Source organism: Pantherophis guttatus, chromosome 4, assembly GCF_059756535.1.
Source record: "Pantherophis guttatus breed Tessera chromosome 4, ASM5975653v1, whole genome shotgun sequence".
NCBI classification, from domain to species: domain Eukaryota; kingdom Metazoa; phylum Chordata; class Lepidosauria; order Squamata; family Colubridae; genus Pantherophis; species Pantherophis guttatus.
The window spans coordinates 2840143-2979748 of NC_142066.1; the positions used below are offsets into that span (position 1 = coordinate 2840143).

Genomic DNA, 139606 nt, shown 5'->3' on the forward strand with positions numbered 1-139606 from the left:
TCTGATTAGCTATTAAGAGACCGTTGAATGTGGATTATGGGTTTAAAAAAAACTCGCTCCCCTCCTCCATAAACAACCGGGAAGCTTGTAAGCCCTCAAGTCTCCTGCTCCACTTTCTCTCCTTGGATCCAAGGAAGACCAGCTCCTATGGGCCACCACTGGGCCCATTCCCTGGACTCCCCCCCACCAAGGAGGGAGGACGAAGCCCAGAAAATGCTCGGCAAACCCCATTTTCTCCAAGCCCATCATCCCCTAACGGGGGATGAAAGCCAGGATTGATTTTTCGTTCTTTTTCCTCGGCGTTGCTTCCTTTTTTTCCTTACCATTATTCTAACTTGGTTTCCCTAAGGATCCTTTTGGATTTTAGCAAGTGGATCGATTATATATATATATATATATATATATTTATATTTTTGGGGGCTTGGCGGTTTTTTTGGAATCGTTCAGCTTTGGTAAGAGAATTTGTGATGTGTATGTAGCATAACAAGGCTGATATGTTTGGCTCTGGATTAGCATCAGGATGGATCTGGGAACTAGGAATGGTGGCTTATGCCAGCAAAAAAAAGAAAAAAAAAGAGGGGGGGGAAACAGATCGTTTCTTGCATAGCGTGGAAAAACAGAATGGTCTTTATTATATATTCTCCAAGGTTTGGTCCATGTTTGGTCCATTTTCTTGTAAATTCAGGCATCTGGGTTAAGTTTGTCGTTGCGAAAAGTTAAATCGCTCTGTGTCTGTTGGAAAATGAGTTTGGGTGGATGGGATGATGGAACCAGAAAGGGGGAAGAGATTGAGAAATATGTTTTTTTTTTTTAAAAAAAAGGGAGAATATTTGTGGATTTGAGGGCCTATTTGCCGTAGCAAACCAGGAATGTTGGCCATAACAGAATGAAAAAGGACGCTATGCAGGACACTGGTGATGCTAGGAGGAGGAGAATATGGTGATGGGGAAGATAAATTTTCTCTCCAAAAGTTGCGGATATTTTGATGTTCTTCAAAACCCGGAGACAAAATAATGAGATTGTTCAGTGTATCATCCCTTTTTCTGCTTTTGGGATTAAAAACGGTTACCTTTCAAACTAGAGATAGCAAAGTTCTCTTAACAATTGAGGGAGAAAATTTGTAGCGCAGGATTGAACTGGTGTGTGTGTGTGTGTCTTTGGCGCTCTCTGAGCTTGGCAGTTTTCTTGCAGACGTTTCATGACCCAACTAGGTAACCTCATCAGCGCTCTTATCAATCACGCGGATGATGTCACCTGCTTTGGGGATGAAAAAAACCAACTGGGCACCCATAGTTATGGGAGGCAACCCCCCCCCAAACATCTAGAATGAGGCATTCGGTTGGGGGAAAACAAAATAACTCTACTCCAATTTACGTTGACTTAACAGGAGCTAGCAAATTGTTCCTTTTCAAGTAGGGCCCAAGATGGTACTTTGTGAAGTTTCTGTTTTTATATACGTATATTTGTTGGTCTGCAAATGCTTTCCCTGCCTGTTTTTATTTTTGCAACTCTTAAAAATCGACCAAACCTTCCTCCTCCAGGTTTTTACTCCCTCTTTTTCCATGCTTCTAACTCCTGAGAGGTCTCTTCAGCCTTGTTCCCACCTGATTTAGGGGGTGTGAGTAGAGGTGTAGGTACTGAAATGTGACCTTCACCGCGGAGACCCCCCCAGAACTTCAGGTCTTGTGTTAGTCTCCGCTGCTTTACAAATCTACTTTTTTTCCTTCTTCCCTAGAGGTTAATCTTACCCCTTTGACCTGTTCACACATTATGTTACATCATCCTTTTTAATCTTAGCTGGTTGATTAACCCGTGGCTTCTCGCTACGCCCGAGCAAATCGCCTTACGTCTTAGCAAACGGTGGGAACCAAAAAAAAAAAACCCTTCTATTTTACTTCTTTTTATTCGTCTCCGAGAACAACTGGCATCTTTTCAGGTGTCCCGTTGGGTGAAATGATATCTAGAAGACCCCAGAGAGAAGAATGCTTCCAGGCAAAATATCTTGGAGGCCTGCACTTAGTCATGGTTTTATTAAATGTGACATGTGCCAGAATTGTTACAAAAATCCGAGAAACTGGGATGGCTGTTTTATTTCCTGCGGTTTGTGAGGTTGCCAAAGAATAGGTCTGTGGAAAGCAGCTGATTTATCAAGAAACAATGATCTTAGCAGTTGATTTATTAAACAATGATCTTGGCAGCTGATTTATCAAGAAACTGATCTTAGCAGCTGATTTATCAAGAAATGATGATTTTAGCAGCTGATTTATCAAGAGACGATCTTAGCTGATTTCTCAGGAAAGAATGATCTTAGCTGATTTATCAAGAAACAATGAGCAGCTGATTTATCAAGGAACAATGATCTTAGCTGATTTATCAAGAAATGATTATTTTAGCAGCCGATTTATCAAGAAAATGATCTTAGCTGATTTATTAAGCAATGATCTTAGCAGTTGATTTATCAAGAAAAAATGACCTTAGCATCTGATTTATCAAGAAACAATGACCTTAGCAGCTGATTTATCAGGAAAGAATGATCTTAGCTGATTTATCAAGAGACGATGATCTTAGCAGCTGATTTATCAAGGAACAATGATCTTAGCTGATTTATCAAGAAATGATGATTTTAGCAGCTGATTTATCAAGAAAATGATCTTAGCTGATTTATTAAGCAATGATCTTAGCAGCTGATTTATCAAGAGACGATGATCTTAGCAGCTGATTTATCAAGAGACGATCTTAGCAGCTGATTTATCAGAAGACGATGATCTTAGCTGATTTATCAAGAGACGATGATCTTAGCTGATTTATCAAGAAACTATCTTAGCAGCTGATTTATCAAGAAACAATGACCTTAGCATCTGATTTATAAAGAAACAATGACCTTAGCAGCTGATTTATCAGGAAAGAATGATCTTAGCTGATTTATCAAGAAACGATCTTAGCAGCTGATTTATCAAGAGACGATGATCTTAGCTGATTTATCAAGAGACGATGATCTTAGCAGCTGATTTATCAAGAAACGATGCTCTTACGATGCACTCCGTATCGTCCTAATTCCTATTACATTGAGAGCGTCCCTGTAGTTTTTGTGTCAAAACTCTAGAAATTATTTGCCAGGATGTCCTGTTTTCTTCGACTGTCCAATTTACATCTCTGTGATTCTCTGGTGGGCTTTCAAGCCCATCGGTACGTTCACCAGGGTCTTATCTTGCAACTATGATACGTTGCACCTGACTCTTTCACGTGTCTTCCGTCTCTGACATAAAGAAGCCGGCTGGAGAAGCATCGAGACAGCTTACGCAGCTGCCCGCAGTTACACAACAAGCAATTGGCACAGTTTACAGGTTGTTTGGATCCAATTTGTGTACTCTACGGCAGTGTTTTTCAACCTTGGGAACATGAAGATGGGCAGGCTTCAACTCCCAGAATCCCCCAGTCAGCTTCCCACCAATACCCATCGCTAATCAACCTTGGGAACAGGAAGATGGGCGGACTTCAACTCCCAGAATCCTCCAGCCGGCTTCCCACCAATACCCAGTGCCAGTCCTGTAGACCAGTGTTTTTCAACCTTGGGACCATGAAGATGGGTAGACTTCAACTCCCAGAATCCTCCAGCCAGCTTCCCACCAATACCCATCGCTAATCAACCTTGGGACCATGAAGATGGGCGGACTTCAACTCCCAGAATCCTCCAGCCAGCTTCCCACCAATACCCAGTGCCAGTCCTGTAGACCAGTGTTTTTCAACCTTGGGACCATGAAGATGGGTAGACTTCAACTCCCAGAATCCTCCAGCCGGCTTCCCACCAATACCCAGTGCCAGTCCTGTAGACCAGTGTTTTTCAACCTTGGGACCATGAAGATGGGTAGACTTCAACTCCCAGAATCCTCCAGCCGGCTTCCCACCAATACCCAGTGCCAGTCCTGTAGACCAGTGTTTTTCAACCTTGGGACCATGAAGATGGGTGGACTTCAACTCCCAGAATCCTCCAGCCGGCTCCCCACCGATGCCCATTGCCAGTCCTGTAGAGCAGCGTTTCTCAAGCTGGCTGGGGGATTCTGGGAGTTGAAGTCCACCCACCCATCTTCCGAGTCCCCAAGATTGAGAAACGCTTCTACTTTACCGGATTGGCAATGGGTATCGGTGGGAAGTTCAACAACAGCTATTGGGACTCGGCCAACCCAACTTGGACTCGGGGCGTCAAATCAAGCCCAAGACTGAGATCTTGGAAAAACAAAACGCTGAAAAATAAATAATGGTGAATCACTTTCCAGGGGTGGCCAAGAAGCGGTGTGACTGCGTCTCGGAGGTCAAAAGGAGTTTATTTATTTATTTATTTTTTAAAAAAGACACAAGCATGGGAGAAGGGAGCATGGTTGCCAAGAAGGCAGCTCGATCGCAGCTCGCTCTGCAGGAGGTGGAGTTTTATCCTTTCGTGAATTTGTGCTTGATAATTGTTGAATACTCAAGATGGCGTCGTCTTCTTTTCTTTCCCCCCACCAAAATGTTGGAATGGTCCTGGAGTCAATGTAGAGTAGAGTAGAGTAGAGAAAATGATAGGATAGCATAGCATAGCATAGCATAGCATAGCATAGCATAGCATAGCATAGCATAGCATAGCATAGCATAGCATAGCATAGCATAGAATAAAGAAAATATGGAATGGAATAGAAAAGAATAGAATAAAAAGTAGAATATAGAATGGAAGGGAAGAGAAGAGAATAGAAAATATGGAATAGAATAGAATAGAAAATATGGAATGGAATAGAATAGAATAGAATAGAAAATATGGAATAGAATAGAATAGAAAATATGGAATGGAAGAATAGAATAGAATAGAATAGAATAGAATAGAATAGAATAAAAAGTAGAATATAGAAGGGAAGGAAGAGAAGAGAAGAGAAAATATGGAATAGAATAGAAAATATGGAATAGAATAGAATAGAATAGAATGAAGAAAATATGGAATGGAATGGAAAAGAATAGAATAAAAAGTAGAATATAGAAGGGAAGAGAAGAGGAGAGGAGAGAAAATATGGAATAGAATAGAATAGAAAATATGGAATAGAATAGAATAGAATAGAATAGAATAGAATAGAATAGAATAAAGAAAATATGGAATGGAATATTTTTTATTGGCCAAGTGTGATTGGATACATCAGGAATTTGTATTCTTGAACCTTTATGCAAAGTTCCTAACTCTGTGGTGATGTCACCCTCTTGAGGGGGGGGGTGTTTCAAGGGGGATTAGAGACATATTTGGAGGATCCATCTAATCAAAGGCTGGAACTCTTGAAGAAGACTCCATGTTACCTCTGGGATAGGCAGCAGATGCCACCAAATGCTACTTGCAAGGGGACATCAGTAGGACAGGAGAACATTTCTATATCTCCTACCAGTGAAGCCCTGAGAGGATCTGGTGGGTTGCTATGAGAAATCAGTCCTTGGTGTGATCGAACAGGGCTCCCTTCTGGAGATAGGAACTATGGTTTAGGGTAGTTGAAAAGACACTGTAGGTATCTCTCCATCTTCTCTGAACTGATGATGTTTCCTAGTTGGCTCATGAAACATCCGTAAGAAAACTGCTGAGGTCAGAGAGCACCAAGGATTCCATAGTCCTCCTCCTCCTCCTCCTCCTCCTCCTCCTCCTCCTCCTCCTCCTCCTCCTCCTCCTCCTCCTCCTCCTCCTCTCCATGAACCCCACTCCCTTCTAGAACTGATGATGTTCCTTAATTGGGTCATGAGACGTCTGTAAGAAAACTGCTAAGCTCAGAGAGCACCAAGGATGCAATAGCCCCCCCCCCCTCCTCCTCCTCCTCCTCCTCCTCCTCCTCCTCCTCCTCCTCCTCCTCCTCCTTCTCTCCACAAACCCCACTCCCTTTCATTTAGGGTAGTTTAAAAGACACTGTAGGTATCTCTCCATCTTCTCTGAACCGATGATGTTTCCTAGTTGGGTCATGAAACGTCTGTAAGAAAACTGCTGAGTTCAGAGAGCACCAAGGACCCCACATTCCTCCTCCTCCTCCTCCTCCTCCTCCTCCTCCTCCTCCTCCTCCTCCTCCTCCTCCTCCTCCTCCTCCTCCTCCTCCTCCTCCTCATTCCTTTCTAGAACTGATGTTACCTAGTTGGGTTGTGAAATGTCTGCAAGAAAGCCCCCCAAGCTCAGAGAGCACCAAGGACCCCACCCTCCTCCTCCTCCTCCTCCTCCTCCTCCTCCTCCTCCTCCTCCTCCTCCTCCTCCTCCTCCTCCTCCTCCTCCTCCTCCCCTTCTTCTCTTCCACTCCACAAGCCCCACTCCCTCCCAGCACTGATGACGTTCCCTAGTTGGGTCCCGAAACGTCTGTAAGAACCCCCCCCCCAACCTCAGAGCGCCCCAAGGACCCCACATTCCCACCTTGAGCTACACCTCTTCTCTTCCCTTGACTCCACAAGCCAGGGTTACGGAAGAAGGAGCCTTTTTACCGCGCGCGAGAGTTATTTTAATCTCGTCGGTTATCAAGGCTTGATGTAAAATAAGACCCGAAGGGACAGATTAACTCCTTAAATCTCCCTGGATGGATTCTTATGTCTCCAAGCTCATTTAGAAGATGGGTCAGGCTCTATTTAAAAGCGAAATAGCCTTTACTAAGAAGCAGGGACCAGAAGATTGTGAAATGTTATCAAATCGGAATGGGCGTGAGCTGGAAATCTTTACGGATTCCTGTTTGGTGATATTTTTCGGGGTGCGCGTGTGTCTTGGCTAGCAAATTTTCCTGAAGGCTGTTAGATCGAAAAGAATTCGCTTTAGCATACCGTGTTTCCCCGAAAATAAGACCCTGTCTTAATATTTTTTTGAACCCTGAAATAAGCGCTTGGCCTAATTTTTGGGGAGGTCTTATTTTGGGGCGCGTGGAGCAAGACGGGGCTCCTCTTGCCGTCTTTTCTGATTTCCAGCTGTGTCTCCCTAACCCTAACCAGAGGAAATGGCGGGGACCGATTGGGCTTATTATCAGGGGAGGTCTTATTTTAGGGGAAACAGGGTAGTTAGAAGCCTGTTTGGTGGTCTCTGAATTGAAGCCGTCTTCACCCACCCTGGAATTGGCATACACTTCTCCACGGAGAAGCCAGATTCACTTAACAACCATGTGACTCACTTACTAACCGCAGTGACTGGACAGCCACTTGTCTGAAATGGTATACGGTTTCCTGACTGAGCAGTCTCCTTTCCCCTGGAGTGGGGTGGGAATGGAGATTTTACAGTATCCTTCCCCTGCCATGCCCACCAAGCCACGCCCGCCAAGCCACGCGACGCCCACCAAGCCACACTCGCAGAACCGGTAGTAAAAAAAATTGAAACTCACCACTGGAACATTCGAAGCAGGAGTGGAAACCTGGAGTGGACGAGAGTCGATCTTTGGAGGTCCAACATTTTGGGGGGTTATGCCTATTATGGAGCTAATGCTGCAGATTCGATATCTTCTTGTCTACCAATAATCTAAATACGGTGTCATCATTGAGATGGCAATTTTATAGGCATATTTGACATAGTTTCACTCTATCCATCTTCCTGTGAGTAAAACCCTTTTTTCCAATATTGTTGTGGCCCGTCAGTGGCCTGTGCAGCTAGTAGCTGATTCCGACAGCGAGGAGGCTGGTGTGGTGCTGCACCAGCAGCCTGTGCAGCTGGCACTCGAGTCGGACAGCGAGGAGGCTGGAGAAGATGTGGTGCCGGAGGCGGGGATTCAGCCAGGGTCTTCAGAACCTCCAGAAGCTCCCATAAGTGAAGAGGACGAAGAGGAGGAGCCTCTTCTCAATGCACGAGCGCATAGAGCTGCCAAAAGGCAGGAATGGCTCCTCAGGAGGAGGTCTCCTCGAGAGTAAGGCTTGGGGCTAATTGGCCACTCCCTTAGCCTATTTAAGGAAGGACGATGACTGAGGCAATTTGCAGGGAACAACTTCGTTCACTCTCCTTCGCGTCTGGATCTTAGTTCTCTGCAAATTGCTTCTGGGCTTTCTGCCAACCATAGTAAGATTACGATTATTTATTCTTTGGATTCTTGTAGGCTGTTAAGAAAGTTAATTAACAGCCTTTGTTTGAAAAAGACTGATTTAATTTAGTAAACTAAGGTTCGTACAGACTTTGTGTGTGCTGCGTTCTTTGGGGTCCGTAGCTGGGGCAGAACAAATATCACCATATTAGTTGCAAGTGTAGGAAAAGCCAGGAGGAATTCTGAATTCTTCTCCAGCCTGCTCTCATGCTCCTCTTCTCTTTCTTTTCCTCCTTCCTTCTTCCCTTCCCTTCCTCTCTCCCTCGTTTGACGGTGAAGAGCCACCCTTGATCAAGTTGATGGCAGGAGATGGGCCCAAAGATTTCTGGACTTGGTCCCTGAGGAACTGAAGTTCGGTGCCTTCTCCAATTTCCCTTCCTTGCCACTCCGCCAGATCGCTTCCTAAATCCACGACGACAACATGACCCGAAGTTGGATGGGTTTCCTGCTTTGGCTCTCCAACCATCCGAGGTGGACCTACTGTAGAGGGCCTCCTTGGTGGCCCCTTCTCTTCTGGCCTCTGGTTCTTCGCCTTCCTCTCACCATCCACGCAACTACCTTCAAAGTTGGGGTGATAGGTCCCTGGAAGTGTGACTCCATCTACGCCCAAGCCTACCCCGACGCAGCGGCCAAGTTGGCTGTTAGTCGGATCAACAAGGACCCAACCTTAAACAAGGGATACTGGTTTGATTACGTCCTCGTCAACGAAGACTGCCAGACTTCCAAGGCCCTCGTGGCCTTAGTCAACGCGGAATATTACGCCTCTGGTTTCGTAGGCCCGGTTAACCCGACGGCCTGTCAGGCAGCTGGGATGCTGGGTAAAACTTGGAACAAGCCCATCGTCTCCTGGGCTTGCTTGACGGATGACGCTGAGGTTGGCCGTTTTGGGACTTTTGTGCGGCCGTTACCTCAGGCCTCCGTTGTGCTCTACACTGTCCTTAAGCACTTCCAGTGGGCTCACGTGGCTGTGATCACCTCTAAAGAAGACCTCTGGGTCCAAGTGGGGCAAGGCCTAGCCGACTCGTTGAGGAACTTCGGCCTGCCCGTTACCGTAATGGCCACCATGGATGATGACCCGAGTGAGGTGGAGGAAGCCCTTCAAAAGATCAAGAAGGCCAACAATATACGAGGTATGGTTGCAATGGGCAGATGTTTCCCATGCGAGATCTAACATAAGGGGGTTAAACCCTAGGTTTGAAAGATATGGAGTCTGTCTTAGGAGAAAGGGCTTCAGGTCACCTTATGGTTCCTTCTGAGATGTAGACGCCCACCATGGTAGTGTCTTCACTTCTTGGATGGTCCAAGCTTCTCATTTACTCAAAAAAAGACCACAGAAAGAAGATTGAAACCTACCTTTCATTCTTCCTTCTGAGGTGAAGAAGTCCACCATTGATTTAGATGACTCAAGTTCCTCACGTACTCCAAAAATGATCACAGAAAGAAGATTGAAATGTACCTTGCATTCTTTCTTCTGAGGTGAAGAAGTCAACCATGGTGATTTCTTCGCTTCTGGCTTGGCTTGGATGGTTCAAACTTCTCCATTTGCTCCAAAAACTACCACAGGAAGAAGATTGAAACCTACCTTTCATTCTTCTTTCTGAGGTGAAGAAGTCCACCATGATGGCTTCTTCACTTCCGGCTTGGCTTGGACGGTTCAAGCTTCTCCATTTGCTCCAAAAAGTACCACAGGAAGAAGATTGAAACCTACCTTTCATTCTTCTTTCTGAGGTGAAGAAGTCCACCATGATGAGTTCTTCACTTCTGGCTTGGCTTGGCCGGTTCAAGCTTCTCATTTACTCCAAAAATTATCACCAGAAAAAGAGACATTGAAAGCCTCTTTTCCTAGATCCAAAGCTGATTCGAGGAGACCATGAGGGGAAAACACCTTCTTCGTAGTAGGACAATGTAGCCTCCCGAAAGTTCCGGAAGTTTGGAAACGAGCCTGTTTCTTGCCTCCGGAGGGCCTCCGGAGGGCCTCCAGAGCCCAGGAGAGGCCGTTTTCGCCCTCCCGGAGGCTCAAAGGAAACCTCCTGTCAGGTTTTCAGGCCGTCTTCAAATAAATTGCGTCTCAAACAAAGTCCTTTTTGAAACTTTTTATTTATTTATTTTATTTTCATTTTATTTAGCACGGCGACTTTTACACTGACTCCATGCAGCCAGCACTGATGTGCTGGCCCAAAATCCCTCCTCTTCCTTCCCCCACTCCTCTGCATTCATTGGCCATCTTCCCAATCATTCACCCCTAATCTACTGCTCCAATTCAAAGAATTTCCCCCCTCCCATCCATCTCCTAGGGGACATTATCTCCAGCTAAAATAAGTAGGTGAAAGGCAACCGTCCCGTTGCAGACACTTGCATTCTCCTTCTCATGTCAGCACTAGGATAAATGCATCTTGACGTGCTGACACCTCCGGAGCGTGGGGAGGGTGAAAACGCCCCCCCTCCCGCTGTGGTGCAGGAGGCCGAGAAGGCCACACCAGTGGTGGGTTGCCCCCAGTTCGGACCGGTTCACAAGAACGGGTAGAAAAACCGGCGGGAAACCCCGCCCCCCGCCCCGGATGTTGTCATCGGCGATCTGAACTGGTAGTAAAGGTAAGTAGAACCCACCCCTGGGCCACGCCCACCATGGCCACGCCTACCCAGCAGCTGGGCAGAGAACCGATTGCTAAAATTTTTGAATCCCGCCCCTGCTTCAAAGATAAAACGAACATGTGATTTGAATTTCAGGATTGATGGGGTTGAACGTGGTGGCTGCAGAGATCCTGTCTGACTCTGGGACTCTATAAACGTTGGTTTATATGACAAGGATCATGCCATGTGACTCAGCCACATGTTCATGCAGCTTCTTTCTTGGTCAGGAGAACTTCTCTCCAAGACATGGTTGAACAGCCCAATATTTATTTATTTTATTTTATTTTATCTTTATTTCAAATTTATATACAGCACCTTCTCCCGAGGGACTCAGGGCGGTGTACAGCCAGATAAAAACATACAATACAAACATTAAAAGCAATTAAAAAGATATATATTAATTTGGCCCCAATTTAAAATAACAAACCAATTAAATTTTTTTTAAAAAAAATATGTTAAGCCAGCCCGGCTTGCTGAAAAAAGAAAGTTTTAAGGGCACGGCGGAAGGCACCGAGGTCTTGGATTCTCCTTATCTCTGGGGGCAGCTGAGTCCAGAGGGTAGGTGCCCCCACAGAGAAGGCCCTCCCCCTGGGGGTCGCCAGCCTACATTGTTTGGCTGATGGCACCCCGAGGAGGCCCTCTCTGTGGGAGCGCACGGGTCGATGGGAGGTCATCGGTAGCAGCAGGCGGTCTCAAAGATAACTAGGTCCTATGCCATGGAGCGCTTTAAAGGTGGTAACCAACACCTTGAAGCGCACCCGGAAGACCACTGGGAGCCAGTGCAGCTCACGCAGGAGCGGTGTTATGTGGGAGCGCCAGGCAGCTCCTGTGATTACCCACGTGACTGCATTCTGGACCAGTTGGAGCCTCTGGGTGCTCCTCAAGGGGAGCCCCATGTAGAGAGCGTTGCAGTAGTCCAGGCGCGAGGTGACGAGGGCATGAGTGACTGTGCACAGGGAATCCCGATCAAGAAAAGGCCGCAACTGGCGGATCAGGCGAACCTGACAGAAGGTCCCCCTGGCTACAGCCGTCAGATGTTCCTCCAAGGACAGCTGCATATCCAGGAGGACTCCCAGATTGCGGGCCCTCTCTGTGGGGGCCAAAGACTCGCCCCCGATAGTCAGTGATGGAGTCAACTGACTATATCGGGATGCCGGGAACCACAGCCACTCAGTCTTGGAAGGGTTGAGCTTGAGCCTGTTCCTCCCCATCCAGATATCTCAACTCCACCAGCAAAGAATAGAATAGAATAGAATAGAATAGAATAGAATTTTTTATTGTGTGATTGACACACAAGGAATTTGTCTTGGTGCATACACTCTCAGTGTACATAAAAGAAAAGCCACATTCATCAAGAATCATAAGGTACAACGCTTAATGATAGCCGTAGGGTACAAATGATACAAGCAACAAAGTTACAGTCATACAGTCATTAGCGGGAGGAGATAGGTGGGGGGAACGATGAGAAGATTAATAGTAGTGCAGACTTAGTGAATAGTTTGACAGTGTTGAGGGAATTATTTGTTTAGCAGAGGGATGGCATTCGGGGAAAAACTGTCCTCGTGTCTAGCTAGTTGTTCTGGTGCGCAGCGCTCGATAGCGTCGTTTTGAGGGTAGGAGTTGAAACAGTTTATGTCCAGGATGCGAGGGGTCTGTAGATATTTTCACAGCCCTCTTTTTGACTCGAGGCAGAATGGGCTTTCTGAGTTGGCGCAAGGGTAAATCATATCACCCCACTCCGGTTCCATATGCTAACCTGGCTTGCTATTAAGATGGTCCAACCCCTTGACCCAAGCCAGACGATCCTAAAGCATCTCAAAACAAACGGTTGTCCAATCTCTCCTATTTAATTTCCGTAGCAGCAAAGAGAAAAATAGGAGCAGAAAAAGAGCAGAGTGGTGTGACCCGGGCCCGAGTAAGTAGTAGGAAAATCAGTCCGTGAAAAAAACAAACAAACTTGATTCGAACAGCTGAGAATTGACTTCATTCCCAGCGTCGTTCCACTAAATGAAAGCAAATTCCTCCCAACACAAATTCCTCAGTCCTATCGCAAACCTTGGTCCAATTAGGCAAACTGCCAACGGCCTTTCCTGGCAAACGTTCAGAAGTCCCAGATACAAAAATAAATACAAGACGTAGACGAAGGAGACAATGAAGCTACCAACGTTGTTTTCCGGCAAAGCCCAAACGCCGTTGCTGGTCTCTTTTAAGCCTTATGGGAGGGGCCAATCATCTCTTGGCCTTACTCCTGAGTTGTCCTCTTTGCTTGAGCTGCTCTTTCCTTCTGGCAGCTCTTCTCATGCGTGCATTAGGAACAGGATCCTCCTGTTCCTCTGCCTCTCTACTGTCAGCCTCTGGAGGCTCCGAGGTCCGTGCATCACTCCCCGATGGCCCTGGCCCCCTCTCTGCCTCTGACGCAGAGCCCTCATCTGGGCCTCCCCCAGCCTCCAGGACTGGCCCCTGTTCTTCCTCAGCCTCATCGCTGTCTGACTCCGCTGCCAGCTCTGCAGGCTGCTGGCGGACCACAACACAGAGAAGAGCAATTTAAGATGATCAAAGGCCCGGAGTCTAAAACATACGAAGAACGGTTGCAGGATTCGGGTTTGGCCAGTCTAAAGAAAAGAAGAATTAAGGGCAGCAGTGGGTTTCACATTATGTTACTACTGGTTCGCCGTGCGCACGGATACTCGTTTGTGCGTGCGCATGCCAGATTTGTGCACTCGCCTGCCTTCCACTCATGCACCCAGCCTCAAAAACGTGCCTAAACAGAATGGCAGAGAGCTGGCCTGGGTGGGTGGGTGGTTGGGTGGGCAGCAGGGGTGGGTTCTACTTAACTTTACTACCAGTTTGCAACGCATGTGCAGATCATCCATGATGACGTCCGGGCAGATGGGCAGAGTCTCCCGCCGCCTTTACTACCGGTTCGCAAGAACCGGATAGAACCGGGAGAAACCCACCACTGGTGGGCGGACGATTTCCACTACCGGTTCAGTCGAACCGATCCGAACCGGCTGAATGCCACTCTCTGATTGGGGGTGGGGGGACATGATGGCAGTCTTCCAGTATTTGAGGGGCTGCCACAAAGAAGAGGGGGTCAATTTATTTTCCAAAGCATCAGAAGGCAGGACGAGAAACAAAAGGATGGAAACTGATCAAGGAGAGAAGCAACCTGGAATGAAGAAGAAACTTCCTTAACAGTGAGGACAATTAACCAGTGGAACAGCTTGCCACCAGAAGTTGTGGGGGCTCCATCACTGGAGGTTTTTAAAGAAGAGACTGGACATCCCTTGGTCTGAAACGGTATAGGGCCGTGATGGCAAACCTTTTTGCCATCACTTGCCAGGAGTGGCGGGGGTGGTGGTGTCATGTGCGTGTGTGCCCACACTCATAATTCTATGCACCCTGCCTCCACGCATGCGTGGGCGACCCCCCCCAATGCTCCTGGCACGCGATGGCATGGTAGGCCCGTTTTTTGCTCTCCCCAGCCTCCAGAGCCTTTCTAGGAGTCTGGGGAGGGCAAAAACAGCCTTCCCCACCTCCCCAGAGCTCCTCTGGAGCCGAAAAAGGCCCATTTGTCAACTTACTGTGGGACCCGAAGGCCTGTTTTTTGCTCTCCCCAGCCTCCAGAGCCTTTCTAGGAGTCTGGGGAGGGCGAAAACGGCCTTCCCCTCACACACACACCAGGAGGCCAAAAACGGACCATTTGCCAACTTCCTGTCCCACCGGAAGTTGGCAAACGGGCCATTTCCAGCCTCCGGAGGGATGGGGAAGGCTGTTTTTGCCCTCCCCAGATGCCTAGAAGGTTCTGGAGGCTGGGGAGAGAGAAAAATGGGCCTTCTCCACCCACCCCCCCGAGCCCCTCCGGAGGCAGGAAACAGCCTGTTTCCTTACTTCTGGTGGGCCCAGAAGGCCCGAAAATCAGCTGTCCAGTGTGCGCATGTGCGCCGGAGCTGAGTTCGCGTTCCCACCGATATGGCTATGTGGCAGGCGTGCCATAAGTTCGCCATCACGGGTATAGGATCTGCTTGAGCAGGGGGTTGGACCAGCTCTATTCTGATTGGTTGATTGAATACTAAACATTATTAAGGATGTCTCCCCCTTTTGAAAACAGCTTTTCCTCCTTACAGATAGAAGCCTAAGTAGAACTGTGGGAAGTTTAAACCGTAATCATAGTTGTCGGTAGGTAGATGTTAGGGTTGATTCTTGATGGACATGCAGGGGAAGTCCGTCTTGTTCTCCCTGCTAAATGGAGGATGTCCTTTTTCTTGGCCCAAAGATTTAAATTCCCTCCAAAGCTGCAGAGGATTCCTATAAGGGGGAAGAATGGGGCAGACAAAGAATGCTTGTCTGATTATTTGGCATGAGGAGGAGGAGGAAGAGAAGGAGAAGAGGAAAGAGACAGAAGAAGGGGAAGGAGAAGGAAGGAGAAAGAAGAAGGGGAAAGAGTAGGAAGAAGGGGAAAGAAGGAGAAGGGGAGGAGGAGGAAGAAGGAAGAAGGGGAAAGAGAAGGAGAAGGAAGAAGGAGAAGGGGAAGAAGGAGGAGGAAGGAGGAGGAAGAAGGAGAAGGGGAAGAAGGAGGAGGAAGGAGGAAAGAAGGAGAAGGAAGAAGGAGAAGGGGAAGAAGGAGAAGGAAGAAAAGGAAAGAGAAGGAAGAAGGGGAAGGAGCAGGAGAAGGAAGGAGAAGGAAGAAGAGGAAAGAGTAGGAAGAAAGGGAAAGAGAAGGAAGAAGGGGAAGGAGGAGGAGGAGGAAGAAGGAAAAAGGAAGGAGAAGGAAGAAGGTGAAGGAGAAGGAGCAGGAGAAGGAAGAAGAGGAAAGAGTAGGAAGAAGGGGAAAGAGAAGGAGAAGGAAGAAGGAGAAGGGGAAGAAGGAGGAGGAAGGAGAAGGAAGAAAAGGAAGGAGAAGGAGCAGGAGAAGGAAAGAGAAGGAAGAAAAGGAAAGAGAAGGAAGAAGGGGAAGGAGAAGGAAGGAAAAGGAAGAAGAGGAAAGAGTAGGAAGAAGGGAATAGAGAAGGAAGAAGGGGAAGGAGGAGGAGGAGGAAGGAGAAGGAAGAAAAGGAAGGAGAAGGAAGAAGGGGAAGGAGCAGGAGAAGGAAGGAGAAGGAGAAGAGGAAAGAGTAGGAAGAAGGGGAAAGAGAAGGAAGAAGGAGAAGGGGAAGGAGGAAGGAGAAGGAAGAAAAGGAAGGAGAAGGAAGAAGGGGAAGGAGAAGGAGCAGGAGAAGGAAGAAGAGGAAAGAGTAGGAAGAAGGAGAAGGGGAAGGAGAAGAGAAGAGAAGGAGAAGGAAGAAGGAGAAGAAGGAGAAAGAGAAGAAAGAAGGAATAGGGAGAAGGAGAAGGAGAAGGACTGTGCGGTCCTTGATGCTCTCTGAGCTGGGTGGTTTTCTTGCAGACGTTTCATGACCCATCCAGCTAACACCATCAGTGCTAGGAGGGAGTGGGGTTTGTGGAGAGGAAGAGGAGGCGGTCCAGTTATTTGGGGAGGGTTTCTCTGGAGGGCTTTGAGGAGCCAGGAGCGGGAAAGTGTTGCCTGGGGGCCATCGCATGTGTGTCAAGCACATCTTGGGACTTTCTGGAGCTCCTGGTCAAAGGTCTGGTGATGGCATCTCAGAGGCTTCGGAACTTGGGTTGGCCTGAATGGGCTCCCTCAGATGGACATGGTGGGCTCTTTTCTTTATCAGTCCCAACAATTCAGGGTCGACTTTGATAAACTCTCAATTCTCTTCACCTTCTTCCCCTTTTTTTGGTCTATTCCTTCTCTTTGTCCTTTTCCTTCATTCCGCCTTCATTCCTCCTCCTCCTCCTCCATGTCTTCTCCTCCTTCTCCTCCTCCTCCTTCATTCCTCCTCCTCCTCCTCCTCCATGTCTTCTCCTCCTCCTCCTCCTCCTCCTCCATTCCTCCTCCTCTTTCATGCCTTCTCCTCCCCCTTCATCCTCCCCCTTTCCTCTTCCTTCTTCAACTTCTTCCTTCTTCCTCCTTCTCTTTCATTCCTCTCTTTCCTTATCCATTCTTCTTACTCCTCCTCCTCCTCCTTCTCCATTCCTCCTTCTTGTTCATGTCTTCTCCTCCTCCACCTTCATTCTTCTTCATTCCTCCTCCTCCTCCTTCATTCCTCCTCCTCCTCCTCCTCCTCCTCCTCCTCCTCCTCCTCCTCCTCCTCCTCCTCCTCCTCCATGTCTTCTCTTTCTCCTCCTTCATTCCTCCTCTTCCTCCTCCTCCTCCATTCTCCCTCCTCCATGTCTCCTCCTCCTCCTTTCCTTCTCTCCTCCTTCATTCCTTCTCCTCCTCCTTCATTCTCCTCTTCCTCCTCCTTCCTGCCTCTTCCTCCTCCTCCTCCATCCTCCTCCTCCTTTCCTCTTCAACTTCTTTCTCCTTCTCTTTCATTCCTCTCCTTCCTTATCCATTCTTCTTTCTCCTCCTCCTCCTCCTCCTTCATTCCTCCTCTTCCTCCTCCTCCTTCATTCTCCCTCCTCCATGTCTCCTCCTCCTCTCCTTCTCTCCTCCTTCATTCCTTCTCCTCCTCCTTCATTCTCCTCTTCCTCCTCCTTCCTGCCTCCTCCTCCTCTCCTCCTCCATCCTCCTCCTCCTTTCCTCTTCAACTTCTTCCTCCTTCTCTTTCATTCCTCTCCTTCCTTATCCATTCTTCTTTCTCCTCCTCCTCCTCCTTCTCCTCCTCCTTCATCCCTCCTCCTTTCCCCTTCCTTCTTCAACTTCTTCCTTCTTCCTCCTTCTCTTTCATTCCTCTCTTTCCTTATCCATTCTTCTTTCTCCTCCTCCTCCACCTTCATTCCCTCTTCATTCCTCCTCCTTCTCCTTCATTCCTCTTCCTCCTCCTCCTCCTTGTTCATGTCTCCCCCTCCCTCCCTCCCTTCCCTCTGCAGCGGTCATCATGTGCATGCACTCCGTCCTTCTGGGCGGAGAGGAGCAGCGCCTCCTCCTGGAGAAGGCCGAAGAGATGGCCATGACTCAAGGGAGCTACATTTTCATCCCCTACGATGCCCTGACCTACAGCCTGCCCTACCAGAAGGAGGTCTACACAGTGCTGGAGGACAACCTCAAGTTACGCCGGGCGTACGATGCCGTGCTCACCGTCACCATCGACTCTCCGGAATATTCTTTCCGGCAGGTCTTTGAAGAGGCTCAGAAGACGAAAGAGATTCCCGGACAACTCAGCGCGGAGAAGGTGCCCAACTGACGGGGGGAAGAAATGGGGTTGAGGGTTGGTGGGAATCCAGACCATACACATAGACCTCGACTTATGACCACAATTCAACCCAATATTTCCATTGCTGAAGTTATTGAGCCGGTAACAGCGTCATTAAGTGAATCTGGCATTGTCAGAAGGTCGCAAAAGAGGTACGTCAGGTGGAAAAGATCAGCTCCCCACCTGAAGGGCCATTTAAATTTAATTTATTGCTCCTCACGCCGATGTACAGGAATCTTTTCAACTAATGGCGGGCACTTATCCGGAATTACAGCCGTGGCCAAAATTGTGGAAACCTTTTTTGAAAAAAATGTATTTTCTTAATACTAGCTAATAGTTTTGGGAGTCCCACCATAAAATTATATATCAACGGAAAGATAATTTAATCGAGAATGTAGTGCAATAACTTTTAGGAAGGATTTGCTATTTAGAATAGCAGTTATGGTATAAAGGAGAAAAGTGAAACACGTAGGAAAAAAGGAGATCTACAAAAATGATCCCCATAGGAAAAAACGAGCTCTACAAAAACGATCCCCATAGAAAAAAAGGAGATCTACAAAAATGATCCCCGTGTCAGTTAATACTTAGTTGGGTAATCTTTAGCATGAATTACAGCCTTACAACGTCTTCCCATGGAGGGAACCCAGTCTTTGAGTTCTGCAGCTTTTATAATGTGAAACTAAGATTGAATGATGGCTTCTATGAACTGGGTTTGATTGCTGGGTCGCTTCTGACTAACCAGTTTCTTGTGTCGGCTCCCTAGATTTTCAACTGGGTGAAGGTCTGGGCTATTCCCAGGCCATTCCAGCAGCGAAATAGGATTATCTTGAACCCCCACCCCCCCAAAAAAGCGGTGTTTTTAAGCCATCAAACCTCAAAAATACACTTTCCCCAAAAGGGTTTCCACAATTTTGGCCACTACTGTAGATAAAGGTCAGTGAAAATCTGCTTGGTGAATGCCCCAACACTGGAAATTTTTAAGAAGAGGTTGGATAACCATTTGTCTGAAGTGGTGGAGGGTTTCCTGCCTGGGCAGGGGGTTGGACTAGAAGACCTCCAAGGTCCCTTCCAACTTTATTATCCTATCCTATTCTATTCTATTCTATCCTATCCTATCCTATCCTATCCTATCCTATCCTATCTTATCCTATCCTATCCTATCCTATTCTATTCTATTCTATTCCATTCCATTCCATTCCATTCCATATTTTCTATTCTATTCTATTCTATTCTATTCTATTCTATTCTATTCTATTCTATTCTATTCTATTCTATTCTATTCCATTCCATTCCATTCCATTCCATTCCATATTTTCTATTCTATTCTATTCTATTCTATTCTATTCTATTCTATTCTATTCTATTCTATTCTATTCTATTCTATTCTATTCTATTCTATTCTATTCCATTCCATTCCACTCCATTCCATTCCATTCCATATCATATTTTCTATTCTATTCTATTCTATTCTATTCTATTCTATTCTATTCTATTCTATTCTATTCTTGCTGGTGGCGACATAGAGAGTTCTAGGTCGATGCCTCTTTTGACTCGGCCTCCGTTTTCTTCCACTCCTCCTCCTACGGTATGCATGGATTTTGCTCCGCGATGGGTCTCTGATGGAGAAGCCAGATTTTCTACAATGGAGTTTCTAGGGCCTATTTTTTTTTTTTTTTAATTTGATTTATATGCCGCCCTTCTCCGGAGACTCAGGGCGGCTTACAATGCGTTAAGCAACAGCCTTCATCCTTTTGTATATTTATACAAAGTCAGCTTATTGCCCCCACAAACTGGGTCCTCAATTTACCTACCTGAGAAAGGATGGAAGGCTGAGTCAACCTTGAGCCTTGGCGAGATTCGAACCTGCAGTTGGTGACTTACCTGTTTACAGTGGAGTTCTTGGTGCTGTCTGAAGTTGGTGCCTTTCTTATAGACGTTTCATAACCCATCAGTGCTGGAAGGGAGTGGAGTTTGTGGAGAGGAGGAGGAGGAGGAGGAGGAAGAGGACGAGGAGGACGACAACAACTGTAGGATCCTTGGTCCTCTTTGAGCTTGGTTATTTTATCCAGGCGTTTCCTAACCCAGCTAGGTAACATCATCAGTGCTTGAAGAAAAGGGAGTTTAGGAGGAGGAGCAGGAGCAGGAGGAAGAAAAGAGTCCATGGAGCTGGGTAGGTTTTCTTAGAGACATTTCATGACCCAGCGAGGTAACATCATCAGTGCTGGAAGGGAGTGGGGCTTGCAGGAGGAGGAGGAGGAGGAAGGAGAGGAAGAAGAGGAGGAGGAGGTGGAGGAGGAAGAGGATGGTGGGGTCCTCAGTGGTCTCTGAGCTTGCTTATTTTCTTGCAGATGTTACATGACCCAGCTAGGGAACTGTTCTGTCCCCAGCCACACGCACACACACCAACAGACGTTCAGGAGTTAAAGACCAGCCGGCAAAATCCTTTTCCTTATGATAACGGAACTTGGCAACAACCTAGTGGCTGCCTGCCAAGAGTTTATTATTTACAAAGAGGAGAGATAACTTCTCCCCGCTTCTGGTACATCAAAAGAAACAGCTCAATAATTACGGAGTTAATCAAGTCCAGAGATACTCCAGCAAAGTCTATAGCAAAAAGTCCGGCAATGCAGAATGGCGTGGAAGCTTTCAGCTTTGTTCGTCACAAGGTTTGACTGGCCACCATGCTCCCTTTTATATCCTGTGGGGTGTGGTCCAGTGGTCAGCCTAATCTCGGGCACGCCTTTTCTTCTGTTGCACGCGCTTATCTCTGCGACGCTGGCGTGGATCCAGCCAAGACTCATTACCCTCATCACTGTCCATCTGTGGCTGCGTGGACGTGCTTGGCCCTGGCCCTATCTCTTGCCCTTCGGCGGACACCGAAGGCATTGCCAGAGAGGAGGGTCTTGGAGAGGGAGGCCTTGCCAACTCCTCTCCTTCACTCTCGGACTCCTCTCCTGCCGATGACACAGGCTCCGGTAACGGAGCCACAACAGGTAACATCATCAGTGCTGGAAGGGAGTGGAGTTTGTGAAGAGGAAGAGGAGGAGGAGGAAGGAGAGGAAGAAGGGGAGGAGGAGGTCTGTGGGGTCCTTGGTGCTCTCTGAGCTTGGTTGTTTTCTTGCAGATGTTTCATGACCCAACTAGGTAATGTTATCACTGCTAGAAGGGAGTAGGGTCTGTGGAGTGCAGGGAGAAGGAGGAGGAGAAGGAAAAAGAGGAGGAGGAGGAAGAGGATTATGGGGTCCTTGATGCTCCCCGAGGTTGGTTGTTTTCTTCCGTGGTGTTATTCAGCTGGTTTGGACCGGTTCGTGGCAACCTGTGGGGCCCGCCCTCCTCGCCCCGGCACTACGCCGTTCTATTTAGCCACATTTTCTAAGCCGCGCGCATGCGTGAAAGCCGCGTCCGTGAGCAAAACACATGCACGGAAGGCCGGGCGCCTGTGCGAAACGGCGGACGCGCTCACATTTTCGGTACGCGGCAAACACCGGTGGTAAAATGACGTGATGCCCACCTCTGGTTTTGTCGCAGACGTTTCATGACCCAACTAGGTAAGATCATCAGTGCTAAAAGAGAGCGGAGAGCGGGGTTTGCTCCCCGTTTCTATTCAAGCGGTTTGCCCTGTCCGTGTGGGTGGGAGTGGTTTCGATCGTTCCTTGATTAAGCTGTTTATACCAAGATTAATACATGATGTAAACCACACCCCAATAAAGGGGTGTCATTCTAACAAAATGTTAGTTCCATCTTTTTATTATTTATTATTTATTTTATTTTATTCAATTTGTATACCGCCCTTCTTCTAGCGGACTCAGGGCAGTGCACAGCCAAAACTAAAACACATACCCAAACAAAATTTAAAATTTTTAAAAGAATTACATGACTTTGGCCCAAAATTTAAAACATTCAAACTAAAACCCATTGACAATTTAAAAAGCTACAAAAAAAAAAAGGGGGGGGGGGTTTCACGCCAGCCCTGCTTGATGGAAAAGAAAAGTTTTCAGGGCACAGCGAAAGACCCAGAGATCCGATATCCTTCGTATCTCCAGGGGCAAATCGTTCCAGAGGGCAGGAGCTGCCACAGAGAAGGCCCTCCCCCTGGGGGTCGCCAGCCGACATTGCCTGGCTGATGGCACCCTGAGGAGTCCCTCTCTGTGGGAGCGTACTGGTCGGTGGGAGGCTATCGGCGGCAGAAGGCGATCTGCAACCTTTTAAGAGGTTGCAGAAAAAAAAATGCTTTTAAAAGCCTCTGACGATCCGGCAACTCAGCTGGGATCGTCAGAGGCTTTTAAAGGCATTTTTTTTTTTTTGGCTGAAGAGGTTGTAGAAAAAAAATGCTTTGAAAAGCCTCTGACGATCCCAGCTGAGCCGCGCAATCATCAGAGGCTTTTTTCTTTTTACTTTTAAAAACATTTTGTTCGGCCGAAGAGGTTGTAGAAAAAATGCTTTTAAAAGTTAAAAAAAAAAAAAAGCCTCTGATAAGGTGGGCGGGGTAAGCGAGCGGCGACCGGGCTGGGGACCAGTTCGGGGCATGGCCAGCCAATGTTATTACCGGTTCTCCGAACTACTACAAATTTTTACTACCGGTTCTTACGAACCGGTGCGAACCGGGAGCAACCCACAACTGCTGTGGAACCTTCAGACACAAGGTTCCTGCCTCCCCAAATGGCACCTCTACGTTTGCAAAAGTGTAGGAAACCAAGCAAATAACAATAGACTTAGCTATCGCTTTACAGCGCTTTCCATCCCTCTCTAAGCGGTTTACAGAGTCAGCCTCTTGCCTGTTGTGGCTCCGTTACCGGAGCCTGTGTCATCGGCAGGAAAGTATTCCAAGAGTGAAGGAGGGGAGTTGGCAAGGCCTCCCTCTCCAGGACCCTCCTCTCTGGCAATGCCTTCGGTGTCCGCCGAAGGGCAAGAGATAGGGCTGAGGCCAAGCACGTCTACGCAGCCACAGATGGACAGTGATGAGGGTAATGAGTCTTGGCTGGATCCACGCCAGCATCGCAGAGATAAGCGCGTGCAACAGAAGAAAAGGCGTGCCCGAGATTAGGCTGAGTCACTGGACCACACACCACAGGATATAAAAGGGAGCGTGGTAGCCAGTTAAACCTTGTGATGAACAAAGCTGAAAGCTTCCACGCCATTCTGCATTGCCGGACTTTTGCTATAGACTTTGCTGGATTATCTCTGGACTTGATTAACTCCGTAATTATTGAGCTGCTTTCCTTTGATGTATCAGAAGCGGGGAGAAGTTATCTCTCCTCTTTGTAAATAATAAACTCTTGGCAGGCAGCCATTAGGTTGTTGCCAAGTTCCGTTATCATAAGGAAAAGGATTTTGCCGGCTGGTTTGGTCTTTAACTCCTGAACGTCTGTTGGTGTGTGTGCGTGGGGCTGGGGACAGAACATTGCCCCCAACAATCTGGGTCCTCATTTTACCCACCTTGGAAGGATGGAAGGCTGAGTCAACCTTGAGCCTGGTGAGATTCGAACTGCCAAATTGCAGGCAGCCGGCAGTCAGCAGAAGTAGCCTGCAAGTACTGCGCTCTAACCACTGCACCACCGTGCTTCTTTGGTGTAAATGTACACAAAAGTACAATGTGAAATCTTGGCTTAGTTCTTTTTCCTTCTCCTTTTAGGCCCATCCTTTGTTCGGCACCATTTTCAACTCCATCTACTTCCTAGCCAAGGCTGTGGAGAATGCTCGTCTGTCCGGCAAGAGGGTGGTAGGAACGACCATTGCTGAGCACGCCAGGGACTTTGAGCTGGAAGGCTTTAGCCAACCGGTGTCAGCGGATGAAAAGGGAGGCGCCGAGGTCCCGTACATCGTCTTGGACACGGATGGAAGAGGCAGCCGTCTTCACCCGGCTTACATAGTAGACCTGGATTCTGGGATCCTGCGTTTCATAGGGCAGGCTGTCCATTGGCCTTACAATACCAAGGCGCCTTCGAACCCCGGTTGTTGGTTCAACCGTGGCACCCTTTGTACCGGAGGTAAGTGTGGAAGCCAAGCGAGACGGGGTAGAACAGGGGTGTCAAACTGGATTTCTTCGAGGGCCGGATCAGCATTGTAGTTCTCCTCCGTGGGCTGGTGGGGAAGAGGGGCAGGGAGCGGTGGGGTGGTTGGGTAGAGACAGGACGGATGCCTCCTGCAGGACTCTACCAGCTAAAAGCAGGCTGTACAGAGGCCCGTTTTTGGCCTCCACGGCCTCCAGCAGCACTCCGCCAACCAAAAACAGGCAGCATGGAGGCCTCACGAGGCCTCACACAGCCTGTTTTAGGCCTCCCTAGGCTCCAGCAGCACTCTGCCAGCCAAAAACAGGCCATACAGAGGCCTCATGAGGTCCCGCACAGCCCGTTTTTGGCCTCCACCGCCTCCTGCTGGCACTCTGCTGGCCAAAAATCCCCTGAGGCCCCGCACAGCCCGTTTTTGGCCTCCACGGCCTCCAGCAGCACTCTGCCAATCAAAAACAGGCTGCAGGGAGCCCTTGCAAGGCCCCACACAGCCTGTTTTAGGCCTCCCTAGGCTCCAGCAGCACTCTGCCAGCCAAAAACAGGCCATACAGAGGCCCCATGAGCCCCCCGGGCAGCCCGTTTTAGGCCTCCCCAGCCTCCAGCAGCACTCTGCTGACCAAAAACAGGCCGTATCGAGGCCCCCTGAGGCCCCGCACAGCCTGTTTTTGGCCTCCACGGCCTCCAGCAGCACTCTGCCAATCAAAAACAGGCTGCATGGAGGCCTCGCGAGGCCCCGCACAGCCTGTTTTAGGCCTCCCCAGCCTCCAGCAGCACTCTGCCAGCCAAAAACTGTTTGTCCAGAAGAGTATTATGGGGTCCCTTGCTTGAGTAGGGGGTTGGACTAGAAGACCTCCAAGGTCCCCTCCAACTCTTACTCTATGTAAATTCTCGGTGAGTAAGTTCCCCCCTTCCCCACAAATGTCTTTAGCCTTATCTAGGCTTTTACAAGTAAAATCTGCCAGTTTGGGGAAGATTCCCGTAAAATACGCTTAGAGCAATAAAGTCGTTCGAACTCAAGGAGAGACGCAACCTGGAATTAAAGAGAAACTTCCTAACAGTGAGGACAATTAAGCAGGGGAACAGAAGTTGTGGGTGCGTCAACACTGGAGAAGAGCGTAATTTTAAAGAAGAAACTGGACAGCCACTTGGCTTAATCCTGGTGGCCAGAGCAAAAGTGGAACTCAGTCCAAAGAAAACGAGTTTCTTTTTCCTTCTTCTTCCTCCTCTTAGGTGTGGGTGGTGGCTTCATTTTCTTCCTCTTCCTCCTTGTTATTTTCTTGTTCCTGGGTGGATCTCTCCTGGCTTACTATCTTCGGTGAGTTTGACATGGTCCCTCTTACGATTCTCCCCTCCAGAATGGTGTTTGGGAGTCCTGCGGGACGGTGCTTTAATTACGGGTGAGCATGTTTCATGTCTTCATGCCTCGCTTCTCACAGATGCCAGTTTCTGCATGCTCAGCTGTCTATAGGACCCAACAAGATTGTCCTGACCGGGAGCGACCTGACTTTCATCAACCTCCCGAGCAGCAGAAAGGTAAGCCAGGTTTTACGCGATAACCTCGAGGAGGACACAACCCCATGACGGTAGGAAGTGTGACCGTTGAGTAAAGCGCTTCAAAATCAGAGGTGGGCTGAGTGAATAGTGACCGTCTCAGATCGATGCAAGAAAAGAGGTTGGGTCAAAAGATGACTATCACTGGCCTTGCAACACTGGGAGAGATGGCCAACTTTGGGACCATCAAGATGTAGAGGTATCTACCCAAGGTTAGGTCCATCTTTCTTGTTCTTTGGAACTATCAAGATGTAGATGTAGCTACCCAAGATAAGGTCCACTTTTTTTTGTTCATTGGGACCATCAAGATGTAGATGTTTCTACCCAAGATTAGCTCTACCTCTCTTGTTCATTGGGACCATCAAGATGTAGATGCTGTCAGGATTCGGTGTCGTCTCAAATTAATTGCATTTCAAACAAATAGTCCTTGATCAAAATCTTTCATTTATTAGGCACAACAATCAAAACTCCGACTCAGTTGCAGCCAACACTGACTTCCTGGTCCAAACCCACCCTTTCCTTTCCCCACTGCTCTGCTTCTCATTGGCCATCTTCCAAGTCACTCTGCTGTTATCTACTACTTCAGTTCAAAGGAATTTCCCCCCTCCCAACCCATCTCTTAGGGGATAGTATCTCCAGGGAAAATAAGTAGGTGAAAAGTCAAGCGTCCTCTTGCCAGATGCCCCCACCTTCTCCTTCTTATGTCAGCACTGGAGTGAATGCAGCTTGGAGTGCTGACAGATGCATCTACCCAAGGTTAGGTCCACCTCTCTTGTTCTTTGGTACCATCAAGATGTAGAGGTATCTACCCAAGGTTAGGTCCACTTTTTTTGTTCATTGGGGCCATCAAGATGTAGGTGTTTCTACCCAAGGTTAGGTCCACCTCTCTTGTTCATTGGGGCCATCAAGATGTAGAGATATCTACCCAAGGTTAGGCCCACCTCTCTTGTTCTTTGGTACCATCAAGATGTAGAGGTATCTACCCAAGGTTAGGTCCATCTCTCTTGTTCTTTGGTACCATCAAGATGTAGATGTATTTACCCAAGTTTAGGTCCACCTGTCTTGTTCTTCAGGAACATGAAGATGTAGATGTATCTACCCAAGGTTAGATCCATCTTTCTTGTTCTTTGGGAACATGAAGATGTAGATGTATCTATCCAAGGTTAGATCCATCTTTCTTGTTCTTTGGGAACATGAAGATGTAGATGTATCTACCCAAGGTTAGGTCCATCTTTCTTGTTCTTTGGGAACATGAAAATGTAGATGTATCTACCCAAGGTTAAGTCCACCTCTCTTGTTCTTTGGTACCATCAAGATGTAGAGGTATCTACCCAAGGTTAGGTCCATCTTTCTTGTTCTTTGGGAACATGAAGATGTAGATGTATCTACCCAAGGTTAGGTCCACCTCTTTTGTTCTTTGGTACCATCAACATGTAGAGGTATCTACCCAAGGTTAGGTCCACCTCTCTTGTTCATTGGGACCATCAAGATGTAGATGTATCTACCCAAGGTTAGGTCCACCATTCTTGTTCTTAAAGGTTGCTCAATAACATTATTTCAGAACGTTCTTTAGTTTACACTGACCTGTCTTCTTCCTCCCTAGAAGTCGGATGACGGCTCTGAGAAGAAAAGCTTGAAAAATGAGGCGGAGGTGGAACAGAATGTAGCCGTGGTTGAGGTGAAGTCATATTCCTTCCTGCGTTGCGTCTGGTCCCAAATTCTTTCAGTATTAGGAGGAGGTGGTGGAGTTGGAGGGCTTAAAGGAAGGACCTCAGATGTAAAGCCATATCCTGCAAAGATTGGACTTCTGTGTCCATCAGAATATGGTGGGGTAGGGTCGACCTGAACATCAACTGTGGAATACCAAGAAGAAGGCTCAACTCTGGAGCTCATCATCTTTCATGGGAAAGTCATGAAGTTTGGGGTTTGAGACCTTGGTTGGTCCAGTGTGGGTTGTCCAAGGATTTGGTCCTCTCCTCTTTGTTATCTGTCTGTCTGTCTGTCTGTCTGTCTGTCTGTCTGTCTGTCTGTCTGTCTATCTATCTATCTATCTATCTATCTATCTATCTATCTATCTATCTATCATCTATCTTTATCATCTACCTTATCTATATCTATCTATCTATCTATCTATCTATCTATCTATCTATCTATCTATCTATCTATCTATCTATCTATCTTTATCATCTATCATCTATCTATCTTTATCATCTATTATCTATCTATTTATCTTTATCATCTATCTTATCTATATCATCTATTTTATCTATCTATCATCTATCTATCTATCTATCTATCTATCTATCTATCTATCTATCTATCATCTCTTTCGCTCTTACTTGCTCTCTCTATCATCTCTCTCTATCATCTATCTATCTATCTATCTATCTATCTATCTATCTATCTATCATCTCTCTCTAATCTCTCTCTCTCATGTATCTCTCATCTATCTATCTATCTATCTATCTATCTATCTATCTATCTATCTATCATCTATCTATCTCATCTATCTTTATCATCTATCATCTATCTATCTTTATCAGCTATTATCTATCTATCATCTCTTTCGCTCTTGCTCTCTCTATCATCTCTCTCTCTCTATCATCTCTCTATCTAATCTCTATCTATCTATCTATCATCTATCTATCTCATCTATCTATCTATCTATCTATCTATCTATCTATCTATCATCTCTTTCACTCTTACTTGCTCTCTCTATCATCTCTCTCTCTCTATCATCTATCTATCTATCTATCTATCTATCTATCTATCTATCTATCTATCTATCTATCTTTTAATGTATGTTTCTAACGTCTCTATGAAACTGCTTGGTTAGGCTACCCATCAGGTAGCACTGTCGCGGGGCGGGTGTCTCCTTCCTTCTCGCTTCTTTTGAGCATTCGAGATGGTTGAAGGTCACCAGGTCTGTCCTTCTTTGTCTTCCCCTCCCTCACCTTTAGGGTGACTGGGTGTGGCTGAAAAGATTCCCCGGAACAAAGAACATCGAGGTCAAATCAAGCGCCGAAAAAGTTTTTTGCCAGGTGAGTTCTGGAGAGTTTTCCTTCAAAAATGGGTAGAACCACAACCGAGTATAAGAGTTGGAAGGGACCTCAGAGGTCTTCTACTCTCTGCCATTAGAGGGTCAGGGTTAGGGGGGCAGTGATGGGGAAGGATGCGAGAGACGATCATTCCTGGTTGATGTGTCAAAGTGGCTTCTTGAGCCAATCCCCCTACAGGTAATCCTCGATTTACGATGCTTCATTTAGTGACCGTTTGAAGTTGCAACGGCACTGAAAAAAGTGACTTTTGATGACCTTTTCACACTTACGACCATGGCAGCATCCCCGTAATCCCATGATGAAAATTCAGACGCTTGGCAACGGACTCGTATTTACGACGGTTTGCCGTGTCCCCTTTTTTTTGGGCGACCTTCTAACGAGCAAAATCAACGGGGAAGCCAGATTCACTGAACAACCGCTTTAACTCACTTAACAACGGCCGTGATTCACTTAACAACGGCGGCAAGAAAAGTTCGTGAGATGGGGCAAAATTCACTGAATGGCGGTCTCGCTTAGCAGCGGGAAGGTTGGGCTTCCTCTTACGAGAGAAGCACTGATAAGGCCACCGAGATTTTGTCTGTCTTAAGGTTGGTCCTGGACTGCGGTGGAATGCAGTCTGGATTCCTGAGAGGGAGGGGCTGCATTCCAGAGGACCAAGAGCCAGCAAAGTTTAGATTCTTGGTAGGTGGAGTCTTAGTAGACAACCGATTAAATATGATTAAATATCAGCTGTGTGCGGCGGCAGTCAAAAAAAGCCAACGCTGTTCTGTCCTCGTCTCACACACGCACACAAACAGACAGCTGGGGGTTAAATAAACTGGCAGACAACCAATTCTTCCGATAAGACACTTGGCAGCAACCCAGTAGCTGCTTGCCAAGAACTTTTACTCAATAAACAAAATACCCACAGTCAAGAATTGTGCAGTTTGTAAAATAAATCCAAGGCCGATAATGTTGTTTCCAAAGATGCAATGTGACTCGATAGTAGTTAGTTTTGTCCGTCACAGAGTCTAATGGCCACCTCACCCCCTTTTATCCCCTGTGGGGTGTGGTCCAGTGACTCAGCCTAATCTCTGGCACGCCTTTTCTTCTGTTGCGCGCGCTTATCTCTGCGACACTGCCGAGGATCCAGCCAAGACTCATTACCCTCATCACTGTCCACCTGTGGCTGCGTGGACGTGCTTGGCCCCGGCCCTATCTCTTGCCCTTCGGCGGACACCGAAGGCATTGCCAGAGAGGAGGGTCCTGGAGAGGGAGGCCTTGCCAACTCCTCTCCTTCACTCTCGGAGTCCTCTCCTGCCGATGACACAGGCTCAGGTAACGGAGCCACAACAAACGCCATCCTAAACTGCATTTACAGAGGGATACAATCAAGATCAAGGGAGGTACTAATACTATAAAGCTTTAGTACAGAGGTCTGCAACCTTAAACACTCAAAAGAGTCATTTGGACCAGTTTCCCACAGAAAAGAAAACACCGGGAGCCATTCCCACGACGCCGATTGAGGAAGGGCTCTCACTTCTCATTCCCTTTTGTTCTTCCCCACATTCAGCTGCGGGACCTGAGACACGAAAACGTCAACCCTTTCGTAGGCTTCTTCCATGACAGCGGGGTCCTGGCTATTGTCTCCGAGCACTGCATGCGAGGGAGCCTCGAGGACCTTCTCCGTAACGAGGACATGAAGCTGGACTGGATGTTCAAGTCGTCCTTGCTGCTGGACCTTATCAAGGTGCGCGGGAAAGAGCTCTCGCTATTTGTTCTGACCCGGCTCCCCAAACACGACAAACCCTCTGAAGTGAACTCAAAATATTCCTTTATTAGGAGCGCCAGCAGCCCCGACAAAAGGTTTCTCTCTCACCGCAGGCTAACATGTCCGTCCTCTGGGAGATGATATAGTTGTGTGCCACATTTATTCATCTCCGCCCCCTGCCTTTTATCCCCAGAGTGAGGGTGTGGCCTCGCTAGCAGCAATGGTTCTTCTGTCCCGAGGACCGGCCCGTAGATTTCCACTGTTCTCCTCTCCTCTGCCTTCTGTGCATCCACGCATCAGGCACTGGACCCATTGTTGAAAGTTACGATGGCACTGATAAAAAGGATTTATGACCATGTTTCACACTTATAACAACTGCAGCCTCCTCGTGGCCACGTGATCAAAGTTGAGACGCTCAGCAACTGACTCACATTTATGACGGTCACAGTGTCCCGGGGTCACATCGTCCCCTTTTGCGACCTTCTGACAACGGGGAAGCCAGATTCACTTAACAGCCATGTTACTCACTTTAACATTGGCAGCGATTCATTTAACAACCCTGGCGAGAAAGGTCGTAAAATGGGGCAAAACTCGCTTAGCGGATATTTCCCTTAGCGACATAAATTTGGGGCTTCCTTGTGGCCGTACGTCGAGGACTAGCTGTAGTGACGACCTTCAGGGCTGTGAAATGCAAAAGGAAAGCTAAAAGATCATAAGCGAAATCGTGCTTTCGCTTCGCTTCGGGACTCCAATGGCCGGCGCTGACTGTGGTCGCTGAACGAGGACTCCCTGCATTGCGACGAGCCCAAGACCCACTCAACCTCTTCTTTTTCTCCCCCAGGGAATGAAGTATCTGCACCATCAGAAATTCCCGCATGGTCGGCTGAAGTCTCGGAATTGCGTGGTGGACGGCCGTTTTGTCCTGAAAGTCACGGATCACGGATACAACGAATTGTTGGAAGCTCAGGAGGTGGACCGAGAACCGATGAAGCCTGAGGGTCAGTAGAGGAAAAAATGGGGATGAGAAGGGAATTACACGGGCCGATCAAATGTCTCCAGCCGCTGGGTGAGATCATCCGTGGTTTTGGGGTGGAGTTCCATCAGTACGCTGATGATACTCAACTGTACATCTCCACCCCAGATTATCCCAACGATGCCTTGGAAGTGATGTCCCAGTGTCTGGAGGCCGTGCGGGTCTGGATGGGGAGAAACAGGCTTCGACTCAACCCTTCCAAGACCGAGTGGCTGTTGCTGCCGGCGTCCCGGTATAGCCAGCTGGCGCCATCGCTGGTTATTGGGGGTGAATCATTGGCCCCCACGGAACGGGCTCACAACTTGGGCGTCCTCCTGGACGCACGGCTGTCTTTAGAAGATCATATGATGGCCGTGGCCAGGGGGGCTTTCTATCAGGTTCGCCTGATATGCCAGTTGCGCCCTTTTCTGGATCGGGACTCCCTACGCACAGTCACTCAAGCACTCGTCACTTCTCATCTGGACTATTGTAATGCTCTCTACATGGGGCTCCCCTTGGGGTGCACCCGGAGGCTCCAACTGGTGCAGAATGCGGCCGCGCGGGGGATTATGGGAGCGACGGGGCGCTCCCACGTGACTCCTCTCCTGCGTGAGCTGCATTGGCTTCCGGTGGACTTCCGGGTGCGCTTCAAGGTGTTGGTGATCACCTTTAAAGCGCTCCATGGCTTAGGGCCAGGGTACTTACGGGACCGCCTTCTGCCACCAATTGCCTCCCACCGGCCAGTTCGCTCCCACAGAGAGGGCCTCCTCAGGGTGCCGTCGGCCAGACAATGTCGGCTGGCGACCCCCAGGGGGAGAGCCTTCTCTGTGGCGGCACCTACCCTCTGGAACAATCTACCCCCAGAGATACGAGTGATCCCAGACCTCCGGACTTTTCGTCGGGCCCTTAAAACCTACTTCTTTCAGTTAGCCGGGCTGTCCTGATTTTATGATGGTTTTTTTTAAATTTGAAATTGGTTTTAAATTGAAATGTTTTAAATTATGGGCCACATTATTGAATTATTTTAAATCGATTTTAACTTTTGTGTATAAAGTGTTTGACTTTGGCTGTTCACTGCCCTGAGTCCGAAAGGAGAAGGGCGGTATAGAAATCTGAAAAATAAATAAATAAATAAATATATTTATTTATCGACTTACGACAGCTCATTGAGTGAGTGTTCAAAGTTGCAAAAAAAGACCATTTTTTCAAACCTGCAATGGTTTGCGGTATCCCCGCGGCCGCATGATCCAAAATTTGGTTGGCTGTTTCGACTGCTTCTATGATGGCTTGTTTTCTGCCCCCCCACCCCACACATTAGTCTGTGTGCAGCCCGACATGCAGCTAAACCCACCTATCTTCCAATAAAACAGACCGTGTGCGTAGATCTGGATCAGTGGTGGGTTGCTCCCGGTTCGCACCGGTTCGCAAGAACCGGTAGTAAAAATTTGTAGTAGTTCCGAGTACCGGTAATAACATTGGCTGGCCACGCCCCCAAACTGGTCCCCGGCCTGGTTGCCGCTCGCTTACCCTGCCCACCTCATCAGCTTTTTTTTTTTTTAAACTCTTAAAAGCATTTTTTCTACAACCTCTTTGGCTGAAAAAATGCTTTTAAAAGTAAAAAAAAAAAAGCCTCTGACGATCCTGCGGCTCAGCTGGGAACGTCAGAGGCTTTTCAAAGCATTTTTTTTCTACAACCTCTTCAGCCGAAGAGTTGGTTAAAAAAATGCTTTGAAAAGCCTCTGACGATCCCAGCTGAGTTGCCTGATCGGCAGAGGCTTTTCAAAGCATTGTTTTCTGCAACCTCTTCAGCCGAGGGGGCCGAAGAGCCTTGGTGGCGCAGCGGACTAAAGTGCTGTTAAGTAGCACTTAGCTGCCAGCTGCCTGCAATTACTGCGAGTTCAAATCTCACCAGGCTAAAGGTTGCCTCAGCCTTCCATCCTTCCGAGGTAGGTAAAATGAGGACCTGGATTGTGGGGGCAATAAGCTGACTTTGTATAAAAAAGGACAACGCTTAGGAGGGGGCGAAAGCCCTACTAAGCAGGTATATACAAAAAGTATGAAGGCTATTGCTTAACGCATTGTAAGCCGCCCTGAGTCTCCGGAGAAGGGCGGCATATAAATCGAACCAATAAATAAATAAATAAATAAATTTTCTGCAATCTCTTCAGCCGAAGAGTTGGTAAAAAAAATGCTTTGAAAAGCCTCTGACGCTCCCAGCTGAGTTGCCTGATCGGCAGAGGCTTTTCAAAGCATTTTTTTCTGCAACCTCTTAAGATTGTAGAAAAAAATGCTTTTAAAAGTAAAAAAAAAAAAAAAAAAAAGTTGGCCACGCCCACCCAGTCACATCACCCCCCACTAAGCCACGCCCACAAAATAAGCCACACCCACAGAACCGGTAGTAAAAAAATTTTAGAACCCACCCCTGATCTGGATGCTTTATTCAAAGAACAGGATATGGTGAAACAGGGGAAAACAGGGATACATACAATGAGAATCAAATACCAGATAGATAGTATTGAGTTCCTGCTAAACACCACAATTTAAATCTCACCAGCGATGCTCGGTGTATGGAATGTGGGTTTGTCCTTGGATGACCATGTGCCACAGATTAAGATGGATGCTTCCTTGTGCTCCTGCCTTCTCGAGCGTTGCCTTAAGTCAGCTCCGCCAGCTGATTTTCGGGCTTTCCGCGCCCACTGGAAATCAGGAAACGGGCTGCTTTCGGCCTCCGAGTGGAGTGGGGAAGGCCGTTTTTGCCCTCCGCAGATTCCTAGAAAGCCTCTGGAGCCTGGGGAGGGCGAAAAACTGGTCTTCCAGTCCCACCGGAAGTTGGGAAACAGGCCATTTCCAGTCTCCGGAGGGCCTTGGGATGGGGGGAAGCCATTTTCACCCTCCGCAGGCTCCTAAAAAGCCTCTGGAGCCTGGGGAAGGCGAAAAAAGGGCCTACCAGGCCCACTGTGCCATCACATGCCAAAAGTGGGGGGGGCCCCACATGCGCATGCGTGAGGGGGGTGTTTCGGGATGCATTGAATTTTGGGTGTGCGCACATGCGACCCCCCCCGATGGTCCCCTCACTTTTGAGTTTGAGTTTATTTAGATTTATATACCGCCCTACTCCCAAAGGACTCAGGGCAGTGAACAGCCATAGATAAAACAGATACGATATAAAATTAAAAAAAAAAACAATTTAAAAAACATATTAAATAAATTTGGCCCATACGAATTAAAAACACCCCTATTTTTAAAAACAAATTCGAATTAAAATTCAACAATTAAAAAGAGTTAGGCCGGCCCTGCTTGTTGGAATAAAAAAAGTCTTGAGGGCACGGCGGGAAGTGCGTAAATCCGGGATCCTCTGTATCTCCGGGGGGAGCTCGTTCCAGATTGTAGGTGCCCACACAGAGAAGGCTCTCCCCCTGGGGCCCGCCAGTCGACATTGTTTGGCCGACGGCACCCTGAGGAGCCCCTCTCTGTGGGAGCGTACTGGCCGGTGGGAGGCTGTTTGTGGTAGTAGATGATCCCGTAAATAACCAGGTCCTAAGCCATGGAGCGCTCTAAAGGTGGTAACCAAAACCTTGAAGCACACCCGGAAGACCACCAGGAGCCAGTGCAGCTCGCACAGGAGAGGTGTCACACAGGAGCGCCATGTTGCTCCCATAACCACCCGCGCGGCCACATTCTGGACCAGCTGGAGCCTCCGGGTGCTCCTCAAGAGGTGCCCCATGTAGAGAGCATTGCAGTAGTCCAGGCGGACGACTTTGGCATGCAACAGCAAAAAGGTTAGCCATCACTGATCTAGTCCAACCCCCAATTTATTCCACCAGACCGTTTCTGGACCGCGCCAGAAATGTTGAGGAATCCGGCGCTGGAACGGAAAGGCAGCCTCTGGGGCGACATTTACAGTATTTCCATCATCATTCAAGAAGTCATCTGCCGCGACGCGCCTTATTGTATGCTGGATATGAGCGCCGAAGGTACCTAAGGGGGGTGGGGGAGCGATGAAGAGAAGGGCAGAGGTGGGTTGTCCTCTCCTTGCCAGGGTTCAGGGGCTGGAAGTCAGAAGACCTTGAGCCAGTGGTGAAATCTAAAATTTGTTACTACCGGTTCTGTGGGCGTGGCTTGGTGGGGGTGGGGGTAATGGGACTGGGTGGGCGTGGCCAATTTTTTTTTTTTTTTTACTTTTAAAACCATTTTTTCTACAACCTCTTCGGCGAAGAGAATCAGCTGGGTGACTGTCAACCAATCAGCAGGAGGTTGCGGGTACTAGTCCCGTCTTAGGCATGAGAGTCAGCTGGGTGACTTTGGACTAATCACCAGGAGACTGGGAATTGTAGTCCTGCCTTAGGCGCAAAAGCTGGCTGGGTAACTTTGGGCCAATCACCAGGACCTGTGGGACTTATAACCATCACAGCACCCCGACAGTCACACAATTTGTGTGCGCGGCAACCATTGTGTTGTATTTATGACGGTTGCTGTGTCCTGGGGTCATGTGATCACCCTTGGTTAACTTCCCAGCCAGCTTCCGACAAGCCAAATTAACGGGAGAAGCCGGACTCACTTAACAACTGTGTAGTTCACTTAACAACCCTGGCCCAAAAGGGTAGTAAAATCTGGCATCCCATCCCCATGATAGTGATAATTCAGGAGTGGTGCGGTGGCCTAGTGGTGGAGCTCTGGCCTCACAATCAGGAGGCTGTGAGTTCGATCCTAAGTAGAGGCAGATATTTCTCTCTCTGGGCACAATGAGAATATATCTACCGAACAAAACTCTGCCTTGGCGACAGGAAGGGTATCCGGCCAGTAAAACACTCTGCTAGCTAAATTCAGTTGCCCAGACTCCACCCCGCAAGGGATTATGGGGGTCATTAAATGATGATAGTCATAATTCAAGGACTAACTTGATAGTGATATTATATTTCTTCACAATTCCTAGTGCGAGTCGGGATATTTCTTCGGTGGGGTCTCCAGATAGCGATGGGATTTCTTCTGAGTACGCCTGGACGGGAGCCAACGTGAACATTTTGTCTTTGTCCAAGCAGAGATCATCAAGAAGGTGGAGAAACCCCCTCCTCTTTGCCGCCCGTCTGTCTCCATAGACCAAGCACCGATGGAGTGTATCCAGCTAATGAAGGAATGCTGGAGCGAACACCCGGACAGGAGACCCAATATCAATCAAGTCTTTGATCAGGTGACGTGAAACCAGGAATGGTGGCTAGAAGGGGAAGGAGTCAGAATACAGACTAACAAGAGTTGGAAGGGACCTTAGAAGTCTTCTAGTCGGACCGCCTGAGCTCAGGGAGGAGACCCTATAACAGTGATGGCTAACCTTTTTACCATTGCGTGCCAGGAAGGTGGGGAGGGCGGGGGAGGTTCGCGCATGTGCATGCCCACACCCATAATTCTATGCGGCCCACCCTGCGCATGCGCGCCACCCCCCCTTGCTCCTGGCCCGTTTTTCTTTGTCACCTGGCTCCAGATCCTCTCTATGCATCTGGGGAGGGTGAAAACAGCCTTCCCCACCTACCCCCAGGCCCTCCGGAGGCAGAAAACAGCCTGTTTCTCTACTTCTGGTGGGCCCAAAAGGCCTGAAAATCAGGTGGCTGGCACGCACATGCGCGCCAGAGCTGAGCTGGCGTGCCCACTGATATGGCTACGCGTGCCACCTGTGGCACACGTGCCACAGGTTCGCCATCATGGTCCTATAACATTCCAGACAAATGATTGTCTCTATCATCTATCTATCTATCTATCTATCTATCTATCTATCTATCTATCTATCTATCTATCTATCTATCTATCTATCTATCTATCTATCTATCTATCTATCTATCATCTCTCTCTCTCTCTCTATTATCTTTCTCTCTCTATCATCTATCTATCTATCTATCTATCTATCTATCTATCTATCTATCTATCCATCTATCTATCTATCTATCATCTCTCTCTCTCTTTCTTCTACACTATCATCTACTTGTCTAATTTAATGAAAAGGAGGACTAGGGGTGACATGACAGCAGTCTTCCAATATTTGAGGGGCTGTTACCGAGAAGAGGGGGGTCCACTATTCTCCAAAGCACCAGACGGCAGGACAAGAAGCAACGGATACAAACTCATCAAGGAGGGAACCAATTTAGAACTAAGGAGAAATTTCCTGACAGTGACGACAATTAACCAGTGGAACAGCTTGCCACCAGAAGTTATGGGTGCTCCAACACTGGAGATTTTCAAGAAGAGACTGGACAACCATTTGTCTGAAATGGTCTAGAGTCTCTTGCTTGAGCTGGGGGTTGGACTAGAAGACCTCCAAGGTCCCTTCCATCTCTGTTATTCTGTTGTTATCTAATCTGCCTTTCAAAATTTCGTACGTGCACAATTGAATATCGAGATATAAAAGCAGGGTTGGCTTCTAGACCTCTTTCCATTCTTCTCCCACAGTTTAAAAGCATCAACAAAGGAAGGAAAACCAATATCATCGACTCCATGTTACGTATGTTGGAACAATATTCCAGCAATTTGGAAGACCTGATCCGGGAAAGGACCGAAGAGCTGGAAGTCGAGAAGCAGAAGACCGACAGATTGTTAACGCAGATGCTGCCCCCGTGAGTCTCTCTTGAAACCCAAAAGACCTTCAGCCAGGAGGGTGGAGACCAAATGCAGATCGCAGGATTTTCCCCGAGAGTTCTACATAATTCCAAGCACCCAGAATTGCCCAGGTTCCGTTGAAGTCATTCAGCCAAACCCTTTGCTCAGAGTAGGAATCCGAATTAAACTAGATGTCAGCACTTCAACCTGCATTTACTCTAGTGCTGACATAAGAAGGAGAAGCGAAGGCGGCTGGAAAGGGACGTTTGACTTTTCACCTACTTATTTTCCCTGGAGATAATATCCCCTGGGAGATGAGATGGGAGGGGGGAAATTCCTTTGAGCTGGAGCAGTAGATTAGGGGTAGAATGACTTGGAAGATGGCCAATGAGTGCAGGGGAGTGGGGAACGGAAAGGGAGGGTTTTGGGGCTGGAAGTCAGTGTTGGCTTCGTTTGGAGTCGGGTTAGAATGTCGTGCTTAATAAATAGGAGTTTTTCTTCAAAGACTTTGTTTGAAATGCAATTTATTTGAGACGACCTCGAAACTTGACACTAGAGAGGGGTCGATGCTCTATGGCAGAGGTGTCAAACTAGATTGCTTCGCGTGCCGGATCAGCATTGTAGTTCTCTGTGGGTTGGTGGGGCGGGGGGCAGGGGGGAGGGAGGGATGCCTCCTGCAGCACCTTGCTGGCCAAAATGGGGCACGGGGAGTCCGCATGCTGCCCCCTGTGCGTTGTTTCCACCCTCCATGGTCTCCTGCAGCACTCTGCTGGCCATTTTTGGGCCTGTTTTCAGCCCGTTTTTTCGGGCCTGTTTTTGGCTCATTTTTCAGCTCGTTTTCGACCCATTTTTCGGCTCGTTTTCAGCTGGCATTCCCTGTCCACACAAGCCTATGCCCCCTTTTTTCACCGACCCTACAGGTCAGCTATGGTCCCCTATGGACCCCCAAAACAGCTGAGATATCGGCACTCACTCCGGAGCCCCGAAGTTTGTGTTGTTCCACCGAGTTGCAGGCCACGCCCCCCTCCATGGAGGGTGAAAATGAGGCGCAGGGGGCCACACGCAGCTCATTTTAGCCTCCGGAGACCCCGCGGGCTGGTCCTTTGATATTTCCAGGCCAGCTCCACAGGCTGGATTTAAGCACCCCGCAGGCCGGATCTTTTAACTGATCTTTTAACTGAACTTTTAACATCTTTTAACTTATCTTTTAACTTAACTTTTAACTTAACTTAACTTAACTTAACTTAACTTAACTTAACTTAACTTAACTTAACTTAACTTAACTTAACATTAATCTATTGGAAGATGCAATCAATTAAGAATTCCTCTAATCAAGCAATTTTGGAAGCTGCTAGGTTGCCAGAGTGCAATATTTTTCCGCAAAATTGCCTAACATTTATTTGGCGTTTTTCAAGGCTGATCCGCAGCCTCAAACTGACCTCTCGTCTTGCAATCTCTACAGTTCTGTGGCCGAGGCCCTGAAGACGGGGGCGCCAGTGGAACCCGAATATTTCGAAGAGGTGACCTTATATTTCAGCGACATCGTGGGCTTCACCACCATCTCAGCCATGAGCGACCCCATTGAGGTGGTTGACCTGCTCAACGATCTGTACACCCTCTTCGACGCCATCATCGGCTCCCATGACGTGTATAAGGTGAAGGCAGATCAGCCATCTTTGTTATGGGTTACAAATGAAGGCGGAGCTACGCGTCCCGGGATAATGTTGCAGGATCCAATCTGGGTCGGTTGCTGGGACCGGAGGTTTTGTCTTTTGAGCTTTCTGACTCGTGCTGGAGCCCATCTTCAGGGAACTTCTCTCTGACGAATTGTGTGCTCGGGGGTATTCTGTGTGTGGTATTTATATGGGGTCAGGTTGGCTCCTTAGCAGCGGTGGGTTTTACATTTTGCTGCTACCAATTGTGCCCGGCCTCAAAACTGTTCCTAAATAGGACAGTATAGAGCCAGAGTCGGGGGGCGGGTGGACAGGCCTACCCACGATATCTGCTATCGGTTCACCCAAACCAGTACGAACCGGCTGAATACCACCTCTGCTCTTAAGTTGTCGATTGGTTTGCTGATGGCTGGCTATTAAATCATTGGCTATTGTTTCCTTGTGCGGCGAATCCCTCACCTCCTAAATTCTTGAGAGGCTGGTGGTAAATCAACACGCACGTTGACCGACGAGGGGCCTATTTCTCAGGTTTCAATCACGTCCCTGGCTGTTTTTGTCCCTGCTCATCCAACAATCTTAGTAGCTGGAAAATGTATGAATGTATCGCCTTGCTCGTTGCAATGTGATAGCTTGGGGGAGGCAGGGATGGGCAGGGAACAGAGTACCAGAGTACCAGATGGCCTTGATGCTTGGTGTCATCAAACAAGGATCATATTCTCTGGCTGTTGGCTTTTCAGCGAGTTGACGAATCTTGGAAGCAAAGATGTAGGATTGGGGAGCTAGATTTCTACAAAATAGGAGGACCTTAGGGGGGAAAATGGTCTGGGGTGCATACCATCTTGATCATTTCTGTTTGAGCACCTCTCTTCTTTTAGATTCGTGAGAGATTAGCAGAGGTTGATCGAGAACTGGGAGGAATATTCGATTTAAAGAACCAATGGGGAAAAGTGGAGAGAAGAGCAACCAAGATGGTGAGGGGGCTGGAGGCTGAATCATATGACGAACGTTTGCAGGAACTGGGTCTGTCCAGTTTAATGAAAAGAAGGACTAGGGGAGACACGATAGCGGTGTTCCAGTATTTGAGGGGCCTCCACAAAGAAGAGGGGGTCCACCTATTCTCCAAAGCACCTTAAGGCAGGACAAGTAATGGATGGAAACTCATCAAGGAGAGAAGCAATCTAGAACTAAGGAGGAATTTCCTGACAATGAGAACAATTAACCAGTGGAACGACTTGCCACCAGAAGTTGTGAATGCTCCAACATTGGAAGTTTTTAAAGAAGAGATTAGACAGCCAATTGTCCAGAACGGTACAGGGTCTCTTTGGGTGGGGGTTGGACTAGAAAACCATCAAGGTCCTTTTCCACCCGGTTATTCTGTTAAGAGGAGAATTTATTTGGAGATTAGGTCATAAAGAGTAGCTCTGTTCTGGCTACAACAAACTCAGGAAGAAATGATTCAGTGTTCAAAGAGACTCCGCTTTGAACTCATGGGTAAATGAGTTACTGATGCACTTCCCCTAAAGTCACTACTTCACTCTTCCCACCTCACTTCTGGAGCTAAGCCAAGCCCCCTTTCCCGAGACCTTTCGGCTGTTTTCACCGCTCCTTTTCCAATTGACAGGTGGAGACCATTGGCGACGCCTACATGGTAGCCTCTGGGCTGCCGAAACGGAACGGGAAACGACACGCGGGTGAGATCGCCAACATGTCCCTCGATATCCTCAGTGCGGTTGGCTCTTTTAAGATGCGTCATATGCCAGAAGTACCCGTCCGGATACGCATCGGCCTGCACTCCGGTAGGTCATCAGCGACAAGGTGAAGGGCGTCCTTTTTCGGTGCCTCTCGGCCTTTCCCTTCCTTAAAAATAAGACGTGTGCCGAAAAGCGGTTGAAACCCGCTCCTGACGTTTAAGAACTGAATTTGTCTGCTGTCCTTGACAGGGCCCTGCGTGGCTGGCGTGGTGGGACTGACGATGCCACGCTACTGTCTCTTCGGGGACACGGTCAACACTGCCTCGCGGATGGAGTCCACTGGCCTTCGTGAGTAATGCATCCTTGTGTTGTGGCTTGTCACCGTCGGCCCCTCCAGCAGCCGAATCAGAGGAGGAGAAGGAGGAGGCCTGGGAGTCAGGGCCAGCATCAAGGCAACCTTATAGCTCCAAGGGGGAAGAGGGACTGGAGTTGGCAGAGAGAGAGAGATGCGGAGCCTGGGCCGTCCATCAGCCCTCAGATGGAAAGTCAACAGCCCAAGGTCTGGAGGTGGCTGATGAGGAAGAGGAGGAACAGCTGGGTCCTGTGCCTGACGCGCGGATGCACAGAAGGCAGAGGAGAGGAGAGCAGTGGAAATCTATGGGCTGGTCCTCGGGATGGAAGAGCCACCACTGCTAGCGAAGCCCCACCCTAGCTTTGGGGATAAAAGACAGGCGGCGGAGATGAATAGATGTGGCAGACAACTATTCGTCTCCTGGCCGGACAGACTTGTTAGCCTGCGGTGAAAGAGAAACTGGCACTCCTAATACCGGAATCTTTGAGTTAAACTTCAGAGGGTTTGTTGTGTTTGGGGAGCTGGGTCAGAACTCCTTGGGTTGGAAGAAGCTCCAATGGCCAAGTGTCAAGAGGGAAAACCCACCTGTTCTGTCCCCGTCCCACACGCACACACACCAACAGACGTCCAAGAGTTAAAAACCAAACCAGCCGACAAAATCCTTTTCCTTATGATAACGGAACTTGGCAGCAACCTAGTGGCTGCCTGCCAAGAGTTTATTACTCACGAAGAGATAACTTCTCTCCGCTTCTGGTACATCAAAGTAAAATGTTCAATAATTACAGAGTAACTTAAGTCCAAATATAATCCAGCAAAGTCTATAGCAAAAGTCCGGCAATGCAGAATGGCGTGGAAGCTTTCAGCTTTGTTCGTCACAAGGTTTGACTGGCCACCACGCTCCCTTTTATACCCTGTGGGGTGTAGTCCAGTGACTCAGCCTAATCTCTGGCACGCCTTTTCTTCTGTTGTGCATGCTTATCTCTGCGACACTGTCGAGGATCCAGCCAAGACTCATTACTCTCATCACTGTCCACCTGTGGCTGTGTGGACGTGCTTGGCCCCAGCCCTATCTCTTGCCCTTCGGCAGACACCGAAGACATTGCCAGAGAGGAGGGTCCTGGAGAGGGAGGCCTTGCCAACTCCTCTCCTTCACTCTCGGAGTCCTCTCCTGCCGATGACACAGGCTCCGGTAACAAAGCCACAACACCACCTTAGGGAACATGAGTGAGTGAATTTTGAAAATCCAGATACAATCTTCTGCCTTGGACAACACAGTTTCTTTGTCTGCAGAGAGAGAGAGTTGTAGATTGTCGTCTTCTTTGCTTCTCAACCAGGGAATGTGCCCTCTTGTGTTTACTTAATGAGTCCAGACTAATTCCCTGCTTGATCTCTCCTCCTGACTGGCTCGCCAACACTCCTGGAGGAGAAGCAAAGAATACGACGATCTACAACTTTCTCTCTCTGCGGACAAACAAACTGTGTTGTCCAAAGCAGGGAATTAGCCCTCTTGTGTTTATGTTCTGACCTGGCTCCCCAACACGACAAAATTAGTTAAATTAATGATTCTTTTATTAAAAAGTCTCTCTCTCACACACAGCAGGTTAACAAATCTGTCCAGCAGGGAGACAAATAGTTGTCTGCCACACATATTCATCTCCGCCCTCTACCTCTTATCCCCAGAGCTAGAGTGGGGTTTCGCTAGCAGCGGTGGCTCTTCTGTCCCGAGGACCGGCCCATAGATTTCCACTGCTCTCCTCTCCTCTGCCTTCTGTGCACCAGTGCATCAGGCACAGGACCCAGCTGTTCCTCCTCTTCCTCATCAGCCACCTCCAGACTTGGGGGCTGTTGACTCTCCATCTGAGGGCTGACGGAGAGCCCAGGCTCTGCCTCTCTCTCCCTCCCTCCCTCCCTCCCTCCCTCCCTCCCCCCCCCTCTCTCTCTCTTTCTCCCTCCCCCCCTCTCTCTGCAAGCTCCATTCCCTCTTCCCCCTTGGAGCCCTCAGGGTGCCTTGAGGCTGACCCTGGCTCCCATGCCTCCTCTTCCTCCTCTGATTTGGCTGCTGGAGGGGCCGGTGGCCGACAGTTTACTTAATGAATCCAGACTAATTCCCTGCTTGATCTCTCCTCCTGAACCCCTTCCGAATGCCTTTGAGTCTTATTATAGGAAGCTCTCTTCCTGTTGTTATTTAGGAGACTGCTAATAAGCGCTATGTGCTTAGAGCTCAAAGCATCGTTAGAGACCCCACACACCCCTTTATGGTCTGTTTCTGTTGTTCCCCTCTTGGAGGGGGTTTCGAAGTATTTCTAGCAGGACTATCAGATTCTGTAACAGCTTCATTCCCTATGCCATCCATCTGGATAACCCTCAAGATTCGTTTTTCTCACCCTGGACACGGATCAGTGGTGGGTTGCTACCGGCTCACCCCGGTTCAGGAGAACCGGTAGCAGCGGAGGCGGGAAGCTCTGCCCACCCGCCCGGACGTCATCAAATATGCTCTGCGTTTGCGCAGATGTGGCGCACGCACGAGCGAAACAGTAGCAAAGGTAAGTGAAACCCACCACTGACATGGATACATCCGAATTAGACTGTGTTGTTTCTCTGGGCCATTCAATATATGTGGGTATATGCATAGTTTTGTATTTATTTATTTATTTGTGTTTATTTAGCATATATCGGAGGCAACGCCCGATCTTTGGAATTTGTTTTTTTTTTTACTTTTTAAGCATTTTTAACTACTGGTTCTGGAGAACCGGTAGTAAAAAAAAATGCTAAAAAAGTTTTTTAAAAAGTTCCATCGCGCGTCGCTCAGCTGATCGTCGGAACTTCTTTTTTTTGTACATTTTTTTTACTACCGGTTTGGCGAACCAGTAGCCTTTTCTATTACCAGTTCTGACGAACCGGACCGAACCGGGAGCATTTCGCCCCTGGTTATGATGTGCTTCACTCTGTGTGTTTCCAAGGATGCGTTGGTGTTGTGTCGTTTTTGCAGCTTATCGCATCCACGTCAACCTGCGGACCGTGGAGATCCTGCATGCCCTCAAAGAAGGTTACAAGCTCGACTTACGAGGGAAAACCGAGCTGAAGGTATCGCAAAATTGTATTCGAAAGGGAATGCGGTTTGCTCTGTTTATATGCTAGTGCGTTGCCCTATCAGTGTTGGTGGAAGTGGTCTTGGAGATTCCTTGATTAGGCTGTCAAACACCAAGTTTAACTCTAGGTCAAGCCGTAAACAACACCCCAGTTAAAGAACTACCACCTCAGACAATCAATGAAACAATAATCGACGACCTATTCAAGGGACCGTCAAGAACGCTCCCTAAATAGAGAGTAAACCCTACTCCTTTCTAGCTCTGATGAAGTTCTCTAGTTGGGTCATGAAATGTCTGCAAGACAAAAATCAATTTCAAAGTCCACCAAGCACTCCACAGTCGTCGTCCTCCTCATCGTCCTCCTTGTCCTCCTCCTCTCTGCAAACCCCACTCTCTCCTAGTATTGATAGTGTTAGCTAGATGGGTTACGAAACATCAGCAAGGAAACCACCAAACTCAGAGAGCACCAAGGACCCCACAGTCGTCCTCCTCCTCCTTCTCCTCCTCCTCCTCCTCCTCCTCCTCCTCCTCTTCACAAGCCCCACTCCCTTCTAGCACTGATGATGTTAGCTAGTTGGGTCATGAAATGTCTGCAAGAAAATAAGCAAGCTCAGAGACCACCAAGGACCCCACGGTCTTGTTCCTCCTCCTCCTCCTCCTCCTCCTCCTCCTCCTCCTCCTCCTCCTCCTCCTCCTCCTCCTCCTCCTCCTCCTCCTCCTCCTCCTTCTCCTCCTCCTCCTCCTCCTCCTCCTCCTCTCTACAAACCTCACTTTTTTCTAGCACTGATGATGTTATCTAGCTGGGTCAGGAAACGCCTGCATAAAATAACCAAGCTCAAAGAGGACCAAGGATCCTACAGTCCTCCTCCTCCTCCTCCTCCTCTCCACAACCCACACTCCCTTCTAGCCCTGATGATGTTATCTAGCTGGGTCATGAAACGTCTGTAAGAAACCCCCCCCCCAGCTCAGAGAGCGTTAAAGACCCCACAGTTCAACCCTTTGCTGCAAATATCTTCTTCTACTGGTAATAAGGAACAAAAAATTTAAGGAAAGGGCCTGCAAATCTGTAGGCGAACTTTTGAGAAACGACTCAAAGTGAAATTACAAGACGTTGCTGAAACAGGGGGAAACCAACGAGGTTAGGGGGGGAAAAAAATCAGCCACGTTTCATTTTACCTTACTCTTTAATATATCTTCATAAACGACTTAGATGAGGGAGTAGAAGGGGAACTCACCAAATTTGCAGATGGTGCTAAGGTGGCAGGAATAGCCAACATCCTAGAACCGTGATGGCGAACCTATAGCACGCGTGCCACCTGTGACACGCAGACCCATATCAGTGGGCACACGAGGATTACCCTAGCTGAGCTCCAGTGCTGGCCAGCTGGTTTTTGGGCCTTCTGGGCCCAACGGAAGTTAGGAAACAAGCCATTTCCGGCCTCCGGGGTGGATTGGGGAAGGCTGTTTTTGCCCTCCCCAGGCTCCTAGAAAGACTCTGGAGCCTGGGGAGGGTGAGAAACGGGCCCACTGTGCCATCATGTGCACAAAGTAGGGGGAGCGCAGAGGGGGGCTGTTGCATGTGCGGGGGACGGGGCGTGTTGAAGTACAGGTGTGGGAATGCAAGCGTGCGACCCTCCCCCGTGCGACCCCCGCTTTTGGCACGCGACGGCAAAAAGGTTAGCCATCACTGTCCTAGAAGATAGGCTCAAGATCCAGATGGATTTTGACAGATTTGAACCCTGGGCCTTTTCTAACAAAATGAAATGCAATGTAGAGAAAAGTAAAGTCTTACATTTAGGTAAGAAAAACCAAAAGCACGCATATAAACGGGGGAAAACCAGGCTTAATAGCGGTCACTGTTTGTTTTGTTTTGTTTTATTAGATTTATATACCGCCCTACTCCCGAAGGACTCAGGGCGGTGAACGGGCACAAAATAAAATACATAGATACAAAAGTTAAAAAACATAATTAAAACCAGATTAAATCATTTAGCCCGAGACAATTAAAAATCCCAATAATTTAAAACAGATTAAAATTTCAATTTAAAAGAATTTTAAAGCAGGGGAGAAAAATTAGGCCAGGCCGGCTTGCTGGAATAGAAGAGTCTTAAGAGCACGTCGGAAAGTGCGCAGATCCGGGATCCTCCGTATCTCCGGGGGGAGCTCGTTCCAGATAGTAGGTGCCCCCACAGAGAAGGCCCTCCCCCTGGGGGCCGCCAGTCGACATTGTTTAGCTGACGGCACCCGGAGGAGCCCCTCTCTATGAGATCGTACCGGCCGGTGGGAGGCTGCTTGTGGTAGTAGGCGGTCCCGTAAATAACCAGGTCCTAAGCCATGGAGCGCTCTAAAGGTGGTGACCAAAACTTTGAAGCGCACCCAGAAGACCACCGGGAGCCAGTGCAGCTTGCGCAGGAGAGGTGTCACACGGGAGCGCCATGTTGCTCCCATAACCACCTGCGTGGCCGCACTCTGCGCCAGTTGGAGCCTCCGGGTGCTCCTCAAGGGGAGCCCCATGTAGAGAGCGTTACAGTAGTGAGAGGGATCTTGGAGTTTTAGTGGACAACCAGCTAAATATGAGTCAGCCGTGTGCGACGGCAGCCAAAAAAGCCAATGTAATCCTAAATTGCATTAACAGAGGGATATAATCAAGATCAAGGGAGGTACTAACACCACTCTCTAAAGCCTTAGTAAGACCACACCTAGAGTAGTGCATCCAGTTTGGTCACCACACTATAAAGAAGATGTGGAGACTCTAGAAAAAGTGCAGAGAAGAGCAACCAGGATGATGAGAGGACCGGAAGCTAAAACATACAATGAACGGTTGCAGGAACTGGGCATGGCTAGTCTAGTGAAGAGAAGGACCAGGGGAGACAGGATATCCATCTTCCAATATTTGGGGGGCTGCCCCAAAGAGGAGGAAGGAGGTCAAGCTATTTTCCAAGCCACCTGAAGGCCAGACAAGGAATAACGGATGGAAACTGACCAAGGAGAGATTCAACCTAGAAATAAGGAGGAACTTTCTGACAGTGAAAACAACAATCGAGCAATGGAACAGAAGTTGCCTTCGGAAGTTGTGGCAAGCTTCATTCCTGGTGGCTCTTCAAGAAGAGACCGGACTGCTATTTGTCAGAAATGGTGTAGGGTCTCCTGCTTGAGTGGGGGGTTGGACTAGATGACCCACAAGGTCCCTTCCAACTCTCTTAATCTGTTACAACCTCAGGATGGGGAGAAACAGGCTCAGGCTCAACCCATCCAAGACCGAGTGGCTGTGGTTTCCGACGTCCCGATATAGTCAGCTGATGCCATCGCTGACTATTGGGGGTGAATCATTGGCCCCCACGGAAAGTGCTCGCAACTTGGGCGTCCTCCTGGATTCACGGCTGTCTCTAGAAGAGCACTTGATGGCCGTGACCGGGAGGATTTTTCATCAGGTTCGCCTGATCCGCCAATTGCGTCCCTTTCTAGATCGGGACTCTCTACACACAGTCACTCATGCCCTTGTCACTTCCCGCCTGGACTATTGTAACACTCTCTACATGGGGCTCCCTTTGAGGTGCACTCGGAGGCTCCAACTGGCACAGAGTGCGGCCGCGCGGGTGGTTATGGGAGCGACGTGGAGTTCCCATGTAATCTCTGGATACGTCCCATCATGGCTTAGGACCTGGTTATCTACGGGACTGCCTGCTACCACCAATAGCCTCCCACCGGCCAGTACACTCCCATAGAGAGGGGCTCCTCTGGGTGCCGTCGGCCAAACAGTGTCGACTGGCGGCCCCCAGGGGGAGAGCCTTCTCTGTGGGGGCACCTACGATCTGGAACGAGCTCCCCCCGGAGATACAGAGGATCCCGGATCTGCGCACCTTCCGTCGCGCGCTTAAGATTTTTTCATTTCATCAAGCTGGCCTGGCCTAAATCTTCTCCCCTTTTTAAATGCAAATTTTAATTTGTTTTTAAATTATGGGGTATTTTAAATTTGTTCAGCCAAATTATTTAATTCGTTTTTATTCTATTTTAAATTTTTGTATTTATGTGTTTTATCCTCTGGCTGTTCACCGCCCTGAGTCCTTCGGGAGTAGGGCGGTATAGAAATTTAAATAAATAAATAAATAAATAAATAAATAAATAAATAAATAAATAAATAAATAAATAAATAAATAAATAAATAAACAACCTTGATCTGATGCCTCTCGCTTCCTCTTTAGGGAAAAGGCACGGAAGACACTTACTGGCTCATCGGTCGCGACGGCTTTACCAAACCTATTCCTACTCCCCCAGACCTGAAGCCAGGGTAAGAGGGCTGCTCCTTTGACGAAGGATGTTGTTTCACCAAGACTAAACTCACTTGATTTCTTGAAATGTTCTCTAGAACAGGGGTTTCCAACCTTGGCAACTTTAAGCCTGGCGGACTTCAACTCCCAGAATTCCCCAGCCAGCTCTTTCATTTCCTTCACTTTGCCGAAGTCAAGATATATTACATTTACTGCATACCCACCATCTATGAAGAAAGTTACCCTACGTGGCCGGCTGAGGAATTCTGGGAGTTGAAGTCCACAAGTCTTAAAAGTGACGTAGGAAGAAATATCCTTCTGGGTTCAGCTCCAAATGGGGAAAAAGACACTGGAAACATGGAGACTGCTTGGAAAGATGGTTTAATGGTGGACAGGATCAGCTGGTTTGAGTTCCTGAACAGAAAAGGGGGCGAGACGCAGTGAGTACCCGGGTTTTATGCCCTCTCTGGCTTTGAACTTCTTGGGCCCCCGAAAGAGTATCCTGATTGGTTGTCAGACTCCCGAGGGGTGGGGGTCTTAGCTAGCCTTGCTGGCTGATGTAATCTTCCCAGGTGCCATGGGGTGAGTTTCTGTTGCTAGATGGGTCCTATTGTGTTGCAGATGATGTTCCTTTGACAAAGGATTGGGCTTCTGCCTTTGGCCCATTGACAAAAGGGTGGGGGCAGGATTATGGGAGCTGCTTCGTCTTTAGAACATGCTTCTCCATTTCTCATCCAGGGAAACATAATATTCTACCTTTTTAATATTTCCTAAAATATTTCATTCTTCTAGGAAAGGGGTGGGTGCTAACTTCCTACGGTGACCAAGGTTGGAGACTCCTGATTTAAGACTTGTGGACTTCAACTCCCAGAATTCCCCAGCAAGCTCTTTTTTTCCCCCCCACTTTGCTGAAGTCAAGATATATTACGCTTAGTGCATACCCACCATCTATGAAGAAAGTTACCCTATGTGGCTGGCTGGGGAATTCTGAGAGTTGAAGTCCGCCAGGTCTTAAAAGTTGCCAAGGTTGGAGACCCCTGATTTAAGACGTGTGGACTTCAACTCCCAGAATTCCCCAGCCAGCTCTTTTTTTCCCCCCACTTTGCTGAAGTCAAGATATATTACGCTTACTGCATACCCACCATCTATTAAGAAAGTTACCTTACATATCTGGCTGGGGAATTCTGGGAGTTGAAGTCCGCAAGGTCTTAAAGTTGCCAAGGTTGGAGACCCTTGTTCTAGAAGGTTTCAACCTCCAAGCCTTTCCCCATCCTGGGCCTGCCTCCTTCTGGCCCAGGCCTTCCTGAGTTTGCTCTCTTCCCTTCAGGGCGAGCAGCCATGGGATCAGCATGGATGAAATTCCTGCCGATCGGAAGGAGAAGTTACAGAAAGCTCGTCAGGGACAGAAAATATAACCCTGGGAAGGAGACCGTTGCATGAAGGCGGTTGGGATGGAGGTGAGATCATGATGGGATCAAAGGTGAACTGTGAGTGCATTCGTTAGTCCTTGCTTCGAAAGGAAGTGAAGTGCCAGGAAGTGAAGTCTCTATATTGTTCTGTTCTGTTCTGTTCTGTTCTGTTCTGTTCTGTTCTGTTCTCTTCTCTTCTCTTCTCTTCTCTTCTCTTCTCTTCTCTTCTCTTCTCTTCTCTTCTCTTCTCTTCTCTTCTCTTCTCTTCTGTTGTTCTGTTGTTCTGTTGTTCTGTTATACTATACTATACTACACTACACTACACTACACTACACTACACTACACTACACTACACTACACTATACTATACTATACTATACTACTGTTTGTTTGTTTTTGTTTGTTTTTATTAAATTTATATACCGCCCTACTCCCGAAGGACTCAGGGCGGTGAACAGGCACAGAATGAAATACATAAATACAAAAGTTAGAAACATAATTAAAACCAGATTAAATAATTTAGCCCGAGACAATTAAAAATCCCAATAATTTAAAACAGATTAAAATTTCGATTTAAAAGAATTTTTAAAAAGGGGAGAAAATTAGGCCAGACCGGCTTGCTGGAATAGGAGGGTCTTAAGAGCACGGTGGAAAGTGCGCAGATCCAGGATCCTCCGTATTTCTGGGGGGAGCTCGTTCCAGATAGTGGGTGGCCCCACAGAGAAGGCCCTCCCCCTGGGGGCCACCAGTCGACATTGTTTGGCTGACGGCACCCGGAGGAGCCCCTCTCTATGGGAGCGTACCGGCCGGTGGGAGGCTGCTTGTGGTAGTAGGCGGTCCCGTAAATAACCAGGTCCTAAGCCATGGAGCGCTCTAAAGGTGGTGACCAAAACCTTGAAGCGCACCCGGAAGACCACCGAGAGCCAGTGCAGTTCGCGCAGGAGAGGTGTCACACGGGAGCGCCATGTTGCTCCCATAACCACCCGCGTGGCCACACTCTGCGCCAGTTGGAGCCTCCGGGTGCTCCTCAAGGGCAGCCCCATGTAGAGAGCGTTACAGTAGTACTGTGATGGCGAACCTATGGCATGCGTTCCACGGGTGACACGTGGAGCCCTCTCTGCTGGCACGCGAGCCATCGTCCAGCTCAGTTCCACCGTGCATGTGTGCATACCTCCCGCTGGCCAGCTGATTTTGGGTCTCTGGCGTGAGGGCGTGACGCATCTGCGGGGGGGCACATGTGTACGAGCGGGGGGTGGGGAAAGCGCCGTGGGAAGCAGAGCACCCCACCCCCAAGCCTGGTTTTTGTCTCAGGAGGCTTCAGAGAGGCCTGTCAGGCCCAAAACAGGCCGGGGGGGTTGCACAGAAGGGTATCGTGTGCACATGCATGGGGGGTGGGGAAGCGTGGGGGGGTCACGCATGCATGCGCAAGGGAGGGGAAGTATGGGAGTGATGCGCACATGTGTGGGGGGCAGGGCACGTGGGGGGCATTGCATTATGAGTGTGGGCACATGTGTGCACGGCCCCCACATGCTCCCCCCAATTTTGGCACACGATAGCAAAAAGGTTAGCCATCACTGCTATATTCTATACTATAACATATTATACCCGTGGTGGCGAACCATCAGATCATTAATATTTCATATACAGTATTATATTCACACGCTCTGATGCTAAGGAGTTAGACGTTCTACTCCCCCTCCCCGCCTGAAAGGAACTCTGTCCCAACTGCCAGTTGCCTTATATTAACACATTCTGATGCTACCCCTTTGCTAAATCGGGCATGGGCATGGCCAGCGCATGACTCATCCGGCCTGTGGGCTGGGACATTCTACTCCCCCTCCCCTTCTGTTCCAACTGCCAGTTGCCGCATATTAACACGCCCTGATGCTACGGAGTTACGCATTCGACATTAAGTTTCAGGCTTTAAGTGTCAATGTATCACATAGTTTCGTAGTGAAGCACGGGCGTTCCAGCTAGTATTATAATATTATCATTACTATATTGTGCTACATTACATTATATATTGCATTTATTATACATTACATTATACATTGCAATATGGGCTGTTGGTCTGAGCTCCGAGCGTGGCCATTTGGTTGCAAACATTTTGTCACCATTCGAGGAGACATCGTCCGTGTGCTTTGAACTGTGCTCATCCGTCCAAACACCGGCCTTTAAATACCTTTTTATGTGATGCAAATTAGTGTGAGTCTTGTTTGTTCAGCTACTTCCAAGTTATGATGTGGTTTCGGACTGTTTGACTGGCCAGTTGTTGTTAATGAGTCATGGTCCGATTTCCTGTGAGCTGATGGGTTGTGAGTTTTGTTGTTGCGTACGCTACAAAGATCGGTATGAAACATTGGGACACTGAACATCAGAAATATATATTTTTTAATAACTTCATTACTCTTCTTTAACCAGGTCAACCAACTCCCAGGAGTTTTCTGCTGAAGGCCTTTGGGCAAATCTGCCAGAAGAGGACGAATCCACACCCGGGCAGGGAGCCATCCCATAATAATCCAAAGGGATGCATCCCTTCCCATCCGTATCTTCTGCTACTTTCAAACTTCTAGTGCGTGACGGGACTTCAGCTGGTCTCGGATTTCTTACTTACCACGGTGACGAACGGTGAGATGCGTGCTGGGATTTTCGGCCAACTTGATCCTCCTCATCTGAAACTCTTGAGATCAGAGCCGAGGAGATGGTGGGACTTTGGCCAAGCCAGGAACGGTGGTTGTTCTTGACTTCCCATTGGAGACTTTGTCTGGCTTTTGATAAAGATGGACATCTGGATTCCATAATATCGTTAATTATTTCTTTAGCAAAGAGACCAAGCGGAGCGAAAGGCCTAAAAAAAGAAAAAGGAAGACAATGATTTCAGAGAAATCGCGGAGAGATAATCCAGCTGGAACTGGTCTCGGAGGGCTTTGTGGACACAACACAACAAAAAGAGATCTTCAAGGAGAGTTTGTTGATAGTCTTCTGATTTTCTAGAAGAAACCGAATCCGTGGAGAAGGGAAGCTGGGATGGAGCTTGGAGACTGTACAGCGTGAACGAGACAATATTCCTGGACACCAGTGAAGGATGGACTTCAGCTCCGAAGGCCAACCGTTAGATATCGGCGTTGCCTCGAAGGAATATTTGTGACAATTTATATATATAAATTGTCTTTCTTCTTAAAGAATTCATGTCCTTTTCCGAGCCAGGAGTCTGAATTTAATTTCATTACTTTATCTCCACCTCAAAAGTAGAGAGGACAATTTAAAGTAGAGAAGTAGGAAGGAGGCACGATCAACTGTTCTATGATCCAACAATGTTGATTTTAGTTATTTCTGAGGAGAAATTGTGTTAAATCTTGCGTATTTTTTAAAACCTACTTGAGGACGAGAAGCAAGGATGGATTTGGGGATCCGAATTTGGGAAATTTGGGGAAACGAGTTGCCTCAAAAGTTTCTTCTGGAAAATAATTAATGTTTAAATATAGCACCTTGAGGTAACTGGTCATTATTAGCAGCGTTTCTTAATTTTGGTCACTTTAAGCCGTGTGGACTTCAACTCCCAGAATCCCCCAACCAGGGAGGATTCTGGGAGTTGAAGTCCACAAAGTTTAAAGTGATCAAAATTGAGAAATGATGTTGTATACCAACCAACTTTATAAATGCGTTGAGCCTTTTCCAACATTTCTGCACGACTTCGAATTTTTCAAGACTGCAATGCAGTTCTCGCAGTGATTTTCGAACTCGGCACTTTTACGATGTCTGGATTTCAAACTCTCAGAATCCCCCCACTGGCTGTGAGAGTTTAGGGAAGACCACTCCGTAACCACAGCGGAGTCAAAACAAAATTTTATCTTTAGCTACGCCGCTACAAAACTACCTGAAATTGAATGATTCGGAGTCTCCAGATTGGGTCCAACGTTTCAAAGTTAACGGCTAAAATAATTCCAGGTCCGAATTTTAAAAGTTTGCTCTGTTGTAATGGGTTTCCTATAGGGCCATCTAAATATAAGATACAGATACTGTTGTGGTCCGTACGCAGCCTGTGCAGCTAGTAGCTGATTCAGACAGTGAGGAGGCTGGTGTGGTGCTGCGCCAGCAGCCTGTGCAGCTGGCACTCGAGTCGGACAGTGAGGAGGCTGGAGAAGATGTGGTGCCAGAGGCGGGGATTCAGCCAGGGCCTTCAGAACCTCCAGAAGCTCCCTTAAGTGAAGAGGACAAAGAGGAGGAGCCTCTTCTCGATGCACGGGTGCGCAGAGCTGCCAAAAAGGCAGGAGTGGCTCCTCAGGAGGAGGTCTCCTCGAGAGTAAGGCTTGGGGCTAATTGGCCACTCCCTTAGCCTATTTAAGGAGGAACGTCGACTGAAGCAATTTGCAGGGAACAACTTCATTCACATACCTTCGTGTCTTGTCTTGCTTATCTTAATCAGCTTCCTGCAAATTGCTTCTGGGCATTCTGCCAACCACAGTAAGCTTTCAGTTATTATTCCTTGAATTCTTGGCGGCTGTTAATGCAGTTAATTAACAGCCGTTGTTGTAAAAAAACTGGTTTATTTAGTAAACTAAGGTTTGAACGGACTTTGTGTGTGCTGCGTTCTTTGGGGTCCGTAGCTGGGGCAGAACAGATATATAAGATTATATTTTGCTAACGGGAACCCCTATTTTTTTTATTGTCCCCTTCCCCCAAAAGTCCAGCTTCAGGATCTTGAATATCGTCACCCAGATCCTGCGTGCAACAAATGTTCATTTTCGTAAACGTCGTTTGGACTGTTTGATGGATTTAAAATATATATTTTGCAAAACTGCTGGGCTGCCATTGTGATTGCTTTTCTCTTGGAGGAGATAAAATGGATGACGAGAGGATTTGGGGACCAGGCTGAAGGGTTTACAGTAACAGAGTTGGAAGGGACCTTTGGAGGTCATCTAGTCCAACCCCCTGCTCTCGCCAGTGACCTGTACTAGGGATTTGAACCGCCGAACTTTGAACCACCTTTCTGATCGACAAGCTCAGTGTCTTAGCCACTGAGCCACCTAGTCAGGGGGAGGAGAGGTAAGTGTGTGAAGTTGTGTGTGAGAAGTCATAGGGATTGTGCGGAGTCGACACGTGCCGACTGGTAACGCCAAAACGTGGACCTACCACGTTTTATCTTCCACACTTTTGAAGCCCGACCATTCAGAATTCTGACAATCGACACAAAGTCTACATAGTGCGCAAATGAGACAACCAACAAGCCAAAAAGGGAACAAAAAGACTAAAACATCTTCCCTACCAGCAATCAACACCCAGATGAGCCTAGATTAATTCCCCGATTAATATCAGATCAACCATCAAGAAGTAAACAATGCCACAATCGAGGGATTGCCAAAGAAGCCAACAGAAAACGGCTCAACCGAAGAACCTCTTAAGATCACTCCTCGCCAACACCAACAGGGCAAGCCACTGGGAGCAAGCCTCACTCCTTACTCGCACTGATGGTGTTACTTAGTTGGGTCATGAAATGTTTGCAAGAAAACGAACAAGCTCAGAGAGCACCAAGGATCCTACAGTCCTCCTCCTCCTCCTCCTCCTCCTCCTCCTCCTCCTCCTCCTCCTCCTCCTCCTCCCCCTGCAACCCCCTTCTAGCACTGATGACGTTACCTGTTTGGTAATGAAATATCTGCAAAACCCACACCAAACTTAGACAGCACCAAGGAACCCTTATTCTAATGGATATTAGAGATCTTCAAAACAGCCAGCTTAATTTAACGTCTGGTGAGTCTTACCTTCTTCGGAATGAAGAAAGTTTTAGAGTCTCCAAAATTTGAAATAACAAACAATCGGGGCTGGGGGGGACAGCAGGGGAAAAAAGGATTTTGATTTAAGAAAGTTTTAAACGATTGGGAGACCAGGGAGATTTGGAATATGGGTTATTTATTTATTTATTTATTTATTTATTTATTTATTTATTTATTTATTTATTTATTTATTTAATTAAATTTGTATACCGCTCAGGGCAGTGCACAGCCAAAATAAAAACATCCCAATACAAAATTTAAAATTTGTTAAAAGAATTACACAACTTTGGCCTAAATTTAAAATCCCGACTAAAACCCATAGACAATTAAAAATCTAACACCTCAAAAAAAAAAAAAAAAAGTGGGGGGGGTTTATATCAGCCCTGCTTGGTGAAAAAGAAAGGTTTTTAGGGCATAAGATGTGAAAATCAAGTATATAATGGAATAATTATAATAACTGATCATTGATTAATTGATAATAATATTACTGATTGATATTAATATCAATAATATTGATAATTGATTAATTGATAAGTAATAATATTACGATATTATGATAATACCGTGTTTCCCCAAAAATAAGACCCTGTCTTATATTTTTTTGAACCCTGAAATAATGGCTTGGTCTTATTTTTGGGGAGGTCTTATTATTTTGGGGCGCGTGGAGCGAGACGGGGTTCCTCTTGCCGTCTTACCTGATTTCCAGCTTTGTCTCCCTAACCCTAACCAGAGGAAATGGTGGGGACCGGCTGCACAGGCGGTTAAATATTTTCAGGGAGGGCTTATTTTCTGAGGGAGGGGCTTATTTTAGCGCATGCGCTCAAAAGCCCGATTGGGCTTATTATCAGGGGAGGTCTTACTTTCGGAGAAACAGGGTATTATTTAACAATCGAATAATATTCTTGTGGGAAATGATTTAAATCAGGGGTCCACAAACTCCGGTCCGTGGCATGTCAGAAACCAGTTCACGCAAACAAGTGAAGCTTCACCCACGGAACACAAAACCACGCCCCCTCAGTTCCGCAGAATAATTCTTTCTCTAAGGAACCCCAAAAGTTGGGGGCCTCCGACTTAAATAGAACTAAGCCTTCTAAGGAACGGAGGATTGATGAAAGTTGCAAACGGACACTAGTGTCAGCATTCCAGAAAACCCCAACTCTGAGTAAAGACGCGGAAGCAAACATTTTCCAAAGTTCTCTTTACTGGAATAGGTAAAATGGCACATCTGGGAAAACCTTCAGTACATCAAAAAACCCCAAACCATCCCCTCACTGCTCAGTCGATCACATGCTCCAATCGACGTCCGTCCCATCTCGACTCAGCACTCCGACCACTCTTTCTCCAGATGCCGGATCGCTCTGACCTTGACCGACAGGAAGAATGCTATTATGTCTACAAACAACCCCTCTACTAAGTCTCCCCTCCTACTTTCCCACACAGGAGAAGGTGGCAGCATGGAAGCTTCCGGCCTAATATGGCTTCCAAAGCTGACAACTAGAGGGAACCAAAGGACCAAGAGTTAAAATGACTAAGCCAGCTCAGAATGAAACAACTCACTGCAGGCAACGCACCGTGGACAACTCCTTGTGAGACAATTTGACACGGGAAAATTTAACAAATAATTTAATTATTTAAGATCATTGAAAACTGTTTTCATTTTTGTCATTCGCATTTCATTTTGTTCCTCTTTTGCCATCCTTTCTTTAATGATCCTATTCTACCGTTTCTTCAATGTTAGTGAAACTCTTGCAACGAGTTGGCCACAGCGAGTTGTTCCAGACCCAAGCCAGCGATCACTTTTTTTTTCTTACATTAAAGTGTTGTTTACGTGGACTGAAACATTAAAGCTAAACATCTCTTTCTTGTAGCTGTTTCATGACCCAGGTAGGTAACATTATCAGTGCTAGAAGGGAGTGGGGTTTGGAAGGAGGAGGAGAGGAAGGGAAGTGGAAGTGGAAGGAAGAAGAAGAGGAGGAGGAGGAGGAGGAGGAGAAGGAAGAAGAAGAAGAAGAGAAGAAGAAGAAGAAGAAGAAGAAGAAGAAGAAGAAGAAGAAGAAGAAGAAGAAGAAGAAGAAGAAGAAGAAGAAGAAGAAGAAGAAGAAGAAGAAGAAGAAGAAGAAGAAGAAGAAGGAGGTCGTCAATTTTTCAGGAGGCAACTGGACTTCCTTGGTTTTTCTTTCAAGACGTTTCGCTTCCATTCCTACTCCCACTGTACAATTTGGGATGAAGACCCTTGGAAATGGTGTGGGAGTAGGAATGGATTTCCAGAGGAAAAAATTGCGGACCACAGGAACTATTTGCACCACTCAGGTGACCCTGAGGACACAGATAAACGTCCTGGTGGCCTCAACGACCCTCTAAAAGGATGCAAAGGACCCGCTGTCTGCAAGGAGTATCAATCCTTCCATTCCCCCACTCTCCTGTCAGAGCTGAAGAAGCTTCTTGGATGAGAAGCGAAACGTCTTCAAAAGAAAAAGTAAAATAAGAAAATCCACTTGCGTCCTGAAAAAGCACCATGGGGACAGTCGTGACCTGGATGACTGAGAATCTCTACGAACTTTCTTGCAGATGTTTCACGACTCAGTTAGGTGACATCATGAATGCTAAAAAAAAGGGGAGTTTACAGAGAGGAGGAAGACGAGGGGGAGACTTAGTGCTTTTAGAGCTCGGTTATTTTCTTGCAGGCATTTCACGAGCCAACTAGGCAACATCATCAGTGCTAGCAGAGACTGGGGCTTGCTCTCTGTTTATATACTAATGCCTTCAGAGGTGGGTTCTAAATTTTTTTACTACTGGTTTTGTGGGCGTGGCTTATTTTGTGGGCGTGGTTTGATGGTCATGTGACAATTCTATTGGATTTAGCAGAGGTACTGGTCTACCAGCCTTTTAACTGCTTGCAGAGCTGTACCAGTCTACCCATTTGTTCTTGGAGCATTCCGGTCTACCCATTTGTTTTTGGAGGCACCGGTCTACCCATTTGTTTTTCGAGCACACTGGTCTACCACCACACTGCCTTTTAACACTGATCAGCTGTAGGGCGGCCCTTTGAAGCCCCGCGGCAAGAGTTTAAACAGTTGTTTTCCTTCTAGCCGATCAGCTGGGACTTGGGAGGCAGCAAATAGATTGGGGGCGGGGCCAAATAAAAGGTAAGAATAACATGGGGGTGGGCGGGGTGGTGGGGTGGGCGGGGGGATGGGTGGGAGGGCCCAGATCCCAAACAAAGAGAACCGGTTCGGTGACATCATATCGTCACCGCTACTGGCTCGGCCAAACTGGGCTGAACCGGGAGGAACCCACCACTGAATGTCTTGTCCTGTCAATGTTGATGGAAGCGTTCTTGGTGGATCCTTGATTAGGCTGTCTAATGATGGCTATATAAGAATGGCTTACAGTCTAATCCAGTGGTGGGTTTCATATTTTGTTACTACCGGTTCAGTCCGGTTCTATAGAACCGGTAATAAAACCGGCGGGAGCCTCCGCCAACCCGCCACGACGTCATCATGGGTAATCTGCTCATGCGCAGAAGCTTCTGCGCACGAGCAAAGCGAGCCCGCGAGCCCATTCCCGTTGCGAACCGGTAGTAAAGGTAAGTAGAACCCACCCCTGGTCGGCGGTTGATGGGAGACCTGCGGAGGGAAAATGATTCATTTCGTTGGGACACTAACACCATTATTTTTCAATGGGTCAAACACAAATATTTGACCTATTTCCATTCTACCCAGCTTCATGTAGGTGAGAACCTGTTTTCCAGTATAATAAAATCAGCTAAGTGCGTAGGGAAAAAAACTGAAGAAGAAGAACAGGAAGTCTTCTCCATATAACATCAAAATGGGAGCCTACCATACCCATTATCTTCCAGACTTTTGAATAGTTCAAATCCCTGCAATATCTCCAAATTACCTTTGTTGTGACTCCGGCTCCCGAGCCTGTCCTCACGGAGGAAGATGACTCTGAAAGTGATGGGGAGGAACTGACAAGGCCTCCCTCTCCAGGACCCTCCTTTCTGGCAATGCCTCAGGTTCCAGCTGAAGGCCAGGAGGAAAGCATGTTGGGGCACCCACTAATAGGGAGTGATGAAGATCAATCTTGGATTGATCCCAGGCAGCGTCGGAGGGAGAGGCGTGTGCAGCAAAGGAAGAGGGATTTCTGAGTCACTGAGCCATGCCCCACAGGGGATAAAAGTGGGTGGATTTACTCTGCAGGCTCTGTGACGGACAAACACTGCATATCGTGAGCTTCGGATGGGATATTTTTCGGAATTAAGGCTTGGACTTTGTGAATGACTTCTGTCTACTCTTTGAACTCTTGGTTGCCCCAGCAACAGACTACAGATACGCTGACTCCTGTTTCTAGAGGTGATAAGAAACTTGGCAGGCATTCGGAAAGTAGCTGCCAGAATTTTCATCTGCCAAAGGGATTCAGGTCGGCTTGTAAAAATAAATTACCGTAGACGTCTTTTTCTCGTGTGTCTGCCTATGTGAGGTGGGGGGGACAGAACAACTTTTTTTGGCTGTTCAAACATCTAGGGATGGGGCGTCCAGCTGGATTTTTGTGGCTCGGATATGCCAACCCTTCCTTTAAGTGGGTGCCATATTGGGCGGGGGGGGGATTTTGAGGAGCCGTCCTCCCTTCACCCCTAACGAGCTGTCATTGTCACCGATGCAAATGAAGTTCCTCTTTCTTCAGAATTTGTGTTCCTGTTCCTGTCATTCCAAGAAACGTTGATCTGACAGTTGTCATCTCCAGGATGGGTGGGGAGGAGACTGGGCCACGGGGTGGGGCTGGCCTGGGAGAACGATGGTCTTATAAGCAGGGAAAGTCCGACACGTATTATAGTCTCCATACTTGAGGACCGAAGCGCATCCTGCAGAAGGTTGATTGCCATCATGGCCGCATACAATGTGCGGGTGGCGACGGGCAACAATTGCGATTCGGGTACCTTGGATTTAATTTCCCTCACCTTGGTGGGCACTGAAGGCGAGAGTCCGAAAACCAATCTGGACGCCCGGAGTCGTCGTTTCTGCCGAGGCATGGTGAGTTGACGGATCCTACCCTAGATGCCTTCAAAAGTTAGACCTTCTCCCTTTGTACCTTGGAGGGCTGCAGGGAGGGAAGGAGAGAGGGAGAGAAGGGGAGGGTATTCTATTCTATTCTATTCTATTCTATTCTATTCTATTCTATTCTATTCTATTCTATTCTATTCTATTCTATTCTATTCTATTCTATTCCATTCCATTCCACTCCACTCCACTCCACTCCACTCCACTCCACTCCACTCCATATTTTCTATTCTATTCTATTCTATTCTATTCTATTCTATTCTATTCTATTCTATTCTATTCTATTCTATTCTATTCTATTCTATTCTATTCTATTCTATTCCATTCCATTCCATTCCATTCCATTCCATTCCATTCCACTCCACTCCACTGGCCTTGGCCTATTCCTTGCAACAGCACGCTTAATTGAAGAATTCCAACAGATTCCTCCCACGTTAATCTTGCAAGCCTCTGCATGCCTACTCAGCAGTAAATTAAACTCCCTGGAACTCCCTGATCGATTGCAAAAGATGGCTCTGCTTTTTCCATTCTGCCTCTGGGTAGATCTGGTGGTGGCCCCTCTCCTGCAGAAGAAGTCAAGGCGGCTTCGGAGATCCTTGCCAGCCACCGTTGGGGAGGGATCTCCCAGGGATCCAGTTTGTGACTTCACCATTGCTGGCCTCCTGGTTTGCGCGGGCCGAAAGGTGGATTTGTAATCCGGCTAAAATCGAACGTAGGTAGACTTGGAAATGAGTCAGTGGGGACATGATGTGGACAGGTCCTTTAACCGTGGTTGGGGAGAGTATTTTGGTGGCCAAGTTAACAAGACGTGGTCTGTCTTTCTTTCTTTCTTTCTTTCTTTCTTTCTTTCTTTCTTTCTTTCTTTCTTTCTTTCTTTCTTTCTTTCTTTCTTTCTTTCTTTCTTTCTTTCTTTCTTTCTTTCTTTCTTCACTTCTGAAGTGAAGCTGAATTATGACCAAAAGTCGGTTTCTGCCGATCATTTCCACGTTGCGAAATTTGGCTCTTCTCGCCTTGGAGGAGGCGGACTTGCAAACGGTGTTTGCTTTGCCTTGTTGGAAAAAACAGTCTTTTGAATGTTTGTGTTTGTTCCTGATTGCACAACACTGTGGGGTTCCAACACAAAGGTTGTATGTGCTTCCAAACGGGAGGTTTTTAAGAAGAGACCGAACAAGCATTTATCTGAAATGATATAATGTCTTCTCTTTGAACAGGGGGTCGGACTACAAGACCTCCAAGGCAGAGGTGCTATTCAGCAGGTTCTAACAGGTTCGGGAGAACCTGTAGCGGAAATTTTGAGTAGTTCGGAGAACCGGCAAATACCACCTCTGGCTGGCCCCGGAGTGGGGTGGATATGGGGATTTTGCAATATCTTTCCCCCAGGAGACGAGAGGGAATGGGGATTTTGTGGTATCCTTCCCCTGGAGTCGGGAGGGAATGGGGATTTTGCAGTATCCTTCCCCTGGAGTCAGGAGGGAATGGGGATTTTGCAGTATCCTTCCCCTGGAGTCGGGAGGGAATGGGGATTTTTGCAGTATCCTTCCCCTGGAGTGGGGAGGGAATGGGGATTTTGCAGTATTCTTCACCTGGAGTGGGGAGAGAATGGGGATTTTGCAGTATCTTTCCCCTGGAGTTGGGAGGGAATGGGGATTTTTGCAGTATCCTACCCCTGGAGTGGGGAGGGAATGGGAATTTTGCAATATCCTTCCCCCAGGAGTGGGGAGGGAATGGGGATTTTTGTAGTATCCTTCCCCTGGAGTCGGGAGGGAATGGGGATTTTGCAGTATCCTTCCCCTGGAGTCAGGAGGGAATGGGGATTTTGCAGTAGTTTTCCCCTGGAGTCGGGAGGGAATGGGGATTTTGCAGTATCCTACTCCTGGAGTGGGGCGGGAATGGGGATTTTGCAGTATCCTTCCCCTGGAGTGGGGGAGGGAATGGGGATTTTGCAGTATCCTTCCCTTGGAGTGGGGAGGGAATGGGGATTTTTGCAGTATCCTTCCCCTGGAGTTGGGAGGGAATGGGGATTTTGCAGTATCCTTCCCTTGGAGTGGGGTGGGAATGGAGATTTTGCAATATCCTTCCCCTAGGAGACGGGAGGGAATGGGGATTTTTGCAGTATCCTTTCCCTGGAGTGGGGAGGAAATGGGGATTTTGCAGTATCCTACTCCTGGAGTGGGAAGAGAATGGGGATTTTGCAGTATCCTTCCCCTGGAGTGGGAAGAGAATGGGGATTTTGCAGTATCTTTCCCCTGGAGTCGGGAGGGAATGGGGATTTTGCAGTATCCTTCCCCTAGAGTGGGGAGGGAATGGGGGTTTTGCAATATCCTTCCCCTGGAGTGGGGAGGGAATGGGGATTTTGCAATATCCTTCCCCTGGAGTGGGAAGAGAATGGGGATTTTGCAGTTTCTTTCCCCTGGAGTCGGGAGGGAATGGGGATTTTGCAGTATCCTTCCCCCAGGAGTGGGGAGGGAATGGGGATTTTTGTAGTATCCTTCCCCTGGAGTCCGGAGGGAATGGGGATTTTGCAGTAGTTTTCCCCTGGAGTCGGGAGGGAATGGGGATTTTGCAGTATCCTACTCCTGGAGTGGGGAGGGAATGGGGATTTTGCAGTATCCTTCCCCTGGAGTGGGGGAGGGAATGGGGATTTTGCAGTATCCTTCCCCTAGAGTGGGGAGGGAATGGGGATTTTGCAATATCCTTCCCCCAGGAGTGGGGAGGGAATGGGGATTTTTGTAGTATCCTTCCCCTGGAGTCCGGAGGGAATGGGGATTTTGCAGTAGTTTTCCCCTGGAGTCGGGAGGGAATGGGGATTTTGCAGTATCCTACTCCTGGAGTGGGGAGGGAATGGGGATTTTGCAGTATCCTTCCCCTGGAGTGGGGGAGGGAATGGGGATTTTGCAGTATCCTTCCCTTGGAGTGGGGAGGGAATGGAGATTTTGCAATATCCTTCCCCCAGGAGCCGGGAGGGAATGGGGATTTTTGCAGTATCCTTCCCCTGGAGTTGGGAGGGAATGGGGATTTTGCAGTATCCTTCCCTTGGAGTGGGGTGGGAATGGAGATTTTGCAATATCCTTCCCCTAGGAGACGGGAGGGAATGGGGATTTTTGCAGTATCCTTCCCCTGGAGTGGGGAGGGATGGGGATTTTGCAGTATCCTTACCCTGGAGTGGGGGAGGGAATGGGGATTTTGCAGTATCCTACTCCTGGAGTGGGGAGGGAATGGGGATTTTGCAGTATCCTTCCCCTGGAGTGGGGAGGGAATGGGGATTTTTGCAGTATCCTTCCCGTGGAGTGGGGAGGGAATGGGGATTTTGCAGTATCCTTCCCCTGGAGTCGGGAGGGAATGGGGATTTTTGCAGTATCCTTCCCCTGGAGTGGGGAGGGAATGGGGATTTTGCAGTATCCTTCCCCTGGAGTGGGGAGGGAATGGGGATTTTTGCAGTATCCTTCCCCTGGAGTGGGGAGGGAATGGGGATTTTGCAGTATCCTTTCCGTGCCATGCCCACCAAGCTACGCCCACCAAGGCACACCACGCCCACCAAGGCACGCCCACAGAACTGGTACTTAAAAAAAAATTGAATTCCACCACTGCTCCTTCCAACTCTGTTATTCTAAAAGTGTGAGAAATTTGGGAGTTGAAGTCCACTCTTCTTAAAGCTTCCAGAGTTGGAAAACACTTCCAAAATAATTGAAGGATACATCACCCGCCCCTTAATTTCTCCTCACCACAACCAAAATTGGTGGTTTCCCCTCCCACATCCAAATTTTCCAGGCTTAGCAGAGAATGGAAGGGTGAGTAGAACCGGCAAGAAAGTCCTCTACAGAACCTGTTGAGGTTCTTCAGACTTATGAAGCTCTCTTTTATTTTCCACGGTGCCTTTCTGGATGTTTCTATCAATGGCAGGAGACCGAATACAAAATCACTTGTGAACACCACCTAGGAGAGATCATTCTCCTCCGTCTCCAAAAAGAGGCTTTGAGCAAAGATAAATCAGACAGCTGGTATTGTAATTTTGTCGTGGTGACGTCGGCTGAGGAGGTGTCCTACAACTTCCCTTGCTACCAGTGGATAGAGGACTCCGGGCCACTAGAGCTCAGAGAAGGAACTGGTAAGTAGGTCTACTCAAGGGGAAGAGGGGAAGTTGCCACCTTCAGGTTCCCATCTACACTCAGCAAAGGTAATCCTTGCCGTATGGCCGCCATTGAGCCCAACATTTCTGTGGCTAAACAAGACATTTGTTCAGTGAGGTCGGCTCCATTTTATGACCTCTCTTGCCTGGATTCTCTAAGCGAATCTGTCAGGGTAATGATTTCAGCTCCATCGAGCTTCACGAAAACCTAGGCAGACAAACCGCTCTTGAGAAGGTCTTTAGACCGGAACCATCTTGTACGGACGGGGGAGAGAGAGAGGTGCCTCAGAAGACTAAAGAGGAACAGGCAAGTTCCTCGAACAGTCGGAGGCAGCTCTTTGACCCAGTGGTGGGGGAGGTGGCCATTATGTCCGCTACAAGCTGGGGCAATCAGACTAAGAGATGTGCAGGAGCAGAGACTTGAACAGAGTATTGTTACCGGGTGAGTAATTGGCCAACTCACAGGTCCAGGATCTACTCTGAGGGATCTCTTTAGGAGGCAGCTGGTTCCTCTGGCTAACCTCCGACTTGGTTGCTCTCCCCGCAGCGAAGACACCAGCCATGGATCACCTGCCGAGGTTACAACAACATCGGAAGGAAGAGCTTCAGCAAAAACAGGGTATCTACAGGTGGGTGCAATTTAGGGGCTGCCCTGAGGTATCCACGGGGAAGGGGACTGGTCCCCCCAAAAATCAAGATTGAAACTCTCAACACTGTAAGAAAGAGTTGGCATTCTTGGCCATGGTCGCCATATTGACTTTTTTGACCAACAAGGGGCCCTCGGACACTGCTAGTTTGAATCCCGGATCTCAGAAAAGCAAGGAAGGCTTCCCTTTGTGTATGCGTGGCGTATCTAATGTCCGATGACATAAAAATGGCCTTCCCAGATTCTGATTTAGAATTAGAATTATAATTCTTTATTGGCCAAGTGTGATTGGATGCACAAGGAATTTGTCGTCGGTGCATAAGCTCTCAGTCTACATAAAAGCTACAAGTGATCAATCACGATCATAGTCCTCATAAATACCGTGTTTTCCCAAAATAGGATCTACCCCGAAAATAAGCCCTAGCCCAATTTACACACATGCACCTAATATAAGCCCTACCCCAAAGTGAGCCCTAGTGAAGGGGGTTGAACGTGGCCAGCATAGCAGGCAACAAGCATGCATGGGCCAATGCATGGTGTCTGGGGGCAGCCTGCACAGCACAGGTGAGTTGAGTATCTGTGCAAGCAGCAGGAGGAAGCAGAGACATGGGGGGAGGGGTGGAGGCAGGCGATCAGGACATGCTGTGTGGGCCACGGGAAAACCGAGTGGTGGTGGACCGAAGCGGCGGGCAGCTGTGGGTAGCTCATCTTCGCGCAGCGACATTGGCAGCAGACATATTGTGTCCTGTTGTCCGCTGGCCCCTCCAGCAGCTGGATCAGATGAGGAGGTGGTGTGGGAGTCAGCATCAAGGCAACCTGAGAGCTCCGAGGGGGAAGAGGGAATGGAGCTGTCAGAGAGAGAGAGACAGAGGTGGAGGCTGGGCCGCCTGTCAGCCCTCAGATGGACAGTCAACAGCCCCCAGGTCTGGAGGTGGCTGATGAGGAGGAGGAGGAACAGCTGGGCCCAGTGTCTGATGCGCAGATGCTCAGAAAGCAGAGGAGAGGAGAGCAGTGGAAATCTATGGGTCGGTCCTCGGGACAGAAGAGCCACTGCTGCTAGTGAAGCCCCACCCTAGCTCTGGGGATAAAAGGCAGGGGGTGGAGATGAATAGATGTGGCAGACAACTAATTATCTCCCTGCCGGGCGGACTTGTTAGCCTGCGGTGAGAGAGAAACTTTTTGCCGGGGCTGCTGGCGCTCCTAATAAAGGAATAATTGCTTCAGCTGTAGAGGGTTTGTCGTGTTTGGAGAGCTGGGTCAGAACAAGACAGAAGCAGAGGCGCGGGGGAAGGCAGGCGAACCGGACGTGCCATGTGGGCCATGGGAAAGCTGAGCGACAGTGAGCCAGAGTAGCGGCTGGCCGCAGGAGGGTCATCTTCAAGTCTCTTGTTTTGTGTCGGAATCGCCTGCCTTCCGCTCCGCGTGACGGGATTGCCTGCCTTCCGCTCCATGCCTTCTGCTCTGCGCCGACAAAGGGATCGGCAGGCTGCAGCTGCTGTCAAATTCCGTCGGTCCTTGCATGCTTGCTGACTCTTGTGTGCACGCCAGGAGGTGGGGCGCCCAGCTGGGCCGATCATTCTGAAATTGTGTTTCTCCGAAAATAAGACCTAGTGCCATGATGGTGAACCTGTGGCACGCGTAGCCATATCGGTGGGCATGCGAGCTCAGCTCTGGTGCGCATGCACGCTCTGGCCAGCTGATTTTCAGGCCTTCTGGGCCCACCGGAAGTAGGGAAACAGACTGTTTCCTACCTCCGGAGGACCTGGGGGGTGGTGGTGGTGGTGGGGAAGTCCCGTTTTTCACTTTCCCCAGGTTCCAGAGCCTTTGTAGGAGCCCGGGAGGGCAAAAACGGCTTTCCCCACCACCCCTTGGAGGCTCTCCGGAGGACGGAAATGGCCCGTTTGCCAACTTCCAGTGGGATTTTTTGGCACGCGATGGCAAAAATGTTAGCTATCACTGACCTAGTGTGTTGTGGCTCCATTACCTGAGCCTTTGTCATCGGCAGGAGAGGACTCTGAGAGTGAAGGAGAGGAGTTGGCAAGGCCTCCCTCTCCAGGACCCTCCTCTCTGGCAATGCCTTCGGTGTCCGCCGAAGGGCAAGAGATAGGGCCGGGGCCAAGCACGTCCAAGCAGCCACAGATGGTCAGTGATGAGGGTAATGAGTCTTGGCTGGATCCACGCCAGAGTCGCAGAGATACGCGCGTGCAACAGAAGAAAAGGCGTGCCCGAGATTAGGCTGAGTCACTGGACCACACCCCACAAGGTATAAAAGGGAGCGTGGTGGCCAGTCAAACCTTGTGACGAACAAAGCTGAAAGCTTCCATGCCATTCTGCATTGCCGGACTTTTGTTATAGACTTTGCTGGATTATCTCTGGACTTGATTGACTCTGTAATTATTGAGCTGTTTCTTTTGATGTACCAGATGTGGGGAGAAGTTATCTCTCCTCTTCGTAAGTAATAAACTCTTGGTAGGCAGCCACTAGGTTGTTGCCAAGTTCCGTTATCATAAAGAAAAGGATTTTGCCGGCTGGTTTGGTCTTTAACTCTTGAACGTCTGTTGGTGTGTGTGCGTGTGGGACGGGGACAGAACATAGTACTTATTTTGGGACCCAAAAGGAAATAAGACCAGGTCTTATTTTCAGGGAAACACGGGTACATTCAACATGAATCTTAAGATACAACACTCAGTGATCGTCGGAGGATACTAAATAAGCAATCAGCAAAAATCATATACCGTGTTTCCCCGAAAATAAGACCCTGTCTTATATTTTTTTTGAACCCTGAAATAAGCGCTTGGCCTTATTGCCATGCGCTCAAAAGCCCGATTGGGCTTATTATCAGGGGACGTCTTATTTTGGGGGGAAACAGGATACTAGGGAACTAAATAAAACAATATAAATCGTAAAGATACAAGCAACAAAGCTATAGTCGTAAGTCGAAAAGGAGATAGGTAATAGGGAGGATGAAAAGAATAATAGTAATACAGTCTTTGGAAATAGTTTGACGATTAGTATGACAATTAGTTGTTTAGCAGAGCGATGGCATTCGGGAAAAAAATCTGTCCTTGTGTTCTGTTGTGTTCTGTTGTTGTGCTAGTTGTTCTGGTGTGCCCTGCTCTATAGCATCGTTTTAAGGGTAGAAGCTGAAACAATTTTATGTCCAGGATGTGAGGGGTCTGTAGATAGTTACATAGCCTACTTTAACCTACTTGTAAACAGGGATTTATAAATCTTATACATTTGGGATTGGTTAAGATTTATCAGATTTATCCTGCTTGTAAGCAGCGAAATCGGAGGTGCCATTTTCCGAAATATTTTTCAGGCGGAAAAAAAATATTCTTCCTTTGGGTGATTGTGTTTGCCCAGAATCCCCCCCCTTTCTTATTGCGGTATAGTTGGGTTTTTTTTCATGTCGCAGCTCCAAGATACTCTAAAAGAAAAAAACCTTAACAGTTGACACAAGAGGAAAAATGTTCCGAAAAAGAACTTTTTAAGGAAAGAAATGGGAAAATAATCTGTTGTGACCTAGGCTTCCTCATTACAATGCACAATTAGTTCCCCCCAAAAACCTATTGTCAGGTTTTCAGGCTGTCTTCAAATAAATTGCATTGCAAACAAAGTCTTTTATAAAACAAATTTCCGTTTTATTAAGCACAGTACTTTTTACACTGACTCGTTGCAGCCGGCACTGACGTGCTGCCCCAAAACCCCTCCTCTTCCTTCCCCCACTCCTCTGCATTCATTGGCCATCTTCCCAATCATTCACCCCTAATCTACTGCTCCAATTCAAAGAATTTCCCCCCTCCCATCCATCTCCTAGGGGACATTATCTCCAGGGGAAATAAGTAGGTGAAAGGCAACCGTCCCGTTGCAGATGCCTGCATTCTCCTTCTTATGTCAGCACTAGGATAAATGCATCTTGACGTGCTGACACCTATTTTATTGTAACAGCTGAGAATTACCTTCATTCCCAGCTGAGTCCCAATTAGTTGCCAAAGAAGTCCTTCGGAAGAAGTCCTTTGGGATAATCACCAACCTTCATCTTCTTTGACACCCTGCCAAAGGCCTTACTTGGCAAAGCCCCACGAAGTTCAGAAACAAACAAGAGATGCCGACTGGAAACAGAGTTAGCAACGTTGCTTTCCTGCAAAAAGGCCCAAGTGCCTTTGTTTCTCTTTTAAGCCTTATGGGAGGGGCCAATCATCACCTGGTTTTACTCCTGAGTCGTCCCTTTTGCTTTAGCCGCTCTTGCCTTTTGGCAGCTGTGCGCATGCACGCACTAGGAACAGGCTCCTCCTGTTCCTCTGCCTCTCTGCTGTCCGACTCTGGGGGCTCCGGAGTCTGTGCATCACTCCCAGATGGCCCCGGCCCCATCTCTGCCTCCGACACAGAGCCCTCGTCTGGGCCTTCCCCAGACTCCAGGACTGGCCCATGTTCCTCCCCAGCCTCCTCACTGTCTGACTCCGCTGTCAGCTCCGCAGGCTGCACAACATAATCTCAGAAAAATCTCTTGTGAAATGTTAGTTCTACAGAGAGGCGTCCAAATAACACCGCTCAAAACACCTTAATTGTGCCATCAAAGGTTGTATGTTAAAACGGGGCAGGGCAAGATGGCCACCATCTTGATTTTTTGCCCTACTCCTTGGAATCCTCTGGTTCTCCATAACAACTAACATTGGCTGCTTTAGGTGGAAGGAGTTTGCTCCGGGAGTGCCGTACTGCCTGGACGTCAAGACGATGGAGGAGCTGGAGACCAACGTCAAATTTTCCTGCATCAAAGCGGCCATCTTCCAGGAAAACGCAAAACGCAAGTAGGTTTCGTGAAGGATTCAAAAGAACCTCGCTCGTTTTCGATGTCTAACGAACTTTATTTTGAAATGAAGGTATTTTAAACTGATTGTCTTGTCTGGTTGGGCGTGGCTTATTTTGTGGGCATGGCTTGATGGTCATGTGACAATTCTTTAGGATTTAGCAGAGGTACTGGTCTACCAGGCTTTTAATTGCTTGCAGAGCTGTACTGGTCTACTCATTAGTTTTTGGAGGCACCGGTCTACTCATTTGTTTTTGGAGGCACCGGTCTACTCATTTGTTTTTGGAGGCATCGGTCTACTCATTTGTTTTTGGAGGCACCGGTCTACTCATTCGTTTTTGGAGGCACCGGTCTACTCATTCATTTTTGGAGGCACCGGTCTACTCATTCGTTTTTGGAGGCACCGGTCTATTCATTCGTTTTTGGAGGCACCGGTCTATTCATTCGTTTTTGGAGGCACCTGTCTACTCATTCGTTTTTGGAGGCACCGGTCTACTCATTCGTTTTTGGAGGCACCGGTCTACTCATTCGTTTTTGGAGGCACCGGTCTACCACCACACTGGCTTTTAACACTGATCAGCTGTAGGGCGGCCCTTTGAAGCCCCGCGGCAAGAGTTTAAACAGTTGTTTTCCTTCTAGCCGATCAGCTGGGACTCGGGAGGCAGCAATAGATTGGGGGTGGGACCAAATAAAAGGTAAGAATAATGCGGATGGGGGGCGGTGGGCCCAGCTCCCGAACAAAGAGACTGGTTCGGTGACGTCATATTGTCACCGCTACCGGCTCGGCCGAACCGGGCCGAACCGGGAGGAACCCACCATTGGTTCGGGGGCACCGAAAAACCTTGGTCTGTCTAAGCAAGGACGGTCTTTAGGGGTATCAATAGAAGAGAATATTTGTAGCTCAGGGTTGAGCTGTGGTGGTACTTGGTGGTCTCTGAACTTGGGACATTCCCTACAGACGCTTCTTGACCCAACTAGGGAATGTCATCAGTGCTAGAAGGGAGTGGGGTTTGCAAGGAGGAGGAGGGGGGAGGAGGAGGACTCCAGGGGCCTTGGTGATCTTTGAACTTAGTGGTTTCCCTGTAGACGTTTCAGGACCCGATTAGGAAACATCACCAGTAGTAGAGCGAGGGGGGTTTGCAAGGAGGAGGAGGAGGAAGGGGAAGAGGAGGAGGAGTAGGAGTAGGTAACCTCATCAGGTACCGTAGGAGGCATGTCTGACCTACCCAATCCTGCTTTTCTATTTGTCTCAGAGCGGTGGAACTCAAGCTGAAGGGCTATTCGGATCGCCAAGAATCCTGGGAGAACCTGGAGGACATCAAGAAGGTTTTCTGGTTTAACAAGACCGAGATGTCAGGTAATGACAACGGGATGCTCATTAGAAGTGGCACCTGACAGATCCTCCTTCTGCTAATTTCTAATGAAGAGAAGGACTAGGGGGGACATGACGGCGGCCTTCCAATATTTGAGGGTCTGTCACAGAGCAGAAGGGGTCAACTTTTCTCCAAAGCACCTGAAGGTAGGAGAAGAAGCAACGGATGGAAACAAATCAAGGAGAGAACCAACCTGGAATTAACGAGAAACTTCCTGACAGTGAGGGCAATTAATCAGTGGAAGAAGCTTGCCACCAGATGTTGTGGATCTGGTGGCATCACGGGAGGTTATCCCCAAAAAAAAATTGGACAACCATTTGTCTGAATTGCAAAAGGGTTTCCTGCATGAGCTGAGGGTTGGATGAAGTCCTCTGAGGTCCCTCCCAACTCAGTTACTCTGTATTCCTTGTTCCAGAACATGTCACGGAATACTGGAAGAGGGACGAATTCTTCGCCTATCAATTCTTAAATGGGCTGAACCCAACCGTCATCCGGTTATGTACCAAGATCCCGTCTAATTTTCCCGTGACCCAAGAGATGGTCGCCAGATCGCTGGGTGACTCCACCACCCTGAAGGAGGAGCTGAATGTAAGGACGGTGGTACTTCATGCTTTCAGGGGACCTTCTTGGGAGACACACACACACAAACACACACACACACACACACACACAGTCTTCCTGGAAAGGAAGCCATTTGATCGCCCTACTTCTCCTCACTTCCATGTCTGAGTTTCTTCTTCTTGGTTCTCCCCAGAAGCAAAGGATCTTCCTGGTGGACTACCACATCTTGGAAGGCCTTTCTCCAGGGTTGAATAATGGACGTCTTCAGCATATAGCAGCTCCATTGTGTTTGCTACACTTGTCCTCTGAAGGACATCTCATGCCCCTGGCCATCCAGGTAAGATGTCTCTCATCCATCCATCCATCCATCCATCCATCCATCCATCCATCCATCATCCATCCAGTCATCCATCCATCCATCCATCCATCCATCCGGTCATTCAATCATCCATCTGCCCATCCATCCATCCATCCATCCATCCAGTCATTCAAGCATCCATCCCTCCATCCCTCCATCCCTCCATCCATCCATCCATCCATCCATCCATCCATCCATCCATCCATCCAGTCATTCAATCATCCATCCATCCATCCATCCATCCATCCATCCATCCATTCATCCAGTCATTCAGTAATCCATCTGTCCATCCATCCATCCATCCATCTATCCATCCATCCATCCAGTCATCCATCCAGTCATTCAATCATCCATCCATCCATCCATCCATCCATCCATCCATCCATCCATCCATCCATCCACCCAATAGATTGACTTCTGTTCTTTTTCCCAGCTCAGCCAGTCTTCCCCATCTCCCATCTTCCTGCCCAACGATCCGGAATGGGACTGGATCCTGGCCAAGACCTGGGTGCGCAATTCGGACTTCCACATCCACCAGGCGCTCACCCACCTGCTCCGGACGCACCTGCTGGCGGAAGTGTTCACCATGGCGACTCTCCGCCAACTTCCGATGTGCCATCCTCTCTACAAGGTAGGCCTTCATTTTTCAACCCTGGTAGAAATCATGGGCTTTGGTCCAACTCTTGGTTCATTCGAGCCACCTTCCAGGCCATCCCATAATTTTCAGGGGTTGGTATGGCTTTGAGAAGATGAGAAGATATTAGTGAAGAAAATGCTTCTTCTCTTGATCTTTTCTTTGGTAGCTTCTGATCCCTCACACCCGCTTCACTCTTCACATCAACACCTTGGCAAGGACTCTTCTGGCTGCCAAAGGCGGAGTCTTCGATAGGGTAAGGTGGTCTTCAGTTCATCAGAGGAGATGGGTTTTCGGGGATGTCCATGGGATGTCCACCTGACAACTGGGGTTCCCTCTTCCTCTTCTCTTTCTCCTTCTAGGTAACTGGCATTGGGTTTGAGGTCTTCATGATGTCCATGGGATGTCCTTCTGACAACTGGGGTTCCCTCTTCCTCTTCTCCTTCTAGGCAACTGGCATTGGGTTTGATGTCTTCATGGTGTCCATAAGATGTCCATCTGACAACTGGGCTTCTTGTTCTTGTTCTCCTTCTAGGCAACTGGCACTGGGTTTGAGGGTTTGGTCCAGCTGCTGCAGAAGGGGATGGCGTCCACCACATATTCCTCCCTTTGTCTCCCAGAAGACATCAAGGCTCGTGGAATGTCTTCCTTGCCCAACTATCACTACAGAGATGATGGCCTGAAGATCTGGGCAGCTGTAGAGAGGTCAGTCAAGGGGGATTCTGGTTGGGCACTTTCCCTGGTCTATCAGGTCTATCCCTCAGGAGCCTTGCAGCTCTGAGAACTGAAGCTTGTTGTCTGAAGGCTACTGTTGAGGTGCTTCACTTGGAGGTTTCTTTCACCCGTGTCTCTGATCTCCTCTGGGTTTGAACCTTGTCCTCCCCTCACCTACCCACATGGCTTTGTGGTGCTCTCTTAGTGTGGTTATTTCCTTGCAAATGTTTCATGACCCAACTAGGTAACATCATCAATGTTAGAAGAGAATGGGGTTTGCAGAGTAGAGGAGAAAGAGAAAAGGAAGAGGAAAAGGAAGAAAAAGAGGAGGAGGAGGAGGAGGAGGAAGAGGAGGAGGAGGATAGCAGCTGGAGGATTGTAGAGCCTTATGTGCTCTCTGAGCTTGGTTGTTTTCTTGCAGATGTTTCATGACCCAAGAAGGTAACGCCATTATTGGGATATTGTCTACTGCTTGATCGTTGGCGTAGAATTAATCTTGGCATTAAACTCTGATTATCTGAATGTTGATTGCTGGTGAGGAGATGAAACTCCTCCTCCTGCTCCTCCTGCTCCTCCTCCTCTCCCTCCCCTTCTCATTACTCCTGTCCACAAGCCACATTTCCTTCTAGCACTGATGACGTTCCCTAGTCCGTCTCCTTCTCCTTGTCCTTGTCCTTGTCCTTGTCCTTGTCCTTCTCCATCTCCTTCTCCTTCTCCTTCTCCTTCTCCTTCTCCGTCTCCGTCTCCGTCTCCTTCTCCTTCTCCGTCTCCGTCTCCGTCTCCGTCTCCGTCTCCTTCTCCTTCTCCTTCTCCATCTCCTTGTCCTTGTCCTTCTCCATCTCCTTTTCCGTCTCCATCTCCTTCTCCTTCTCCTTCTCCATCTCCTTGTCCTTGTCCTTGTCCTTCTCCTTGTCCTTCTCCTTTTCCGTCTCCATCTCCATCTCCTTCTCCTTCTCCTTCTCCGTCTCCTTGTCCTTGTCCTTGTCCTTGTCCTTGTCCTTGTCCTTGTCCTCCTCCTCCACCTCCTCCTCCTCCTCCTCCTCCTCCTCCTCCTCCTCCTTCTTCTCCTCCTCCTCCTCCTCTCTACTCTGCAAACCCCACTCCCTTCTAGCACTGATGATGTTATCTAGTTGGGTCACGAAACATCTTCAAGAAAACAACCAAGCTCACCAAGGACCCCACAGTCTACCTTCCCCTCCTTCTCCTTCTCCTTCTCCTTCTCCTTCTCCTTCTCCTTCTCCTTCTCCTTCTCCTTCTCCTTCTCCTTCTCCTTCTCCTTCTCCTTCTCCTTCTCCTTCTCCTTCTCCTTCTATTCTCCTCCTCCTCTTCTCTACTGTGCAAACCCCACTCCCTTCTATCACTGATGATGTTATCTAGTTGGGTCACGAAACATCTGGAAAAAAACAACAACCAAGGTTCAGAGAGCACTAAGGACCTCCCCTATTGTTATTGGGTTGGATGTTGAAGGATTTTGGAATCCTTGATCTTCTGCAGGCCAGGTGTCAGAGTGTGTGACTGCTATTAGGAGACAACCAGGAGCAAAACACAACACACAGAGGATTCTGCAAAGAATACCGGACACAAGGAGAGAGAATACGCCCTCTCCGGGCTGAAATTTATAAACACCTCTTAAAGGGGTAAAAGACTTGCGTGGACCCCGTTCAGAGTCTTAAAGAGACTCTGATTCACTCTCATTGCAGCAGTCTTACCCGATTCATTCTCATTGCACCAATGCTGATTCATTCTCATTGCATCAGCCTCACATTCTCTTTAACTTCGGCTTCCTCCATTTATCTTGTTGTTCCTTAGGCAATGACCTTGACCATATCTTTTGGTAATTATGGGGTTCATTCCCAATCCTAACCTTGACACCAAGATTGGAGGATCTTAAATCATTCCTGCAGAATTCATGTTTCCTCTTTGGTTCTCCTTCTCAGCTTCGTCTCCAGCATGGTTGATTTATATTATAAGGCGGATTGTTCCATCCAGAAAGATCGTGAGCTGCAGGGCTGGATCTACGAGATTTTTCAGAAAGGTTTCCTGGCTCGGAAAACTTCCGGTAAGGACCAGGCATTTCTCATTGAGCGTCTGGTGCCACTATAAATTCTGAGTAGTTGCAGCGTTTGTTTAACATTTCACCTGCTTTAGCTGTCCTTATTGTCAAGGTTCCAACAGATGCTCTAATTAACTCATGAGTCTCGAGCCAAGTTTCAAAACAAATCCAGTTATTTATTAGGAGCAACATGTCGGCATCTACTCCAATAAGGTCTACTCTGCCACATGTAATTTACGGCTCAACTTTAACCCAGTTTCCCCCCTTCTCTCAGTCTGTGTCATAAATCACATTCTCCAATGAGGCACTCTTGCGGGCTGTAGAAACACGCCTCACAAACCGGCTTTGGTAACCTGAGATCCAATGTGGGGAAGAAGGTATGCGTGGAATGTGCTCCCCGCTTGCTGCCCATGGCAACTCGGGAGCAGACTAGAAATGCTTTGCGAGTTGACACTTATATACCTTACTGGACGATTGTTATTGATAATTGATGCGTATTTCTCGTTTTCTTTTCCCAGGCATCCCTTCTTCATTCAGCACCGTGAAAGAAGTCAAAAAATTCCTGACCATGGTGATTTATACCTGCTCAGCCCAGCATGCTGCTGTGAACAGTGGACAGGTAGTAAGAGCGCATGTCTTGGCGAGTTGCTAAACCCAATCAATCAGAACAGAGCTGGAAGGAGCCCTTGAAGGTCTTCTAATCTAGCTCCTTGCTCAAGTAGGAGAACCTATACCATTTTCGGACAGCTGGCTGTCCAGCCTCTTCTTAAAAACCTCCAATGAGGGAGCACCCACGACTTCTAGTGGCAAGCTGTTCCACTGGTGAATTGTTCTCACTGTCGGGAAATTTCTCCTGCTAGGTTGCTTCTCTCCGTGATTAGTTTCCGTCCATTGTTTCTTGTCCTGCCTTCCGATGCTTTCGAGTTCATTGAGGGCAACATCAGGGTTGTGTTTGACCTCGGGGGGGGGATGGGGGGGCGTGGCCAGCTTGACATCACTCGTGTTGGGGGCACCTGTGGTGGCCAAGTGCTAAGGCAGAACTTCCCTCAGACCGTCCCTCCCTCTCATTATAACCTTCCTTCCTTTGCAACCTTCCTTCCTTCTTTCCTTCCTTCCTTCCTTCCTTCCTTTGCATCCTTCCTTCCTTTGCATCCTTCCTTCCTTCCTTTGCATCCCTCCCTCCTTCCTTCCTTCCTTTGCATCCTTCCTTCCTTTGCATCCTTCCTTCCTTCTTTCCTTCCTTTGCATCCCTCCCTCCTTCCTTCCTTCCTTTGCATCCTTCCTTCCTTTGCATCCTTCCTTCCTTCTTTCCTTCCTTTGCATCCTTCCTTCCTTTGCATCCTTCCTTCTTTCCTTCCTTTGCATCCTTCCTTCCTTCTTTCCTTCCTTTGCATCCTTCCTTCCTTTCTTCGCATCCTTCCTTCCTTCGCATCCTTCCTTCCTTCCTTTGCATCCTTCCTTCCTTCTTTCCTTCCTTTGCATCCTTCCTTCCTTCCTTCCTTCGCATCCTTCCTTCCTTTCTTCGCATCCTTCCTTCCTTCGCATCCTTCCTTCCTTCCTTTATCCTTCCTTCCTTCTTTCCTTCCTTTGCATCCTTCCTTCCTTCCTTCCTTTGCATCCTTCCTTCCTTCCTTCCTTCCTTCTTTCCTTCCTTTGCATCCTTCCTTCTTTCCTTCCTTTGCATCCTTCCTTCCTTCCTTCCTTTGCATCCTTCCTTCCTTCGCATCCTTCCTTCCTTCCCATCCTTCCTTTGCATCCTTCCTTCCTTCTTTCCTTCCTTTGCATCCTTCCTTCCTTCCTTTGCATCCTTCCTTCCTTCCTTTGCATCCTTCCTTCCTTCCTTCCTTCCTTCCTTCCTTCTTCCTTCCTTCCTTCCTTCCTTCCTTCCTTCCTTCCTTCCTTTTCTTCTTTTTCCTTCCCTCTTCCTTCTCCTCTTTCCTTCTTTGCTCTCTTCCCATCTTCCTTTCTTTTTCTTTGCCTTTCCACTTTCCCTTTCTCCTTTCCTGCCCCTTCTTCCACGGTCCAATGGCAAAAGAGGAATCATTTTTCCTTTTGTTTCGCTTATAGTTTGTTTCGCCAGCCCTCTGCCGGCAAAAATGGAGCCGGGGGGGACGGGACGCTGGGATGCTGGGGTGCTGGGATGCTGGCAGAGGACTTCAGGAGGCCGTTGCGGCCAAAAACGGAGCCTGGAAGGGCTACGCATGGTCCTCCTGAGCGCCGTTTTCGCTGGCAGAGGCCCCGCGGATCAGTCCTTCGTTGTCTCCAGGATGGTCCCCGCGGGCCAGGTCTAAGCATTCTGGATCCCACGCATGGGCCTTGACTTTGACGTCCCTGATTTAGCGAGTGAAGTTGCGACAGTGGGTTGATTCTTGGATTGTTGGATTGCAGTTTGAAGTCGGCGCCTGGATGCCGAACTTCCCTTCCTCCATGAGGGAGCCTCCCCCGAAAACCAAAGGCCAGGCGAGTCTGAAGAGCTACAAGGAGACCATTCCAGAGATCAACACGACGGCCAGCATCCTCAGCACTCTGTGGCTTCTCAGTGCCCCGACAGGAGACATGGTGAGTGCATCTACCCTACTGATCTCAAGATCTCCAGAAGATCTCAAGTTGGTCTGAAAACGGTAAGGCTCCACCTCCCTGGTGCTTCATGGACATGGGGTTGACTTCCAGAGTGGTGGAACACCTTGCTAAGGACCCTTAGGGAGATGCTTCCAGGTAGGCCATGCAATGGTCCTCTAAGAAGACTACTAAGAAGGTCTTCTAAGAAGATCTAGGGTCTCTACTTGAATGACAATGACAAGATAAAGACTAAACACTCACGGCAGCTATGAAGCTGGTGGACCCAACCATCTATCTCACTCAACGTTTGGTGCCTGTCCGATCAGGTGAGATGCCTGATGCTGTTCTGCCCAAGCTACGGACCCCAAAGAACGCAGCCCACACAAAGTCCGTTCAAAGTTCTTAGTTTACTAAATAAACCAGTTTTTTTTTTACAACAATGGCTGTTAATTAACTGCATTAACAGCCGCCAAGAATTCAAAGAATCATAACTGAAAGCTTACTGTGGTTGGCAGAATGCCAGGAAGCAATTTGCAGGAAGCTGATACGATAAGCAAGACAAGACACGAAGGTATGTGAACGAAGTTGTTCCCTGCAAATTGCTTCAGTCGGTGTTCCTCCTTAAATAGGCTAAGGGAATGGCCAATTAGCCCCAAGTCTTACTCTCGAGGAGACCTCCTCCTGAGGAGCCACTCCTACCTTTTGGCAGCTCTGCGCGCCCGTGTATCAAGAAGAGGCTCCTCCTCTTCGTCCTCTTCACTTAAGGGAGCTTCTGGAGGTTCTGAAGGCCCTGGCTGAATCCCCGCCTCCGGCACCACATCTTCTCCAGCCTCCTCATTGTTCGACTCGAGTGCCAGCTGCACAGGCTGCTGGCGCAGCACCACACCAGCCTCCTCGCTGTCTGAATCAGCTACTAGCTGCACAGGCCGCTGACAGTTCCACAACAGACGCTAAGCATGACCAATCAGGAATAGGATAAATGGGAACCCCTATCTGATGTGATGGTTGGGTTCTCATCTATAAGCAAGGACGTATTTTAGGAACACACCTCAAAATGAATTCTGAGGAATCTGGAGTTTTACTCCCGGACTTGTCGACCTTCTAGTTTGCAAGGTTGACTGGTCTTCAAGATTGCTCACCACCAGAGGTGGACTTTACATACTGTAGCAACTTGGAAGAAGCATTGCAGTGGTGTGTTGGCCCCGGTTCGGTCTGGTTCTTGCGAACCGGTAGTAAAACCAGTGGGAGGCTCCGCCCACCCGCCCGGACGTCATTATAGATGATCTGTGGGATTCTGGGAGTTGAAGTCCACACGTCTCAAAGTGGCCAGGTTTGGTGACCCCTGCTATCAACGACGGGCAAAGGAAAGGTAGTGGAGATCCTTCACAAGTGGATGACCCAGTGATAAGGCCCGTTAATATGTAACGTGGAGTTGGGTTAGGAAGACATGGGGGATGGGATGTTGGGAAGGGAAGTAGGATAGCTGTCTTGAAGGTTCATCCCAGAATATGGAATATATGGAATATCGAGGTTATAGGAATATCTGGGGAAAAAAATGACTGAATTATAAGAGTAGATAGATCATGGGAGGTTGGGGAACCACCTGTCTGAGATACTTTAGTTTGGAGATGGTCTCCAAAGGTGGTCTCCATGGCCTGAATGGCATTTTTGGTGACTCAAGGAAAGAACTTCATTAGGTGAATAATTTCTCCTCCTCCTCCTCCTCCTTGTCTGTCCCTTTTCCTTCCCTGGCTCTGTCTTCTCCATCCCTTCTTACCCTTCTCCTCCTCAACTATCTTCTCCTCCTTCCCTGTCTACTTTTCCGCCTCCTTGTCTATCTTCTCCATTTCTTTTCCTCCTTCCCCTCCTCACCTGTCTTCTCCCTTCTCCTTTCTTCCTCTTCCTGCTTCCTTCCTCCATCCCATCTCCTTCTCCCCCTTCTTCTTTTTCTCCTCCTCCTCCACCCATCTCCTTTTCCTTCTCCTCCATCCCTTCTTCTTTTCTTTTTCTCTCCTCCTCCTTCTCCATTCCATCTCCATTTCCTTCTCAAACTACTTCTTCTCCTTTTCCTTTTCCTCCATTCCTTCTTCCTTCTTTTCTTCCTTCTCCATCCCTTTTCTTTTTCTTTCTCCTCCTCCTTTTGCTCCTCCTCTTCCATCCCATCTCCTTTTCCTTCTCCATTTCCTCCCTCTGTCCCTTCTTTTCTTCTTCATCTTCCTTCTCCTCCCATCCCTTCTTCTCCTTTTCCCTTCCCCTTCTCCTCCTTCCTCCTCCTCCTTCTCCTCCTCCTCCCTCCTCCTTCTTTCTCCTCCTCCTCCATCCCATCTCCTTTTCCTTCTCTATCTCTTCTATCTCCATCCCTTCATCTTTTCTTTTTCGTCTTCCTTCTCCACCCCATCCCTTCTTCTTCTCCTTTTCCCTTCCCTTCTCTTCCTTCCTCCTCCTCCTCTTCCTTTTTCTCCTCCTCCTCCATCCCATCTCCTTTTCCTTTTCCATCTCCTCCATCCCTTTGTTTCTTTTTCATCTTCCTTCTCCTCCCCATCCCTTCTTCTTCTCTTTTCCCTTCCCTTCTACTACTTCTCCTTCCTCCTTCCTCCTCGTCTTCTCCTCCTTCCTCCCCCTCCATCCCATCCCATCTCCTTTTCCTTCTCCATCTCTTCCCCCTCCATTCCTTCTTTTCTTTTTCGTCTTCCTTCTCCGCCCCCATCCCTTCTTCTTCTCCTTTCCCCTCTCCTTCTCCTTCTTCTCCCTCCCTCCCTCCTCCTACAGATTCCCTTGGGTCAGTACCCCCACCATCATTTCACCGAGAGGGACCCCATCAACCTCATTGCAGCCTTCCAAGCCCACCTGGGCAAGATTTCCAAGGAAATTAAGAAGAGGAATAAATCCCTCGCCAAGAAGTGTCTCATCAAACAGGATGCGCCTCTTCTCGTTGCTTACAAATACCTCGATCCCGCTGAGATAGAGAACAGTGTCAGCATTTGAACGGAAGACTTAAATGGCTCCTTTCTCTGGAAAAATTTAAGCCATCAGAATATTAGCAGGCAGGGAGCTTCAAGTTTCTATATTGTGTTAATGGATACAAAAATGTGTTAGAAAAATATGAGGAAGTTTCACTTCTCATCCGAGAAGCTTCTTCAGTTCTGAAGAACTGATCTCCTTTGCTCTAAAGAACTGAAGATGCTTCTCAGATGAGAAGCGAAACCTCTTCAAAGAAAAAAGTCCAGTTGCCTCTTGAAAAGAAAAAAAAAAACACCTTTGGGTGTTTTTAGAAAGATGCAAGCAAAAGTTGATTAACTGTAAGGAAAATACAGGTAGTCCTCGACTTACGACGACAATCGAGGAGTCAGTCGCCAAGCGTTTAAATTTTGATCCTGCGATCACGGGAAGGCTGCCCCAGTCGTAAGTGTGAAAAACGATCACAATTCCCTTTTTTTTCAGGCTCGTAACTTTTAAATGGTCATTAAACGAACGGTCGTAAGTCGAGAAGTACCTGTATGGCGGTTTGCATGATGCCAGGGCAGCTGACTTATTTTTGTCTTCGGGTTTCTCTGTAACCCATCCTGCTTTCACGCCTCTTTCTTTTTTTAATAGTTTGTGCATTTTCATTTAACATACATAAGTGCTTTGTGAAGTGTATTGTCTGGTTCGAATGCAGCCAGTTCGGGTGAACTGGTAGCGCCGACGAACAGCGCCCACCCACCCGCCCCCACTCTATCCTGTCCATTATTTCCTGCTTTGTAGCTCATCTCAATCGCGCGGCGCAGCTGATTCCCCCCGCATCGCTGTTCTACTTACCGTTGCTGACTTGGAAGGTAAACAGCTGAGCTTTTAAATGCTCCATTTTCGGCGCTGCGCACAAGCGCCTTAGGCGCGTGCTCACCAAACTGGTTGTTAATCCAGCAGCATTCCACCACTGGTTGAATGCTTCCATAATAACATTTTCCTGGCTCCTCATTTCTTCCTCTATTATCCAACCATGCATAAAACAAATCCCATGTTTGAAAATGCATCTTCCTTTTCTTTTATCCTTAATGTCAGTCTATCCATTTCTGCACAATCGAATATATATATATATATTTTTTAAATTACATCTCTTTCTCTCGGTGTTTCCTCATTTTTTTCCAATACTGTGCAAATACAATCCTTGCTGCCGTCAAAACATGCCATATTAAATACAAATTCCTCTTATTTTATTTTTCTGGTATTATACCTAACAAATATCTTTCTGGTTTATAATCTGTGTGCAGCTTTAACGTTTTTTTTTTCTAACCATGTATTTTTATCCAATAATTCTTTGCTTTAAAACCTGAACTGTTCCTATTGGGTATCCTACCGGAGAAATTTAGTAAAGAAAATATATATCTGATTATTCATATAATAACTGCAGCGAGGATAGTATTTGCACAAAGATGGAAAGCAGAGAAAATTCCTACAGAAGGTGAAGTAATTAAGAAAATATTGGATTGTGCAGAAATGAATAGATTAACTTTGACAATTAAAGAAAGAGAGGAATCTGAATATTATAAGATATATTATATTATATATTATATATTATAATATTATACATATATATATATATATATATATATATATATATATATATATATATATATATAATTATGCATATTCTTTCTAGCCAGGTTTTACCTACGTAAACTAAGTTGTTCTACAGCCCTGGTTCTGTAGAACAATTTAGTTTACGTAGGTAAAACCTGGCTAGAAAGAATATGCACATAAAAGCCTACGAAAAAGAAAAAGACATATAAAATATATATATATGGAGACAATTTTACCATTGGTTAGGGAAGAAATATATATATAGGGTAATGTTGTAATGAAACATGGGAAAAAGAAAGAGGAGAGAAAAGATAAATGTATTAATAGCAAAGTAAGAAAAGTGGGAGAAATATTACAATAAATGAAATGACGATATTATGAAATGATTAACATTGGAGAAGAAGAAGAAGACACAAAAGATGTACTCAGATGAAGCACTGAACGATTGATTATGTATTGTATGCTTGCTTGTTTATAAAATAAAATAAAAAATTCTTTGCTTTCACACACTTCCACCACGTGTGATAGTATGTGCCCGGTGTCTGATTACATTTCCAACCTTTTCACACCTCTGAAGTTCCTTGTTGCTTAATTATAAATACAGGCTGTCCTTGACTTCCTTAAGAAATTAAAGTCAATTACACCTACACCTAATTAAACCAACAGCTTTTGCCAATAAAATACCAATAGCTTCGTATCATTCAAGCTTTATCTAATTAACCTTATGGTTTGAATTCCTGGCACGGGTTCAGAAGTAGATTTACCAATGAGAACAATTCCAGATAGGTGAGTTCAGGATTGCAGCCATTAAACAAGGCGTAGGAGTATGAAAATATGTGGACTGTTTGAGTTTTAATAGTGGTAACTCTCTTTGTTTTGAATGTGGTGCAGTGGCCTAGAGGTGGAGCTCTCGCCTCACAATCAGGAGGCTGTGAGTTCGATCCTAGGTAGAGGCAGATATCACTCTCTCTGGGCACACTGAGATTGTATCTGCTGAACAAAACTCCTCATCGGCGACAGGAAAGGCATCCGGCCGGTAAAACACTCAGCTCCATTCAGTTGCCCAGACTCCACCCCGCAAGGGATTATGGGGGTCATTAAAAGGAGATGATGATGATCTCTCTTTGTTTTGAATAAAATAAGAAAATAAGATTGGGCTGACTACATTAATATTCCTTAACATGTTTGATCCCTTACAGATTAGATTAATATTATTTATTTTTCCTAAGATAGGAAAAAGATAAGATACAGCTGGTCCTCAACTTACAACCACAATTGCCTCCCCCCCCACATTTCTGTTGCTGAGCGAGATAGTTGTTAATTGAGTTTTTGCCCTGTTTTTATGACCTTTCTTGCCAGAGTTGTTAAGTGAATCTGACTTTCCGCATTGACTTTGTCAAACGGTCACAACAGGGGATCATGGGACCCTGGGACATTGTGACCGTCATAACTACGAGTCAGACAGACCCACTGTCAAGTCCTAAAATAAGGAGCAGTGGGGAAAAGTTGAGTCGAGCTTCTAGTGAGGACCCAGATGGTGGCAGAGTTAGGATTGAGTCTTTCTCTCTGAAGTGTCCACAAAGAGGAAGGTTAAAAATGTCCAGATGTGTTGGCATAACCACACAGTGAGAGCTCGCTCATTTTCACACCCTCAACACAGTTTTCTCTGTTCCACAACCAGAAGTTTCTGGATGTTGTTGACCAAGGTCAGCTCAATCTATACGAAGTGTCCTAACTCTTGACCGGTGTCTTTCCATGGAAGGTTCCCCCATGACTCGGTGGGCTGAGGAACCTCATTGTACAACAGGATGAGTGACCGGGTCCTTAGATGGAGATGCTGTTCTCTACCTCAGGAGGGTTGAGATAATTGTACGGAAGCGGAAGGCGTCGGTTCCTCTCTTGAATTTCCTGGGAGATCTTGGCCAGATGTTTTTGGAAAGCGGCAATGACGTTCTTTGGGCCTTCCTCGGTGAAATGTTCCTCAGGGTAGTAACCCAGTGATCTCTGGAAGGAGAAGAAAGAAAACCATAGTGAGATCCAGAGGTGGTATTCAGCCGGTTCGAGCGAATTGGTAGCGGAAATCACAGGTGGAGGTGGGGGCGGCATATAATATAAATATAATATGCATCCGATTTAGGCATGTTTTTGAAGCCGGGCGCATGCGCGGAAGGCAGGCATGCGGGTGAACTGGGCATGCGTGCGAACCGGTAGTAACAAAATGTGAAACCCATCGCGGGTGAGTTCCCATTTTAGGAGATCTGGAAAACCATCTTCTTCAGAGAAGACTGAGTCAGCAAACTGTGGCTCTGGAGCTGTGGCTCTTTCACCCCTCTGCTGCGGCTCCCTGTCACTCAAAATATGTGTCACAACCGCCAATGTGCGACACCCGCCGGCACGCGATTTATTGAGTTTTTCAACCCCCGGTAGGCCAACCATGGATAAATCCAAGAAAAGAAAAGTTTCAGAAGAAAACAGAATGTTTAATTCAACAACATATGCTAGTTTTGTAGCCGTTCAAGAAATAGTCAGGCACGGGAAGGTTTTGTGGCTCCCGGTGTTTTCTTTTCTGTGGGAAACGGGTCCAAATGGCTCTTTAAGTGTTTAAGGTTGCAGACCCGTGGGGTAGGAGAACCATCAGCCCAAGGGAGATGTTTGGAGACCACGAGACGTGTCCCCCTTTGAAGCAGACGTTCTGGAGTTGGGGGCTCCATTCGCTCGAGGGAAGTGTTTTGGAATGATCGAGGAAATCCTCTCAGGATGGAGATCTCCTGGGATCTGAGGAAGGATCCCTTGAAGGGAACGTTGTGTACCCGGGAATCCAGTGGTGGGCAGAGGTGCGTTTCATATAATTTTACCACCGGTTCGCCGCGCACCGAAAATGTGAGCGCTCGCATGCAAGCGGCTTAAAAGACATGGTTAAATAGGATGGCATAGCGCCGAGGCAGGTGGGCAGGCCTGTTCGCCACTACCGGTTGAATCCCACCACTGATGGTGGCCCTCACAAAACTAGAACATAGATTTCCTCTCAGAAAATTGCAAATATTCTAATATGGGAGCTCTCCACCGCCAACCAATTTAAGGAAAAACAAAGCTATATATGGACTGCAACTCTGAACCTCACATTATACGTTAAGTACCCTACGTGATTCATAAGGGTAGTCCTCGACTTACAACGATTCATTTAGTGACCGTTTGAAGTTACGACGGCAGTGGAAAAAGTGACTTAGGACCATTTTTCACACGAAGAGTCGAAATTCAGGCACTTGGCAGTTGACTCATACTTATGACGGTCGCAGTGGGGTCGCGTGATTCCCCTTTTGCGACCTTCTGAAGAGCAAAGTCCGTGTGGAAGCCGGATTCACTTAACAACCGTCTGACTCATTTAATAACCGTGGCGATTCACTGAACAACCGTGGCAAGGAAGGTCATAAAATGGGACAAAATTCACTTAGCTGTTTCACTTAGCAACGGAAACTTTGGGTCCTATGTTTTTCCTTCCTCTGAAGAATCTAAGCGAGCAGCAAATTTCCCCTGTCTCCCTTTTACAGGTCGTCCTCAATTTACGTCCGTAATGAAACCGGCCTATTAGGCGTGTTACGTTGTGACGGTCATAAAGTGAGTGTCACCACATGACCGATCTGATTTTGCGACCTTTTTTTTGCAGTGGTCATTAAGCGAATCACAAAGGTTGCTAAGTGAACCTGAGGTCGTTAAGCGAACCCATTGTTCGCTCTGGGGTGTTTTCGCCAAACATTGGAAGTAAATGCTGGTTTTTTTTGGCAAAAACATTATTAATTTTGATCATGTGATTAGTGCATTGGAAACAGCAATATGGGATTGTCGCTTAGCTCCAAAAATGCAATCATGTGACTTTGGGAAAACCGTCAGAACTTCAGAACCGGGTCGTAAGTCTCTTTTTTGAGGGGGTGTTCTGTGGTAATTTCAAATGATTGTATAAGATCGTCGTAAGTCGAGAACCTGGTATATCTTCACAACAATCCACAAGGTAACTAAGACTGAGAAGCCAAGACCGAATTCAGATTTCACTCTTAAAACATGGTTTATTAACTAAACTAGGATTGTTTGGGCTTGCAAACCACGGTTTATAAACTACAGTGGCTGGACCGACATTTCCAGTGGTGGGTTGCTCTCGGTTCGCACCGGTTCGCAAGAACCGGTAGTAAAAAATTTTAGTAGTTCGGAGAACCGGTAATAACAGGTGCTGACCACGCCCCCGAACTGGTCCCCGGCCCGGTTGCCCCATGCTTACCCCGCCCACCAGAGGCTTTTTTTAATTATCATTTTTAAAAGCATTTTTTCTACAACCTCTTTGGCCGAAAAAATGCTTTTAAAAGTAAAAAAAAAAAAAAAAAAGCCTCTGATGATCCCGCAGCTCAGCTGGGATCGTCAGAGGCTTTTAAAAGAATTTTTTCAATCGGAGAGGTTGTAGGGGGAAAAAAATGCCTTTAAAAGCTTCTGGCGATCCCAGCTGAGTTGCCTGATCGTCAGAGGCTTCTAAAAGCATTTTTTTTTCTGCAACCTCTTTAGGCTGTAGAAAAAATGCTTTTAAAAGTAAAAAAAAAAAAAGCCTCTGATGATCCCGCGGCTCAGCTGGGATCGTCAGAGGCTTTTAAAAGAATTTTTTCAATCGGAGAGGTTGTAGGAAAAAAAATGCCTTTAAAAGCTTCTGGCGATCCCAGATGAGTTGCCTGATCGTCAGAGGCTTCTAAAAGCATTTTTTTTTCTGCAACCTCTTTAGGCTGTAGAAAAAATGCTTTTAAAAGTAAAAAAAAAAAAACAGCCTCTGATGATCCCGCGGCTCAGCTGGGATCGTCAGAGGCTTTTAAAAGAATTTTTTCAATCGGAGAGGTTGTAGGGAAAAAAAATGCCTTTAAAAGCTTCTGGCGATCCCAGATGAGTTGCCTGATCGTCAGAGGCTTCTAAAAGCATTTTTTTTCCTGCAACCTCTTTAGGCTGTAGAAAAAATGCTTTTAAAAGTAAAAAAAAAAAAAGCCTCTGATGATCCCGCGGCTCAGCTGGGATCGTCAGAGGCTTTTAAAAGAATTTTTTCAATCGGAGAGGTTGTAGGAAAAAAAAATGCCTTTAAAAGCTTCTGGCGATCCCAGATGAGTTGCCTGATCGTCAGAGGCTTCTAAAAGCATTTTTAAAAGTAAAAATAAAAATAAAAAAAAAGTTGGTCACGCCCACCCAGTCACATTACCCCCCACCAAGCCACGCCCACAAAATAAGTCACGCCCACAGAACCGGTAGTAAAAATATTTAGAACTCACCCCTGGACATGTCGCTTTAAATCAAGCCAACCAGAACCACAAAATCATTCTATAGCGCAACCTTGATTTGTCGATTCTCAGTGGTGGGATTATTTAAAAACCGCGTGGCTAGATTACTGATTGGGATTAGAGATGAAAGATTCCTTAATCCTTCCTTCCTTCCTTTTCATCATCATTATCATCTTTTAATGGCTCCATAATCCCTTGTGGGTGGAGTCTGGGCAACTGAATGGAGCTGAATGCTTACTGGCCGGATGCCCTGCCTGTTGCCAATGAGGAGTTTTGTTCAGCAGATATATTTCTCATTGTGCCGAGAGAGAGAGAAATACCTGCCTCTACCTAGGATCGAACTCACAGCCTCCTGATTGTGAGGCGAGAGCTCCACCTCTAGGCCACCGCACCACTCCTTAATCCTTCCCTCGCGTGGCCCACCCTAATTTGGCTTGTGATGCCGAAAATATCACCTTACCTTGTCTCCTCGCTCTCGGCTGAGAAGCCACAAGATGAGCAACGTCTGGCAGCTTGTGCTGACATCTGGCAAGGTCTCCAGGATGTCGGCAAAAGTCACGCTGCCCTTGGATTCCGGGGGAGGCCTTCTCATGGTGGAAGGGTAGTTGGGCATCCAGGCTCCAAAATCAAACTGGAGAAGAAGGAAAGTTGGAGGTTAGAGGATCTTCAGACCCAGGAGCCATTCCTTAGCTCCCACTTGGAAAGTTCTGGAATTCTTCTCTAGAGGAGGTCTAGAAAGGAGACCTCCATTGACTATCTGGGATGCTTTCTACAGGTGTAACTTGTAGATCCAGCTCTCAAGCATGGAGGCATCCAAAGAGTTCCATCTCCAAGCATGGGGTCATCTAAGGAGTGTCATTTCCAAATATGGAGACATCTAAGGAGCTTTATCTCCAAGCATGGAGTCATCTAAGGAGCTTCATCTCTAAGCATGGAGGCATCTAAGAAGCTCCATCTCCAAGCATGGGGTCATCTAAGGAGTGTCATTTCCAAACATGGAGATATCTAAGTAGCTCTATCTCCAAGCATGGAGTCATATAAGGAGCATGTCCAAGCATGGAGACATCTAAGGAGCTTCATCTCCAAGCATGGAAACATATAAGGAGCTTCATCTCCAAACATGGAATCATCCAAGGAGTTCCATCTCCAAGCATGGAGTCATCCAAGGAGCTTCATCTCCAAGCATGGAGACAATCAAGGAGCTCCATATCCAAGCATCGAATTATCCAAGGAGCTTCATCTCCAAGCATGGAATCATCCAAGGAGCTCCATCTCCAAGCATGGAATCATCCAAGGAGCTCCATCTCCAAGCATGGAAACTTCTAAGTAGCTTTATCTCCAAGCATGGAATCATCCAAGGAGCTTCATCTCCAAGCATGGACCCATCCAAGGAGCTTCATCTCCAAGAATGGAATCATCCAAGGAGCTTCATTTCCAAGCATGGAGTCATCTAAGGAGCTTCATTTCCAAACATGGAGATATCTAAGTAGTTCTATCTCCAAGCATGGAATCATCTAAGGAGCATGTCCAAGCATGGAGACATCTAAGGAGCTTCATCTCCAAGCATGGAGTCATCTAATGAGCTTCATTTCCAAGCATGGAAACTTCTAAGTAGCTTTATCTCCAAGCATGGAATCATCCAAGGAGCTTCATCTCCAAGCATGGAGACATTCAAGGAGCTTCATTTCCAAGCATGGAGTCATCTAAGGAGCTTCATCTCCAAGCATGGAATCATCCAAGGAGCTCCATCTCCAAGCATGGAGACATCTAAGGAGCTCCATCTCCAAGCATGGAGACATCTAAGGAGCTTCATCTCCAAGATGGAGTCATGCTTATTAAGCCCCTTTTTCGTGCATACGGTGAGATTTCCACCAATCTGATATCATCCAGATATCTTGGTTTACCTTCCATCATACCTAGCCAGCATGGGGAGCATTGGGTCGGAGAAAAGGGGGGCAGATGGATGGTTCAACCCACCCTATCCTCCCATAGAGTTAAGGAAGAAGAAAAAAGGACCCTCCAAACCTGGCTATTGTTGACACTGGCATGACGGGCTGAACAGGTGAAGATCATCATGGTCAGATACTTGGTTAATTCGGCAATAGTTCCTAAGTGTGCAGGGAAACCTGGAAGAATTAAAAAGAAATATTGGTGAGATGCAGGGGTGTGCTTTTGGCACACGACGGCAAAAAGCTTAGCCATCATTGGCCTAAGAGGTCTCCCTGCATTTACCTGGGAGCCAAAATGGGACGTGTGGGGACTCCTGGAAGGGGTGGGGCGGGAAGGAGTGGGGCCAGCCAGCAATTGAACTACCGGTTCACCTAAACCGTCCCGAACCGGCTGAATCCCATCACTGACTATACAACTAATGGGTTTTGAACCAATTGAAACTTCCAGATAATTCTGAAAGACAGCACCATGTCGAGGCATGGCCTCAAACTGGGTTGTCCAACCTTAAGACTGGTGGACTTCGACTCCCAGAATTGTCCCCAGCCAGCTCTTTTTTTTTTTTTCACTTCGCCGAAGTCAAGATATATTACGTCGACCGCATTCCCACTCTCTATTAAGAAAGCTATCCTATCGAATGAAATAGTCCAACCACATTCGTTCGTGTCCTATCGGTGCTGAATTCTGGTAAATCTTTGTGGGAATCGGGAGAATTCCGGGAGCCGAAGCCCGCAAGTCTTCAAGTGGACCAGGTCCGACCACCCGGTGGTTTAAATGGCCCCTGGCCTTTCTTGATTTCACACCTCGATCGCAGAAAAGCCGCGTCGCGGTTGAAGAGTGAAGGATTTTTTATACCAGAGGATTGCCGCTGATGGAAACATTTCTCAAAGATTTCCGCCACCCAGGCCTGAAGCTCCATATCCTTCTCCACAGCTCCGTCGCTCGGGTAATAAAGGCCGATCATTCCCGACACAAAACTGCAAAGCACGGCGGGCAGGGGAAGAGAAGGGCCATCGTCAATCCCGGGATACGAGAGAGAGAAAAAACTCACATTTGCCTAAACAGCAGTAGAGCAGCAGGAACTTCTGATAAACAAACGGATTGTAAGAAAGCTAAGAAGCCATTACGGAAGGATTCTACCGACTGCTAAGTATTAAACCCGAGCTCTATTTATGCCGATCGGTGTTTAAAATTCCTCGTGTTTTTTCTTGGGCTCGTTCAGAGGTGGGCTGCTGGGGGTGTCAGGTTACAATGTCGTCTCAAATAAATTGCATTTCCAAACAAATAGTCTTTGATGAAATCTTTCATTTATTGAGTACAACGATCTGTCCCCGACTCCATCGTAGCCGACACTGACCCTCTGACCCCAAACCCTTCCCCAATTCTCAGCGTCTCATTGGCCATCTTCCAAGTCACTCTCCCCCCCCATCTCTACTACTTCAGCTCACAGGAATGTCCCCCCTCCCATCCCATCTCCTAGGGGATATTATCTGCAGGGAAAATAAGTAGGTGAAAAGTCAAGCGTCTTCTTCTTCTCCTGATGTCAGCACTGGAGTGCTGACAGGGAGTTCATAGGGATTCGGGAGAACCTTTAGCTAAGAATCTGTGCAGTTCGGAGAACCCTCAAATCCAACTCCTGGCTGGCCCCGCCTACCCTGTCCCTCCCTTCCCCACGCGGCCCATTTTAGATGCAGGTAAGTGCAGGGTGCGTGCGGAGGCTCGGGGAGGGTGAAAAACGGGCCTACTGAAAATTCGTGAAGGCGGGAAACGGGCTCGTTTCCGGCCTCCAGAGGGCCTCCGGAGCCTGGGGAGGCCGTTTTCGCCCTCTCGGAGGCTAGAAGAAAGCCTCTGGAGCCCGAGTAGGATAAAAATGCCCCCGCCCCACTGTGCTGCAGGAGGCCGAGTAGGCCACGCCCACCATGGCCACGCCCACCCAGCAACTGGACAGAGAACCCCTTGCTAAAAGTTTTGAAGCCCACCCCTGGGCTCGTCGATATTATTGATTCCTTTATTAAAACATTTTTAGAGCCGCCCATCTGGAAAGGGACCCTGTAGATCAGTGATGGCTAACCTCTTTGCCGTCGCGTGCCAAAAGCGGGGGGGGAGGGCGGGGAGGTTGCCCACGTATGTGCACACCCATAATTCAATGCGCCCTGCCCTCCCACATACATGCGCGACCCCCCGCCCCGCGTTCCCCCCGCTTTTGGCACACGATGGCACAGTGGGGCTCAGTAGGCCCATTTTTCGCCTCTCCTAGCTCCAGAGTCTTTCTTGGAGCCTGGGGAGGGCTAAAACAGCCTTCCCCAGTTCACCATCCCACCCGGAGGCCCTCCGGAGGCCGGAAATGGCCCATTTCCCGACTTCCAGTCGGCCCGGAAGTCCCGAAAATCAGCTGGCCGGTGCACGCATGCCCGCTGGAGCTGAGCTACGGCAATGCTCGCGTGCCCACTGATATGGCGCCGCGTGCCACCTGTGGCACCCGTGCCATAGGTTTGCCATCACGGCTGTAGGTCATCTAGTCCAACCCCCACCACCGGCCCAAGCTAAGATCTCCAATCTAGAGATTATCTTGCAGGCAAGTTGCTATGACCCGAATTCCCCCCTATAGCAGTCTTTTTTCCCCCCCCCCAACTTCAGCAAGGTTTAAGACGTGTGGACTTCAACTCCCAGGATTCCCATGCTGGTTGGGGAATTCTGGGAGTTGAAGTCCAGCCATTTTAAAACCGCTGAGGTTGAAAAACACCAGATACTGAATGAAAGGGGCCCCGTATCTGCCATTCTGTAATTAGAGGAGGGGGTGCCCATCGCCTTCTTTGGGGATCGCACCTCTCTATAGCGCTCCAGAGCTTCAATCCGTCCTCCTTGTAGTGGTAGTTGGGCAAGGCATCTACGCCTCTGTCCCGAAGGTCATCAGGGAGGCAAAGCATAGAGTAGGTCAGCTTTGAAAGACCTCTGGCCACCAGCTGGGACAGACCCTGGAAACCTGTGCCTATCATCTAGAAAGAAAGAAAGAAAGAAAGAAAGAAAGAAAGAAAGAAAGAAAGAAAGAAAGAAAGAAAGAAAGAAAGAAAGAAGAGAAAAATAAAAAAGACAAAGAAAGAAAGAAAGAAGAAAGAGAGGGAGAGAGAAAGAGAAAGAGAGCGGGGAGGAGGGATGGAGAAAGAAAAAAAAAGAAGAGAAAAACAAAAAGAAAAAATGACAAAGAAAGAAAGAAAGAAAAAGAAAGAAAGAAGGGAGGGAGGGAGGAAAGAAAGAGAAAGAGAGAGAAGGATAAAAGAAAGAAAAAGTGAAAAACAAAGAAAAAAGATAGAAAGAGAAAGGGAGGGAGGAAGGAAGGAAGGGAGGAAAGAAAGAGAAAGAGAAAGAAGGAAAAAAGAAAGAAAAAGTGAAAAACAAAGAAAAAAGAAAGGTAGAAAGAGAAAGGGAGGGAAGGAGGAAGGAAGGGAGGAAAGAAAGAGAAAGAAGGAAAAAAGAAAGAAAAAGTGAAAAACAAAGAAAAAAGAAAGGTAGAAAGAGAAAGGGAGGGAAGGAGGAAGGAAGGGAGGAAAGAAAGAGAAAGAGAAAGAAGGAAAAAAGAAAGAAAAAGTGAAAAACAAAGAAAAAAGAAAGGTAGAAAGAGAAAGAGGGAGGGGGGAGGGAGGGAGGAAGGAAGAAAGAAAGAAAGAAAGGGGGAGGGAGGAAAAAAAGAAATAACAAATAGAGAGAGAAAGAAAGAAAAAGGAAGAAGGAAGAGAAGGAAGGAAAGAAAGAAAAGCAGAGGAAAGAAGATAAGGGAAAGAGAATGGGGAAAGAAAGAAAAAACAAACAAAGAAAAATAGATTAAAAAAGAAAAGGAAGGGAAGGGAAGGGAAGGGAAGGAAGGAAGGAAGGAAGAAAGAAAGAAAGAAAGAAAGAAAGAAAGAAAGAAAGAAAGAAAGAAAGAAAGAAAGAATGAATCACATTTGTAGTACACCTTCATAAGAGGACACCTGACACGTGTAAAAAAGGAGAAGGGCTCTACTCATTCAGTAGCGCCTTCTATCTTCCATTTTTGGACCTACACATACCCGCCAGACCCCCCCATCCTCTGATGCCTGGAACAGTCTAACCCACAAAAATGTTCTCTCCACCCCACATAACATTCCTGGAACCGCCTCCCTTCCCTTCCCTTCCCAGGCCAGATGTAGGCCCATCGTGTGGACAATCCCCTCCAAGGCTGATCAAGAGTGAGAAGAAGCCGTCCATATTACCTTGTCCAGCATCCCGTCGGGAGCCAGGAGGTGCGTCCGGCCGAGGATGTTGATATGCAGGGTGTAGCGGAAGTGGGGGATTAAGAGCTGCGGACAAGGAAACAGAGAAGACACGACGTAAATTATGGAGTCGCTGGGAGATGTTCTCCTTCTTCTCGCTCTCTACGACGTCTTGAGCAAGGGTGGGATTCAGCCGGTTCGGACCATTTCTGGCGAACCGGATGTTTAATTTTAACCTGGTTCGTCGAAGTGGTAGTTCCAAGGACTGGCTGACCCCACCCATCCTGCCCCCTCCCCTCCCAGGAGTCTCCACACAGCCCATTTTGGATGCCAGGTAAGTGCAGGGTTCGGGCGGAGGCTCTGGGAAGGCGAAAAACAGGCCTACCGGAAGTTCCGGAAGTCCGGAAACAGCCCCGTTTCCGGCCTCTGGAGGGCCTCCAAAGCCCAGGGAAGGCTGTTTTTGCCCTCCTGGAGGCTCGAGGAAAGCCTCCGGAGCCTGGGAAGGGTGAAAAAATGGGCCTACCGGAAGTAGCAGAAGTCCAAAAAATGGGCTTGTTTCCGGTCTCCAGAGGGCCTCCGGAGTCTGAGGGAGTCTGTTTTCGCCCTCCCGGAGGCTCGAGAAAAGCCTCTGGAGCCTGGGGAGGGTGAAAATGCAGGAGGCCACGTAGGCCACACCAACTAGGCAGAGAACTGGTTGCTAAGATTTCTGAATCCCACCCATGGTCTTGAGGGGAGAAGATCGGAGAGGAGGACCTCCCTCCTGGACCCCTCCTGGGAATTCCTCAACTTCTAGGGATTGGTGGCATCTCAACCCTCTTGAGATGTTTTTGGAGCAGGTGACAAGTCACACACAACCGTGACTCGCAAAGTCCAGGGGACATCTGGGCCACCCGGTGGCCAAAATCTTTGTTTCATCTCGGAACATTCAATGGGGTTGAAACCCACCCACCCCGCCTTGTGGCCGGAGGTCTCTCTGACCTCTCATTTCCCCTCCCCACACTGACACACCTTGTGGACCGGATGGCACTTGGGAAGCTGCCGGAGGGTGGCCAGAAGGTAGACCTCCACCAACAGGTGGGTATGAAGCAGGTGAGCCAGGATCTCGTGGAGGTATAACGTGCTGTTACGAACCCAAAACTTGGCCAGGGCCCAGTCCCACTCTGGATCCGTGGGGAGGAAAATGGGGCTCCTTGGTCCAGGCTGCTGAGTCAGCTGGAAGGAGAAGAAACTCGTGAGATTCCTGTTTTTTCAACGGAGCCTCTGGAGAAGATAAAATCAATCGATCGATCAATCAATCAATCAAATCAATCAATCAATCAATCAATCAATCAATCTCTCTCTCTCTTGCTCCCCCCTCCCTCCCCACTCTCTCTCCTCTGTCTGCCTGTCTGCCTCTGTTGCTGTCCATCCATCCATCCATCCATCCATCCATCCATCCATCCATCCATCTATCCATCCATCCATCCATCCATTTATCCATCCATCCATCCATCCATCCATCCATTTATCCATCCATTTATCCATCCATCCATCCATCCATCCATCCATCCATCCATCCATCCATCCATCCATTTATCGATCCGTCGATCTGTCTGTCTGTCTGTCTGTCATCTATCTATATAAATGGTCTTTCTGAGCAGTTTACAGAGTCAGCCTCTTGCCCCCCCCCCAACAATCTGGGTCCTCGTTTTACCGACCTCAGAAGGAAGGACGGAAGGCTGAGTCAACCTTGAGCCGGTCAGGATCGAACTCCTGGCAGTGGGCAGAATTAGCCTGCCATACTGCCCTCTAACCACTGTGCTACTTACTGCGGTCTTTTTTTTTTTTCCAAAAAAAAAGTTTTTATTTTTGTTTCTCATAAACATATTTACATGCACAGTCGTTTATCCACCACTTTTCATTCATCTTATCTTTTAACTTTCATTTTTTAATTTTTAATTGTTCGGGGCTGCTCTTTTACCATTTACCCTTCTTTATTTTTTGCCACAACTTTTCTTCTTCTCTTCCCCTTCTCTTCCTTCCTCTATCTCTTCCTACTTTCTTCGTTCTTCCTCTCCTTCTCTTTCCTACTTCCCCTTCCTTTCCCCCACTCCTCTCTTCTTCCCCCTTCTAACTTTCTCTCCAACTCCTCTTTTCCCTCCCCTTTCTTCCTCTCCTTTCCCCTTTCTTCTCTCTCTCCCTCTCCTCTCCTCTCTTCTTCCCCCTTCTAACCTTCTCTCCTACTCTTTTCCCTCCCTTTTCTTCCTCTCCTTTCCCCTTCTTCTCCCTCTCCCTCTCCTCTCCTCTCTTCTTCCCCATTCTAACCTTCTCTCCTATTCCTCTTTCCTCTCCCTTTTCTTCCTCTCCTTTCCCCTTTCTTCTCCCTCTCCTCTCCTCTCTTCTTCCCCCTTCTAACCTTCTCTTCTACTCCTCTTTTCCCTCCCTTTTCTTCCTCTCCTTTCCCCTTTCTTCTCTCTCTCCCTCTCCTCTCCTCTCTTCTTCCCCCTTCTAACCTTCTCTCCTACTCCTCTTTTCCCTCCCTTTTCTTCCTCTCCTTTCCCCTTTCTTCTCCCTCTCCCTCTCCTCTCTTCTTCCCCCCTTCTAACCTTCTCTCCTACTCCTCTTTCCTCTTCCTTTTCTTCCTCTCCTTTCCCCTTTCTTCTCCCTCTCCTCTCCTCTCTTCTCCCTTCCTCTCTCTCTGCTCCTTCCCCTCTCTCTTGTTTCCCTTTTCAGTTCAATCTAGAATGGTATTTAAGCAGCCCCGATTTTCTTTCTTTCTTTTTCTTTTTGGCAAGGAAAGAAGGTTTATTTGGTTTCCAGAAACTTCAGTGACAACAGCAATGTTTCTGGGGTGGCTGAGGAATGGATGGATTTTTATAGGGTCTGAGATGCTCCAGGGGGGTTGTCCAATGTAGTGAGCCTTGTGCCTTTTGCTATTTTTTTTTAAATTAAAAACAAACTTTATTCAATATAAAAAGATAAAAATTGTACAAAATGTTCGTAACTCTAAAATAAAATGCAATTCTAAATTACATACATACTAAAACTAACAAACAGGATTATCTATCTATAATATTTAAATGTGTGAATAGATATATACATTAACCTTAATTTCTTAATGACGGTGTATATTTGTTACCTTTAATTTCTTACTGTATTTGACTTTACTTTTTTCCCCCCATCGATTAATCCATTCATACCATCTGTCCCATATTTGGAAATACTGTGAGTCTTCCTTAACGTTTAATTTTAATTTTCTATTTACCTCTATTCTCATTTCAATTTCTTATTTGATGAATAATTGTATCTATTTTATCATTTGTGTACTTTTTACAATAAAAGTACTTTTTCCTAACCCTAACTCATTTCAATTTAAGAAAGGTGTAAGACAAGGATGCCCGTTATCACCTCTGCTACTCATCTTGACACTAGAATCACTATTAAATAGAATTAGGAAAAACAGCGAAATAAAAAGGATTGAAGATTAGGGGAGAGGAGTATAAAAAAAAACAGGCTTTTGCGGACGACATAGTATTCATCATAGAGAAACCGTTAGAAATGGGCCCGAGAATTTTGGAGGAAATAGGAAGGTATGGCGAAGTAGCCGGACTTAAATTGAATAAAGGGAAAACTAAATTGTTAGTCAAAAATTTAACAGAAATGCAAAAGAAAGAATTAGAAAAGGAATTAGACCTGCAAATAGTAATTTTTTTTTAAATATTTAGGGATATGGATATCAGCTACATGCTCAGCTCTGAAAGAAGATAACTACACACCTCTGGTTAAAAGAATAAAACAGGATTTGGAAAAATGGGAGAAAGTTGCAATTATCGCTCTTGGGCAGGATAGCATCAATAAAGATGAATATCCTGCCCAAATTACTATACCTATTCCAAACGATACTCTGTCTATTTTATCTCCATACCCTTATTGATATTTCCTTTCTAACCAATCGTAAAATTTATCCCCTGTCCTGAAATACATTGACTCCTCTTTATCTTTTATCCTCAACGTTAATCTATTCATTCCTGCACATTCTACATTTTTCTTTATAATTTCTCCTTCCAACGGGATTCTGTCTGCTTTCCAGTTTTGTGGAAATACAATTCTTGCGACCACGTTTTTTTTTGGTGACGGTAAAGTGAATCTTAACGGTTGTTAAGTGAATCCAGCTCCCCCAAGGATGTTTTTTGCCAGAAAAAAAAAAAAACCCGGCAACTATCAAAAAAAAAGGCCGACAATATGGAAGTTCTTCCCTGGAACCCAGGAGCTTGAGAGAAGGGGTGGAAAAGTGGAGAGCTTTACCTGAATTGCAACGGGCATCATCTCCCCCCAGGGGTTGAGGTGGAGGAGGCAGAGAGGGGCCGAGACGTATTGGGGGGACCCGTTGAGTGTGGTGGCTGGGATGCCCTCCAGGATCTGGCAGTCAACGAGGAAGATCCGGCCTTCCTAGGAGCCATAAACAGAGCGCTGAGATGGAGGGGAAGGAAGGTAGGGACAGAAGGCGCCTGGAGAGACCACGCTACGTTTCCCAAATGGAAGATGTGGATTCCTCTCCAAGTGCTTTGTTCTTCTCCTTCTCATCTCTTCCTTCCTCCCTCTTCCTCTGTCCCTCTTCCTCCTTCCATTGTCCTCCCTCCCTCCCTCCCTTCCTCCCACTTCCTCCTCCCTCCCACTTCCATCTTCCTCCCTCCATTCTACTTCTTTCCTCCCTACCCCATCCTTCCTCCCCTCCTCCCACTTTCTTTCCCCTCCCTCTTCCTCTCTCCGTTGTCCCTTCCTTCCTTCTTCCCCTCCTCCTCCCTTTCTCCCTCCCTCCCTCCGACTTCCTTCCCTCCCCTCCTGCTTCCTTCCCTCCCTTTCCTTCCTCCCTTCCTCCCTTCCTTCCTTCCTCCCACTTCCTCCCTACTCTCTCTTCCTCTGTCCCTCTTCCTCCTTCCATTGTCCTTCCTTCCTCCCTCCCTCCCCTTCCCTCCCTCATCCTCCCTTCCTTCCTCCCATTTCCTCCTTCCTCCCACTTCCCTCTTCCTTCTTCCCTCCATTCTTTCCTCCCTCCCACCCACTTTCTCCCACCTCCCTCTTCCTCCCTCCATTGTCCTTCCTTCCTCCCTCCCTCTCCTTTCCCACTTCAAATGTAATTATTAGGACTATTTACAATGGACCCAATCCACCACCTTTGTGGAGAACAAATTAAATCCAGAGAACTTGGGGACTAGCCAAGATTCATCCATTGGTTGCTACAGAGAGAAAGAGCTCAGTTTGAGCTAGGTCTACCGAAATCAGTCTGTCACCAACTCTGGATGATACTTTGTCCCCATAGAAAGGGGACCTCCAATGGGTCACCTGAAGACTCCATTTTGGATTTCCTACCTCAGGAACTCCAAAACATCTTGGTTTTCTCACTGGGCAGTGACATGAAGGTCAAGGCGTTGGATTGGTTTAGGAAGGTCCTCCTCAACCATAAAAGGTCCCTGGAGGACTTTTAGGTGGGACTTCTCTTTCAGCCCACCCTACCTCAAAGGGTTTTATGGAGAAAAGGGGTGGAGAGAACATCAGGTGGACTATCTATGAAGCCTCCAGAAGCTGAGGGAGATGTTGGCTTCCCATCAGCTGTTGACCACCAAAGCTTCTTCAGTTAGTCATACTTTGTAGAGCCAGTCTTGCCTTATGGGTGTTTTACTGTGTTCCACATCTTACCTTCACTTCTTTCTCCAGGGTGGTCTCCAGTCCCAACGATTCGACCACCATCTCTTGTGTCACCGGGAATTTCGCTGGGATCTCTGAGCATCGCTGAATGATCCCGGGACTCGCCCCATTGAGATATTGGTAGCCAAAGAATGCATCTTCATCCCAATGCTTGCTGACATATTCTGGGGACACAGAAATGTCCTTGAAAAGTCAGAGGCAGGGATGGTTTTCTGGGACAAGAAAGATATGGCGGACTGTCCTCCAGAACAATATTTCTCCTCTTTAAAAACTAAATTTCAGGTAAGTCTGTTTTGTGGCCTGTCGGCCACCAGCTCCTCCGGCAGCTGAATCAGAAGAGGAGGAGGAGGTGTGGGAGTCAGGACCAGCATCAAGGTAACCTGGGAGCTCTGAGGGGGAAGAGGGAATGGAGCTGGCAGAGATAGAGAAGGAGGCGGAGCCTGGGCCATCTGTCAGCCCTCATATGGAGAGTCAAAAGCCCCCAGGTCTGGAGGTGGCTGATGAGGAAGAGGAGGAACAGCTGGGTCCAGTGCCTGACGCTTGGATGCACAAAAGGCAGAGGAGAGGAGAGAAGTGGAAATCTATGGGCTGGTCCTCTGGACGGAAAAGCCATTGCTGCTGGCGAAGCCCCACCCTAGTTCTGGGGATAAAAGGCAGGGGGCAGGGGCAAATAGGTGTGACAGACAACTATTCATCTCCCTGCTGGTCCGCCACTGATAGCCTGCACTTCTGAATCCTGTCTGGAAATTATCAGAATTCTTCTTGGAATCTGCAGCGCCTTCTGAGTGTATGTGTGTATGTTTGTGTGTGTGTAAAGAAAAGAAGACGATTCATTTTCTTTCTACTTGGAAACCACTTCTGGACTTTGTGCTCGAGGTGAGGGAAACCCAACTCAAATCCTGTCTGGAAATTATTAGAATTCTTCTTCGAATCTGCAGCGCCTTCTGAGTGTGTGTGTGTATGTTTGTGTGTGTGTGTGTGTGTAAAGAAAGGGAGATGATTAATTATGTTTTCTACTTGGAAACCACTTCTGGACTTTGTGCTCGAGGTGAGGGAAACCCAACTCGAATCCTGTCTGGAAATTATCAGAATTCTTCTTGGAATCTGCAGTGCTTTCTAATGTGTGTGTGTGTGTGTGTGTGTGTGTGTGTGTGAAGAAAAGAAGATGATTAATTTTGTTTCTACTTGGAAACCACTTCTGGACTTTGTGCTCGAGGTGAGGGAAACCCAACTCGAATCCTGTCTGGAAATTATCAGAATTCTTCTTGGAATCTGCAGTGCTTTCTAATGTGTGTGTGTGTGTGTGTGTGTGTGTGTGTGTGTGTGTGTGTGTGAAGAAAAGAAGATGATTAATTTTGTTTCTACTTGGAAACTACTTCTGGACTTTGTGCTCGAGGTGAGGGAAACCCAACTCGAATCCTGTCTGGAAATTATCAGAATTCTTCTTGGAATCTGCAGTACTTTCTAAACATGTGTGTGTGTGTGTGTGTGTGTGTGTGTGTGTGCTGGAAGAAAGCGAGCATACCTTACAGGACTTCCTTTGCCAGAGTGGGAAGAGAGAGAGAGAGAGAGAGAGAGAATTCTGGGAGTTGAAGTCCACCCATTTTAGAGGAGTCAAGGTGGAGGAACCTTGTTCTACAGATAGTCCTCAACTTACGACCACAATGGAGCCCAAAATTTATGTTGTTAAGTGAATCGTTTGCTAAGTGACTTTTGTCCCTTTCTTTTACAACTTTTCTTGCCACACTTATTAAGCGAATCACAGCAGTTGTTAAGACTGACCTGAGGTTGGGGTCCGATAAAACCAAAAAGCCCTTCGGATGTCAGCCAGTTTTTTCCAGGAGCCCTTGAGGTTCAGCAACCCTTTCAGCTTCAACTCGATTTCCCTGGCATTGAGAAAGGGAAGATAAATTTAAGAGAAGCCGATGAGAACATAGATGTCAGCACTTCAAGCTGCCTTTACTCTAGTGCTGACATAAGAAGGAGGAGCGGAGGCGTCTGGAAAGGGACGTTTGACTTTTCACCTACTTATTTTCCCTGGAGATAATATCCCCTAGGAGATGGGATGGGAGGGGGGAAATTCCTTTGAGTTGGAGCAGTAGATAGGGGTAGAGTGACTTGGAAGATGGCTAATGAGTGCAGGGGAGTGGGGAACGGAAAGGGAGGGTTTTGGGTCTGGAAGTCAGTGTTGGCTACGATGAGTCGGATTTTGAATGTCGTGCTGAATAAATGGGAGTTTTCTTCAAAGGCTTTGTTTGAAATGCAATTTATTTGAGACGACCTCGAAACCTGACAATAGAATAATAGGGTCTAATAATGGATAAAGGACTTGGGGGGGAAAATGGAATTTTGAACGTTATATATGTTGATGGCAGCAAGATTGTGCACAAAAAAATGGAAGGACACTGTGATTCCCACAATGGACAAAAGGCTGGAAAAGTTGATGGAGCTAAATTGAGTGCTTTGAGTAAAGAAAAGAAGACCATTAATTTTGCTTCTACTTGGAAACCACTTCTGGACTTTGTGCTCGAGGTGGGGGAAACTTTGATTTCCATTGCTTTGAGTAAAGAAAAGAAGACCATTAATTTTGTTTCTACTTGGAAACCACTTCTGGACTTTGTGCTCGAGGTGGGGGAAAACTTTGATTTTCATTGCTTTGAGTAAAGAAAAGAAGACCATTAATTTTGTTTCTACTTGGAAACCACTTCTGGACTTTGTGCTCGAGGTGGGAAAAAAATTGAAACTTTGATTTTGGGTTTTGCTGATTGGACAGGTTGTTGTTATAGAAATGACTAGTATATATTATTATATAAAATTGAAAAGTTGAAGTTTCATTCTACTGCACCAAAGGAGTCAGGAGTCAAATGCTTTTTTAAAAAAATCCCCTTCTACCCTACATCTTTCCCTCTTCCCCTTTTCCTCCCCTCTATTTTCATTGTTTTTCTTTACATTTTTGTATTTTACGTTTTGATCAACTAATAAAAATTTCGAACCGAATAACAGAACATAGAATGACAGGGTCGGAAGGGACCTCGGGGGGTCATCTAGTCCAGCCCTCTCTGTAGCGATTTTACGGCAACTTGTGAAAAAAACCGATTAAACGGCGAATAGAACGAGATCATTTTTCCGGCAATAATGAAGAAATTCTTGGATTCTCCACCGGATCTTTCCAATTTTACGTACGCGGTTTTCAGGAGGACTCGGAAGGAGCAGGATTTGATGCTGGAATATTGATCGCTCAGGTGCAATTGGTCCACCGAATCGGCGTCTAAACATTTGGGCCACCCGGGTTGATAATCTTTATATCTGTAGCATAAATAAATAAATAAATAAAAGACACCGGAAAGGATTGCGGGGTTAATAAAGAAGCAGATTTCTCCCCTTTTGAGATGCTTTCAATTCAGATATTCTAAGGCAGGGGTCTGCAACCTTAAACACTCAAAAAGTCATTTGCACTTGTTTCCCACAGAAAAGAAAACACCGGGAGCCACAAAACCCTTCCCGTACCTGACGATTTCTCGAGCGCCCCCAAAATAAGCATATATAGTTGAATTAAACGTTCTGTTTTCTTCTGAAACTTTCCTTTTCTTGGATTTATCCATGGTTGGCCTACCAGGGGTTGAGAAGCTCAATAAATCGTGTGCCGGCGGGGTGTCGCACATTGGCGGTTGTGACGTATATTTTGAGTGACAGGGAGCCGCAGCAGAGGGGGGAAAGAGCCATAGGCGGCTCCAGAGCCGCAGGTTGCTGACCCCTGTTCTAAGGGGTAGGCTTCAAACATTTTAGCATGGGCAGTGGTGGGTTGTTTTTTTTAAAATTTGATTTATATGCCGCCCTTCTCTGGAGACTCAGGGCGGCTTACAATCCGCTAAGCAATAGCCTTCATCCTTTTGTATATTTATACAAAGTCAGCTTATTGCCCCCACAAACTGGGTCCTCAATTTACCTACCTTAGAAAGGATGGAAGGCTCAGTCAACCTTGAGCCTGGCGAAATTCGATCTTACTTTAATTGCAGACAGCTGGTGTTAAATTACAATGCTTCTGTCTGTTGAGCTAAACCAGGCTCCCGGTTTGCACCGGTTCGCAAGAACCGGTAGTAAAAATGTTTAGTAGTTCGGAGAACCGGTAATAACATTGGCTGGCAACGCCCCCGAACCAGTCCCCGGCCTGGTCGCCACTCACTTACCCTGCTTTTTTCTTTTTCTTTTACTTTTAAAAGCATTTTTTCTAAAACCTCTTCAAGACTCCGAGAGGGCGAAAATGGCCTCCTGAGGCTCTGGAGGCCCTCTGCAGGCTCTCTTCCTGAACTTCTGGTAGGCCCGTTTCTCACCCTCCCTGAGCCTTTGTGCATGTCCTGCATTTACCTGCATCCAAAACCGGCCGCGTGGAGACTCCTGGGAGGGGTAGAGTGGGGTCGCCGTCCAGGAGTGGGATTTGGGGGTTCTCTGAACTGCACAGAATCTTATTTATTTATTTATTTGTTTTAATCTGTATACCGCACCTTCTCCAACAGGACTCAGGGCGGTGAACAGCCAGAATAAAACAGAACATACAAAATTTAAAAACAGTTTAAAAATAATTAAATATTTTGGGCCGCAATTTAAAACAACCCAGTTAAAATCAATTAAATTTAACCAAAACTGTGGGATCAAGCCAGCCCGGCTAGGTGAAATAAATAAGTTTTCAGGGCCCGACGAAAGGTCCGGAGGTCTGGTATTGTACGTATCTCTGGGGGCAGGTTGTTCCAGAGGACGGGTGCCCCCACAGAGAAGGGTCTCCCCCTGGGGGTCGCCAGCCGACACTGTCTGGCGGACGGCACCCTGAGGAGGCCCTCTCTGTGCGAGCGTACTGGCCGGTGGGAGGCTATTGGTGGCAGAAGGCGGTCTCGTAAATACCCCGGCCCTAAGCCATGGAGCGCTTTAAAGGTGGTCACCAACACCTTGAAGCGCACCCGGAAGACCACCGGGAGCCAGTGCAGCTCGCGCAGGAGAGGTGTCACATGGGAGCGCCCCGTCGTTCCCATAATCCCACGCGCGGCCGCATTCTGGACCAGCTGGAGCCTCCGGGTGCACCCCAGGGGGAGTCCCATGTAATCCCCAAGATGGAGCCCCCATCTTAGCTAGAGGTTCTCCCGAACCCCTTCGAACGCCCTGAGCAGCCCACGCCTGGATATTCTGTGATGACTCGGGGCAAGGCACAGAGGCAACACAGTCAGCTGATAGTTCAAACTCTCCTTTATTGGTCCAACTTTTCCCCAAACGCTCCCACGTTTTTGGCAAGTCCTCCACGCGCACACTTTCAGCAGTCTCTCTGGCTGTGAGTAGTCCAACAAAATGTGGTTAGCACAATGGCGTCAAGGCAAGAAATCCAGAGGGCAATGAGTCCACGAACAAGCAATGAGTCCACGAAGCAAAGGAACAAGCAATGAGTCCACGAAGCAAAGGAACAAGCAATGACTCCACGAAGCAAAGGAACAAGGCAACGAGTTCAATGAAAAAAAGGAACAAGGCAATGAGTCCACGAAAAAAAGGAACAAGGCAATGAGTCCACGAAAAAAAGGAACAAGGCAATGAGTTCACAAAAGAAAGGAACACAGTAAGGAGTCCACGAAGCAAAGGAACAAGGCAATGAAGTCCAGCAAACTCCAGACGTCGGCAGCAGCACACAAAACTCCACAAATTCAGTGACAAGCGTCCCTTCTCACAGCGTCTCCTTAAGTCTCAGTCCCCAGGTGTGCCTTGTGAAGGGGAGCGGGGCGCTCTCTTCCCGAGTTGTCGGGTTGGCCTGCATTGCTCTCACCTCCTCTCCACTCTCCATGCTCGGGGATCAGGAGGGGGCGGTACTTGCTCATTGCCTGAGCTCCGCCACTCCTCATCTCCACTGCCTGCCCTCCCTTCCCCTCTCTCTCCGTCGTCCTGCCCCCGTTCTTCCCTGCTGGCAAGCCGTCCCAAGCCCGAGGGACCCGGGGCTGCCTCGTCCTGCTCCTCCCCACATTCCTCCGAAGCCAACAAGGCTGCCCCCTCGACCTCTGTAGGCCCCAGCTCTGGCTCGTCCTCCTCCGTGGACTCAGGCTCCGACGGAGCCATGACATATTCTGATTTTTTTCCCCAGCATGGACAGAATGCAGGGAGTCCTGGACTTACAACCGTTCATTTAGTGACCGAAATTATGGTGGCATGGAAAAAAGGGGATTAATGACCGCTTTTCACAATTTATGAAGTTGTAGCCTTCCTGTGGTCAATTGCTTAACGCATTGTAAGCCGCCCTGAGTCTCCGGAGAAGGGCGGCATATAAATCAAAATTTAAAAAAAAAAAAAAGTGATCAAAATCCCCCTTTTGTGACCTTTTGACGAGCACAGTCAACGGGGGAAGCTGGATTTACTTAATAACCGTGTTTCTGACTTAAGAACAGCAGTGATTCGCTTAAGAACGGTGGCAAAGGTCGTAAAATGGAGCAAAAACTCACTTAACAACAGTCTCACTTAACAACAGAAATTTTGGATTCAATTCGGTCATATGACAAGGGATGGGGCCGTTTTCTTCCTCCTTTATTTATACAGCTCCCCACCTCTCAATAAATTATTATTTTTTTCTTGTTTTCTAGAAAACGTTTGCTCTTCAATAGCTCATACAGGTAGTCCTCATCTTACAACCGTAATGAAGCTCGCCGGGACATTGTAAAGTGAGTCACCCATGTAACTGACTCGGTTCCACAACTATTTTTTTTTGCAGTAGTGACAAGTCCTTGATTTACGACAGTATAACGGAGCTTTGTTAGGACGGTTGCAAAATGGATTACCCACGCGACTGACTTATTTAACAATCCTTTTCCCCCCCCCCCAGTTGTCATTAGTAAAGGTAAAGGGTAAAAGTTCCCCTCGCACATATGTGCTAGTCGTTCCCGACTCTAGGGGGCGGTGCTCATCTCCGTTTCAATGCCGAAGAGCCATCGCTGTCCGAAGACGTCTCCGTGGTCATGTGGCCGGCGTGACTCAACGCCAAAGGCGCACGGAACGCTGTTCCCTTCCCACCAAAGGTGGTCCCTATTTTTTCTACTTGCATTTTTTACGGGGTTTCGAACTGCTAGGTTGGCAGAAGCTGGGACAAGTGACGGGAGCTCACCCCGTTACATGGCGCTGGGATTCGAACCGCCGAACTGCCGACCTTTCGATCGACAAGCTCAACGTCTTACCCGCTGAGCCACCGCATCCCTTATTAAGTAAACCCATTATTTGCTAGGGTATTTTGGGGTTTTTTTTTGCCAAAAACTGGAAACAAACAGCCATTTCCTGCAAAAACATTGTAAATTGTGGAGACCTGATATGTTGCAAACAGTCCTAAATGCAAGCTGGTTGGCTGAAAAGTGGTCATGTGACCACGGGAGGGAGGGGGGGAAACGCTGGCTGGGGAATTCTGGGAGTTGAAGTCCGCAGATCTTCAAGTTGCTGAGATTGAGAAAAACAGCCTGAATTTATTAAATTACGCCTTCGTGTTTATTTATAAGGCAGGTAGCCTTATATTCCCCCCTGGGGAAACACACCTCATTTTCATTTTCATTTTTCATTTTATTTGATTTATATACCGCCCTACTCCCGAAGGATTCAGGGCGGTGAACTGGCAGAAGATAAAACACATAGAATACAAAAATTTAAGAGCAGAAGTAAAATCGAATTAAATCAATTTAGCCCAAGACAAATTTAAAACCCCAGGTTAAGAACAAATTAAAATTTACATTAAAATTTACATTAAAAAGAGAATGGGAGAGGTTAGGCCAGACCAGCCTGGTGAAATAAAAAGGACTTGAGAGCGCAGCGGAAGATGCGTAGATCCGGGATCCTCCGTATCTCCGGGGGGAGCTCATTCCAGATAGTAGGTGCCCCCACAGAGAAGGTTCTCCCCCTGGGGGCCGCCGGCCGACATTGTTTGGCCGCCGGCACCCAGAGGAGTCCCTCTCTGTGAGAGCGTACCGGCCGGTGGGAGGCCGTTTGCGGCAGCAGGCGGTCCCGTAAATAACCAGGCCCTAAGCCATGGAGCGCTCTAAAGGTGGTAACCAAAACCTTGAAGCGCACCCGGAAGACCACCGGGAGCCAGTGCAGCTCGCCGAGGAGAGGTGTTACATGGGAGCGCCACGTCGCTCCCATAACCACCCGCGTGGCCGCACTCTGCGCCAGTTGGAGCCTCCGGGTGCTCCTCAAGGGGAGCCCCATGTAGAGAGCGTTACAGTAGTCCAGGCGGGAAGTGACGAGGACATGAGTGACCGTGTTTAAGGAGTCCCGATCACCTGATGGTCTTCGGGCTTGGACTCCAATCCCCATCATTCTTAGCCAGAAAAACCACTTTAGGGGGTGTTGGAACAGACAGAAGGAACAAATGGGGGATTTATGGAAATCAGGTCTGGAGCAAATTTGTGTTTGAGAGACTGCTGCAAAAATTGAATTTCTCGGATCATTTTCACGGAGGGGAAAAAACAACAACAACAACAGGATTTTAAAATATTCCCGGGAGTGCCTGCAATTGTTTGCGTCTGAATGCAAGGGAGGAATCCTTCACATTTATTTGTGAAGATTCACATCCTAGTTATACATATTTACACCTGGCCTTAGCATGTCAAATTGGCTGACTCACCTGTAGGTTTCCTGTTTTGCTAGCAGTTCGTACCGGCGATGTTCTGAGAGCAATCGGCTGTTTGCGTCCACTCGAGCGAGTTTAGCTGTGAAAAGAGCGGGGGGTGGGGGGAAGAAAAATTAGAGTTATTTGTAATTTGTCTGCTTCCTTCTGCCCTACCGAAAGGAAGAGAAGATCAGAACCACATCAGAATCACATTAAAGCAGGGGTAAAATGCTACTGGTTCAGCCCGGTTCGGCCAGTGCGAACTGGGGCGAACCGGTTCGGCCGGTGCGAATCGGAGAACCGGTAGTGGCGGCAGCACGAGGCTCCGCCCCCCTGCCCAGACGTCATTACTTCCTGGTTTTAACCAGGAAGTAACCTGTTTTTGACCCTCTGAGCATGAGCAGAAGGCTTTGCGCGTGCGCAGAGGGTCCAAGCGTGCAGATGATGCGCGCAGAGCACGCACTTCCAAATCGGTAGGGAAGGTAAATAGATTTCCCCCCTGCATTAAAGGAATAATTTGGGACTGTGAAATATAGGCGGTGCTTCACTTAGTGACGGCTTGAAGTTAGAACGGCCCTGAAAAAGTGACTTACGGCGATTTTTCACACTTACGACCGTTGCAGCATCCCTGGCCTGGGGGGGTATGTCACGTGATCAAATGCTTGGCAACTGACCCGTGTTTATGACGGTTGCAGTCCCCCAGGGTCATCGGATCCCCTTTTGCGGCCTTCTTACAAGCAAAGTCAAGGGGGAAGGCAGATTCACTTTGCGACCTTGTTACTCACTTAACAACCGCAGTGATTCGCCTCACAACGGTGCAGGAAAGGTCATAAAACGGAGCAAAAACTCACTTAGCAACGGTCTTGCTCAGCAAAAGAAGTTTTGGGGCTCAATTGTGGTCATAAATCGAGGACTACCTGTAACTGGCACCCAGATTTGGGGCAGCTGCGTACCTCTTAAAACCTCCCCCATTGTTTCACGCTTTTGAAGAGCTGTCGCCATCATCTTCTTTTAACGAATTTGCAGAGTGAACTGAATGGAGCTAGCAGAGTGTTTTAATGGCCGGATGCCTTTCCTGTCACCAATGAGGAGTTTTGTTCGGCAGATATATATATTCTCATTGTGCCCAGAGAGAGAAATATCTGCCTCTACCTAGGATCGAACTCACAGTCTCCCTCCTGATTGTGAGGCGAGAGCTCCAACTCTAGGCCACCGCACCACTCCTTTTGAAATACTAGCTGTCACCGAAGGCAGAAATTCCACCGGGAAAGTTTTCCGGCTTTCTCAGAAAAGGCTTTTGAGTTATCGTCAACGGGCCGTCCTCAACATATTTCTTAGGCTAAATTCATTTTATTTGAAAATTGGGTTGGGATCTGACAGCTGTCGAGAGTCCTGACAGCGAGACCGGTGGGTGGCTGGATAAATTTAATAAATCAATTAATAAATTTCTCCCATCAGAGAGACAAAATTATATCTGTGGATTCTTGCCTGCCTTGTTGCCGGAGCTGGAGGCAATGCAAGGATACTTAACCAACCTTAATTTTTTCTAGGACACAACACAAACTCCAAAAGTTCCAGTTTTTCATTTCCTAATAAATCATCCCTGGGTTTTGTAACTTATTTTTACCTACTAGGAAAGTGTGTCAAACTGGATGTGACAATGTTGTAAAATGGTCGAACTATTGCTGGACTTTTCATTGTAAAGCACTGTTTCTTTAAACTTGGCAACTTGAAGTTGTGTGGACTTCAACTCCCAGAATTCTCCAGCCAGCAAGCTGAATTCTGGGAGTTGAAGTCCACCTTAGAGGTGCCAAGATTGAAAAAAAAAACCTGAATTAGATTCAGTTCCTCGTTGAATATTGACTGAAGGTTCTGTATCTCACTCTACTTTCTCAAGCTTGACGAAAAAATGGAAGTCTTCAAGATGAACTTCTTCTGAACTTCCATCTTCCATGCTGGGAATTGAAGTTTAGTCCACCCATCTTCAGTTCTGGGAATTGAAGTCCATTCATCTTCCGTTCTAGGAGCTGAAGACCATCCATCTTCAAGGTGAAGTCCTCTCCTCTTCAATTGTGGGAACCGAAACCCACCATCCTCAAGATGAAGTCCACTGATCTTCAGTTCTGGGAATTAAAGTCCACCCATCTCCAAGGTGAAAGCCATCCATCTTCAATTCTGGGTGTTGAAGTCCACCATCTTATAGTAACAGTAACAGAGTTGGAAGGGATCTCGGAGGTCATCCAGTCCCACCCTCTGCTCACGCAGGGATTCGAACTGCCAACCTTTCTGATTGACAAGCTTCAAGGTGAAGTCCACCTATCTTCAATTCTGAGAATTGAAGTCCACCATCTTCAAGGTGAAATCCACTCATCTTCAATTCTGGGAACTGAAGTCCATCAATCTTCAACCTAAAGTCCATTCATCCATTTCTGAGAATTGAAGTCCGTCAATCTTCAACCTAAAGTCCATTCATCCATTTCTGAGAATTGAAGTCCATCAATCTTCAACCTAAAGTCCATTCATCCATTTCTGGGAATTGAAGTCCATCAATCTTCAACCTAAAGTCCATTCATCCATTTCTGGGAATTGAAGTCCATCAATCTTCAACCTAAAGTCCATTCATCCATTTCTGAGAATTGAAGTCCATCAATCTTCAACCTAAAGTCCATTCATCCATTTCTGGGAATTGAAGTCCACCATCTTCAAGCTGAAGTCCACCCATCTTCAATTCTGGGTATTGACGTTCACTCACGATCAAGCGGAAGTCCACCCATCTCTAACCTGCCAAGCTCGAGAAACAATACTCGAGGGCTTCCTTCCAGAAGCTTCCTAGAAGGTGGGAAGGTCTCACCTGTTCCTTCTCGGAGCTCAAAGGTGGGGTACCCCGGGATCCATTGGTAGCAAGGGAAACGGTGGGTCTGCCCCTCGGGGGTCTCCACTTCGATGAAGCTGCAGTTCCAGTTGGTGGGAGGGAAGAACCCGTAGGGCTCCTTATGGAGACGGACCAACAGGAGGTCCCCCAACTCCACCTGGGTTTCCACCACGAATTCCTCCACCTGCGAAGCCAAAGAGGAAAGTTTAAGCGCGTCTGGACTATAATTCCCATCCGTTCTCATCGACCATTGGAGTGGGGATGGAGAGAATTGGAGAAGGCAAGGCAGAAAGAAACTGTGAGAAAAGTGCAGAAAAGAGCAAGAAAGACGATTAAAGGCCCAGAGATGAAAACATACAAAAAACGGTTGCCGGAATTGGGTATTGTTAAGTAAATCTGTCCGGTTGTTAAGCGGTTCATGGGGTCATTAAACAGATACAATTTTCCCCGTCGACTTCGCTCGTCGGACTGCGACGTCTTCGACGGACTTCGCTAAAGTAAAGTAAAGTAAAGTATTAAAGGACTGTTTTTCACCCTTGGCCCTTGGAATATGTGTGGACTTCAACTCCCACAATCCCACAGCACAGCCTAGGTATGCTGGCTAGGGAATTCTGGGAGTTGAAGTCCACACATCTTCAAAGGCTGAGAAACACTGAAATACAGCATTTTTTTCCTCCCCTGTTGCCATCCAGGGTGGCAAAAGGACAATCCTAATCTCTTCCTCCGGAGGATTTTCCTGCCAGTCTGCCAGAAGGGGGCAGTGGATGATGGGAGCTGTAGTGGGGCCCCCAGGCGGTCCCTCACATTTGTCAACCCCCCACCCCACTTACTTCTCCTGGAGAGAAATCTTTGCCGAATTTATCCAGGCGAAACTTGGGGGTCTCCCCGTGAGCGCCCACCAAGGAGATGGAGATGGTGTCCATGGTCCCACCGAAGAGGTAGTTGCCCGTGGCCACGCGGATTTTGTAGGTGGCGGAGGGGACGGTTGCCATGCTGGCCGGTGACCCTGATGGAGGAAGGAAGGAAGGAAGGAAGGAAGGAAGGAAGGAAGGAAGGAAGGAAGGAAGGAAGGAAGGAAGGAAGGAAGGAGAGAGAGAGGGAGGGGAGGAGGAGGGGGAGGAAGGGAGGGAGAGAGAGAGAAAAGAGAGGAGGAGGAGAAGGCAGGAAGGAAGGAAGGAAAGGAGGGGAAAAAGAAAAACAGAAAGAAAGAAAGAAAGAAAGAAAGAAAGAGAACGAATGAGAGGGAGGGAGGGAGGAAGGAAGAAGAGAGAGGGAGGGGGAGAAGGAGGAGGAGGAAGGAAGGAGAGAGGGAGGGAGGGGAGGAGGAGGAGGAGGAAGGAAGGGAGGAAGGAAAGGAGGGGAAAAGAAAAGCAGAGAAAGAAAGAAAGAAAGAAGAAAGAGAGAGAGAGAAAGAAAGAGAAAGAATGAAAGGGGGAGGGAGGGAGGGAGGAAGGAAGAAGAGAGAGGGAGGGGGAGGGGGAGGAGGAGGAGGAAGGAAGGAAGGAGAGAGAGAGGGAGGGGAGGAGGAGGAAGGGAGGGAGGCAGGGAGGGAGACAAAAGAGAGAAGAAGGAGGAGGAGAAGGCAGGAAGGAAGGAAAGGAGGGGAAAAGAAAAACAGAGAAAGAAAGAAAGAGAGAGAGAGAAAGAAAGAAAGGAAGGAAGGAGGGAAGGAAGGAAGAAAGAGAAGGAAGCAAGCGAGGGAGGGAGCGGAAAGAATAAATGAATGAATGAATGAATGAATGAATGAATAAATAAATAAATAAAGGAGGGAGGGAGGATGGATGGAGGAAGGAAGGAAGGAAGAAGGGAGGTGAGGGAGGAAAGAAGGAAGAACGGGAAAGGAAGGAAGGAAAGAAGGAAGGAGGGAGGGAGGAGAAATAAATAAATAATTAATTAATTAAAGAAAGAAAGAAAGAAAGAAAGAAAGGAGGGAGGGAGGCAAAGGGAAGGGAAGGAGGAAAGAAGGAAGGAAAGACGGAAGAAGGAGAAAGAATGAAAGAGAGAGAGAGTGAGAAAGAAAGAAAGAGAGAGAAAGAAAGAAAGGAGGGAGAGAGGCAAAGGAAAGGGGGGGAGGGAGGAGAAAGAAAGAAAGAAAGAGAGAGAGAGAAAAAGAAAGAAAGAAAGAAAGAAAGGAGGGAGGGAGGCAACGGGAAGGGAAGGAGGAACGAAGGAAGGAAAGAAGGAAGAAGGAGAAAGAATGAAAGAGACAGAGAGTGAGAAAGAAAGAAAGAGAGAGAGAGAAAGAAAGAAAGGAGGGAGAGAGGCAAAGGAAAGGGGGAGGGAGGAGAAATAAAGAAAGAAAGAGAGAGAGAAAAAGAAAGAAAGAAAGGAAGGAGAGAGGCAAAGGGAAGGGAAGGAGGAAGGAAGGAAGGAAAGAAGGAAGAAGGAGAAAGAAAGAAAGAAAGAAAGAAAGAAAGAAAGAAAGAAAGAAAGAAAGAAAGAAAGGAGGGAGGGAGGCAACGGGAAGGGAAGGAAGAAAGAAGGAAGGAAAGAAGAAAGAAAGAAAGAAAGAAAGAAAGAAAGAAAGAAAGAAAGAAAGAAAGAAAGAAAGAAAAATCAGCACCAGAGTTTAGCTCCCTTTCAGCTCCTGGAATTTATCCCTCCGAGCCAGAGAACCGGTCCGTCTACCTGTCGCTCGGCCTCAGGTGGGGGTGACGAAGCCAGGTGAGACCAGAGGGTGGGGGGGCCGTCCGGAGGCCCCCCCTCCCTTCCCCCCCCCTCTGACCCTCCCGTGGCGGCTGCCCGGCACCCAGCCGAAGCCAACCGACCGAATGCGGGAAAGAGCCCAGGTGCCAACCTTGCGAAGCGCTTCCTACAATGTGCAAAATCATCCAGGCGGGGAGGGAACCCCGGAGGTCATTTAGTCCAACCCTCCGCTCGGTGCCTGATTTGCAGTTGCCGGTGACTCAAGTGCCTGCCTCCCGAGATCTCCAGGTGTCATTTTGTGCATCATGGAATCGCGCTAATTCTTGACAACGGATGGAGCTGGTCGAGCTGGAGCCAAACCACGATTTGTGGAAACTTTGATTCGTGGTTAAGAGGGCCGCAGACTCACGTCCCCTCTGTCCGTTGCATCAGATGAGTGTTTTGCAACCCTTTTAAGATGGGTTCTTAAACCCATCCCCGAATTCCCTATCCGGCAGCGAGCAGAGGGTAGGACTAAATGACCTCCAGGGTACCCTCCCGCCGGAATGATGGCTTATTGTAGGAAGCGCTTAGCAGACTTCTAGCATCACGGCTCCGGTTCTCACATGCCTTTTAGGACCGGCTAAAATCCTGCTACTCTCTTCGGAGACGTATTTTAAAAAACCCACATGCCGTCTTGCGTAATAATTACCATCAAACTGACTTTCGTGGTTTAAATCTCAGCCGGAAAACCTGGTTTTATCCTCTCGGGCGTAACTCGGCCTCTCCTAGTTTTGCATCATTGCAAAAATCTGATCAACAGGCCTGATTTTTATTTTTTTATCCTCTGTTATGCGGCTCGGATTTTTGAGCACGGGGTGCGAATTTCTCCAGTCCAGACTGACTTTCATAGTTTAAATCTCAGCTGGAAAACCTGGTTTTATCCTCTCGGGTGTAACTGGGCCTCTCCTAGTTTTGCGTCATTGCAAAAATCTGATCAACAGGCCTGATTTTTATTTTTTATCCTCTGTTATGCGGCTCGGATTTTTGAGCACGGGGTGCGAATTTCTCCAGTCCAAACTGACTTTCATAGTTTAAATCTCAGCTGGAAAACCTGGTTTTATCCTCTCGGGTGTAACTGGGCCTCTCCTAGTTTTGCGTCATTGCAAAAATCTGATCAACAGGCCTGATTTTTATTTTTTATCCTCTGTTATGCGGCTCGGATTTTTGAGCACGGGGTGCGAATTTCTCCAGTCCAGACTGACTTTCATAGTTTAAATCTCAGCCGGAAAACCTGGTTTTATCCTCTCGGGTGTAACTGGGCCTCTCCTAGTTTTGCATCATTGCAAAAATCTGATCAACAGGGCCTGATTTTATTTTTTTATCCTCTGTTATGCGGCTCGGATTTTTGAGCACGGGGTGCGAATTTCTCCAGTCCAAACTGACTTTCAGAGTTTAAATCTCAGCCGGAAAACCTGGTTTTATCCTCTCGGGCGTAACTGGGCCTCTCATAGTTTTGCATCATTGCAAAAATCTGATCAACAGGGCCTGATTTGATTTGATTTTTTATCCTCTGTTATGCGGCTCGGATTTTTGAGCACGGGGTGCGAATTTCTCCAGTCCAAACTGACTTTCAGAGTTTAAATCTCAGCCGGAAAACCTGGTTTTATCCTCTCGGGTGTAACTGGGCCTCTCATAGTTTTGCATCATTGCAAAAATCTGATCAACAGGGCCTGATTTGATTTGATTTTTTATCCTCTGTTATGCGGCTCGGATTTTTGAGCACGGGGTGCGAATTTCTCCAGTTTTCAGAAAATATGACCCAGTGCTGTGGATTGGTTACTGATTTTTATCTGCTAACTTATTACAGGTAGTCCTCAACTTACGACCACGGCGGAGCCCAAAATTTATGTGGCTAAATGAGAAATTTGTTAAGGGAGTTTTGCCTCATTTTACGACTTCTCTTCCCGCATTCGTTAAGCGAATCACTTTACAGTTGTTAAATGGGTCATACGGTTGTTAAGTGAATCCGGCTTCCCCATGGAGTTTTCGCTGGTCAGGAGGTCGCAAAAGGGAGAATCACGTGACCCCGTCGTAAATGTGAGTCGGTTGCCTAGTATCTGAATGCAACGGTCGTAAGTGTGAACAACGGTCGTAAGTCATCAGTCCCTTTTTTTTCAGGGCTGATGTAACTTGGAACGGTCACTAAATGAGCTGTGGTAAGTCGAGGACTTACAATCTGTATTACAGCAGAGCCCTGGAGATTTTGCAGGCAGTCTTCGACTTACGACCGCTCGTTTAGTAACCGTTACAATGGCCTTGAAAAAAAAGGGACCAATGCCCGTTTTTCACACTTAACGACCGTCAAAAATTCAGACATTTGGCCGCCGACTCGTAATTATGACGGTCTCGGCATCCCGAGGGTCACGCGATCCCCTTTTGCGACGGCTTGGGCCGGGGGCTGGACTAGATGACCTCCAAGATCCCTTCCAACTCTGTTCATCTGTCGATTGTTGTCTGTTCATTGTTGACCAGCAAAGTCAATTGGGGGGATTCGCTTAACAACCGTGTTACCAACTTAACGACGGTGGGGGATTCATTTAACGACGGTGGCAAGTACCTCTACAAATCAAAACAACGTGTGCCGGCAATTTTATTTTTGCTTTCCGGAGAGATCCACTTGGGTCCTGGGTTCAAAAAATGCAGCTCTGACCAATGTTGGGCGCTCAGTTTTGCCAGCTGTGAAATGGGAATAAATAGCATTGCAAATAATGATTAAAAAGCCAAGTCAAGGAAGCCAGCAGGGCGGGCCCCGAAGAATTAATCAAGGCTCGGCTGGCCATACCTTTGATTTTACGTTTCTCTTTTCTTCTTCCGCCTCCGGAAGATAATTTTAACAACATTAAACCAGGTTTAATTGAAGGCTTCTGGCTTGAAGATGGCCAAGAGGCTGTCTTGTCTCTCTTCACCTGTTGGGTTTTAAAGAGCAAGCCTTCAATCCCAGCCAGCTGGCTGGGTGAATCAACCAAGGTTTTATTTTCCAAATTCTATGAACGGAGGTGGAAGGGACCTTGGAGGTCATTTAGTCCAGCCCCTCCATCTGCCCAAGCGGGAGATCCTACCTACACGATCCTTCTCAGCAGAGTGACACATCTGGTTGGTGTGCGTCCCGAGAAGACACAAAAAAAAAAAAAAAGAAAAAGAAAACAACTGGAGGAAGATTCAGGTAGTCCTCGATTTACGTCAATTCATTTAGTAACCGTTTAGGGGTCGATGACCGTTTTTCACACTTACGACCGTTGCAGCATCCCCGCGGTGACGGGATCAAAATTCCGACTGACTCGGATTTATGTTGGCTTCAGGGTCCTGGGTGGGGAGGGGTCATGTGATCCCCCCCTTTTACGACCTTCTGATGAGGGGGGGGAAAGCCAGATTCACTTAACGACCCGGCGACTCGCTGAACAAGGGCAGTGATTCGCTGAACAACGGTACGAAGGAAGATCGTTACGCCCGGGCGAAAATCCCTGAACGAATGGGCCGTTTAGCCACAAGTCGTAAGTCGAGGACTGTACGGAAAGTTATTGAACTCTAATAACTGGGGGGGGGGAACTCATTATAATATAGGAAAAACACCCCCTGAAAATTCAATTATTCATTAACAACGTCATGCTGAGATATAATAGATATAACAGATTAACAGAGTTGGAAAGGATATTATAGGTCAGTGATGGCTAATCTCTTTGCCGTCGCGTGCCAAAAGCGGGGGGGGGAGGGCGGGTGTGTGCCCACACCCATAATTCAATGCGCCCCGCCCCCCCATACATACATGCGCGACCCCCCCGTCCCGCATTCCCCCCTCTTTTGGCACGTGATGGCACAGTGGGCCCATTTTTCACCTCCACAGCCTCCAGAGTCTTTCTTGGAGTCTGGGGAGGGCTAAAACAGCCTTCCCCAGTTCACCATCCCACCCGGAGGCCGGAAATGGCCCATTTCCCGACTTCCAGTCGGTCCGGAAGTCCCGAAAATCCGCTGGCCGGTGCGCGCATGCCCGCTGGAGCTGAGCTACGGCAATGCTCGCGTGCCCACTGATATGGCGCCGCGTGCCACCTGTGGCACCCGTGTCATAAGTTCGCCATCACGGTTATAGGTCATCTAGTCCAACCCCCCACTAGAATATTAGGGGATGCTATGAATCTTTACACAGGATTATATATAGTTACTGAGCCTACTCACTAGATACTCAGTGAGAAGTGGAGAAGAAGAGGCGGGGGGGAGGGAATAGAGAGGGGACAGGAGAAGGAGAGAGGGAAGGAGAGGAGAAGGAAGGAGGGAAGGAGAGAGAAGGAGAGGGGAGGAGAGAAGAGAGGGAGGAGAAAGAAGAGGAAAGGAGAGGGGTGTTGTAAGAAATGGGTGAAATATGGTGTACAGGAGAAAAGAAAACGGACGGACAATTTCGTATTTCTTCTTTCTTTTTTGAGGGTTATAATATTGAAACTATAACGGAAGATAATTGGACTAGGAGACTTCCAAGGTCCTTCCGACTCTGTTATTCTATTCTATTCTATTCTATTCTATTCTATTCTATTCTATTCTATTCTATTCTATTCTATTCTATTCTATTCTATTCTATTCTATTCTGAATTCTGAATTCTGAATTCTATTCTAATTCTGATTTCTATTCTACTCTATTCCAATTCTGAATTCTAATTCTGAATTCTATTCTACTCTATTCCAATTCTGAATTCTAATTCTGAATTCTGTTTTTTTAAAAAAATGTTTATTAAATTTTTTTCCAACATTTAAAACACAAAACACAAATTTACACTCATTACAGCATTTCCATATCAGCATCCGTATCATCCATAACATTAATATTTACATAAATTCTATTTCTATGGTTCACTATCCTACATTATACCATCGTTTAATTTATAATCATTTATAACCATTTAAATTATAATAAGATCTACAATCATATTATCATCAATATTATATAGTTATAATATATATTATATTATATATAGCTGAGCACGTTGTAAGCCTATATATATATATATATATATATATATATATATATATATATATATATATATATATATATATATATATATATATATTATATATTATGTTTTTTATCTATGGCTATTCACCGCCCTGAGTCCTTCAGGAGAAGGGCGGTATATAAATTTAAATATAAAATTAAATTAAATTAAATTAAATTAAATTAAATTATACATTATATATTATACTATTATACTATTCTATTCTGAATTCTGAATTCTACTCTATTCTAATTCTGAATTCTATTCTGAATTCTGATTTTTGTTCTATTCTATTCTCAATTCTGAATTCTATTCTCAGTTCTGAATTCTATTCTCTATTCTCTATTCTCAATTCTACTCTACTCTGAGTTCTGTTCTGTTCTGTTCTGTTCTGTTCACCTTACGATTCTTGATGAACGTATCTTTTCTTTTATGAACACTGAGAGCATATGCACCAAGACAAATTCCTTGTGTGTCCAATCACACTTGGCCAATAAAAAATTCTGTTCTGTTCTGTTCTGTTCTAATCTGTTCTGTTCTGTTCTGTTCTGTTCTTGCTTGGTTCCTTGCAACAAGCACACTGGATTAAAGAAACTTGTCTTGAATTACACTTTACAAGACCAGATTTATAACCAGCTAAGGTTCATGTGTATTTCCTGCAGGCAGCTGCTGAGTCGGTGGAGTTGGCATTTTAAAAAAACTTGTTTGCATCACCTGCTGGTATAAAATTGCCATTTAGGCAACCTGTCTAATTTGCCTCTTTGTCATTACCCGGTCCTGCTCAACTGGCTGGCTGCAAAGGACGTCCCCAGCTGACACCTGCTGGGTTTTAAAGGCAGGTCGGTAGGGGAGGATGGGCGTTGTTATCCATCACAGCCCGAGGTCACCGGACAGGGAAAGGCTCTTAAATATCTAGGTAGATCTGAGATGTTTCGGTGTGAAAAACATCTGGAGAGATCCTATTGCAATTCCCAGAATGGAGGAACTCCCCGCATTCAAGAGGAGTGAATTCAAATTTTGAGTGTCCTTTGGGTTTGTCCTGTCTCAGCTCAGCCTACCTCACAGGGTGTTGTGGCTCCGAACCCCGAGCCTGTCTTATCGGAGGAAGAAGGCTCCGAAAGGGAAGGAGAGGAGTTGGCCGGGCCTCCCTCTCCAGGACCCTCCTCTCTGGCAATGCCTCAGGTGTCTCCCGACGGAGAAGATTGGCCAGGAGCCAGGTATCCCCACGCAGGCGCAGTCGGACAGTGACGGGGATGAGTCTTGGCTGGATCCACGCCAGCGTCGGAGAGATAAGCGCACGCAACAGAAGAGGAGGTGTGCCAGAGAGTAGGCTGAGTCACTGGACCACACCCCACAGGGTATAAAAGGGAACGTGGTGGCCAGTCAAACCTTGTGACGAACAAAGCTGAAAGCTTCCACGCCATTCTGCATTGCCGGACTTTTTGCTATAGACTTTGCTGGATTATCTCTGGACTTGATTGACTCCGTAATTATTGAGCTGTTTCTTTTGATGTACCAGGAGCGGGGAGAAGTTATCTCTCCTCTTCGTAAATAATAAACTCTTGGCAGGCAGCCACTAGGTTGCTGCCAAGTTCCGTTATCATAAGGATAAGGATTTTGTCGGCTGGTTTGGTTTTTAACTCTTGGACGTCTGTTGTTGTGTGTGCGTGCGGGACGGGGACAGAACACAGGGCTGTGGTGCTCGGAGGGAGCACGATCAAGCCCATCTTAACCTTCAGAGTTAAGTAACAGAATAACGGAGTCGGAAGGGATCTTGGAGATCGTCTAGTCTGCTCCGGAAGGAAACCCTGTTCCATTCCAAGACAAGTGACTGTCCAATTTCTCCTTAAAAAAACCTCCAGTGATAGAGAACCCACAAGTTCTGGTGGCAAGTCGTTCCACTGGTGAATTGTGCTCATTGTCGAGAAATTTAGGTTGGTTCTCTCCTTGATTAGTTTCCATTTGTTGCTTCAATGGAACGGAAGTTGCCTTCGGAAGTTGTGGCAGCTTCATCACGAGGCTTTCAAGAAGAGACTGGACTGCCATCTGCCAGAAATGGTGTAGTGCCTCCTGCTTGGGTGGGGTTGGACTAGATGACCTGCAAAGGTCCCTTCCAACTCTGTTAATTTGTATCTATATCCCTCTCGCGGTTACTTCTACTGTATTGAGCAATAGCTATTTTATTCTGTTCTTTTCTGTTCAAAATGGCACATTGAGTTAGAAGAATGGGAAAAAATATGGGAGAAAAATTATACATTAACAAAATCCGTTGCATATAAAGAAAACCAGGATAAAATGTTCTATCGGTGGCATTTAGCCCCAACAAGACTCGCAAAAACGTACCCGAACCTAAAACCTAATTGCTGGAAATGCAATCAAGTACAAGGCACCTACTTCCATGTATGGTGGCTTTGCCCAGAAGTTAAAAAATTCTGGATTGAAATACAAAAATGGCTAAAAGAAATTACACACTATAACACAGAATTTAAACCTGAACTGTTTCTTCTGGGGATTATTAAAGAAAATTATCCTAAAATGATAAAATATTTAATTATTCATATAACTACAGCAGCTAGAATCGTACTTGCGCAAGCTTGGAAAATGTCCACTATTCCAACAAGACTGTGGAAAATTTTCAAATGTGCAGAAATGGACAAACTTACTTTAGAATTAAATAATAAGGAAGACTCGGAATATTACTCAACTTGGGATAATTGGTATCAATGGATAGAAATTAAAAAATAAGGAATGTATAGAACAAAATAAGATATAAAATGGGATTAAATATGTCGATCGAATAGGAATATGTGGGAATAGATGAAGAAAGTTAAGAATTAAGTACTGTCAGAAAGACGTTGAATTGTATAATGATTACGGATGTATTTTTGTTATAGAGGTATTTTAATTTGTATTTTTGGATTTTAAGTGTTAATAAAGGTTTTTCAAAAAAAAAAAAAAAAAGAATTTGCAGAGGAAAGTCGTCCCCCCAAATGTGATTTGTGGGATTGTGTCTCTCTCACCCAAGACAACTTAAATCAATATTTTGTATTTGGAAATTGACTGCAGGGCTTCTGAATCGAGCAACGCAGGAGGGTGAGACTAGAAGACCTCCAAGTTGGAAGGGGACCTTGGAGGTCTTCTAGTCCAGCCCCCTGCTCAAGCAGGAGACCCTATTGTCCCTATCCCTATAGTAGACCTTATATCATTTCAGACCAGTGGATGTCGGGTCTCTTTTTAAAAACCTCCAGTGATGAAGCGTCTTCAACTTCTGGTGGCAAGCTGTTCCACTGGTTAATTGTTCTCATCTGCCGGAGTTGGCAGATCCACAACAAAGCAAGGTTGGAAGGAACGGCTGGAAGTGATAACCGCGGAGATCGGTTCATCATATCTCAGGTCTTCTGAAGGCCACCTGGAAGGAGATAGCGGGAGCCCGTTTCCACTTCTCCAGCGTCCTGTCTCCAACCTGCCAAGCAGGACTGGATTCGAACTCTCCTCATTTCAGGATCCAGTCTGAGTCAGTCACTGGGACGAAAGATTTATTCTTCCAAGTTTTTGGACTCGGGCTGGAGCCCATCCTCAGGGAAACTTGTCTCTGTCTCTCTCTGTCTCTCTCTGTGTTTCTGTCTGTCTGTCTCTCTCTCTCTGTGTGTCTCTCTCTTTCTCTCTCTGTCTCTCTCTGTCTCTCTGTCTCTGTCTCTCTGTCTCTCCCTCTTGTCTCTCTGTTTCTGTCTCTCTCTGTCTCTCTCTCTCCCTCTCTCTCTCTCTGCCTCTCTGCCTCTCTCTGTCTGTCTGTCTGCCTCTCTGCCTCTCTCTGTCTCTCTGTCTGTCTATCTCTGTCTCTGTCTCTGTCTCTGACTCTCTCTCTCTCTCACTCTTGTCACTCTGTCTCTCGCTCTCTCTGTCTTTCCCTCCCTCTCTCTCTCTGTCTCTCTGTCTGCCTCTCTGTCTGCCTCTGTCTGTCTGTCTCTGTTTCTCTCTGTCTCTCTCTCTCTGTCTGTCTCTCTCTTTCTCTGTCTCTCTCTTTCTGTCTCTCTGCCTCTCTGCCTCTCTGTCTGTCTCTCTGTCTCTCTCTCTCCCTCTCCCCTTTGTCTCTCTGTTTCTGTCTCTCTCTGTCTCTCTTTCTCCCTCTCTCTCTGTATCTCTGCCTCTCTCTCTGTCTCTCTCTGCCTCTCTCTGCCTCTCTCTGTCTCTCTGTCTGTCTATCTCTGTGTCTCTCTCTCTGTCTCTGACTCTCTCTCTCTCTCATTCTTGTTTCTCTGTCTCTCACTCTCTCTGTCTTTCCCTCCCCTTCTCTCCATCTCTCTGTCTCTCTGTCTGCCTCTCTGTCTGTCTCTCTGTCTGTCTCTGTTTCTCTCTGTCTCTGTCTCTGTCTCTGTCTCTCTCTCTCTCTCTCTCTCTCTGTTTCTCTGTCTCTCGCTCTCTCTGTCTTTCCCTCCCACTTCTCTCTATCTCTCTGTCTCTCTGTCTGTCTCTGTTTCTCTCTGTCTCTCTGTCTCTCTCTCTCTCTCTCTGTCTCTCTCTCTCTCTCTGTTTCTCTGTCTCTTGCTCTCTCTGTCTTTCCCTCCCACTTCTCTCTATCTCTCTGTCTCTCTGTCTGCCTCTCTGTTTGTCTCTCTCTGTCTCTCTGTCTGTCTGTCTCTGTCTCTCTCTGTCTCTCTCTCTGTCTCTCTCTCTCTCTCTCTGTTTCTCTGTCTCTCGCTCTCTCTCTTTCCCTCCCACTTCTCTCTATCTCTCTGTCTCTCTGTTTGTCTCTCTGTTTGTCTCTCTCTGTCTCTCTGTCTGTCTCTGTTTCTCTCTGTCTCTGTCTATCTCTCTCTCTCTCTCTGTCTCTCTCTCTCTCTCTCTCTGTTTCTCTGTCTCTCGCTCTCTCTGTCTTTCCCTCCCACTTCTCTCTATCTCTCTGTCTCTCTCTCTGTCTCTCTGTTTGTCTCTCTCTGTCTCTCTGTCTGTCTCTGTTTCTCTGTCTCTGTCTATCTCTCTCTCTCTCTCTGTCTCTCTCTCTCTCTCTCTCTCTGTTTCTCTGTCTCTCGCTCTCTCTGTCTTTCCCTCCCACTTCTCTCTATCTCTCTGTCTCTCTGTCTGTCTCTCTGTTTGTCTCTCTCTGTCTCTCTGTCTGTCTCTGTTTCTCTCTGTCTCTGTCTATCTCTCTCTCTCTCTCTCTCTCTGTCTCTCTCTCTCTCTCTCTCTCTGTTTCTCTGTCTGTCTCTGTCTCTGTCTCTCTGTCTCTCTTCCTCTCCCTCCCTCCCTCCCGAATATTGCTTATTCTATCTTTGTATTAATACTTCCTGGTTGTGTGTAGCTTTCAGCTGTTAATTAGGGTGTTGGTGGTTGGCCATTAAGTCGTTAGTTGTTGCTTCCTTATGCCACCCACTTAAGTACCGAGTACCTTGGGGGTTGATTTACTACCAGCCAGTACTTAGGAGCCAAGGGCATAAGGAAACAACAATTAACTACTTAATGGACTAATTAACAACTCAAAGCTACACACAACCAGGAACCACATACATACATACATACATACATATATACATACATACATACATACATACATACATACATACATACATACGTATATTAATATAATAAAATATAAATATTGGAGACTAAAACGATGAATGGAAACATATCAAGGAGAGAAGCAACCAAGAACTCAGGAGGAATTTCCTGACAGTGAGAACAGTTAACCAGTGGAACAGCTTGCCACCAGAAGTTGTGGATTTTAAGAAGAGACTGGACAACCGTTTGTCTAAAATGGCATATTCTGTAAAGGTCTCCTGCTTGAGAAGGGGGCTGGACTAGATGATCTCCAAGGTCTCTTCCAGCTCCTATTCTGATTGATTGATTGATTGATTGATTGATTGGAATACACTGCGTAAAACAGCCCAGTTTGCACATCTTCTGGCGAGAAGGAGAAGCTCCCTGCAGATGGACTCTGGCACGAAAGCTTCGAAGAGTAAACCTTGGTTCCGGCGACTGACTCCGATTGGATCCTGCAACATTATCCTGGGACACGTATCATTATCTCTTCCTTTTACTCCCCCCCCCCCCCACGGGTGCTATTCAGCAGGTTCTGACAGGTTCTGGAGAACCGGTAGCGGAAATTTCGAGTAGTTCGGAGAACCGGCAAATATCACCTCTGGCTGGTCCCAGAGTGGGGAGGGAATGGGGATTTTGCAGTATCCTTCCCCTGCCACGCCCACCAAGTGTTGTGGTCCGCCAGCAGCCTGCGGAATTGGCAGCGGAGTCGGACAGTGAGGAGGCTGGGGAGGAACCTGGGCCAGTCCTGGAGTCTGGGGAGGGCTCGGAAGAGGGCTCTGCGTCGGAGGCAGAGAGGGGGCCAGGGCCATCTGGGAGTGATGCGTGGACTCCGGAGCCTCCGGAGGCAGACATCAGAGAGGCAGAGGAATAGGAGGAGCTATCTATCTATCTATCATCTATCTATCATCTATCTATCTATCTATCTATCTATCTATCTATCTATCTATCTATCTATCTATCTATCTATCTATCTATCTAATCTATCTATCTATCATCTCTCTCTAATCTCTCTCTAATCTCTCATTTATCTATCGAACATCTCTCATCTCTTTCTCTCTCTCTCTCATCTCTCTCTCTTTATCATATATCTATCTGTCCGTCTGTCTGTCTGTCTATCATCTATCTATCTATCTATCTATCTATCTATCTATCTATCTATCTATCTATCTATCTATCTATCTCTCTCTAATCTCTCTCATTATCTATCTATCTAACATCAATCATCTCTTTCTCTCTCTCTCTATCATCTGTCTCTCTCTATCATCTATCTATCTATCTGTCTATCATCTATCTATCATCTCTCTCTAATCTCTACTCTCTCATTTATCTATCTATCATCTCTTTCGCTCTATCATCTCTCTCTCATCTATCTATCATCTCTTTTGCTCTCTCTCTCATCTCTCTCTCTCTCTCATCTCTCATCTATCTATCTATTTATCTATCTATCATCTCGCTCTCTCATTTATCTATCTATATCTATCATCTTTCGCTCTCTCTATCATATCTCTCTCTATCATCTATCTATCATCTCTTTTGCTCTCTCTCTCATCTATCATCTCTCTCTCATCTCTCTCTCTATATATTATCTATCTATCTATCTATCTATCATCTATCTATCATCTTTCGCTCTCTCTCTCTATAATCTCTCTCTCTCTATCATCTATCTATCTATCATCTATCATCTCTTTTGCTCGCTATCATCTCTCTCTCTCTTTCTCTCTTATCTATCTATCTATCTATCTATCTATCTATCTATCTATCTATCTATCTATCTATCTATCTATCTATCATCTATCTATCTATCCCGTTGGTCTAAGTTTAAGTCTAGTCTCCTGACCCTCGGGTGGGTATCAAGTGTCCACATGTCTTCCTTTGCCCCATAGGAAAGCCAACCTTAGATATGATGGACCTTTGGATTCAGAGTAACAAGAATTGGAAGCAGGAACTCTTCATCTTCAAGCAGGAAAGCCTATAATATTTCAGACAAATGACTCTCCGGTCTCTTCTTAAAAGCCTCCAGTGCTGGAGAACCCACAACTTCCGGTGGCAAGTTGTTCCACCGGTTAATTGTCCTCCCTGTTAGGAAGTTTCTCCTCAGTTCCAGGTTGCTTCTCTCCTAGATTAGTTTCCATCCGTTGCTTCTTCTCCTGCCTTCAGGGGCTTTGGAGAATAGGGGGACCCCCAACTCTTCTTTGTCGCAGCCCCTCAAATATTGGAAGACTGCTATCCTGTCTCCCCTAGTCCTTCTTTTCATTAAACTAGATATACCCAATTCCTGTTCTTTAGATGTTTTATCCTCCAGTCCCCTAAATCCTCTTTTTTGTTCTTCTCTGCACTCTTTCTAGAGTCTCCACATTTTTTTTTTAATATCGCGGCAACCAAAACTGAATGCATTCTTAACCAGGGAGCTGATTTACCTGGACAAGACATCCCTGGAACTCATGGTCTTCATAATACTGATTAACTGAGTAGGAAGGGACCTTGGAGGTCATCTAGTCCAACCCCGTCCCACCCAAGCAGGAGACTCTACGCCATTTCCGACAGACGGCAGTCCAGGCTCTTCTTGAAAGCTTCCATTGATGAAACTCCCGCAACTTCCGAAGGCAACTTCCGTTCCATGGGTGGATGGCTCTCGCTGTCAGAAAATTCCTCTGTCAGCATCCCAGCACTGACATATAATAAAGGGAGGAGAAGCCTGAACTTTTGCCTACTAAATCCCTTTGAAGATTCTGTCTCCTCGGAGATGGGAGAGGGGGGGAGACATTCCTGTGATCTGACGAAGAAGGGATCAGGAAAGTGACTTGGAAGATAGCCAATGAGAAGCAGAGAATTGGGGATCGGAAAGGGAGGGATTGGGGGGGGCAAAGGTCAGTACTGACCGCGAGAGAGCCAGGATCAGATCGCTGTGCTCGAATAAAGAGAAAATTTCCTTAAAAGATCGGCAGTTTGGAAATTCGTTTATTTTGAGATAGCATCGAAACCTGACATCCTCCTTATTTCCAGGTTTAATTCTGGAATCCCTAAGAAAATGCAGAGATATTTCTGCAGAGTGGGCAGAGCGGAAACCCACACCCCCCGTCTCTCCTGGCACAGATAGACTGCTTCAGTACGGGGAGGATCCTTAGCTGTGATAACTTTTGCAACCAATGGCACACATGTCCCGCCCTCTGAATGTTTACCCAATCACCCTTGGAAAGCATCTAAGATGGACAGCTACTTTGCCGAGCTGCCTACGGTTCACGCCTTCCAGCCATCCGAGCGACTGGGGAGAGAGATGGTGAGGAAGGGATGGGAATTGTAGTCCAAAACTTCCTGAGAGTTTGCAGTTTAGGAGAGGAGAATCTGAGTTATTCTTGATTTGGGAAGGTTTTCAATCCATTCGTTAGGAATTGTGTACAGCTAGTCCTCAACTTACGACCGTTTGAAGTAACGACAGTGCTGAAAAAAAGTGACTTGTGGCCGTTTTTCACACTTAACGACCGTTGCAGCATTCCCGTTATCACATATTTAGGATGGTCAAATTGTCCCTGGGTCACACGATCCCCCCCTTTGCGAACTTCTGACAGGCAAAGTCCAGGGGGGAAGCCAGATTCACTTAACAACTTAACCACTGCAGTTAACAACTATGGTAAGGAAGGTCGTAAAATGGGGCGAAAAACCCCACTTGGCAGCTGTCTCGCTTAGCCGCGGGAATTTTGGGCTCAATTGTCATACGTTTCTTGTTTCTGATCACCTGCCTATCTGCTTTATGGAATGGTTCCAGTTTTTGTCATTATAAGAGAGGGAGGAAGTGTCTTCTTCAGAGTTGGGATTCAGCCGGTTCGGAGCAATTCTGGCGAACTGGTAGTGGCGACCTGCGGGTGCTGCTTATCCACCTCGGTGCTATGCTGTCCTATTTAGCTACATTTTCTAAGCCGCATGGATGTGTGCAAGCTGTGTGTGAGAGAAAAGGTGCGCACTCACATTTTTGGTGCGGAAGGTGCGCACTCACATTTTTGGTGCGCGGCGAACTGGTTGTAAAACCCACCTCCGGTCTCCCTTATGTGAAACCCACCTCCGGTCTCCCTTATGTGAAACCCACCTCCGGTCTCCCTTGCTCAAATCTATAATCTGCAGAGCCAGAATTTCCCCTTCTTGGGTTGTTGGGCCAGTTGAAAACCTGCTGGATGCAACAGCTCGATCTGAATCCGAATCGAGCGGGATGGGACCTTGGAGGTCTTCTAGTCCAGCCCCCCCCTGATCAAAGCAGGAGATCTTAGACCATTTCAGACAAATGATTTTAGTTTTCAGATTTTTTTTTTTTTTTTTGTATGTAGGAAGGGCCTTCAGAGCCGGATGAAAAGATGCTGCAAAGGAACATCTTTTAGATCGGAATGGGACTATTCGTCTCTGACTCTTCATTCTCGTCGGGCGTTTCTCCTTGGGCGATTCTCCCCCGACTTATCTCCTCAACTGGCATGCCTCCACTCATTTGTCCTGGGGAATGGGCCACCGTTCACTGGGACAAATTCCCAGGTTGAATGGCTGGAGGCGTGCCAGCTGAGGAGATAAGTCGGGGGAGAATCGTCCGAGGAGAAACGCCCGACGAGAATGAAGAGTCGGAGACGGAAAGTCCCAGACCCCTTTTAGATAAGAGGCAGCATAGCCCAGAGCTGTATAATGGGATGGAGAAAGAAAAGAGACTGTCCCTAGTTACTCGGGCTGTAAAAGAGACCGGGGAAGAATTATCCTTCCAGATAAGGATGACTCTGTCAACGTTGTTTTACAATCAAGGAGAATTATCTTATCTGGTTATGTTTTCCATCTGGTTTACCTTGTTTCCACCTACAAGAGAAACGAGTTTGGTTTTTTTCACCTTGATAATCTGGCATATATCTTTGTTGTTCCTCCTTCTCTTTCAGCCCTGCCTGAAGCTGGAGCCAATTTCACACCTTCGTCTGAATAATCCAATTTTAATAATATCCCACAAGACGTTTTTTTTCCCCATATTTCACAGCGCCAGGATTGCCCTGGGAAACCTTGAGTCATTACAGGACTAAAAACAGATGACAGGGTTTTGTTATCTCCATCTCCCCCCTATTTCTGAAGGATGCAAAAAAGTAAAAAGAACACAGCTCACCATTTTTTTTCTCCCAGTCGGATCTTTTTATATGTTACTTTTTCCAGTCGTAGCTTAGGCCAATGTTTCTCCACATTGGCCCCTTTAAGATGGGCGGACTTCAACTCCCAGAATCCCCCAGCCAGCAAAGGCTTACTAAAAAAATTCAGCATGGCTAGGACAAGAACAAATGATGGGGTAACTTTCTTAATAGATGGTGGGAATGCAGTAGACGTAATATATCTTTGACTTCAGCAAAGTGGGGAAAAAAACGAGCTGGCTGGGGAATTCTGGGAGTTGAAGTCCACACGTCTTAAATCAGGGGTCTCCAACCTCGGTCACTTTAAGGCCCGTGGACGTCAACTCCCAGAATTCCCCAGTGAGCCACGTAGGGTAACTTTCTTAATAGATGGTGGGTATGCAGTAAGCATAATATATCTTGACTTCAGCAAAGTGAAACAAAGAGCTGGCTGGGGAATTCTGGGAGTTGAAGTTCACAAGTCTTAAATCAGGGGTCTCCCACCATGGCCACTTTAAGACATGTGGACTTCAACTCCCAGAATTCCCCAGTCAGTCACGTAAGGTAACTTTCTTAATAGATGGTGGGTATGCAGTAAGCATAATATATCTTGACTTCAGCAAAGTGGGGGGAAAAATAATCCATGACAAGCTACATTGATAAATGGGTTAAAGGGATAGATGACATGACAATTAAATGGGAAACTGACATAAATAGGGCTAGATGGCATGACAATTAATTGGGGAATGGATATGCTGGCTGGGGAATTCTGGGAGTTGAAGTCCACCCATCTTAAAAGTTGAGAAACACTTAGATGAATATAAATATCCAGACATCAAGGCAATGTGGAATATAATTTACTGTGGATAATGACACTTGTTATCTAGGATTACTAAACTCGTGTTTCTAGTCCTCATGATTTAAAGTTTGCAACTACCGGGCGACCATGACGCTTCTGGTTATTTATGATTGCTAAACTAGTGTTTCTAGTCCTCATGTCTTAAACTTTGCAACTACTGGGCGATCATGATGCTTCTTGTTATTTATGATGACTAAACTAATTTAAACTAGCGTTTCTAGTTTGGTCCTCATGACCTAAAAACTTTGCAATTACTGCTGCGTTCATGACATTATTTATGATTATTAAACGAGCGTTTCTAGTCCTCATGTTTTAAACTTTGCAACTACCAAGCGATCATTAAACATGAAGAAAAAAAGAAAAGAAAAGAGAAGCAATCCGATTGAGTTTCCAGAAGTCAAAGAGCATTCGTTTCTTCAAAGGATACAATCCTTTTCCTTCCCTTATTCAGCAGAAAAAATTGGGGATTTCTTGCAATCTCTTCTAGTTCACCCACCAACCCATCCATCCCTCTTTGCAGGTCCCACCTAAAAATAGCCGAATTTCCCTCACCCTCTAATCTTCCTCCCCCTATTAATATTATTATTATTATTATTATTAGCAGAAAAGCAGATTTTCCCCGATGGTCAAAACGTTATCAAATTCAAGGTAACAAATCATCATCTGCCTTCGGCGTCGTTGTGTGGCTTCGTCATTAAATGGAGACGCTGTTCTGGACCAGCGAAGGGTTGAGATAGTGGTAGCCGATGGGTAAACCTTGATTCCTTTCTTCGATTTCGTTGGATATGGCCGCCAGGTGTTTCTGGAAATCGGAAATGAGGTTTTTGGGCATCTCCTCGGTGAAATGTTCTTCGGGGTAGTGGCCCAGAGGTCTCTGGAAGGAGAAAATGATGGAGACCGTCACTTACGGAAGTGCAACCCAACAAATCTTCAAAGCCACAGACTGAGCTTGTAAAAAAAAATACACAGGATGTAAAATATGGCTAACGTCTTATTATTATTATTTTTTTTCCTGCTAATCTGCACATTTTTGGAGGCATCTACCTGTCAGGGTTCCGACGGATGCCCTAATTAAATCATGAGTCTCGAGCCAAGCTTCAAAAGAAATCCAGTTACTTATTAGGAGCTTCATGTCGGCAATTCCCAAGTGAAGCCAGCTCTGACCCTACGTAATTTACGCTCCAATTATGACCCTGTTTCCTCCGTCCCCCCCCCCCCAGAGTGTGTCATCAATCACATTCGCCAACGGAGCAGTTTCGTGGGTTGTAGAAGTCACTCCCCTCCAGCTGCCGCAGGTAACCCTGGGAGACAGCCTTGAGAGAGATAAGCCTGGAATGTGCATCTGTCTTTGGCTACTGTGCAGTTTCGCTGAGGGACTTTCAAGAAAAGATTGGACTGCCATTTGTCAGAAATGTTATAGGGTCTCCTGCTTGAGCGGGGACCTTATAGATGACCTATAAGGTCCCTTCCAACTCTGTTAATCTGTTAATGACAACTCGAGAGCAGGCCAGGGATGCTTTGCGAGTTGACACTATCATTTCAGAAACAACTGAATCCAGAAAGGTCAAAGGCCAGAATGTTACCGCTTGCTAAAATTTTTGAATCCCATCCCTGGACATAAGGCCATCGTTCTATTGACTTTCTCTGTCTTTGTTATCATCTTCTGACTCTTAGGTCCACTTACCAGGTCTCCTGGCTCATAGCTGACGATGGACAGCAGGGACAATAAGGCACAGGTGGAGTTGACTTCAGGAAAGGTCTCTAAGATGCTTTTCAAGGAGGCCGTGCCTTTGACTGTTGGTGGAGGCTGTCTCAAAGTGGCCGGCGTGTTGGGCATCCAGGCAGCAAAGTCAAACTGTCACAACACACAAGGAACACAAAATTAGAAGGTCTACAGAAGGTAGGGTGGCATCTCAGCTGTTGTGTCCAGCACATGGAGAAGATCTAAGGCAGGAATGGTGGAACTCAACGTGAAGGACAAGGTTGTTCCCAAGGAAATCAGCAGCAGGAAGCCATGAAACTAAGGTTGAAAAGCAAGTTTGGACCAAGAGTAGACCCAGAGAACCTGAAATTTGAGGTTCTACAGATGGTAGGGCAGTATCTTGGCTGTGTGTCCAGCAAATGGAGAAGATCTAAGGCAGGAATGGGAGAACTCAATATGAAGGACAAGGTTGTCCCCAAGCAAATCAGCAACAGGAAGCTGAAAACCAAGGTTGGACCAAGATTAGACCCAAGGAACACAAAATTAGAAGTTCTACAGCTGGTAGGATGGCATCTTGGCTATCTGTCCAGCAAAAGGAGAAGATGTAAGGCAGGAATGGGGGAACTCAACATGAAGGACAAGGTTGTCCCCAAGGAGATCAGCAGCAGGAACTAAGGTTGAAAGGCAAGGTTGGACCAATAATAATCCTAAGGAACCCAAAATTAGAAGTTCTACAGAAGGTAGGATGGCATCTTGGCTGTCTGTCCAGCAAACGGAGAAAATTTAAGGCAGGAATTAGGGAACTCAAGTGAAGGACAAGGTTGTCCCCAAGCAGATCAGCAACAGGGAGCTCAAAACCAAGGTTGGACTAGGAATAGACACAATGATCCCAAAATTAGAAGTTCTACAGAAGGTAGGGCAGTATCTTGGCTGTGTGTCCAGAAAATGGAGAAGATCTAAAGCAGGAATGGGGGAACTCGACATGAAGGACAAGGTTGTCCCCCAAGGAGATCAGCAGCATGAAGCTCAAAACCAAGGTTGGATGAAGAATAGACACTAGGAACACAAAATTAGAAGTTCTACGGAAGGTACCACACCAATATCTGTGCGGAAGTTCTACAGTAGTTACGACGGCAAATGGAGAAGATCTAAGATAGGAATGGGGGAACTCTCAACCTGACAGACAAGGTTGCCCCCAAGGAGATCAGCAGCAGGAAGCCATCAGACTAAGGCTAGAAGGCAAGGTTGGACCAAGATTAGACACCAGCAGGTGTGAAGACATTAATCCGAGGCTAAGTCGTTTTGGAATGCAAATCTACGATCACACCCAGCCCTCAGAAGTTCTCAGGAAAACAGCTTGGAAAATAAATGTGTTTTGTCAGACAAGTGGTTTTTTTTTTTGGTTCTTTTCCAAACAACAACCCCCGAAGCCCAGTGTGAGTGTACTGTGGGGTTGTATTTGTGATACTAAGACACGGTCTAGTGCAATATTGAGAACTTCCTGCCATCCCGAAATGTGCAGGAAGGGGACGTAGCAAAACAGACATCTCTTCCTCTTCTTGACGTTGAAGGAGATGTTGAAGGACTCTCGGTAGCTGTAACTTTAAGACACGTGGACTTCAACTCCCAGAATTCATGCATGGCTGGCTGGAGAATTCTGAGAGTTGAAGTCCACACATCGGAATGGATGTGTGGATAGAAAAGAAATATGAATAAAAGTTGATAGATAAATGATATAGATAATAGAAAGTTAAATGAGGGATAAGACAAAAAAGAAACAGAAACTTGGATCACACCAGAGTAAATGGAAAAGGGAGATGGTGTGGGGAAGAAAGAAGATTATAAATATAAATGTACAATTATGAAATGATAGATTGGATAAAATGGGAAAGAAATCGAAAAGAAAGTATATACTATTAGAAAATTGGAGTTGCTCGGATACCAAATAAGGGAAATATTGCACAACAAAGAAAGGTAAAAGGAGGAGAGGGAGAGGGAGGAATGGAAGAAAGGGGAAGGAGAGAAGGGACAAGAGCAGAGGAGAAGGTGAGAAAGGGGGGAAAGAGGGGAGGAGTGGGGGAGAGGAAGGGGAAATAAGGGAGGAGAGGAGAGGAGGAGGAAGAAAGTAGAAGAGGAGAGGAGGGAGGGAGGGGAAAGAAAGAAGAAGGAGAAGAAGGTTTGTTGTGAAAAGAGGGAAAAGAAAGGGTAGAAGAGCAACCCCAAATGTGATTAAAATGTCTTATTTTTATGCGTTCGTTAGAAAAAATATGTATGATCAATTATGGATAATTAGATAAATAATTATCCTTCAGAGGATCATTAGAACTGCAGAAAAAACAATGGCTACCAACCTGCCTTCCATGGAGGACCAGTATACCGCACAAGTCAAAAAGAGGGCCATGAAAATATCTACAGACCCCTCGCATCCTCGACATAAACTGTTTCAACTCCTACTCTCAAAATGAGGCTATAAGGTGCTGCACACCAGAACAACTAGCTAGACACAAGGACAGTTTTTCCCCGAACGCCATCACTCTGCTAAACGAATAATTCCCTCAACACTGTTAAACTATTTACTAAGTCTGCACTACTATTAATCTTCTCATCCTTCCCACCACCCATCTCCTCCCACTTATGACTGCATGACTGTAATTTTGTTGCTTGTATCCTTACGATTTATATTGTTTCCCGATTGCTTATTTCTACCCTACGACTATCATTAAGTGTTGTACTTTACGATTCTTGATGAACGTATCTTTTCTTTTTATGTACACTGAGAGCTTAGGCACCAAAGACAAATTCCTTGTGTGTCCAATCACGCATGGCCAATTAAAAAAAAAGAAATCTATAAGAGAATGTACATTTACAATATGTGTATAAAAATAAAAATAAAAAACTTTTTTTTTTTAAAAAAAGGAAAGTTCCCAACGTTGGGGAAACACCACTCAATAGCAAGTTTTGCAAATCTTGCTTAATCCCAGGGACGAAGGAGGAACATTAGAAGAAGTAAAACCCACCCACCCGCCGAAGGAATTGCCTACCTGTCCGCTGTTGACTGCCGAATGCCGTGCAGAGCAGTTGAAGATAACCATGGTAAGAAACTTGATCAACTCAGCTCTGCTGTCGAAAGCGGATGGAACACCTGTTGGAGGATGGACAGGACGTCAGGTATTGTCCAGCGGTGAGTTTCACATTTTGTTACTACCTTCTCCACATGCTCCCGGCCTTCTGTGCGTGCACTTTGCTCACGCGCGTGCCTTCCGTGCATGCACCCGGCCTCAAAACATGCCTGAATAGGATGGCATAGAGCCAGGGCAGATCCTCGATTTCTGTTATCGGTTCGCAATACCACCTCTGGTATTGTCCACCGAAGTTGTATTGATCAGGAAGACACATGACTGGTTGAGGTCCGCCAGCAGCCTGCAAAGCTGGTAACAGAGTCGGACAGTGAGGAGGCTGGGAAGGAACATGGGTCAGTCCTGGACTTTGGGGAAGGCCCGGACGAGGGCTCTGTGTCGGAGGCAGAGATGGGGCCAGGGCCATCTGGGAGCGATGCACGGACTCCGGAGCCCCCAGAGTCAGAGAGCAGAGAGGCAGAGGAACAGGAGGAGCCTGTTCCTTGTGCGCGCATGCCCAGAGTGTCCAGAAGGCAAGAGTAGCTAAAGCAAAAGGGACGACTCGGGAGTAAGGCCAGGAGATGATTGGCCCCTCCCAGAAGGCTTAAAAGAGAAACAAAGGCCTTTTGCAGAGAGCAACGTTGCTAACTCTGTTTCCAGTTGGCATCTCTTGTTTGTTTCTGAACTCCGTGGGGCTTTGCCAAGTAAGGCCTTTGGCAGGGTGTCAAAGAAGATAAAGGTTGGTGATTATCCCAAAGGACTTCTTTTGCAACTAATTGGGACTCAACTGGGAATGAACGTAATTCTCAGCTGTTACAATAAAATCGGGGTTTTTTGGGACTAATTGTGTCTTGTAATGACTCAGTAAGCCTAGGTCACAACAGGACCCTCATCATACAATTGTCACAAAACCAGTATCTGACAGAGGAAGGGGAGGTCCACGAGACCCAAGAATCCTGAAGGAGGCATTTGGCAGAGCTTTCCCAAAATGAGAATTCATCGAGAAATTGTCAGTCTAAAATGTCTACGGAGATTCTCAAATCATCCAGGTCACGGTTGCCCCAAAGGTGCTTTTTTTCAAGAGGCCACTGGACTTGCTTTGTTTTTCCTTGAAGAGGTTTCGCTTCTCATCCGAGAAGCTTCTTCAGTTCTGAAGAAGTGATCTCTTTTGCTCTGAAGAACTGAAGACGCTTCTCGGAGGAGAAGCGAAACCTCTTCAAGGAAAAAATAAAGAAAGGCCTCTTGAAAAAGCACCTTTGGGACTTTTGACCTCACAAACACACTCACACACACAAAACCAGTATCTGACAATCTTCTAAAGAAGAGGAGAAGGAGAGACCACCACGAGGCCAAGAATTCTGAAGGAGGCATCTAAGACACCTTCCCAGGAAGTGACAGTTTGCCAAGAAACCTTCTAACCCTTCACAAAAACCAGTATCTGAAAGTCTTCTAAACTGGTTTATCTGTTTGGGATTATTATATATTTTTTTTTTTAGTTTGCCAGCTGTTCTCTTAATCATCAGCTTTGCTAATTAAAGAGTGGGAACAAAGTTGGGACTCATCAAACATATATAATGAGGTGGTACTCTATGGAAGTATTCTTCAAACTCAGCAAATTGAAGCGGTGTGGACTTCAATTCCCAGAATTCCCCAGCCGAATGGGGGAATTCTGGGAGTTGAAGCCCCCATCTCTTAAAAGTTACTGAGGTTGAGAGGATCATGGCTCTGTGGGGTTCAAGTAACATCTGGATGCCTACATCTGCTGAGCCTCAACCATGCAGTGACCAGTTCCTGAGGATCAAGGTAGTTGAAAACACAACACAAGAACCACACCGCACAGTGTAAAAAAAGAGATAATTCCCCTCACTCTGAGGTGAGAGCGTGGAAATCTTGTAAAATGTTGCACATGGGCAGAGGGGGGTTTCATATAATTTTACCACCGGTTCGCTGCGGGTCACCGGAACTGGTTCAAACCGGCTGAATACCACATAGGGACATAATCAGGGGTGAAAATCGACCGGATCAGACCGGCTCGGGCGAACTGGTAGAGACGATTTGAATCAGTTCGCCGAACCGGTAAAAATCACCCCTGGTTGGCCACTCCCACCCCCATCTGCTCGCCCGGTCGCCGCTCACCTCTTCCGGCCACTGCAGCCTGTCCCCCTAATGTAGTCCCCGGGAGGGAGGGGGCCAGGAGGTGGACCATAAAGGGAGCAGCAGCTCCGCTGTGAATGGAGGGAGGGAGAAACGTTCGGCTTCTCTCCACCACAGCATCCACCATGAGCCCTTCTGGTGCTCATACACACGTTTTTTCCTACCGGGTTCTGTGGGCGTGGCTTGGTGGTGGTGGAGGTCATGTGACTGAGTGGGCGTGGCCATGAGTGAGATCGATTTGGCCACACCCACTCAGTCACAGGACACCCCCCTCACCCCCACCAAGCCACGGCCACAGAACCGATAGGGAAAAATTTGAATGTCACATAATGTCATGTAACGTCGGCATCACTGAGAACATCAGGCCCATATATCTTCTTCTGACACATGTCCAACCAAGGGATGTATTATTCAGTTTGGTTTGTCCGTGTAATTTTCATTTCTCTAGAAACCCTGGAATCTGGGTAGAGGAAGGAAGAAGGGGAGCACCGATCTCTGGTGGATCTACCGCCAAGATAGTCAAGCCGAGGTCTTCTTCCTTTTAGCAGAAAGCATTAGGAGCATCAACGTGGATGGTGCACCTTCTTCCAGACAGTTATTTTGTACGTTCAACACAGAGAACCGTTCTGGAACCCATCTCCAAGTAGAGATGGTGTGGAGGAAACCAACTTTGTTCCCTCTATGTGGATTTGATCTTCTAGCTAAGGAATCCAGAGAGGTCCTCAAGAGAGACCGGGATGGGTGACGGCTGGTGGCAAACCTTACCTGAAGATTCTCTACTCAAGAAAGCTTCTGTGAAGATCTCATGTATCCAGGCTTGTAGTTCAGAGTCCTCCTTTACGGCGTCATTGGATTTGTAGTAGAATTCAACAATGCCAGAGACGAATCTGAAAATCACCGAAGCAAAATGGAGTTTTATTTGTGATCCTAAATCCCAGAAAGTCCTTGGAGTTCTGACCGCAGCCCGAAGAACAGAAAATTGACAAATGTATCCATCCCATTTTGTATTTTGGAGAAGCTCCGTTTACTGTCCTCTGAGAATGTTGCAAAGTGAGGGGAGAACTTCCAGAGGAAGGGGAGGTCCATGAGACCCAAGAATCTTGAAGGGGACATCTGGTAGAGCTTTCCCAAAAAATGAGAATTTGCGGAGAAACCTTCTGACGACACTAAATGTCTATGGAGATTCTCAGTCATCCAGGCAGGGATGGGATTCAGCCGGTTCGGGCGAATCAGATGTTAATTTTAATCTGATTTGTTGAACTGGTAGTTGCAAGGACTGGCTG

At 47.1% G+C, this 139606-nt stretch overlaps 4 protein-coding genes across 6 annotated transcripts in view; 2 read left to right on the forward strand and 2 right to left on the reverse strand.

Annotated features, from left to right (window-relative positions):
* Positions 1-8347: 8347 nt before the first annotated feature.
* Positions 8348-53164, forward strand: GUCY2D (guanylate cyclase 2D, retinal). Its single transcript, XM_034427074.3, has 19 exons — positions 8348-9157; positions 17535-17836; positions 23490-23844; positions 25096-25180; positions 25302-25398; positions 27020-27094; positions 28377-28457; positions 30028-30204; positions 31067-31223; positions 35062-35211; positions 36277-36425; positions 37673-37836; positions 39282-39474; positions 41114-41288; positions 41433-41531; positions 44525-44619; positions 48827-48912; positions 50220-50349; positions 52723-53164. The coding sequence occupies exons 1-18, from the start codon at positions 8449-8451 to the stop codon at positions 50305-50307; spliced, it is 3237 nt and encodes a 1078-aa protein (XP_034282965.2). The 5' UTR covers positions 8348-8448; the 3' UTR covers positions 50308-50349; positions 52723-53164.
* Positions 53165-60889: 7725 nt separating this feature from the next.
* LOC117671250 (polyunsaturated fatty acid lipoxygenase ALOX15B-like) lies at positions 60890-82050 on the forward strand. 2 transcript variants are annotated; one of them, XM_034427075.3, is made up of 14 exons: positions 60890-61105; positions 65033-65237; positions 65806-65887; positions 70593-70715; positions 71968-72071; positions 72503-72675; positions 72842-72985; positions 73440-73637; positions 73810-73896; positions 74176-74345; positions 76292-76413; positions 76926-77026; positions 78796-78966; positions 81736-82050. In XM_034427075.3, the coding sequence occupies exons 1-14, from the start codon at positions 60959-60961 to the stop codon at positions 81949-81951; spliced, it is 2043 nt and encodes a 680-aa protein (XP_034282966.2). In that variant the 5' UTR covers positions 60890-60958; the 3' UTR covers positions 81952-82050. The 2 variants fall into 2 exon arrangements, with proteins under 2 accessions (XP_034282966.2, XP_087747756.1); XM_087891630.1 differs by lacking the exon at positions 60890-61105 and adding an exon at positions 61617-61844.
* Positions 82051-83951: 1901 nt separating this feature from the next.
* On the reverse strand, positions 83952-114991 carry LOC117671251 (hydroperoxide isomerase ALOXE3-like). Of its 2 annotated transcripts, none has more exons than XM_034427079.3 (15): positions 114799-114991; positions 113001-113176; positions 112150-112354; positions 109314-109398; positions 103871-103993; positions 102470-102573; positions 100679-100851; positions 99287-99430; positions 96011-96214; positions 95003-95089; positions 93600-93769; positions 91629-91750; positions 90852-90952; positions 89287-89457; positions 83952-85530 (listed from the first exon to the last, which is right to left on the reverse strand). In XM_034427079.3, exons 2-15 carry the CDS (start codon positions 113160-113162, stop codon positions 85351-85353), a joined length of 2031 nt encoding a protein of 676 aa, XP_034282970.2. In that variant the 5' UTR covers positions 113163-113176; positions 114799-114991; the 3' UTR covers positions 83952-85350. The 2 variants fall into 2 exon arrangements, with proteins under 2 accessions (XP_034282970.2, XP_034282968.2); XM_034427077.3 differs by having other exon boundaries at positions 114734-114811.
* A 16342-nt stretch (positions 114992-131333) lies between these two features.
* The window catches only part of LOC132709327 (hydroperoxide isomerase ALOXE3-like), a 34732-nt gene continuing 26459 nt past the window's right edge, over positions 131334-139606 (reverse strand). Inside the window, exons 11-14 of the mRNA XM_087891631.1 lie at positions 139089-139210; positions 136095-136195; positions 133036-133206; positions 131334-132225 (exon numbers count right to left, since the gene is read on the reverse strand). Coding sequence (XP_087747757.1) covers positions 132046-132225; positions 133036-133206; positions 136095-136195; positions 139089-139210 — 574 coding nt within the window. The 3' untranslated portion in view covers positions 131334-132045. The remainder of the gene's footprint in view (positions 132226-133035; positions 133207-136094; positions 136196-139088; positions 139211-139606) is intronic.

Excerpts from the sequence above, each read along its gene's own strand:
- LOC117671250 (XM_034427075.3), top strand. The coding sequence starts at position 60,959 with ATGGCCGCATACAATGTGCGGGTGGCGACGGGCAACAATTGCGATTCG. Across the intron at positions 72,986-73,439 it reads TCATGCCCCTGGCCATCCAG|CTCAGCCAGTCTTCCCCATC; the intron begins GTAAGATGTCTC and ends TCTTTTTCCCAG. Across the intron at positions 77,027-78,795 it reads CTGCTGTGAACAGTGGACAG|TTTGAAGTCGGCGCCTGGAT; the intron begins GTAGTAAGAGCG and ends GTTGGATTGCAG.
- LOC117671251 (XM_034427079.3), bottom strand. The coding sequence starts at position 113,162 with ATGGCAACCGTCCCCTCCGCCACCTACAAAATCCGCGTGGCCACGGGC. Across the intron at positions 95,090-96,010 it reads AGTGCCATCCGGTCCACAAG|CTCTTAATCCCCCACTTCCG; the intron begins GTGTGTCAGTGT and ends CCTTGTCCGCAG. Across the intron at positions 91,751-93,599 it reads CTCTGGAGCGCTATAGAGAG|TTTTGTGTCGGGAATGATCG; the intron begins GTGCGATCCCCA and ends CGTGCTTTGCAG.
- GUCY2D (XM_034427074.3), top strand. The coding sequence starts at position 8,449 with ATGACCCGAAGTTGGATGGGTTTCCTGCTTTGGCTCTCCAACCATCCG. Across the intron at positions 28,458-30,027 it reads CCGAAAAAGTTTTTTGCCAG|CTGCGGGACCTGAGACACGA; the intron begins GTGAGTTCTGGA and ends CCCCACATTCAG. Across the intron at positions 36,426-37,672 it reads TCAATCAAGTCTTTGATCAG|TTTAAAAGCATCAACAAAGG; the intron begins GTGACGTGAAAC and ends CTTCTCCCACAG.